Source organism: Macaca fascicularis, chromosome 9 (genome assembly GCF_037993035.2).
Source record: "Macaca fascicularis isolate 582-1 chromosome 9, T2T-MFA8v1.1".
In the NCBI taxonomy this organism is placed as follows: Eukaryota; Metazoa; Chordata; class Mammalia; order Primates; family Cercopithecidae; genus Macaca; species Macaca fascicularis.
Window position 1 is genome coordinate 127,377,319 of NC_088383.1, and position 144,179 is coordinate 127,521,497.

Sequence of the window (144,179 nt, forward strand, 5' to 3'; positions counted from 1 at the left end):
GAAAGGTTGGAAGTGGAACTAAAGGGGCAAATAGAAGATACTCCACATACTTATAATAACCCTATTTAGTAGGTACTATTGTTGCATGCATTTTATAGAAACTGACACACAGAGAGGCGTCAGTTGCCCAAGAACTTGCCCAAGATCACAGAGCTCATAAGTGATGGATCCAGGATTTTAACCCAGGCACTTAGCTATCTCTCTTACAATATTATCATACAGAAAACCTGTGTAATCATCCTCTATATTTAAAAATATTTCTTAATGCTGCCTGATATACTGAAATTTAAATGGATAAAAAAAGACCATTGTAAGAGTCATTTCTGACTTCTTTCTACCACCTGTTTAAGGGCTGGGAGGTGTTTTTATGTTATTGGAGGCACTTAACCACCAAGATTTCCATTATGATTCAGAGATCATTTTGAAAATTGAGCAATTTTCATGATAGGCATACTTCCCAGCAGCTTCTTAGTAGAGTTGGGAGGATTATAGCTAGGGGAAACACAGGAGGTGAAAATTTGGTCTCATTGGAAAGTGTTCAGTTGTGAATGTGGATGGTGGTTTTATTAAATTTGTACACTTGAGGTCTTTTAATTTTCCAACAGAATTGTAGGAATCTGGCACTTCTTAACAATCAGGGCACAAATCCTTTCTAGTTTTTTGTTAGTAAGTATTTTCCAATACTAAAACTAAGCCATGAGTTCAGTATAAAATGAGTGTGATACAGCAAATAAACTGTAAAGCATATTTCTAGAGAGAAAGGTATATTTTCTTGCTGGTTTCTGTTATTAGGTTAGTATCCCTTGAATAAACTACTTACAAGAAGCTTCAGAATTGGGAATAAGTACAAGGCTAGAATGGTTGCCAAGTCAAATATTGTTTTCCTGGACACTTTTGCATTTTAGGAGCTTTTTTTTTTTTTTTTCAGAACTTTTCCGCTTTACATCTACCCTTCCATGTTGTACCCCTGCCCTTGTTTCTGCTTGTCCGCCATCCACTCGGTGCCCCAGGCATGTGTTTCTCCTCCTTCTTCCCTGAAGAATGCATTTCATACCCTTGTGACTTTTCATTTGCTCTTCCCTTGGCCTTCCATGCCCCTCTCTTATACTTGGTCACTCCTATTCTTCGTTTAGGAATCTAAAGACTGTCTTTTTTGAGAATGTTTCCCCATCACCCCTAGAAAGAGCCTATCATTCCCTTCCATGAGCATCTAGGGTTTTGTGTACATACCTTGTTTGCAGCCCTCTACTATATTGTATTAACCTTATTTGCTGGCATATTTATTTATTACACGGAACTGTGACTTTTTGGAGGCCAAGATCCTAGTCTGCTGAAGAGTTTTACAAAAGTTGTTGGATGAACAACTGTTCCTGAACCAACTAAAAATAATTAGTTGTCAAATTCTTGGCCATGATACAGGGACCAGAAACCCCTTCAAAGTCTGTTTACATTTTTCTGTGTCTGCCACCTACAGGAAGAGATTCAGAGAATAGCCCAAGAGCATGAAACATCATATCTATGCTGATTTGCATTTTACTCAGATTAGGGTCAGTGAGTTTAATACAAGTTTGGCGTAATTCTTCAGTAGGTAGACCTAAAATTTCAGAATTTCCAAATTATTAATAGCTTCCTTAGCTATTTTTATAATGATGCTTTCAGTAAATTCACTTCATTGTAAGTATACTAAAAATTAGATATATGCTCAAAACATTAAAAGATTATTTCCAATAGCATTCTTCTGAACAAGTATTAAAACCAGAATATAAGTTAGGTTCATATTATCACAAATGGGGAAGAAATTTTGGTTTAAAAAAAATACTCTTCAGTCCCCTGAATGACATTAAAATTACTCCTCAGTCCCCTGAATGACATAATGAGCAGAATATCTTTGTATTTAACTTGCGTATAAGGGCTGGTCTTTTTAAAAGAGTGAGCGAGCCTCTCTCTGGATCTGCTTTTGGGTCTCAGATGCCTCCCTCTGTAGGTGTCATTTGAAACTGCTCCACTGTGAGTTTTCCAGTTTCCATCCACGTGGTCTACCTGCCCACTCACCCAGTTTTCCCAGGCACTTACTACCCACACGGCTTACTTTCAATTCTGTTTATGGTGAACCACTAATTTTCTTTTATCGCCTCCACCACTGGCTCCTGACCATCCCTCCCTCTACTTGGGAGCGGGACAGAGTAACTCCAAGGCCATGCATCGTTTAGTTTCTACAGGTGGCGCTGTGGCTGGGGAGGCAAGATCAACGTAGCAGCTGTTTCCATGACCCATTTCTCCCCAAGTGCTAATAGTGAACTCTCAGTGGTGTCGTAGAACCTTATTCTACTTGAAATTTAGTTTAGGGAAGATCATTCACTGAGATAGCCTTTTCAGTTCTCTTTCTCCATGGCCAGACATGGCCCCAGTATCATTTATCAGGGAAGACACACGTGCAGAAGTGTATGATCAACCATGAAACAGTAGTGGAGGGCAAAACATTATCTTTACCTAAACTGTGAAAGAACAAGGATCTTTGTAGATGTTTTTGAAACTAGAAATCTGTGTGGTATAAAGAAAAGTGTTCTGTCAAGAGACCTCAATATGTAATATGAGGACTTAAAATTCAGTCATTTTTTCTTGGTTTCTAGAACTACATTCCTGTTTACTGAGAGTTTGCAGCTTAAAAAGTGTTATCTAAATCCTCAAGTTGGCTAATGATTTGGAATCTTTTTCTAAGTTGTTAGTATGACTTTCCAATATTTTTTCTCCCTTAATCTGCCATATGGCATATATTTATTCTTAACATTAATATAAATTAAAATTAATTGTGCTTTAGGAATTTGAAAGAATTCCATAAAATCTCTTGAGGTAGTTGGAAATGTCCTGCAGTTGAAACAAACTAGGGTTGGGAGACACTAATCTAGATTAATGTTAATAAGCAACATGTTGGGATTAATCATGTGTTTTTGCACTTTCTGTCTTGAGAGAGAGGGCTACAAGTGGTGGAGTTTGCAAATAATAGTTAATCCCAATGTACTGAAAATAACATTTCGTTCTTTAATATATCTTGGAATGCAACCATGACTCATTTTCTTCTTTTGGTTTATAGCTCTTATTTGGATGTTAATGGTAAATGAATTATAGCTCACTTGGTAGGTTTTTAAATTACAACAGAAATCTACCTCATGGTTTATGCAAATGAACAGTCACAAGATTTTAACCAAGGAGTTTATGACGAAGAATTTATTACAAGATTAGTTTTACCATTAAAGAAAGGCACAATAAATTGAAAAGGATAAGATGAATGAGAAGTGCTTGGCACTTTGCTTTGTTCTTAGCACGTTGGCAGTTCCTGTCATTAGTAACACTTGGCTTTAATGTGGCAGATTTCATTTTGGATGTTTAAAGTACTTCAGAAACATTTGTTTGTTATTCTTCCCCGCATCCCAGGTCCATGGGTGCCCTACCTCAGAAGAAGAACATTTGTTTTCATTAGGAGTTAAAAGTAAGGTTAGAACCAAATGAAAGTCAACAAGCCTTTTAGAGGGGAAATAAAGATTACATCAAATTCCCAGTGGCTTCTTCTCTACTAGCTCATGGGGAAATATTTCTCCTGCAGCCTCGAGGCGAAGGAAGCAAAAGTGACCCCTTCCTTACAGCTTCGGAATGAGATGAATTATTCCACCCTATGTGAACCCACAAAATATTTCTGTCCATGAGTCTAGGATAGGTCAGTAATGCGAACTGAGTTGGAAATTGTTGCTCCATGAATCAGACTCTCAAAGTGCTCCATTCTTTTGATTCCTCCCATTCTTCCTCATAGTTTTTTATTTTTTATTATTTTTATATTTTTTCCCCACTGCTGATAACTTGTGTTCTCTAAGCAATAATTTTCTGTTGAGAAAACTGTGAGACATCCATCACCTCTATTTGGGTGAGAACTTCTTGAGTGCTGGGATTATACTTTTTCATCTCTATATAATCAAGATTTAGCACAGAGCCTGGGATGGACAGTCCACACACACACACACACACACACACACACACGTTATTAACTGATGGACTAAATGGTAAATATCATGGTAAATGGTAAATGTAATTTACCAAATAAATGGTAAATATCAGTAAGTCATAGAGAAATTTAGCCCCTCAAGCTCTATAAATGCCATCTAGCATGCAAAATGCAGCAATACATCATAAAATCAGGGCGGACCCCCCTGCTTAGTACAATGGTTAAGAATGGCATTGCTTATCATCTCCAACAGCCACCCCAGTTTTCTCTTACATCTATTTGAAACTTTGCAGGTTAGTGGTCCTTGTAATTTAAGCCACAGTCACAATAAGCACGTCCTTTAGAGTCTTTAGTTTGGGTTCAGCAAACAAAGATTACTCATATTTTCTTAGTCTCCTTCAATAGTCAACAAGTCTAGCAATTTTGTGGCTTTTCAACAGCCTAGGCAGACACTGACAAAATGCTTTAGAAGAACCTAGTCTTATTTTTCCTCTTAGGGCTAGAGATGATCTTCTCATCGTTAATAACAGCTTTCGAAAATTTCAGGAATGTTGAAGACAAACAATACAGGTGGGAGTGAAGGGAATGGTGGAGTTGATTTCACAATTTTGCAGGTGGATTAGATACTGAAGTTAGGTGTTTTCAGATTATATTGTACTACATAGGCATCAAACTAGCAAAACAAAATAAAAAGAACCTGCCTAGCTCTTGCCTGTATAATGTATTCCTGTTTAGTTAACAGAAACATTGCTCCTCCAAATTTCCAGGTTAATCTTCAATTTTCTCATTGCATTAGAAATTAGTATAAATTAGCATAATTAATTGAGAATTAATTAACACACTTAATTGAGAACTATTTATCCAGGAACTTTGAATATTATGGTATTCTATATAAATGAGCTTAAGATATTAACTGGACCTGCAGTATCACAAATTTTAGAAACCATTCACCTTAAATATATGAAAGCTTTTTAAATTTCCTTTAGAAGAGACAAATTGTGAGAGGTTATTTCCAAGCATTATTTTGCCATTCTAAATCCATGTTTGTTTCCTAGATTACAAGATGACTAGTAGTGATTACAATTGCAGCTAAAAGTATTCACATTAAACATACCTAGAAATAGGCAAGGTGAGGTGGCCCAAGTTTATAATTTTAACACCTTAAAAGGCCAGGGTGGGAGACTGAGCTCAACTCACTTGAGCCCAGGAGTTTGAGACTGACCTGAGCAACATAGGGAGACCCTATCTCTACAAATGCTTTAAAAATTAACCTAGTGAGGCCGGGCGCGGTGGCTCAAGCCTGTAATCCCAGCACTTTGGGAGGCCGAGACGGGTGGATCACGAGGTCAGGAGATCGAGACCATCCTGGCTAACACGGTGAAACCCCGTCTCTACTAAAAAATACAAAAAACTAGCTGGGCGAGGTGGCGGGCGCCTGTAGTCCCAGCTACTTGGGAGGCTGAGGCAGGAGAATGGCGTGAACCCGGGAGGCGGAGCTTGCAGTGAGCTGAGATCCGGCCACTGCACTCCAGCCTGGGCGACAGAGCGAGACTCCGTCTCAAAAAAAAAAAATTAACCTAGTGTGCACCAACAGTTCCAGTTACTCGAGAGGCTGCGGCTGGAGGATCCCCTGAACCCCAGAGGTCAAGACCATGGTGAGCTTGAATCACACCACTGCACTCTAGCCTGGGTGACAGAATGAGACCTGGTCTCCCCCCTCCAAAAAAAACCAAAAACATAGAAATAGTAAATACTGTCTTCATTATCTCAAAGAAGTGAGGTTAAAGATGGCTCTTCTTTTCTCAGGTATAACTCTGTGTCTTAATTTCACGTCTGGGGCATAACTCATATGTTTAGATTTAGGGTGGAAATAAGCATGCAGGATGAGAATCACATTAATGACAACCCAGTAACTATTTGATCTTACTTATTCAGGCCCTCTATGCCCCCAATCAAATATAATTTAGTTAGTCACTTTCTTCATTTCGGCTATGAAAACCATAGTTTACTAATATGATTCCTATGTAATATATCAGCATACTGTAGAATTGCATTTGGCAAACTTGAAACCTAGACTAAGAATTGATTCCCCTTTTTGGTTCACTTAAAAAAGTAGATGGGATATTGGAGGTGATGAATACTCAGACTGATTTTTCTCTGGCTGGGAAAACGAAGAGGTCTCTAACTGACTTATCCAAGAAAAATATGTTACCATCCTGGAGAATAATGTTAGAAACAGAAACCATGCAGGGAGGATTACAGAGAAAAAAGAAAAAAAAAAAAAAGACATAGCAGTGAAAGCCTTGCCATTCATCACAGAAGACCAGTCAGGTGGGCGAGGAGAACAAGCATATCTGGGAAGTCCCAGTAAGGTGGTCCTCCTCCCCTCACCTATCTTTAAGTAGAAGAAAATAAATTAGGAAGCATTTAAAGCCAGGCAAGTTGAAGCAAACAATGCAGGGATACCCAGACTAGACTCCTAATTCCTCCAGATCCACACAAAGCCAGTCCAAAGAGCTGAAGGAAACCAGAGCTTTCAATCCAGTACGTCTACCAGGTTGGGGTGGCAAGAGGAAGAGTTCAGGGAAAGACGTGGTTCAGACTTATTACAGATATTTATGATGATGCCAGTAACTTGGGTTTCGGACATGGGTTTGGATTCCAGTTCTACCACACATTCACCATGTGATTTAACCTCCTTAAATTTAAGCTTCATCATGTGGTAAATGGGGATAATAATTGTATTTAAGTCTTTTTTTTTTCTTTTTTTAAGATAGTCTCACTCTGTTGCCCCGGTTGGAGTGCAGAGGCACGATCTTGGCTCACTGCAACCTCTGCCTCCCAGGTTCAAGTGATCTTCCCACTTCAGCCTCCCAAGTAGCTGGGATTACAGGCATGCACCACCACACCCAGCTAATTTTTGTATTTTCAGTAGAGACAGGGCTTTACCATGTTGGCCAGGCTAGTCTCAAACTCCTGGCCTCAAGTCATCCACCTGCCTCAGCCTCCCAAAGTGCTAGGATTACAAGGGTGAGCCATCGCACCTGGCAAGTATTTAACTCTTAGAGTTATTCTCAGAGTAAAAATAACAATAGCTGATATTTACAGAGCATTTCTTGTGTGTCTGGCATTGTGCTGATCGTGCATTTGTTATCTGTCTTAAAACTATTTTTAGTCTCATTGTACAGATGAGGAAACCAAGGTTTGGAAAGATTAAGTGTTTTGCCCCAAGTCACTCATCTAAGAGGTGGCAAGGCCCTGACTAAGTGAAAGAAACCCATATTGTATACAATAAGGTGCAAGCATCACTAAATACTCAAGAAATGGCAGCTATTATGATTTCCCATGTATCTGTCTAGACATGTTGTGCCATCGGATAATATGGCAGAAGTAGAGAGAAGCACCAGCCTCCCATCAACTCTTGGAGTTGACCAGCTGGCAACTTTCAGTGGATAAGATGACACTAGCATTTTGCATGGTGCCATAGAAAATCAGCCCATTTGCCTTCTTAGCCTCTATCTCGGGTTTCCATCTTCTGTTCTAATAAATAAAGCACTCAACGGGGATTGAGGACATCTTAGGAGATCAACAATCCAGAGCATGTTGCTACCTGATTAATTCTCTCTCAGGAGTTGGCATTGCTAGAAACTGGAGAACCTGTGCTCTGGGGCACCCAGGTGGATGTAGGACAGGACAGATGTCATCTGGCTGTTCCCTCAGCTAAGACATTATTGAAACTGCTCCTGACACAAAGGGCAAAACCAAGGATACCAATCTTACTTTGAAGTTATCTTCATTTCTTAATTAGATTGAGATTTGATAGAAATACCTGGTAAAATAAAGAGAGAGTTTTTATAAATTAAACTTTTTAAAATTTCTATTTTTTTTCTCACTCTGTCTCATGGTGCTGTTAAACTTGTTTTAAACAAATAAATTATAGAATGCTACATTTCCCAGTATTATTTTTGCCATGATTTTTGCTTCAGTGGCTGACCCCAGAAATTAGCAAGGGAGAAGTATTCCCATGAAGCTGGCTCATCTCAGATGTTAAACAAAATTACTGTAACCATTCTTTAGTTCATAGGTAAGTCTTCCATCGATGTTAAAGGAAATTCAGGATACAGAGAAGGTGATATTTTCTTGCAGAATCCAGCAAGACGATGTGTAAAGATTTTAGATGTGTAGCTCCTGTCAAAGTTAACACGAGTTGTGCTGTTAAAATCCCCTCCTGACACCTTGCATTCTATCCTGGGAAGTCTGAAGAAGGTGCAGAAGGGTCATCAAAACATCAGCATCACTTCGATAAACTTGTCACCAGGTAGAATAAAATACTTGTATGTTTGCTTCTTTTCCTCTGAAATCTAAAGTAATTATGACTATATGGAAACCTTTTACCATAACTAATTAACTAGAAGCTCCTCATAAACTATGTGTTGACAGCACTGCATATGTCTAATTATCTTTTTTTCCACTTCGGAATTATGATGTTGAATAATGAAGAAAATATTACCTGATGAACTATTTTATTTTATGATAATATCTCAGGAGACAAAGGAGACACAAAGGCTTAAATGCCATCTTCAATTACATCTTGGCCTTGGCAATCTTTTAGCTGGTTTTGGTTTGCATGGAAACCACATTATATTTTTTAAAGCATGTAGAAAGATGGAAGGAAGGAGTTATAAAATGTTCTGTATAGCTGTTTAATTGCACTGTTAATTCTAGGCATGAGGAACCCTTTTCACATGAAGAAAGTCATGGCATAGCTGTTAAATTCTAGCCTGTTCTGCTGGACATTGTGGCTTGGGTTTTGCCAATTCCATTAAAATGTCTATTCTCTCCCTGCCACATAATGAACTAGTTTAATTCAAACCAGGCAAGCATGAACTCATAGGACAGATATGACAGAAACAGGGAGGTGGGTGGCTTTTGTTTGTTTGCTTTTTGGGTTTTTTGGCGTGTGTATAGGTCTTTGTTTTGGGGTTTTTTGTTTGTTTGTTTGTTTTACTTTTGAAAGCAATGGATCAAATCCATACCTGCAGACACTTATGTGTAGACCCAAACCTGCTGAAGAGGGCATTTTCAATCCTTGTCTACTCCCAAGCCTGTGCCCACCTTCTAAATATTTCTACATTTCCATCAAAACTCGGGAATATATTTCAACATGGTTGGCCATTAAGTGGCACTTCCCGTGCTTTCACAGCCACCCCTGTCCTCGGATGGTCTGTGCAAGGTCCATTAAAGTACAGGAGGTCTGGCAGAGGGAGAGACTTGGGGAGTACACAGCTACAATTGGGGCACCCCATGGGCCTGAGTTTCTTTCCTCAGGGTTTCTGTTTGATGCTTTCTATCTTTCACAGGGGGGCTGGGGTCTTCTGACATCGTGCTTCTTAGACAGACATGCACATGAGCCACTTAGAGTCTTGTTAAAATGCAGACTCTTTTTTATTTTCTTTCTTTCTTTCTCTTTCTTTCTTTCTTTTTTCTTTTTTCTTTCTTTCTTTCGTCTTTCTGTTTTTCTGTCTTTCCTTCCTTCTCTCTCTCTCTCTTTCTTTTCTTTTCTTTTCATTTTTTTGAGACAGGGTCTTCTCTGTTACCTAGGCTGGAGTGCAATGGCATGATCATAGCTCACTGCAGCCTCAAACTCCTGGGCTCAAGCAATCATTCCACCTCAGCCCCCCAAGTAGTGAGACTACAGGCATGCACCACTGTGCCCAGCTAATTTTTTTGTAAGTTTGTAGAGAGAGTGTGACACTATATTGCCAAGGCTGGTCTTGAACTCCTGGGCTCAAGTGACCCTCCTGCCTCAGCCTCCCAAGTTTCTGGGATTACAGATGTGAGCCATCATGCCCAGCCAAAATGCGGATTCTAATTTAGTCAGTCTGAGATGGGGCCTAGGGTCTGAATTTTTTATCAAGTTTCCATTGCTGGCCCAAGGACCACACTTTGAGTGGTGACACTCCCACTCCACTGAGTCAATTCAGGACTTTCTCTCCCCAAATCCGTTTTTTGTCTTTTGTTTTGTTTTGTTTTGTTTTGTTTTGTTTCAGATGGAGTCTTGCTCTGTCGTGTGCAGGCTAGAGTGCAATGGCACGATCTTGGCTCACTGCAAACTCTGCTTCTCGGTTCAAGGGATTCTTCTGCCTCAGTCTCCTGAGTAACTGGGACTACAGGTGCATGCCATCACACCCGGCTAATTTTTGTATTTTTCGTAGAGACGGGGTTTCACCATATTGGCCAGGCTGGTCTCGAACTCCTGACCTCGTGATCCGCCCGCCTCAGCCTCCCAAAGTGCCGGGATTACAGGAGTGAGCCACCGCATCCAGCCCCCAAATCCTTTCTTTTCCTCCTCAGTCCCTGCTCTGAATTCTGGGAGCGCCGTTGGACAACACTTAGTACTAATCTTTGTACTTCTTAGCCTCTGTCTCCTGGGTATGAAGCTTAATGTTAAGCTGCATAAGTAAATGTTTCCTGGGTGTGAACTTTATCTTTGTAAGTAGATTCTAAGCTCTGCCACCTACCTTTACCTCCAGACGGCAGCAACAATGATGACACAGCACAGAAGGCCATGGTAATTATTGTTGAATTGAATTGAGTTGGATTGGATTGAACTGACCAGGCTTTCTAACACTATGTTGAGAATACATTTCTTCCCAAACCGGACTCAGTGACTGACATGGGAGACATTTTAGGCAGATTTGATGTGTTTAGATGTCTGCAGAAGTGATGCTCTTAGCAATTGAGTTCCAGCATTGGATCTCATGCCTTGTCTCCCTGGTCCCACCAACCTGTGCTCAAACATACAAGCCAAAACAAAAAAGGAAACACAACCAGCAACTGAGTCTATTTCTACTTCCCCAAAGAAATTTCCTCATGTCCCCATCCTTCCTACCCCATCTCTCTGACCCCAGCCAAGTGTCTTGCAACTTTCAGAAAAATGAAAGAAGTGTCTCCTCCTCATGAAAAAAAAAAGAGAGAGAAACGTATTAATTTGGTAACTTAAACGTGTAACAAAGCCCTACTTACTATCTTTTTCTCTGAATCAACTTCCAGCCAAGTGGGTTTAATGTATATGCCCCTCCTCCAACTTAAATAAAACCATGGTGATTTGTTGTTTCCTGCCATTATTTCGCGTCTTGTAATACCCCATCTCTTTGCTGCCTATTCCATTGCTACACGTCCACGTGGCTCCAACGAAAATCCAACCTCTCACCACCAGTTTTTCCCCCCTGCTTCCCCAGCCTGAGGGAACTCCACTCTCCTTGGAAATTGCAGAGCTGTAATTTAGAGTATATTCAGCCATTAATTGTGCAGTATCCAGTGCTATATTTTTCTATGTTGTCTCAGCCTACTTTTTAAAGATTTTATTGCTAGCTAACTTTAGACATATTTATGCCTTATTAAAAGAGGCTAGATTAAAATTTGCTCAAGAAATCTATGACCTGTACTTGTGTCCCCTTTGGGTCTGGCGTTCATTCACCACTCAACAATTAATATTTGAGTACCCTAACAGTGGAGTGATTGATGAATAACCAAAATAAAGTGAATATATGTTCGTAATTGAATTTAAAACCTGATATTTCACAATCCAAGTACTTTCACATATAACATCTCGTTGTCCTTGTGACATCCTTCTGAAGCAGATGAGAAAAGGTAATATGTCATGCAAAGCATTTAATTAGTAAATTCACTTTGACAGTGTTTCAAGCCAGTATGTGGGGGGAAAAAAGTTATTAAGTGGAATAATATAAAAGTTAATTGTGACATGTCAAACACACTCTTAGAGAAGATTCATAAAAATACCAAAGAAGAACAGTGCTCCAAAACCTAAACAACGGTGGATCGATTTATGGCTTATTTAACCAAATCAACAATCTGGAAAAGGTACCTCTTAAATTTGAACTGAAAGCTTGACAGAGAGTAAGACAGCCTGACCTCCATGGTTAATAAATTCCATAAGTAGAGAGCAAACATTAAAAATGCCCCGTAGCTCAATGTCTTCAGCCAAAAAGAACTAATCCAATTGAGTGAGACCAAAGAAAACGACTGGGGATGTATGGTTCCAGAATGTCTCTGAGGTATTCAAACCCAAGTCAATTTAAGGACTTGTAAGTTAATAACTAGGACTTTACACATAATCCTGTACTTTACAGGTAGCCAGTGAAGGTTTTATACAACCAGGGTAATGTGATTTTCATGCTTGGTGTCAGTCAAAATGTCAGTAACTGAGTTCCAGACCAAGAGAAGTTCCTCAATCAGTCCATTATAGAGTCCCCCAGAACAGCGGCAGGCGGGGGCAGCAGGGTCCCAGGAAGACAGGAGCCACAGACACACGTAGAGAGGAGAGAGCAATGGACAGCAGCCACGGAGAGGGCTGGTTCACAGGGGCTTTTAATGGTGGATCTGGTAAATAATTAAATAGGAAGCCTTAAAGATATGTCAGGATCAAAGATTAAGTACAAATTCATAATAGAAATCTTAGGAGCGAAGAGCCTTCAAAGCTGTAGTTCTGGGCAATTTACGGATTTGTAGTAATGGTGAGAACCCAGAAGCAATGAGAGTTCCTTCTTAACTTGATTCATCATCAGCTTTTAACAGTCAGGCTGAGAACATCCGGTTAGGAGGTTAGGGAGTGCATTTAAGTTTCAAAGGGGTGAGATGACTACTTTTTAACATACTACCTAATGTTAGATGGATATTTTAAATGCATTGTTTGGATTCCTTTTTTACAAACATTATTTAAGAGCTCTCTCTGTGTATGCATGTGTTTTAATTTCCCAGTGGAAATATTATAATGTCAGATGATAAAATCTTTCCAGATTTGATATTGACTTATGTTTAAAAAAATAAAATGGGAAAAGCAACCAGACGATTAACTGAGCACCTAATATGTTCCAATTACAAGACCAGGTACTTTATACACATTCTTTTATTCTTATTTTCATATTGCAAGGTTGGTGGGATTAGTTCCAAATATAAACTAGGAAATGAAAGCTCAGAGGAATATGTTGCTCTGGCTCCTGACCACTGAAAATTTGCAGACCAGCACCATCAGCATCACTTGGGATGGGGTTAAAACGCAGAATTTCAGGCCCTACCCTAGACTGACTGACCAGAATCTGCCTTATTCAGTAGCTGTAGCATTCTGGAAGGTCCCTTCTATATATCACTTAAGTATGTTCTCATAGAAAACCCGGGGTAGAGGCAGACCAGTGACCAATGACCAGCTACCGGTAACCAAGCTGACGGCTTGGCAGCCACCTTTGCCATGCAAATGAGCTTCAGCCCCTGGGGCTCCTCGCCGAGGAAATGCATATACAGAGCATCCCTGGGGAAGTACCTGTGGTGCAAAAGGAAGAAATGAGACATGTTTGGCCTGGCTCTGGCAGAGAGTGCCGGAGCCCATGGACTCTCAGGAAGAGTCATTCCACACAAATTTACTGAGCAACAATCATGTATGCCCAAAACAGAGGTGAAGGCAGTAGGTTCTGGAGCCAGACTGTATTTCAGATCTGCTGAGTGCTGGCTTTGGGCCTTGGGCAACTTGCTTAATCTCTTTATCCTTCTGTTTCCTTATTTGAAAACTGGGGGTACTGACGGAGTCAGGGTAAGGCATACAGAAAGAGCTCATTGGACACTTGCTTTCGTTATTTCCCATGTTGTGCTATGGGGACTATGTCCAGTGTGGAACAAGACTGCTCTACCCCCTGCTTCAGGTTTTAGAGGAGGAGGCACACGTTACTAGGTACAGTTGTGACAGGTGCTATTTCAGAAGAACGGGGAACTATGGAAACAGGTAAGAGAGAAGCTAGACTTAGGAAGCAATTAGGGAATATTTCTTATGTAATTGACCTTTGCTTGTGATCTGAAGCTTGAATAGGGAGAGCCTTCCCAGGGGAAAGACCAGCATTAAACAATCGAATGAGGAACTGAACCCTGGAAGAGATGCAAGAGGGCCTGTAGGATGAAGACAGAGAGCGAGGGGGCTCCGGAGAGGGAGAGGAGTAGGCAGCCAGCAAACTCCTGGAAATGCTGGATACAGAATGACAAATATCCTCTTTGCTACATAGTAGAATCCTAAAAATGAGAAACCCTTAGTTGCTAGAATTGATGAAAGAACTGAGTAAAGCAGTGAGCTACACCCTGGCTGCCTTGTAGGAGTTATTGATCTCAGTAACCCCAAGGCTTAGCTAGGAGATGATGAAGCTCTGGGCTGTAGCAGGTAAGAAGTAGGAGCTGAACCCCCTTCCCGAAACTGAGACATTCAAAGGGTGGATCAGAGAAACTCACTCAACAGCACAGGGACAGAATGAGGAAATAGTCTGCCTTCCTGGATGGAGAGAAGGACAGAGGTCATTAGATTCATATTTCAAAAATACCATGCCAGCTGCAGGTTGGAGGAGGGAAAAAGTGGTATGGGCATATGAAGTAGGAAGCTTGACATTCAGGGGAGACTTTCTCATGGCTCTGACCAGGACAGGGGTGGTGCAGCCAGTTCACACAACTGATAGCATGATTGATTCCAGGTCCAAAATTGTCACAAGTGAATAATAGAGCTTAACAGGGAGCTTATAAAATGATGCAGAAACATGACATGGATCAATATCAAGGGTCAGGCTTCCAGAGACTGGAACGTAAAGGTCCATAGGATCCAAGTTGTGGGAGATTTTGGCATAGTCAGTGCAAGACAGGGAAACAATCGCTAATTCACTAGGGTTAGACAGGAGGGAAACTTCACACCCCGGAGGGTAATGGAAGATAACCACCTGCCACAGAGCTGCAGCGTAGCCCCGAGCAAGGTTGGGGATGGTCTTTGGGCTCATGGCTGGAGCTGAGACTTGGAAGAAAATTCTAGAGGTGGGGAAGGAGCAGTGTCACTGACTCAAAATTGTTTCAGTCTAGGAGATTGAGTATTATAGCATTTCATACACCCTGTACAGCTGAAAGAAATCAGACATGTAAAACCCATCCTGCTACTCAATGTGTGTGGCCTGTAGACCAGCAATACCAGCCTCAAAACGGGGCAGGTTAGGAATGCAGAATTTTGGCCCCACCCTGGGGCCTCCTGAGCAAGAATCTGTATTTTAATGTGGTCCCTAGGGATTCCTACATGAATGACAATTTACCATGTGTGGCCATAAAAGATCATGTCACTTGCGCCATCTGTGACTGAGGGCATAGGATGTGTGACCCAGGATAAAAGATACTCCTTAATGGAGTATGTGAAGACAGTTTTGAAATACTTCTGACTCATGTCAGGCACACCAAAAATTGGAGAGATTTGGCCATATCTAGGCAAACGTAACCCGAAATATTGGAACCCTCCTACAAGTCAGACTGGGTAAGCACAATGACAGGACAAAATCAATTTTTAAAAAAGTGAGGTGGAGTGAGATGGAAAGAGAGATGCAACCTTGAGAAGTAGTTCAGATTGTAATTTCTAATTTCTTTCTACTCCCTTCAAATTAAATGAGTAGCCAGTTCACATCAGCCTCAAACTTACCACACAACTTTAAAACGTTACAGGCGTAATTATTTTAGATTCAAATTCACAGCTCTAGCAACTTTGCACTGAAGCTACATTTTTTTCAATAATACATTAAAATCCTCCTATATTACTCCAATGTGAAGTACCTTTTTCCCTAATGCAGTTAGAATGATTCTATAACATTGCTAAAGTCAACTTCAGTGGTATTACTATTCATTCATTCAGCAAATTCAGTTGAGCGCCTACCATGTGCCTGTGCTAGACACTGGAGATGCCAACAGTGAATATGACTGTTCACTTAATGTGGTCACTGCTCTCAAGATGCTTGGAGTCTATGAGATTAAATAAAATCATTACAGTTCTAGCTACTTTCCTAAGTGTTATTAACATTTAAACTGATTTCATTATTCTAATGCTTTGTGGTAGCCCAAGAAACCTTTATATTTGCATGTCTGTTGTTTTACTATATACCTACATGACGTATGCTTCAGAAACCTCTTCCGTGCTATATTTTCAGCAATAGCTTCTTTTAGCTTCAATATACTCCTTTCCTGTAATGAAAAAGTCCTGAACTTCCTAAGGGATGGCAATTAAACACATAAGGATGTAAAATTCTCATTGAATTAACAGATCTGCTTTGGGTTTTTAATATTTTTTTTTTGGCTCGTTAGAATACATAAATCTGGCAATTTCTCTAAAACTCTATCGTTTCGGTCTCTTGGGGGAAAATGTGAGAACCGAGGAGTATAGCGTAAGTGTCAGAGTCTTTGTGTCTCTAGATAGCTCTGCCGGTTCTCCATGGGCTGTGGAAGATAATTTGTCAGCTTAACTTCAGCTGCAGCCATTATGGAAGAAGACTATGACTTCTCTCCTAGCAGTAGAGGTGCAGAAATAGCATCCAAAGCCAGAGAATGTAGGCAGGTGGGAATTTAATCCTATCCTGACCTTACATTTCTGCCTTCTCTATTAGTAATCACATGTCCTGATGGGTGCCTGTGTCTTTAGCTATATTTAGATTATAGTCTATATGCAAAGAGACCAACAAAACCTGGGTTCTTCGGCAAAAGGTAGGTAGCATTTTGAACTTTGTGCTTGAAGAGATAAGACAATAAAATTAGGTGAGAATATCCATTATCATTGATTTAATTTGGATAAAAATAGAAAAATACATCCTTTGTGTCTTACCTTTGTCTTCTCCCCTTCCTCTGTCCCCATTGATTATGCATTAACTTAATCATTGTCTCCATAGAAGGGAGACAGTCTGTAGAGGGGTTTGTATTCTCAGACATCTAGTGCCCAAGAGCCAATTATACTAAGCTCAGTTTTGTTGGTGACACTAATATTCATCTGGTTGGGAGATGAGAACACAATCCTGGGTACGTTAGGATAATGAGAAGGCTTCTTCAAATACCTCATTACTGCCAGCAGCAGCACAGTGCTCTTGTCTTCTCAGGGTAGACTTTTTCTGTCCTTCACTATCTTTTTCCAGCTATCACTACGCACTGTCATTACTTCCCTTGAACTATACTTGTATTCATCCCCTTCCTCTCCGTGCACACAACTACATCTCCAGTCTAGACTCTAGTTTTCTCTTCCCTGCATTATTGTACTAGCTGATCTTTGGGGTCCACTCTGTCTCCACACCCATCTATCCCACCAGGATGATCTTAGGTAAAGGTCACTTTTGTTCTGTTACTTCTTGGCATCAACATTCTAGATGAAAGATAGTTCTGTACTATTCAACTTAGGTCTTATGTGTCTAAGAAATATAGACCATAGAATCAGAAGGACCTGGGTTTGAATCCCATTTCCACCAGTTACTTATTTGCAAGTTCTCTCATCTCCCTAATCTTTACGATTTTATTTATCTGTTTTGTTGCTGCAAAATATAGATAACAAAAAATTTGCTGTTTTAATTATTTAAAGTAATGCAGGGACTTTATTTACATTCACAATGTTGTGCAGCCATCACATGTGTGTGTGTGTGTGTGTGTGTGTGTGTGTGTGTGTGTGTGTGTGAAAGAGAGAGAGAATATGATCTATCATGCAATTTAGCAATGGGTTGGCCCCAAAATTAGTTGAATAAAAATTTATAATAGATAATTTACTGTTTTTCTCTCTCTTTAGGCAATTCTTACATATAAACTTTTTACAAATGTTTTATTTTGGTAAGATATATATAACATAAAATTTGCCATTTAAACAATTTTTAAGCATACATTCAGTAGTATTAATTACGTACACAGTGTTGTGCAACCATCACCATTATCTTTTTCCAGAACTTTTCATCACCCCAAACAGAAACTCTGTATCCATTAAGCAATAACTCCCCATCTCCCGCCCCCACCCTCAGCCCCTGATAACCTCTAATCCACATTCTTCCTCTACGAATTTACCTAATTCTAGACATTTCATTTGAGTTGAATCATACAACATTTGTCCTTTTGTGTCTAGCTTATTTCACTTGGCATAATGGTTTCAAGATTCATCCATGTTCAACCTTGTGTCAGAACTTTATTCATTTTGATGGCTGAATAATATTCTGTTGTATGTATATACCACCTTTTGCTTATTCATTTCTTGAAGGACACTTGAGTTGTTCCATCTTTTGACTATCGTGAATAATGCTGCAATGAATACTGGTATATGAGCATCTACTAAATCCTTTTTTTTTTTTTTTTTTTTAGCAGAGTCTCATTCTGTCAGCCAGCCTGGAGTACAGTGGCATGATCTCCACTCAGCTGTGACCTCCCGGGCTCAAGGAATCCTCTCACCTCAGCCTCCAGAGTAGCTGGGACTGTACGTGTGTCCCACTATGCCCAGCTAATTTTTAAATTTATTTTTTAGAGACAGGATTTCACTCCTGAACTCAAGCGATATGTCTGCTTCAGCCTCCTAAAGCACTGGGATTATAGGCATGAGCCACCAGGCCCGCCCAGAATCGTTGTTTTCAATTCTCTTGTGTATATACCTACAAGTAGAACTATTGGGTCATATGGTGCTAGGGACCGAATTGTGCCACCCCAAAATCCATATGTTGAAGCCCTAACACCCAATGTGATGGTATTTGGAGATGAAGCCTTTAGGAGGTAATTAGGTTTAATAAGTTTGTGAGGGTGGGGCCCTAATAGTGGGATTAGTACCCTTATAGGAAGAGGAAGATACACCAGAGCTCTCTCTCCACCATGTGAGGACACAGGGGGAAGGTGGCCATCTGCAAGCCAAGCAGAGAGCTCCTACTGGGAATTGAATCAACTGGCACCTTGATCTTGGACTTCCCAGCCTCCAGAACTGTGAGAAATAAATTTATCTTGTTTAAGCTACCCAGTCTGTGGTATTCTGCATGGCAGTCCAAGAAGACAAATACATATGGTAACTCTTTGTTCTGAGGAACCACCAAGTTATTTTCCACAGCAGCTACACTTCGGCATTTTACATTTCCTCAAGCAATGCACAAGGAAGGGTTCCAATTTCTCTACATCCTGCAATCCTTGTCATTTTGTGTTTTTGTTTTGCTTAGTGATTCTAGTTGAGGTGTATTGATATATTGTGGTTTTGATTTGCATTTCTCTAATGACTAATAATGTTGAACATCTTTTCATGTGCTTATTGGTCGTTTGTATATCCTTTTTGGGAAAATGCCCATTTTTTAACTGGGTTGTGATGCTGCTGCATTTTAGGAGTTATTCCTATATTCTGGATATTAAATCTTTGTCACCTATATGTTTGACAAATAATTCCCATTCTGTAGGTTGTTGTTTCTCTTTCTTGATGGTGTACTTTGATGAATGAAAGTTTTAAATTTAAGTACAACATGTTATTTTTCCTGTTTTGTTTTTTTTTTTAGGTCATATCTAAGAATATATTCTGAAATTTAAGGTTGAGAAGATTTACTCCTATGTTTTCTTCTAAGACTTTCATGGCTTTGGTTTTAATATTTAGGTCACTGATCCATTTCGAATTAACTTTTGTGTATGGTATGAGGTAGGTGCCCAACTTCATTCTTTTACATGTAGGAATCCAGCTGTCCCAAGACCATTTGTTGAAGAAACTGTTCTTTTCCCATTGAATGAAGTTGAAATCCTTATCAAAAGTCAGTGGACCACAGATGTTTGTGTTTGTTTCTGGACTCTTAATTCTATCCCATTAATTTATCCTATGCCATTACCAAACTGTTTTGATTAATGTACCCTTGTAGTACATTTTGAAATCAAGAGGTGTGATACCTCCAACTCTGTTTTTTTTTTTTCAAGATTGTTCTGGTTATTTGGTGCTTTTTGTAATTCTATATGAATTTGAGAGTTTGCAAAACCAAAAAGAGGCTCTTGGGAATTTGATAGAGATTACGTTGAATCTGTAGATCACTTTAGAAAGCATTGCCATCTTAATAGTATTGTCTTCAAACTCATGAACACTGGATGTGCTTTCGTTTATTTAGATCTTTTGACTTTTATCAGTCATATTTCATAGTTTCTATTGTACAAGTCATTCATCTCCTTGGTTAAATTTATTCCTAAGTATTTTAATCTTTTAGATGCTATTGTAAACAGAATGGCTTTTTTCATTTCCTTTTCAGATTGTTTATTGCTGGTGTATAGTAACATAGGTGAGTTTTGTATGTTTGTCCTGTGCTCTGCAACTTTGTTGAATTGTTTGTTAGCTTTAGTTTTCATGTGGATTCTTTGAGATTTTCCTTATATAGGATCATGTTTTCTGTGAATAGAGGTAGTTTTACTTCTTCCTTTCCAATGTGGATGCCTTTTATTTCTTTTTCCTCTCTAATTATTCTGGCTATAATTTCCAGTACAATGTTGACTAGCAGTGGTAAAAGTAAACACTCTTGTCTTGTTTCTGATGAAAATTTACTTTTAAAATACACATTAAATAGAAAAATTGTTTAGAGCAGTTTTACTAAAGATAATAGTCATTGAATTCAAAAGTATCTTTTAAATTAACTTCTCATCTATTTGAAGATGAATTTGCCCATTCGGAAAGGACAACATTAAGATGAATTATCACTAGGTGAACGTGCCCATGTCATCACAACCAGCTAAAAAAAATTAACATCCCCAGCTCCCTAGAAACCCCCTTGGGTCCCTCCCAATCATTACCTTCTTCCTTCTCCCCAGATGGAATCATTATCCTGACTTTTAAAATCATCAATTACTTTTGTTATTTTTTCAGCTTTGTGTAAATGAGATCTTACAACATGCACTCCTCTTGGCTCTTCTTTGGTTTCTTTTGCCCAACTTTTCCTATCTTTAACATCTTACGTTCGCATGGTTCATTTGTTACAGCTAATGAACCATCATGGATATGTTATTATTAACTGAAGTCCATACTTTATTTCTATTTCTTTAGTTGCTTTTTTTTTTGCTTTTTTTTTTTTTTTTTTTTTTTTTTGAGACAGAGTCTTGCTCTGTCTCCCAGGCTGGAGTGCAGTGGCACCATCTCGGCTCACTGTAACCTCCGCCTCCTGGATTCATGCCATTCTTCTGCCTCAGCCGCCTGAGTAACTGGGACTACAGGCACCCGCCACCACACCTGGCTAATTTTTTGTATTTTTTAGTAGAGATGGGGTTTCACCGTGTTAGCCAGGTTGGTCTCGCTCTCTTGACCTCATGATCCACCCGCCTCGGCCTCCCAAAGTGCTGGGATTACAGGCATGAGCCACCATACCTGGCCCTGTTTTCTTAGTTTTTACCTTAATGTGCTTTTTCTTTTCCAGGATCTCATCCAGGATACCTTATTACAATTAGTCGTCTTATCTCCTTAGGGTCCTCTTGGCTGTTTCTCAGATTCTTCTTGCTTTTGATGACCTTGACAGTTTTGAGAAATACTGGTCAGGTATTTGTGGCATGTTCCTCAACTAGGATTTATTTGATATTTTACCACATGATTAGACTGGGAATATGGACATTTGAAAGAAAAACCCACAGAGGTAAAGTGCTGTTCTCATCATATTAAGGGCACATGCTATCAACAGAACTTAGTACTGTACATGGTAACTTGGGTCACCCAACTGAGGTCATGGTTGTCAGGTTTCATCCCTGTAAAGTTCATCTTTTTTTCCCATTTTCATGCTGTGCTCATTGGCGGGAAGTCACTAGGCACAACCCATACTTAAGGAATGAGAAATTATGCTCCACCATCTTGAGGGGAGAGTATCTACAGAAATTATTTGGAATTCTATTGCATGTGAGATTTCTCCCCGACTTATTTATTTACATAGTCATTTACATCAGTATAGATATTTATTTATACTGTGGGTTATAATTCCACTAATTTATTTGTTTTGTTGCTTAAATTATTTCAGCTTTGCAGAATTTTTTTCAGTTTATTCCTGTGTCTCTTTGACATATCACTCTTACTGTGAGGTTTTCTTTTTTCTAATTACTTCCTTACTGGCATGGACTGAATGCCTGTGTCCCCCACAAACTCACATGCTGAAACCCTAACTCCAATGTGATGGTATTTGGAGATAGGACCTTTAGGAAGTAATTAGGTCACAAAGATAGAGCCCTCATGATGGAATTAGTGCCCTAATAAGAATTGCTTCCCCCTTCTCTCCCATGTGAGGACATAATGAGAAGACATCTCTACAAGCCAGGAAGAACACATTCGCCAGAACCCTACCATGCCAACATTCTGATCTTGGACTTCCCAGACTCTAGAACTGTGAAAAAAAAATTATCTACTGTTTAAGCCACACAGCTTATGGTATTTTTGTTATAGCAGCCTGAACTCACTAAGACACTTACTTTTGGGCACTACAAGATGCTCCAGAGTCACCTCGTCTGTTTCTTCCCCCAGTTCTAAAATTTGCCTTTCCTCTAAGGAGACCTGGTTCCTTTTGTTAGAGAATGGTATTGGAAACCAAGATCTAGGCGCTTGGTGAGCTCACTGCTACTGAGGTGTCATTGCTTCTAGAACCTCTCAGTTGCTGGAAAAAATGAAATATGTTTGTACACTAACACATGTGTGTGTATGTGTTGTGTATGTATAAATATTTCTGTGTAGCTATTTACCTCACAATGACCTGCAGATGTCAAGTTAGCCTGACTGCTGGTTTGAGTAGCATGATGGAGGTGGAAGCCAGGTTGTAGAGTACTGAAGTGGCACTTGGTAGACGCAGAAAACATAGATTATTTCTGTCCTGATAAGTTTAGTGCTGAAGGAAAAGTTGCAAGTGGGAATTATAGTGTGAAGAGGCAGTATAGCCCAGAAAATGGTTTTTAAGATCAGTAAAACTAGTTCAATTGGTGGGTAAAAAGAACAATTGGGTAAACAGTAAAAAATTGGGTAAACAGTAAAACTAGTTCAATTGGTGGGAAAAAGAACAAGCTGAACTGGAGAATGAAGGAAGATCAGCCAGTAATTGGGTGGGTTTGGGAAGGGCAAGGACTCACCCCATTAGGGAAAAGAGCCCTGAAGGGGGCAGTTGGCTCATTTGTAATAGCCCCTTTCCTCCCTAAAGCTCATGAGGAGGTAAATTGTGTCCCCATTTTACAGATGAGAACGTTGAGATGAAAACCTCAACGTTTACCTCAAAAGTGAGGTAAACTTGTGTTAAGCCCTCACTGCTGGTAAGCATCAGAGTTAGGATTCAACTGGTGCCCACCCTCTGCTGGTCCTCACCCCTCGAAGGCCTGTTAGCCTTTGCAACGTCCAAATGCAAATACATCCAAAAGGTCAAATGACTCCTCTGCATTCCTGTATTCCAAGAGTCGGTGGTTTCCTCTAGGAAAAAGCCAGAGGGAATACTTTTTCTGCAGACCCCAGAGGAAGAACCAGACCCCATACCCAAGCAATAAATCCAAGGGGCCTTTTCTTGCTTGTGGCGCTGACTCTTTGGCAAGCTCCTTGCAGTGTGACCTAACCTTCCACCCTTCCCTGGCTCCGCTTAGGAGCTCTCACTAAGGCATCTGTTGAGGACAGCCCCCGAATGAGTTTCAGATTTGGCAGTTAAGTTCTTGGATGTCATGCTGTCATTCCTGACTCTATCCACAAGGGAAGTGAGCAACAGTCCTCTCCAGCTTAAAATGTGAGATGAAAATAATAGTCTGTTGGGCAGAGCCTGTGAGAGGCTATAGAAATACTTCCCCACTCCCTCTATTATAAACAAGTAAATATCCACTGGCATTCTGTACATTGACAGCACGTCCATATGCAGAAAATACATATGACGGAGAGAAGATTTTAATTCTGAGGCCCAGAGCCCATTGTAAAATGCATACATACAAATTTTCTTTCAACCATTTTTCTCTCTACTTGCTGGGAACTATTTACAACTGTGAAATGTGAGAGTTATTAGGTATGAATTTTAGAATTCTTCATTTCACACATGAGGAAACGGAGGTAGACAACTGCCTTGCTATATTGTGTATACATCATGTAAAGATTTAATAAACATCCTATTTATGTAAAATAGAAAACCTTATTGTGGCTTAGAAGAATTACTTAGTCTTTTAAACATTAGCTTTTAATAAAACTTTATTACAAAACCTTTGGATTAAATGGGATCTAGAGCAATCTGCAGATATTTCTAGGCTGTTAGGCAAGGAAACAAGGATATTTTTATCCTTTCCCTGTATCTATGTTTAATTATTGATTTTAAATCACAAAGGATGGAAAATGGAAGCTTTGTGACGCACTCAGGTCATTCTAAGAAAAGATTACACATAGAATTCCAGACTTTCGAAGCAGATACATTAAGGAATTATTCTGTACAGTACAAGTAAATTATCTGCCTTATAAAATTAATCATTTTATCTAGCATATGTAAAAACTATTAACATCAAAAAAACCTATGTAGGCTACATGACTAAATTTAGAAGGGAGGTACACTAGCGCCTGGTTATAAATGTAAACATTAAGAAATGTATTAATCCTAATATGATACAGGGTCTTATCTTCTAATTTATTTGTTTTCTTAAAGTTCAATTATTATTTTTTTAAATCCTTGAAGTTTCTATTCAGTAAATCATACCTGTAATCCTGTTTGGTCTTAGAAAAGAAAGACATAAAACTACTGTTTCAACAAAGTATATTCCTGAGCTGCAAACTAAGCTGAAATCCATATTTTACTGTCAACAGAGTTAAGGAGATGCATGATCTTTACGGCATAGGAACTCTTTCTTCATATCCTTGTCATCAAACTGTCATGAAAACTATTTCATGCCATTGTGGGTCAAGATAATTATTATATGTTTTTTCTGAACTTGGAAGAACTAATCATATTATAGACCTATCAGATTGCACATATATTATGAGGAGCATTTCTCAAATGTTTCGTACTTAAAAGAAACTTCTAGAAGTCCAGAGGTTGTTTACAGAAGTTCAGTACTCTGCTAGACCTCTCATTTCCCTATCCTCCCTCATCAGAGCCTGCAAAGGGAGCCCTACTCTCCTAAAATTATGAATAAACAAGTGATGGGCAACAGACTGATCCCAGATGAGAGCACTTCCTTCAGGCTCTCGTGTTAAGATGATAAATGGGTGGACCACTTGGCCTTAAACAAATGACAGAGATATATTACAACTGATTTTGGGGTATTTTCAGTTTTGTTGTATGTGTCCACTCTTGACCCTCTAGATACATGAATAAAAGAAAATTTATATTATCTCTGACGTTTCAAGACAAAGGCTCCGAGGAAGCTTCCTCTATTGGACTTCCTGCTTTCAGCAGTAGTAAAACAGGGTGTGGTTTTATTAAAATGACAAAAGCCTGCATGGCACAACTTTCTGTACTCCTTTGTATTATAAACAATAGACAAAACGAGATTCCAATTCAGCCACTTGTCTTTGCCAGTGATTATTTCCCATGCCTTCTTAGCAGACTCCAGGTATTCCTATTTTTGTTTTTGTTGTTACTTGATTGCATGGACATGTTTGGAGCAGGAAAGGGGATATTTTAAATACATTTAACCATGTCTTGAGTTTGGGGTCAGAAATGTACTGCAACTCCCACACCAGTCTGCAAACATCTGGTGTCCCAGATGGGAGCAATAACAACTCTGCTCTTATTTTCATAACTGCATTGCAGAAGATGTTCACTGGTTTCCTCCTCGGTGAGTTTAATTCACACCAATATTTTAAGGAAGATTAGAAAAAGAGAAAAAAAAAGGAATGAAAGAAAACATTTCTGACAGCACAGAGAGTCGGGTTTTCATGCTCCCATTGTACAAAAGATTCTAACATAATTATAACATATAACAGATCTCTTTGGCTTATTTTGTGAATCAAATCAGCTATATATTATTTTCTATGCCAAAGTTTTATATGCACCACAAAAATGCAATATTTTTAGCCCAGATTCAGGTATTATGTTTTTCTTCTAAAATGATTTTCACCAGTAAAATGGCTTTGTTTTTGTTGTTGTTGTTGTTGTTGTTTTGTAAAACCAGCTGAAAATCAAGCCACATAGTAGAGTTGCTTTCATTCAGCCTCACTGGAAATATTGACATTAAAAGGTGCCCTGTTCATTGCATCACCGACGCTTTTCAACAGCTACACTAAGGAGGAATAGTGTTATCTTATTTCTTGCTTCTTCCCTGAGATAATTTTCAATGGTATTGTCCAGATTTGCTGTAGTCGTTTTGCTGCCAAGAGGTTGTAAACAAATCAGGGACCCACAAGGAGACTGGCAGCTCCTGGCTGAAAGGAGTCTTCAAGGGGCAGACCACAGAATCACAGATCCAAAGCTGGACAAGGCCTGGAGTCACCAGTACAGTCTTCTTCATTTGCAGAGGATAAACAAGGGGCAGAGTCATGTCTGAACTCAGGACTAGCAGCCTAGCATTCCTGAAGAGTAGACCACTAAATGCAAGGGCTGCGAGAACTGGGGTGTTTGTCCCTTTGGTTGACCGATGGGTCCTAAGCAGTGCTTAGGAAGAGTGCTTGGCACATTGTGGGCACTCAATAAATATTTATTGAATGGATGAATATAACACCCAGCTTCTCAATCAAGACCACAAACCGCTGGACGTCAGACTTAACTTTCTTGTGTAACCCTACGTGACCGGCATTGGCAGCATGAGTGAGTGAGAGGAGTACCCAGATTCAATTCATCACTCAGCCACTCACTTATGTGACCTCAGCCAAGTAATCTGGGACTGTATTTCAAAGAGCAAATGACTCACAGCCTTAGCTTTCTCATTTGTAAGCTGAAGTAATACTGGACCTACCTATTTCGTAAGAGTGGATGCATATCAAATTAGACAGCACATAACAAACTCTACAGTGCTCTAAGCATATTATTACTATTGGCAAATGGACTCTGAGACGTAGTCATTTTATTAACAGAGGCGTTGGCTGCAGCTAAGCTTGCGCAGGGACTCTCCAATGTGATGAAAGTCTTGACCAAGGTACGTGCTAGGTCAAGCCCACGATGTGGGCTGCTGGTGAGCTGGAACCACCTCCAGCAGAAGACAGTCAGTGAACGCAACCCATGATGAGTGCAAGACTGGGTGGAGGGGGTGACGGGAGCAGTCACAATGAGGGTAGGACTAGGCAGAGGTTCAAGTTAATTATCCCAAATATAAGATGTAGAGCACTTTGGGAGGCCGAGGCGGGCGGATTACCTGAGGCCAGGAATTTGAGACCAGCCTGATCAACATGGAGAAACTCCATCTCTACTAAAAATACAAAAATTAGCCAGGCATGGTGGCACATGCCTGTAATCCCAGCTACTCAGGAGGCTGAGGCAGGAGAATCGCTTGGACTTGGGAGGCGGAGGTTGCATTGAGCCAAGATGGCGCCATTGCACTCCAGCCTGGGCAACAAGAGCAAAACTCTGTCTCGAAAAAAAAAGAAAAAAGAAAAAAAATGTAGAGGATACAACTACAATAAGGAGTCCAGGAGGTAGGCTAAAATGCAGTGTTGAGAATTCTGGGTGGATGTAGTTGTCAATATCCAGAGACATTTAGATCATTGGTAGACAAATCTATTCTCAGGACTAGGTAAAGGCATCTGGAAACCAGGGCTAACTATAAGAGAAGGGAGCTGGCAGATTCTAGGAGAGAGGAATGGAATTTGGGCTCTCTTAGGTGCCGGGAGTACACTGGGTAGCAGAAGCTGAGACTGAAGGGCCAGAGGGACAGACTTGTCTTGCACTGGGGTAGAGCAAGGAGTTCAGGACTCATGTGATGCCCAGGGCTTTGTCCATTCCAGTGCCTAGACATTAGAGGTTGGGTTTCAAACCTCACTGAATCCTGGGGAGGGTTTCCTAATGCACCTGCAGACCTAGGCAGGGCTAAGCCCACAGAGGTTCAGGTGGAAATGTCTGGGTTCCCTGATGTTTAGAACTGGTGTTGACAGCAAGAAAGCAATTAAAAAAAAAAAAAAAAAAAAAAAAAAAAACCTTAAAAGGATGTTGTCTTTGCTATGGGGTGACGGGAAACAACAGTTGTGGACAAACTGTAGATGCTACTTTGTGACGTCTTAAAGCATGGTATTATAAAGCAAAATCCTGAATGCATACTCACCAGTTTTCAAGTGTTTATTCTTTTCTTCTTCTTCTTCTTCTTTGTTATTATACTTTAAGTTCTAGGGTACACGTGCACAACGTGCATGTTTGTTACATATGTATACATGTGCCATGTTGGTGTGCTGTACCCGTTAACTCGTCATTTATTCTGAAGGAAAAACATCAGGAAGTCAGCACCATCACTGATGCAGCAGACCAAAGAGCAATGTTTGTAGACATTGTTTACTGAGCCCTGTAACTGGAAGTCATTCCACCTTGTTCATTGGCCATCCAGTTGGCAGGCATTAAGGGAGGCCAGGTTCGTGGCTATTACCCAAAACCTCCTCATCATTCTCACCCATTCCAGCTCTACCAGGATTCTGATAGGTGCCCTCCAAGAACCATGGGCATCTTGGCCTCTGGCTCCATCCACTCTTCGACATCTAGCGGGGTAGCGCTTTGCTTAAGCTCTGACCCTGCCGTCACACACAGCCCCCATCGGCCTGACCAGCACCCAGATGGGCTCACTCCAGTCACCCCAAAGGTGCAACATTGCAAACAACTTGCCTCAGCCTCTCTACTGGGGTTCCTCCAGCCACTTCTATGAGAGACCTTGGACAGGAACCCAAAGCTTTTTACAGGTACTGCCCATCAGATGTGGAAGAAAACAGCAAGGTGAAAGGAGCCCGTGACCCAGGAACAGCCCACCAGGTCTGGAAGGTGCCTTACGGAGAGTGTTCATTTCTTTTAAGGACCATTCCTTTGAACTATGCAAATAATTCATTGAAAGTCGAGAAATTTAAAATTCCTAATAGAAATACACACACACATTAGTATCTAGGATACTAATGTGCCTTTTTTGAGTTTTTTTATGTTACCTCTGGTTAAGAACTATTTCTAAGTTTCCTGAAGGCTGGGCTGGTAGATTTCACAAAATGGGGGCAAGACATGGAGGGTGAAGAGAGAAAGACAATAAATAAGTACAGGACACCCACTTAAATTTGAATCTCAGACCATGCCACGCTCATTATTTTTTACTCCACAATGCTTAAAAACCAGATCTGTATGTGGCAGTTTTCCCCAAAGTTATTTGTTAAACTGAATTGGACATCATTTCAACATATTTGCCTGTTTATTAATGTAGCATAGACATAGCACTAACTAGATGCTAAGCACTCTTCTAAGTGCTTTATGAAATTATTTATTACAAATTTATTACAACTTATTTAATAGGCAACTGAATCGTGAATATAGAAAATCACAGATAATAGTTTCTCTCTCTTTAGAATTTTAGATCTCTGTAGTATCTTTCTTCATAGGATGAACACAATTTGAATTTGCTTGCTATCGGAGTAAAGTTTTGTATATGTAATTTTTCTTTGATTATGAAAGTAGTGCATGTTCAAGTAAAAAATTAGGAAAATACAGAAAAGTACAAAGGAGATAATGAAATCACTCTTCACAGAGATAATCTATATTAGAATTTTTCATTAGGCATACATTTTGAATAGCTATGAAATAACTAGCTGCAATTTCTGCTCATCTATCCAAATAACATTCCAGACCCATTCTCCATCCTATCATCCTATTTTATTGCAGTCATTACAATTATCACTATCTGGAATTACCTCATTTCAGAGAGAGAAAACTAAATATTTTTCATTTGTGCTATCTCCTGCTACTAGAATCAAACCCCACTTTATGTCCCCAGTTCCAAGTACATAGTCGATGCTCAATGTACGTTTCTTAAATGAATGAACATTCTGCATCTGTTGTGCATCAGGTCATTGTGATCAGTTCAGTGTGATAACATCACATTGTGCCTCTGGTAGGCACATCTGAAATCATTCTCCTCAAGATTTCTTAGGCTCATCATTGAGAAAAGTTCGAATTTTGGCTAAAATTTAGAGTTCACCGTATCTGAAAAAATTCTATACACTCTGAAGTAGTCATAATAATGTTGCAAAAATGCTTTCAAAATGCCAGTGAGGTCTTGTTCATTTTGGAATTTTATGGATTAATCCTTTCCTTCCTGAGACTTTCAGGGGCAGAAACTTGACAATACAAATTTTAAGTGAGAACATATTTAACAAGGTCAACAGAAAATGTCATCTTCCTGTGTTCTATGAAGCCAAAGCTTTGCTATTTCCCTAAAAGTTTATTTGACAGAATCGCATTGTTAGATATGAAAAATTCAATACACCAAAGGAATTCAGAACATTAAGGGAAAATCTAAATACGGGCATTCATTTAACAATAATTGGTGTCTGAAAAGATGCCTTATCATGGCCCTAGGACACACTGGGAAGCAAAGAAGAGGATCTGATTTACTTACGGATCTTTCCATCATTAAAGGAAATTAAATTTGATCATATGTATTATCACAACATTTCCATGAAGAAGATGATAAAGATGCTATCATTGTTCCCATACTGCAGGGTTGTAAACTAACAAGTACTTATTAACCATTCATTGCTTGTCCAGTTCTGTGTTAAGTAAAATGTGACTAAGAAAAAGTTTGCTTTAAAGCAGTTTCAGATATAAAGCAATCGGAAAAAGAGCAAATCTGAGTGGCACTCATTATATTACACAAGTTTCAGGGTAAGAGAAGTAGGCCTGGCAACATGGAGAAGTAGCATTTCCAGAGATGAGAGGGAAGCAGAGAAGGGAGCTGTCGCAGGGACAACTATGACAACACCTTGCATGGATCGAGAGCTCACCATCTGCCAAGTATTATCCCAAGTGCTTTGCACAAACTCATGCAGTCCTCACAAGAAATCACTGAAGTTGATCCTTTTCTGATCCCCACAGATGAGGAAACTGCAGAATAAAAAAATAAAATAAAATAAGTTGAGCTGGGCGCAGTGGCTCATGCCTGTAATCCCAGCCCTTTGGGAGACCAAGGTGGATGGATCCCTTGAGCACAGGAGTTCAAGACCAGTTTAGACAACATGGCAAAACCCCATCTCTACACAAAATACAAAAAAATTAGCCCTGTGTGATGCAATGTGCCTGTAGTCTTAGCGACTTGGGAGGATCGCTTTACCCCAGGAGGTTGAGGCTGCATGAGCCGTGATGGTGCCACTGCACTCCAGCCTGGGTGATGAAGTTAAGATAATAATATCCCAGTTATGCAGAACTTTGAGTCCTAGTTTGGGTTCAGTCTTATAAGCCAGCAACTCTTAAAGTCTTTGGGTTCAGGACCCTTCACGCTCCTAGCGATTATTTAGAACCCCAAAGAACTTTTGTTTACATGGGTTTTACCTATCGGTGTTTACTATATAGAAGTTAAAACCAAAACAAATTTTAAACATCAACATTTTTAATAGTAAAATATTAAATGACAGTGATAAACCCATTACATGATAAAAATACCACTTTCATGAAGTATAACTGTATTTTCCAAACAAACAAAAATTCTAAGAATGTTATCTGCAGATTTCTTTCATGTCTAGCTTAATAGAAGGCAGCTAGATTCTCGTATCTTCTGCGTTTAGTATGTTTAGTATGGCTGAAGCATATGAAGAAAGTTTCCTCTAACACAGATATATAGTCAGAAAAAAGGAGTATTTTCATAGTCTTTTCAGGTAATCATGGATCATCTTCTTACGCATACGACACCAAAACTTGAAAATTTCTAGTGTCTTTTTTCTTTTTTGTTAACATATTATTTATACATGAAAAAATCTACCAGTTTTACATGTACAGTGTGATGAAATTTAGTACTGGTCTCAAAGTATGAAACCATTTTCTCATCCTCAAAAATACGTTCATGCCACTTAGCACTCACTGTCCTCCCCTCACCACTAGTTCCAGGCTATCAGTGATCTGCTTTCTGTCACTATAGTTTTATCTTTTCTAGAATTTCATGTAAATGGGATCAGTCTTAGTCTTTATGTTTGTCTTCCTTCATTTCCCATGATTATTTTGAGGTTTATCCATGTTGCATATATTAATATTTGTTCTTTTTTATACCTAAGTAGTATTCTATTGTATGGATATACCACAATTTCTTTATTGTATTCACCAACTGTTAGATACTCGGGCTGCTTCCAGTTATTGGTTACAAACAATAATGCTGCTATCAACATTCACCTACATGTTTTTTTTTGTGGATGTGTATTTTCATTTCTCCTAGGTAAATACTTGTGAGTAGAATTGCTGGAACATATTGTAAACATGGTTAATTTTACATGGTGCTGACATAAGAGTTTTCAAAAGTACCTTCATCATTTAGCATTCCAGTCTGCAGTGCATGAGAGCTCCATTTTCTCCACACCCTCCCCAACACTTAGTATTGCCAGTATATGCCCTTTTCTAGTGGGTGTGTAGTGATTTTTCATTGTAGTTTTAATCTGCATTTCTTTTATGACTAGTGATGTTGAACACATTTTCATGTGCTTATTGGCTATCTTCTTTTGTGAAAATTTCTGTTCAATTGCCCATTTTTAAATTGAGTTGTTTGTCTTATTATTAACTTGTAAGAGTTTTTTAGCTATTCTGGGTACGGGCCATCTGTTGGATTTATATCTTGCAAAATTTTCCTCCTGTCTGTGACTCTCCTTTTTGTTATCTTAGTTATATCATTTAAAGAACAGAAGTTTTAGTCTTGATGAAACTCATTTGTCAATTTATTCCTTTTTGAAAGCATTTTTATTTGAGTTCATTTTTGCATATGATGTGAGGTAATGGTTATAAGGTTCTTTTTTATGTAAATACAGATATCCCACTGTTCCAGCACCATTTGTTGCAAAAACTATCTTTTCCCCATTAAATTACCTTGGCATCTTTGATCAAATCAAATGACCTTATGATCGTGCATCTGTTTCTAGACTCTCTATTCTGTTCCTTGATCTATTTTTACACTAGTGCATCATTGTCTTGATATATAGCTTTATGGTGAGTCACCAGATGGGGTACTATGAATCCTCTAATTCCACGCTTTTTCTAAATTGTTTTAGCTACTCTAAGTCCTTTGCTTTGATGTATACATTTTCAAATTAACTTTTTGATTTCTTCAAAAATGCTTGTTAGGATTTTGGTTGGTATTTTACTGAATCCATGGATCAATTTGGGAGGATCGCCATCTGATTGCCGTCTTAGCAATATTGAATCTTCTAATCCAGGGATCAACAAACTACAGTCTGCAGGCCAAATCTAGCCTATTTCTATACACCTGTGAGCTAAGAATAACTTTTACATTTTGAAAGACTGGTAAAAACAAAACAAAGAAGAATATTCCACAGAAACTATGTGGCCCCAAAAGCCAACAACATTTACTATGTGGCCCTTTATAGAAAAAGTTTGCCAATGTCTCTGGTAATGCTTGACTATGGCGCATCTCTCCATTTATTTAGCTCTTTGCAATGTTTTGTAGTTTTCAATGTATGGGTCTTGCACTTCTTTCACTAAAGCTATGCCTAAGCATTATTGTGGACCATACTTTGAGAACCATTACAGAGAGCGGTGGGGGCAGGGGACATTAATAGATTTTTTGAAGTCAAATTACATGGTAAAAATGCTGAAGTATTATTTTAATAATACTATGGAAAGATCTACAGAGGCTAGAAGCAGGGCAAATGGGAAATCTACAATATTTCCATTGAGAGATGCTAGAGACATGGGTTAGGGTAGTGGGAGGAAAGAAGGAGTAAATGTTAAAAACATTTCAAAGGCAGGAAAAGCAAGATTCGTAATGGATTGGATAAAGGGGACGAAAGAGAGGGAAGAGTCAAAGACAACTTCAAGGTTTCTAGCCTGTGATGTTAAATGGCTTGTCCATGGTGATTTTTATTTGGTTTCCCTTTATCATCTGGAGGCACAAATAGGATTTTCCCACATCTAGCAATTGTAGTTCCCTATATTCAGATTTACCATTGAAATTGCCTTCTATCTCTTCACACCCTGTTAGTGAACAGGTAGTATTTTGATGGATGTTACATGATCAGAGAAATCCCGGGTCTTGGCGGCATAAGGAACGTAGCTTTCTTTAAATCTTTGTCTTAATTAATCATTTTTTAATATATTGAAAGCTTTTTAGTGATGTAATAACCTAACAGAACATTATTTTTACAACCTTGTTTGTTCAGAAATCATTAGCCCTTTAAGACATTTATATTATTGATGACATTCATAATTTTTTTCTTTTTCCATCCTTTGGCTTCCTTTTGAAGTCATACTATTAAACCTCCTTAAAAATATTTATGTGTGTTTAGTTAACAAAAGCTCCTGTAAGTTGAATCCATGCTGGGAAAAGGTTCAGGTAAGCTCTCTATATAAGCTTACAGACAATTGTGTAAATCTTCAGCCATTAAAGAGAAAGGAGAAAAAAGCCACCCTCATTACACTGCTGTCATTTACTCTTCATCTCCTGTCCTCTTTAGCAGCATTAAGATGGGATGTAAATTTGCCAGTTAATGCTGTTAGAAAATGGATGGTTCAAGAAGGGCAGGAATTAGAGATCAGTATTAGGTGCAGATAAGCTCCTTTGCCTCCGCAGTGGCGGCTGTTTAACATTCATGGGAAAATCATCATCAAACAGCGTTATCACAGCTCTGTTGATGGCTGAGGAACTTCATCACTATGATAATTTTTTTTATAGCTGTGAGCCAAAAAGCTCCCTTTTATTTCTGCTGTCTAGAGCTGTGATAGAGGCTTGTTTGTATGGGTAGGAGACAGCAAACCCTGGGCTCCTCAACCGGGTTTGATTTCACCCCCACCCCCCCATCTCTGTTCTTCCCTTGTGCATGTTGCACTAAACAGTCCAACTGATAAATATATATATATATATATATGTGGAAGTCCTCCAACAATCCTTCAAAGCATAACAGATATTTTTATGATCAGTAATTCAAAGTTTGACAAGTGATGCCATTCTGTAATGAAACTGTCATCCATTTTATTGTTAGCAAAATGCTAACTTGATAAATGGAAGGTGGAGGGGTGGGAGCCAGCCCAAAGCAGGGTAAATAAATGCCTGAGTCTGAATACCTGGAAAGCAAAGTATTCAAAACAATCCAAGTATCCCTCAATGGCGTATTTCTCATCAATAGGCTAAGTCGTCAAAGCTCCTTGCCTGTAATTATTCCTTTCTGAGTCAAGCAGAGTAAACCAGAGCCCGGCTCCTCTGCAGTCCCTTTTAGGTTCTATTCTATGTTTATTTTTAGAGTGTTTGGGGACAACATTGGTTATGTTATTCTAAACCGACCAAATTTGCTTTAGAACACACAATCTTTGCACATGATATTTCTCTGACATGTTTAGACATCTTCAAGTATATTAGAGATAAAAGTCACAGGCGTTGCTTGCAGCACATATGGGGCAAAGACGTCCGGTATTCTTCGGAGATAGATAAGGAAACTATTCAAAGAAAATTTAAATTTATTAAGGTGCTCGTGCTTGTGCTTCTTTGCAGCTTTGACCTCATTTTTGGAGGCTTAACTGCTCTAAATGACTTTTCCCCCTTTTTGGAATGCAGCTAAAAAGCAGAGTGCTGAAAAGCAGTTTTGTGGTCTGGACAGAAAGGTACTATCATTTAAATAGTTGGGATTTGAATTCAGGATTGATTTAACTACTTCAATAATTTACTTTCAACCCCAGCTCATTCCCTTTCTTTCCCCGAGAGCAGACTTCCAGTCCTGCTATGATGGGCTGAATTATGCTTGGAGTTTGGAGATAAGGACTTTTGTCTATGAGGCTCAGATTAGACGACCAAACTCATTTCCCAGAAGACTAGAGTTTGAATCCAGTTAGGATCCTGGAGGTGAAAGGCAAGTGCCTTATCATTTAAGAATAGCTATTTAAACATAAGTTTAAAAGAGATACTGCAGGATGGAGGGACAGCGTTGTTCCTCGAAGGATAATCTTGGGGACAAGCTGGCTGTCTGTTCCCTAAAGATCAGATAGCCCTCTCCATCCCCAAATAGCTTTGGCCACCTCTGACTGCTCAAGATCAAGAGCCAAGAATGCTCCTCATTCCAAGATTTTCTGTTCCATATTTGTTTAAAAAAAAAAAATCTAAGGAGGTGTTTAATTTTTGTGCACACACTCCATCATAAACTGACAATGGGTTTAAGTTTTAACTCCGTGCCTGAAAGGAATTCCCAATATCTCCTCTCTCAGCTGAGGAAACTACATGGTGCTTACCATCATCCTTCCTTGTGTGTTGCCTAGCTCTCCCTAGTGTCGTGTAAGTTCAGTGAGGGAAGGCTTCTTTCTCTCTTTTTCCTGCAGTATTTCCAGTGCCTAGAACAGAGAGCCTGACGTGCGGTAAATATTTCAGAGATACTGAGGGACAAATGAGTTCTTGTCTGGAGCTGAAGGCTGGGAAAGCTTCATGGTATTGTAGCAAGAGGTTCCAGGAGCTAAACCTGGCTGATAGCCAGAGACGTCTCAAGAGCAGCAGGGACATTCCACAACACCAGAAGTGAGAAGCAGGAAAGCGCCTTTGGCTTCCCGGGTCCGTGAAGGAAGGAGGGCAGTTGGCTCAGTTCTGAAGCTCAGTCTAAAGGAGCAGATTCTGAGGAAGGTGTGTTTCAGATGTCTATTGCAGTGGCATGGTGTGGAAAAGGAAACTGAAGGGGGGGACTAGTGGGACTCCTTTTTACCAACAATGTCAAAAAATAGTGTTTAATGCCGTTGGCCTTCTCTAGCCCTTTCTTTCTGTGGAAATACAGATCAGGGATTCCCCTCCTTAATGATAAAGACTGTGTAATGATAAGCCTTGCATCATAAAGTGGCCTTTTTCCAGAGTAGATGAAGAAAGAGGACCCAGGGAGCAAGCAGGAGGGAGCGGTGGCATTAGAGAGCCCACCAGCACGTGCCAGCCCCAGAAGGGGTCAAGGCCATCGTTGCATTAGCCCACAGAGGCTTACGGGCAGCAGTATGACCCACTCGAAGTAGGCCAGGCTGCATTCAGCCACGACCAAAATCACACATTCTCTAATTTAGTTCACGTTACACTAACAACTACCAGAAACAGCTTTGAGTTCACAAGAACAAAAGACAACGATGATAATTTCCTCTGGCTCTTTTGCCAAAGCCATCAGCAATTTTCTATCTTTCTTTCCCCCACTTAAATCCACCCATCTATCTCATTATCTTGAATTCACCTTATTTTTTTCTTGGAAATAAAAAAAATTAATTAACCTTTTAGTAACTAGAACCCATTATAGAGATATCTTGTATTCACAGTATGTAGGCTATGACTCAGTTATTAATTAATGTATCTTTTACGTAATTTTGACTTTGGAGCTAAGCATAGTTAATCTCATAAAAATTGTATTTTAACTTTACTAGACATATCTGTCTAGTAAAATCCATGTACACCCATGTATTTGACAGATTTATAGTACGGGTCAGTTTTGCTGCAAACTCAAGTTTATATAAATCTTTGTATTTTCAGATTTCCTGTGGATATCAGGACTTCCTCTAGAAAATGTAAAGATAATCTTACAACATCTGAGTTTATGTCAATTAACAAATGAGGATAACCGAGCTAGTTGTTTTCATTGATACTATCTGATATGGCATTGGGGATTCTTATCTAAATCTGTTTATCAACACTTTCAATCAAATCAAAAGCAAGAGATGCTTTGTAATGCAGAAACCATTCTTTTCTCTCAGGGGTATGAGGAAACGGTTCATTCTGATAGAAGTGGCTTTGGTGAGGAATGGTTGGCAGCATTTTGAGTGGAAGCCTGATTTCCAGAATGCTATTCTAAGTGGCCTATTTCTTCACCTGGTTCTCCTACTATACATTCTTTAGGAAGAACACTGGCATTAAGAAATCACAGAAATTCATGCTTAGGTCTTCAACCATAGGATCTTGAACCAGCCTTTTGTTTTGTTAGCCAATATAATGGGTATAAACAAAATGGGTTCTGCAATTCCCCTGAACTTATATAAGAACTGACTATCTGCCCTTCCCCATATACACATAACAGAGATACTGCTGAATACCTCATCAAAGTCAGTTTCCTTCATAGAATGGATGGACTTGTTCTGGTCCATTTATATCCTCCTTCCCCTCTGGACCCAGCACACACCTCTGAGTCGGCCAAGCGACTGATGGAGGCACCAGAGATCATGGCCCGGTGATAAGCCAATTGGCCCATTTAGGGTCAATCCCTGAATGTTGGAGCTGAGTGGACTAGCCACAAACTCCAGGGAACACATGGCTACATCTGAAAGCGTACAGGTTCATCTGCGTTGCAGCACTGCCCATTGCCACACCTGCTACCAGCTGCAGCTGGTGAGAGTTGCTCTTTGAAGTTCTGCCCTTCACACAGTGCCTCATTAGTCATAGACCAACCAGGCCGTGAGTAAACATCAGAATACATCTGTCACCTCTAACAATTCATGGAGCAGATTCTCCATTTCCTTTGTTATGCTATGAATAATTCTGCAGCTTCTCCGATTTTATTAAGAAGTCTTTCCCTTGGTTTCTCTTTGTTCTTCTCATCTAATCTCTTAATGGAAGTTGCTAATTAAATTCCTATAGCCATTTTTTTAAAAGTGTTTTGAATAGCAAAGTCTGTCAACTGCAGAAAGTGTATATTCTTATCAACACGCCTGTTGCCTGGAGGAGCGAAGGCCTCGCTGACAGATGGCTGCCGAGGAAGGCCCAGCAGGCCTCACATCTGCAGCACCTGGTGGTGGGGGCACGGGAGCAAGTGCAGGGCTGGAGACGAGGGTCTGTTTGGGCTCAATAATTAGAATCCAGGTTGCTGGAGAGGTTCTGTGAATCTCAAGTGGAACTTGGCAAATTTCAGCAAAGTATTCTGGGCATGTAGTTGTTTTTAAGCATCCTTTGATGCTGTCCCATTAACAGTCTTGTATCCCTTTAAATCTAAGTGGTAGCACGTCTCTGAAGGGAAATTTTAAAAGCTGAGTGCCTGACATGTATACCAACACGTCCTTTTGTGGGACACAAGTCATCAAATTGAGTTCCATTAAATTTACTTGTTGCTGTCTGGTAGGAGGTTTCAAGGCCCTCATGAACAACAAGGAATCATCCTTTAGCCTGAATTTACATGGAGATTAAGAATGCAAATGTGTTCCTTCAAAGCAACTCCGTTTTTACCCCCACATAGGTAGTCAGCGACACAATATCTTGTAGTTATGAGTGGTTAATTGAAGAATAATCCACTAACACAGGAATCAGTACTAAATCAGTCCCTTTAAGGGATCATGGGTCCTTGATCAAATGTTGTTACCTGCCTAAAACAAAAATTCATTTATTCTCTCAACAAATGCTTTCTCCTTGCCTAATAGTTGTCACATAATGATGCTGGGTACTAGTCACAGAGAAGTTGTGACAACCTGGCTCAAGAGAGCAGGCAAAGTTCACAGGTCTGCTGGTTCCTACATCCACATTTCACAAATCATCAGAACAGAGATGTGAGTGTGTGAGTGACTGTGTGACTGAGTGAGAGTGAGAGAGAGAAAGAGAGAGAGTGTGTGTGTGTGTGTGTGTGTGTATGCATCCTCATAACAGTGCTGGAAACTACAAGAGACTGACCAGGGCTTTGGGAAATTTCTGAACGATAGAAGGCATCAAATCTGTGGAAAAGTACACTAAGAGTCAGGCAGAAACTACAGCTCAAAAAAAAAGAGCAGGAAATGCCTCTGAGAGAGAAGCCATTTTGGGACAGTTCCAAGTGCAGAGGCAAAGGATGGAGGAAGGCAGGCAGGTTCCCTGTGGAAATTGTCAGAGTGGTTAAAAATTTAACCCAGCAATTATATCTGTCTGAAAGAAATATTTACATTTGTGCAGTCTATGTATGAAAGAGGGTGAGCCTTGCTGCATGGCTCATAATAGTGAAAACAACCTGATCGTCCCTCTATCAGTGTGTGAGTTACTATGAAATTACGTAGATCACCATGTATCAATATGAAAAGATCTCCAAGTCCTGATGTTAAAGGAAAAAAGCAATTTGTAGAAAACACACAGTGAAGGGAAAGAAAGAGAGAGAGAGAATAGATAGATAGATAGATAGATAGATAGATAGATAGATAGATTAATATAAATGATACATAGATGGATGAATGGATGGAAGGATGGGTAGAGTATATTAACACATGCTTGTGAATGGAAAACTACAGGTCTGGAAGGAGACTTGCCAAATAGTTATTAAAGACTTTACCTTTTAGACATTGAATGAGGGTATAGTCGGGTGAGGGGGACATTCACTTTTTATTATCATGTTTATGTAATGCCTGAAATTGTATGAGGCCATATTAACATAATACATATGATTATAGGTATATAAAGTGCAAAAAAAGAAAAAAACAGACATACTGCCCCTTCCCAAGAAGGTTACATAGGAGATAAAGGCAGGTAGAGAAAAATTATTGGCAATTCAGTGAAACAGGTGCACTGATAGAGTAACGTCAAGGTGGCTTAGCTCCTCAAAAAGGTGCATGAGCCAATCTAGATCACAAACGGCTCCCCTGAAGCAGTGACAGCTAAGCTGAACTCTGAAGTTCCCACGGGGAAGTGGGGACGAGAAGCAGGGGGCCAGTCAGCAAAGCTGAGGTGCTCAGTTCTAAGTGCGTATCACAGATGAACCTGGACAGGGATCAGGAGGGATCGACAGGTGGTGAAGGTCCTTGTAAGCTGTCTTGAGTCATCTCACCTCCCTCCTGAGCCTCTCACTGGGGGACATGGTGTGTCGGAGCCCCAGACGTGAGGGTGAGAACTATGCCGGGGAAGCAGCGCCTTCATCTCCAGTGAGCTCTTCTCACTGTCTCCCTTCTCCAACAAGACACTGGCAGCTCGGAGACACACAGAATTGCATGGGAGTGACTGAGACAGCCTCTCTGGAGGTTGGGTCACCAGTTGGAATTCTTCTCTCTCAGTTGGGCCTGTGGGCCACCCCCGTGACATCTTCATTCTTTCTTTCCCCCTGACCCAAGCTGCTCTCTGCTGGTGGTCGAGATGATTCAGGTAAGGTTGACAGATCAGGCACCTCTTTCTTCATCCCTTTTCTCTGCCTTCTACTAAGATCAGCCAACTACTAATAAACTCCTGCCCAGAAAATTTTGCTTCCTGAAACCTTTCAGAAAACTTACAAGTAGACCATTCACTCCTTCAAGAAGCATGGGCTTGAGGTCAAGTGCACGGACTTTCCATGATACCAGAGGGTTTGGGGGTGGGGGAGTTACACAGTAAAGGCAGGAGAGGAGAGCTGCTTTTTCCTGAAGTAGCAGCTCATACATTCCCCCACAGCACTGCAGCTTTCCAGAAAGTCTCATGCTTGGCCTTTCCTGAGTCCAAGCTGGCATCGGAGAAGACAGGAATGGCTCTCTCCGCTTGGCATAGCCCCGTGTAACCTCCAGTGAGTATGTGCTTGAGGGACAGCCGCCACACCAGCACTGGATCGGCTTCCTAGGGCTGCAGCAGCAAAATGCCACAAACCAGATGGCTTAAACTGACAAAAACTTACACTCTCACAGTTCTGGAGTCTAGAAGTCTGAAATGAAGGGGCCAGCAGGGCCGTGCCCCCTCTAAAGGCCATAGGGAAGAATTCTTCCTTCAGTCTTCTGGCTCCGGTTGCCTGAAGACCTTCCTTGGCTTGTGACCGCATCACTTCAATCTCTGTCTTTACTTCGCTTTCCTTCTGTGTCTGTGTCTTCTCTTTTTCTGTCTTCTGCAAGAACACTTGTCATGAGATTTAGGGTCCACCCATGTAATCCAAGGTGATCTCATCTTAATATCTTTACCTTAACGATATCTGCAGAGATCCTTTTTCCAAACAAGTTCACATTCACAGGTTGCTGGGGTCAGGATGTGGACCCATCTTTTGGGGGGACGTAATTCAACACTCCATAGGTGCCTAGTAATCTTGTAATTCTTGAGGCCTTTGCTCTCATTTTCTTCACCAGGTTCAAAGTCGGTTTTAGCCCTCACACTTGATTTAACATCTATCTAGGATGCTATTTTGCATAAAAGGAGAACAGCAGATAAAATGGTGTGGTTTAGAGATGAGATTCAGTACCCTCATTAGTTAGATGCAAAAATAAGCCAGAAAAATCTACTTACTTGCCCAAAGTCACAGTTTAGACACAGAGCCGAGACTCAAATTCAGGAGACCTTTCTGCCACCCCATGCTTTGGAGGTATAAGGTTCTAAGTGCTTATGTTTGACCTTGGTTTCAGGTTGGGTATTAGGCACACAACAGTTATTTTGAGGATAAAATATTAAAAATAAATAGTACTTTCATCTTGCAACTTCTTATCCTATAGTAGGGCCTTGAAAATTCCACTCCCGTTGGGCAGAGCAGAACTAGGATCACTCAGACTGCTGAATACTTTCTTGCTTATTTCTCACCTTATCCCAGTAAAGGAATCTGTCTTTTGATTTCGGAAAGTTTTGGTGTACTAAACTGTGCTTTGATCCAATTAGAGAGAAAACTACCCCAAATGCTATGAAAACAAAATATTTTAGTTCATGAACTTGAAGAAGTGTTATCAAGGCCTTTAGCTTAGTCTGGTAAACCAAGGAGTAGGATAGCACACTTCAAAGACTGGGCAGTATTTTTCTTGGGACCTGAATTAGGAAAGAATGGGGCTGGGGAGGAGTGGGGTGGGTGGGGGCGGGTGTCCTTTGGACTCGCTTACAAGGCTTGGCTTGATAGGAGCACTGGATGCCTGTGAATATCAGTTATGTAATGCATACCCCAAGCAGTTGTAAAGTCATTCAGACAATGGTCAAATTTGGGAAGTTTCCAACTCATGAATACTGCAGATAGCCCATTTTCTTCACCTTCAGTTGAATCTGATACTTTTGAATAGGCTGTGAGGTGTTCGGGACTTTATCTGAGCCAGAGCCGCTAAGCTGAAAGGAGACGTGAATGGATGAGGGAGTCATTCAAAAAACGCTTTCATTTGGTTTCAGAAACACTTTCTTTGTTTTGATGTGCTCAGAACATCATCTATTTGAAGTCTGGCTCCACTAGAGTTTTTATCTCCAAAGCAAGAAAAATATGGTAATTTTAAATAAATAAGCCACCACAACAAAATGTATTTGGGGGAAAAAAAACTGTTTCCAGCAGATTTGTGCATTTTGAACATGTGTAATGCCTGTACAAAAGTCTAAATGAGTGACTCTAAGCTATAGTCTGTCTTTCTCTTTGTTCTTTAAGAAAATATTCACATCTCTCCAACTAAATTAACATATATTATCACAAATGTGTCATTCTCAAATTTCCTGAGCTTGGCTTATCACTCACTGTTCTTTTTTTTTGCTCATGACTGTCTTTCTGAAAACAAAACAACATTATTCACACCAATAAGTGTAACAGGCACAATGGGAGAAAGTGCTGGAAGCGACTTCTTTGTACTTATCGGGGTGACCTCTCACTCTTGGCTTTTCCTTTCTTCGCCTCTCTGGAGTCACGTCTCTGAGAAGGAACTGTGTTCCATTAATGTCCCCACACCCATTTGTCTTCTACACGCCCTTTGTGCTCCGGGAGAATTCAGCATCCAGGCAAAATCTAACTCCTGACTTTATCCTGCAGTTGACAACAGTATATCTTGTTTAAAGAGAAATACTCGATTCCTTTCATTGTCTTAATTCATAGGTGGTTTAAATGGCTAGAGAAAAAGCCTAAGTTTCCTGATGCTTGAATAAAAAATAAAATGAACCATTTACTTAATGCCCCATTTGAAGCCAGAGGCCCTGTAAAGAGTTTGGCCAGACCGTTTGTAAGATTGGAGATTGTATTTGCATACATTCCCACACCTGGGAGTGAATCTGTGTAATAGACACTTGGATATATACCAGTGAGAAATACAAGTTGGGAGTTTCTACCAGGGAGGAGATCTCAGCCCACGCTAAATTCTGATTCAGGTCAGGAAAAGAGAGTTCCCTAGAAAAATTCCTTTTATATCCAAATTTAAGATTCAGAACCAAAACAGTAGAGAAAGAGAATTCAGAGTTTTCTGTCTAATGCCAAAGGGATACTAAGAGTATTACTTTCAGATTCACCATTTAAAGCAGCTTACCACCAAAAATATCTTCTGGTTAAATGGAGACTGAATCCCCTACTAGGATATTAGAAATGATGCAGAAACAGGTTATAGTTTTCTGACTTTATTAAGATAGATTTCTTTGTGTAACCTGAGAGGTAAATACCATTGACATAGGTTGCTAAATGCTTGTGGATTAGGATAATGACATGAAATAGCTTGAGCTCTGCTATTTTTGCAACACACAAATTTAGGTATAAAGCATATTACTTATCTTTGCCTGATGTTTATATTTCTCACAAACTTTTCAGTCAATCTAATTTTTTAAATCAAAATATAACCACAGCCCTAGAGATTGCTCAGGTTAAACATATATTTTAACCATGACCATCATAGGAACACTAGTGACCAAAAATCTATTTTACCAATGACTCCCAGAAATCTAAGCTTTCAGAATTTTCAGAACCACCAGAATAGAAATCGACTTTGGTGGATACCAGATTTTTATTTTTGTTTTTGTTTTAACAAACCCCACCTCTTTCTCCAGCATCTTATCAATACACGCAGGCCATTTATGATTTTTCCTACATATTCATTCCTTTCTCCGAGAAATTTAAGACTTTATTACCAATTTTGGCGGATGTTCTGACTTTTATGTTGGACAGGACTTAAGAGACCCTGAGCCGAATGGGGCCCCTGTTTCTGTTGCTTCAAGACAGTGAAGGACCTGAAGGCTGAACTGAACTGGGGTGTGTGTGTGTGTGTGTGTGTGTGTGTGTGTGTGTCTGTGTACATGTGTGTGTGTCAGGGGTGGGGGCAGTTGCTCTGTCTTTTCCTTAAATTGTCTTATAAGTCACCTCTAATGAGCAGAAGTTGTATGCAAACTCCCTAAGGAGAGGGCAGGCAAATTATTTCTTAATTCTGCTCAGCCACCACAGATCAACATTTATTCCTCTCGCTCAAAAATTACAAAGTTGGTTCATGCCTGGATGCTTAAGCCTGTGGGGACTCGAGAACTCTAAACCCTACTGGGCCTTGACAGGCAGAATGTCTGTAAAATTACTCTGAAAACATTAAATCTTCATGGCTGGGAGATTAAGACTCTCTTCCTCAGTGTAGGTATTTTTTAGTACAGAGTGTTAAAATCGACTTGCCTTTGTTAAAGCTTCCATGTTCCTACGGTTTCCACCTAAGCCACTAAGGAGACATAGGGATGTATTTTTAGTGCTAGAACACAGTAAAGACCATGCCCATATCAGGGGCACACACAGAGCTTTCTTTTTTTAATAGATTTTTGGTGTAAGCCTTTTTCTGAAATAAGGCTTTGGGGAAAACAAAAAGAAAGAAAAACAGCTACCTACTCTGATTAGGCTCACAAAGAGACTACAGTACTCCACATTATCTTAAGAAAAACAAAAGCCTGAAAGCACAGCCCACAGCCTTTCCATCAAGTAGCAGACATTAAAGTACATTAGCTCTATCATTTGTATGTCTATAAATATCAATAAAGTATGTGATTTGGCTTCACTTTCACACAAAGAAGGAGGACTATCCTTTTCAGGAAATTTCGCAGAGACACTCACCAACAAAAGTTCAGTAACTTAATCTTTGGAAAGCCCAATCATGCTGAGTTCAAAATTGCAGGTTTTAAACTAATGTACCTGATAAGTGCTGATGGTAGAACTAAAGCGAGCCATTATTAGGTAATCCAATATTCCCAATCCCGGTTATCTGTAACAGAGAAGAGTCTCCCTAAAACAGCAGTAATGTGTTCACATCTACATTCATCTCTGAAGTCAAAAAGAGGCATTCTTCATGGGCTTTATCTGTTTCCAAATGTCTGCCTCCACAAGGAGTGATTTCGCACTGCTGAGGCAACGATGCAGATGACTCCAATATCTTTGTCCAATGGGTGCTCTTTCTTACGGATCCCCAGGACACTGTCCTACAGGCTGGACTTTCACAGCTGTCTGACTTTTATGTTGAACAGGACTTGGAGACCCTGAGCCAAATGGGGCCTCTGCTTCTGTTGCTTCTAAGGGGTGGGGGCAGTTGGTTAGGGTTTTTTTCTCTTCTATGTGTCATACTGCTTCCAACTTTTCTCCAGCACAAGTTTTCTCCTGTAAGGTGTCATGATGCCTATGGAGAGGGTTTTGTAGAGCATCCCTCATGCAGATTTATTCGCACAGGGCCACTTATCACTGCTATTGGTTTGAAACATCTATCTTGTTTCTCCTGAGTGGCAGACCCTATTCCCAGAGCTGAAATAAACATGGTCCTCAAACTATTCATTATTCAGTAACACGTTAAGAGATAAGGTGAAAAAAGGTAAAACTTATTCAAGGTGCCGCATTTGTCCTGCCTCTCTCCTATGGCAACATGAACAGCAACTCTGTCATTACATTTGTGTGTTGCACAGTTTTACATGTTCTAATTTGGAATTAAATTTATTTTTAAAGATTTTTTCAAACCAGAATCTAAGTCTGAATTAAGATAATCCCAAGAAGATCTAGAGTGTAGGATGGCAGGTGGACAACTTAGAACGGGGCTACCACTTCTTTTCTCCACAGTCTCGACTGGTTCTTGCCTGGAAACACACATCTCCATAAACAAGTGTATTGACATATGTGAATCTGCATGTCCAACAAAATTAAGTTAATAAGTACGATCATTGGGAAATGCATGCAAGGGTAGGGGAGTGACAGAAGCCTGCTGAGTAGAACATTGTGTTCTTTCACTTGTCTCCCACCCTGGACTAGTTCATAGGAGACATCTTGGGATGGAAGAGAAGGAGCAAAACAAGGACCCTCCCTCAAAAACAGGCACTCTGATAATTTTGTTATGAGTCACTTATGATCCTACAATCTCTTTTCAGAAGTTGTGTGTGTGAAGCAGGAATTCTCTAAGAATCAGTAAGTTTTTCTATTTCATAACGACCATCTGAAGAAGGCACTTGGCTTTCCATTAAAAGTCTGGCAAGCTCCAGAGTGAAAAAAAGTAGACAGCAATCTCCCATTTACTCAGAATGGTTTAAGAACATTCAACTATTTCATATTATTAAGAGTTATCATCCATATCAAATACAGATTACCAATTTTTAAATAACCTTATCAAGCTAAACTACATTAAATTCTAAAACTATATTGAATAAACTTCACCTAAAGTCAGGAATTTGCACGACTGCCAAGTCAATGCTGAGGCCATCGGTTAACATCCTATAATCCTATGGCTGTAGAAAATGTATGAGATTGAGCTGAGCACATGTTGAATTTATTAGGATACACCTGGGGAACTGGCATTTTAAACAAGCCTGAGACTTCAGCTTCTTATTGTCAACTGTTTCTTGCTAATAAAAGTAAAGCACAGAATGTGAAAAACTTCAATTAAGGTACTAGAGATGTAGCCGTGTGGAGGTTATGAGCTCAAATGGACACCATAAGTAACATAAGTTCTATCTAGAGCTGAGATCCTCCAATATGCATGTACAACAGAACAATGGAGCCTTTGTTGAAACGGGGTGTCGGCTCCACCTCAGGGATTCTGATTTAGTAGATTTGGTCTAAGAATTTACATTTGTAGTAGGTTTCCCAGGTGATGCTGATGTTGTTGGTTTGGGAGCCATATTCTGAGAACTGTGACTCTAGAGTCAAATGAAAGTTTGTTTATTCATTTGATTGCTTATTTCCCAGTTAATTTGATTAGGTCAATGCAAACTCAAATAAGTCTGTCCATAAAATTCCCTTTTTTGCCCTCAGAATTATAGGTTAGCCAGACTGATTTAAAAAAAAAAAAAACCTAACAGATTTTTATTTTTCTTTTGTACCACCGTGATAAGGAGTCATAAAAATGTCACTCTATAACCACAAAGAGCATTTAAGCATTTCAATACGTCCATGCAGTAGTTAAGCTAGATAGACTTGGTTTCATAGACAGCTATGTCCTTTCCAGCTATATGACCTTGGGCAAGCCATTTAGTAGCTCTAAACCTCAATCTTTATTAAATAGGACTAAAAATTTAAACCCCAATGGATTGTTGGGAAGATTATAAAGTCCCTATGTAATACACCTAGCATAGTTAGAGAATAATATTATCTACTTGTTTCAAAAGACTCAATCCAGTAACATTCTAATAACTGTAGAGAACTATAGTAACTCAGATAAGTATGGATAACTCAGAGATGAATAACTCAGAGAGTTATAGATTACTTAGAGAAACCACGGAGTGTTCCGTAAAGATGCACCTCCACAATATATAATATGACAACATTTCATAAAACACCAATCAGTTAGAATATAGGAAGTGACTTAATTTTCTGATTAGCAGAAGTTTTTTGTTTGTTTGCTTGTTTGTTTCTTCGTTTTTGAGACAGAGTCTCGCTCTGTCGCCCAGGCTGGAGTGCAGTGGCGTGATCTCGGCTCACTGCAAGCTCCGCCTCCCGGGTTCACACCATTCTCCTGCCTCAGCCTCCCAAGCAGCTGGGACTACAGGTGCCCGCCACCACGCCCGGCTAACTTTTTGTATTTTTTTTTTTTTTTTAGTAGAGACGGGGTTTCACCGTGTTAGCCAGGATGGTCTTGATCTCCTGACTTCGTGATCCGCCTGTCTCGGCCTCCCAAAGTGCTGGGATTACATAGCAGAAGTTTTAAGAAACTTCTTCTTGCTTCAACCTTGGCTGAAATTTCTTTTAACTCCCCTGTCTTGTGACATAATATGTATATCCAGGTAGTCTCTCATTGCTGAATTAGGGTCACTCATTGCTTCCGAGTCATCACTGTAGACCAAATTGTCATTGTAGTCATAGAAAGTAATGGAAAGCATATTGAATAAGTTGTAATTTTAAAATACAATTTATTTTTAAAATATATGTAACTCCCATTATAAATTAGATTTTTTGTGTGTGTGGTGCTTTCCTCACCACGAACAATCTAGAGCACAGAAAAAATTCTAGTAAATAAGTGATTTAGCTAGTTAGGGCTCAGCAAATTGATAATACAGTGAGATTTCATAGGGCACTGGAAGACTACAAAAGATACAGTTCAACTGGGACATGTGAGTTTTCAAACAACATGTGGTTCTGCTGACTGGGCAGGAAATGGTGTTTTGGGGACCTCTTCCTCCAAATTCATCAACTCAGTATGTTTCATTGCCTGATACCTTCCGATGCACCTCTCTACGCTACACTTCAAATTCCATGGATCCCTCCATAGTTGGCATTATTTGGTCCCATTATGTACAATCCAACTGTCAAGGCAAGAAGCCCCAGCTCATTCCCCATCTGCACTCCAGAGGTTCCCAAATGAAGAAGGTTTGCCTTAAAAGAAGAGTTTTACCACAGGGGCCTTACTGGCATTTGGGGCCACACCATTCTTGGTTGCAGGAGCTGTCCTGTGAATCAAAGGAAGTTTAGCCACAACCCTGGGTTTTACCCTCAAGATATCAGTAACACTCCCCTTCCCAAATTAAGATAATAAAAAATGTCTCCAGACATTGCCAAGTGTCCCATGAGGGGCAAAATTGACCTCACTTCCCCCAGTTATGAACCACTGCCCTAAAGACCAGTCCTCAATTAGAAGACTGAGGGGACATTTTCTCCCTGCCAGTCCCTCTGATGTTAATCATGTGGAAATGACCAAAGACAACTCTGGGAATCTGCCCATTTCTCTCCTCCTACTAATTATTTTTATTAGGCCAGCAAAGCAGAGAGATTTCTTCATTCCAACAGAGTCTTATGGAACAGACAGTTTATGTCAGATAAAAGCACATTCATGGATTTCAGAGCCTCGGGATATATGTATATTTTTGACGACAGATATCTAAAGGGTTTGCATTTCTACCAAGTACAGTCTAGGCAAGCCTGACCTTACTGGTTCCTTGAATCTCTTGATTAACTTAAAGTCAGCAAGAATGCTTACCAAAAACCTAGATGTGAAACATCTTCATAAAATGCTTCTTATGCTGATAATTATGAAATAATTCTTTTGGGTGGCACACTCAAAGTGACTCAAGGTCCCTATGCTGATTATGAATTTTCATTGCAATTTAGTGGCATAAGAAGTTGAGCTGGCTATGACTACCTTGAAAATTCTTCCTTCCTGTGTGTGGGTATGTGTGTTTTAAAATGAAATTCTCAATACAGGTTTTTGAAAATGATTTTCATCTTATTCCTCTAAGTATAATACAAAAAAGAATATGGCATATTTTATGTTTCAGGTACTATGTAGCATATCAAAGGAAGAGAGGGACTGCTACTGTCAGGCTTATTCCCCATCCTTGTGGGCAGATAACACCAACACCCGTGAAAGAAGGAGAGGAATGTACTGCTCTGGAACAGAACAGTGCACACTCTGCATGATGCAGAGTACAAGGTATTCAGAGAATGGGGTTCTGTGAAGGTTGGGGTCTTCAGGAAAGGCTTCACAAAGGATGTCAACCTGAAGCGACGTACATGGCCACAAGGTGCTGCTTTCCCCTGCAGAAAACCCAGACTTGGAGGTAGAGAAGTGGTAGAGCAGCTGGACAGAATTCAACTCATTTATGATCGTGACCAAGAGGGTATTTATAAACAGCCAAATAAGACAGAATAGTAAGGATGTTAAAATATGTCATGTTCTGGTTAAGTATTATTTCCTTGTAATAATAAGATCAGAAAGGAATCCAGGGACTAAAATATTGACGTAAGTCAGAAATAACCTGAAGTTTGAGTTATTTATTTTGGTACTACCACTGCTGTAAGGTAGTAAGAAATGCTAAATGAACAAGGAGCATCTCCTATTCATTTGGTAAGTCACATATCTTATCTATTCGGTTTGGTGGTAGGATCTAGATTCACTCTATATTAACAGAACATCAACTGAGTAACTACTACCTAATGCACCAGGCATGGGACTGTGGCACCTATTATTAACCCAGGAGCTGGAGACACAGAGGCAAACTGAACAGACAAGGCCTCTGTTCTCAGGACCTGCCTTTTCTACTGTGGGAAGACTGACAATTAAACCAGTAAACAATCAGAAGGCGATTGTGTCCACTGGAGAAAATGAAGCAGTGTAATGTGACAAAATAGGGGTCTGCAAACTATGGCCTACAGACAAAGTCAGCCCACTGCCTGTTTTTATATGGCCCATAAGCTAAGAATGGCTTTTATATTTGAACCCCAACAAGTGGAATGTGTCTTCTCATTCATAGACCTACATTACAAAAAATTATGCTTATTTGTCCTATTTTGAGTATCCTTTTTTTTTTTTTTTAATTGTGCTCATTTGTTTTCTCTGTTGTCATTTAAGTACTTACATGATATCGTCAATTTTGCCTCTTGGCCTACTGTGTGTCCCTTTACATAAAACTGTTGCCAACTGCTATGTTAGAGACCCACAACTCTGGTAGAAAAGGACCCAAGGCTAGAGCTGCGAAGGAAGACCTTTTTGAGCAGGTGACATCAAGGCTGAGATGTGAATGGCTACAGGGCATCCTGGGTTCTCATCTACTTCTGCCAGGGCTACGTAACATCTGGGTCTCTCTTTTCTTATTTGTAAAATATCTCAGTTGAACTATATCATCTGCCTTCCCTAAACCACTATAGTTCTGTTTCTCTGTTGACTGAACATGGCGCATCCTTCATCATTATTCATCTTTCATTACTCATCTATGTCCATTTCATGAGTATGAAGAAGAAACAGATCAGCAGAAGAGACGTTTCCAATTCTCCACTTTTGCACACATCATACGGTTTGGCAAGATTCACAGAAGTCCCATAAATGAGAGTTCTACAATTAACCTCCAATACCTTGTTGATGAAGTATGTGGAAGTTTGTCAGAGCACAAGGCCAGATGCCTTACAATTTTCCAAACATTACTAAAAAAACAGCCCACGCTCACTCTGAATTATTGTGGTCTTTCAAAGTCTATACAAAGTAATATGCAAGGAGACAAAGCTATTTTACCAGGCAGACAGATATTCCAAATTACTGGTTCTTAACAAGCATGGTAATACATCAGTCAAAAGCAATAAATTTAAACTTAATGAAATCTCAATTTGCCTACAGTGCATTTCACTTTGACATTTTCTATATTGCCACGGTGCTTTGATAAAGTTTTTTAAAATGCAAAGAAAGTGTCTGTAAGGCTAAAGACCAGACTTGGTACCATTGTGGCCAAGGCAACATTACAGTACTTAAGTTTCATCACTCTATGCCCCGTGGCAGGCAGAGCCCCGGCGCTAACACAGGTTCAGTTTTCATTATCATCATATGATTATGCATTTTACTGCATTTAACTGATAATACAACTACCAGCTCACCTTAAAAGAATTAGCTTGGAGGTTTCATTGCTTTCCAAATGGAATTCATTTGACAAACAAATGACAATTAGCCTAGTCTCCCTGTTCTGCGTCAGGATGCTTTTTGATTGAACCTAGACCAATTTACAATTTTTAAATGAGTTTAGACATTTACATTTAAAATGTCTAGAGGAAATTAGCCCTGGGACATCCAACAGCCAAAATGCTTTTTGAAGTTGATTATTATTTGATCTAGTACCCTCTACCTGTACATTTTGTTCTGACTTCAAAGTTTGGGAATGTAAATGCCACCTCACCTCAAAGCACAGGGAGAAACTTAAAAGCGGTTTTGCTCATTATGTTATGCAAAGGAGCCCATATTTTAATATTCGTTTAATATGGTTAGTTAGCTTTAATGACACCAGTGTGACAGTGTCATAGTTTTGGAATCTGAAAGCGCTGATTGAAGTTTCCGGCCGCTGCCTCTATTTTTCTGCACAGAAAGGGATCTTGCCCTTTGAAGGACAGATCAGCTCCTGGCTGCATCCATTCTGGCGAGGGCTAAACGTGATAACTTTCAGATGAAGAGTTCACCTGCCTAGGTGAAGAAAGCACAAATCATGATATCAGGAGCAACAGAGACACTTGACTGTCAGATTCCAATTCTGTGTGTTTTCTAAGTGCAAGCCCTTTGCCCACCACTGCTGAGAAAGCTGCTAGTAATTCCATTATAAACATGCAGTGCTGATAACCCAGCCACAGAAACTGGTATTGCCCTGAAATTAAGCCCACTGATTTCTAGCAGAGAGCATATTTTATTTATGTATTATTGTTTTTATTGCTACATTATTGTCAAAATGAGAAAACAACAGCCTTTTTCTCATTCCATGTTGTACAACTGCAAAAATTAAATATGGTGAGGGGAAAGCTTGCAAAATGTTCTATTGTACCCATCACCCTGTTCTGAAGGCCTGGTAATCAGTGTTATCCACAATATATTCAAAGGAACGCTCTAGAAGAAAGGGCATGTGACGTAGTGCTGAGGAGTCGGCAAGTCCCTATCTGCATGGAGTTATCATGGCTTTCACAGGTCATCCCTGAGAGCTCACCAGAATATTTTGAATTTCTAGTTTTGTCTCACACTATAGGACACACACCACATGTTTTCAAAATAACTTTGAGTTCAAAAGAGTTCCCTCATGATAACACTGTATAACCCCAGCACAGAATTAATGGTTTTGAAGACTGTTTTCAGCAGAGGCTGACTTCAGTAATCCTGGCCCTCCTCAGTGCTCACAGCAGAGTCATGAGGCAAGACTGCCTGGAGAGAGAGACGTCACAGATTAAGAATGACAGCGGAGGGCGCCATGTTTGGTCTCCTTGGGAGAATTGGTCTGAATCCCCTGATCTCACCACCATTATTGTGAAATTAGTGATTAAAAAACAACAATAACAACAAACAAAATTCTTTTTCATCCATTGTACTGCTGAAGAGATTAGACGTCCTCTAAGGTCGCTTCATATCTAAACTGTGGGAATTCGCATCAGCATCCTTTCACCCTGCCGCACTCCAACCTCATTTTCCTTAATGAAAATGGAATCCAGGTCCCGCCAAAGTGTCCTTGGAGTCAACTCTGTTTTGATTCTACATGTAACAGGCAAGCACCACATTTTCTCACACACAGACTGTCCCAAGTAGAGACACGCCAAGTCTTTCTATCAAAGGCTTCTCATCGTCTATTTTTCCTCCAGTAGAAACAGCACTCTCTCTTCCTGTGCTAACAGCCTGGCGGCAACCATCTTGCACAACATCCTCAGCCCGTGGCTTTGAAGTCACCAGAGTTGCCTAAGAGCCCAGGCTGCACAGCTGGAAACCTGGAGGTTTTGCTACCTCGTCCGCCCTCTGCTGGATGGACCGACGTCTGCTTACGAAGTGGCCCACAAACAGCCGAAAGGTTTCCCCTTAAGGTGGGTGGGTTTTTCACTAAGCTACGGGAAATCATTTTGGGATTTTACAAAATAAATTTTTCTTTTTTTTTTTCAGAGATTTTTAGAAATACACTTTCTTCTCTCCAGATATACAGGCATACCAATTTATTCTGCCTATGTGTTTGGAAAAAAACAGAGAATTTGTCAGTGAAAACCGTGAAAGATTCTAACATCTGTCTCTGACAATCAAATGCTGTATGTGCCGCTGCCCTGGCACTAATGACCTGGCAACAAGGAAATAAAATAACACTAAATCGGAATAATTATTCTAATATTCTCACAACACGAAGAAGCAGAATATGATGAGGGTTAAGACCGTGAAAACAGACTGCCTGGGTATAAATACTTCTCTGACTGTTATTAACTCTGAGGCCTTGCACAAGTTAAATAACCTCTCCAAGCTTGAGCTTCCTCTTCTGTAATATGAAGTTATAATACTATTTGTCTCCTGTGGTTGTTATAGTTTTTATATATATATATACACACACACACACACACTCGGAGTTTTATATATATATATAAAACTACATATAGTAAACATATGTAACGGTATATATATGGGTTAACTATATATAAAACTGTATATACAGTTAACAAACCTGTATTTATATAGTTAACATATATAACTGTATTTATATATTGTTAACATATATGAAACTATATATGTATAGGTTAACTATATGTGTTGTATATATAACAGACACATATATAGTTAATATATATTATATAGATTGCTATGATTAACCCTATATATGTTATATATATACTATATATATATTATAAACTATTTGTCTCCCGAGGTTGTTACGTTAACCCATGTAAGACAAATAGTATTATAAATTCTGATTCTTGAGTAAAGGGGCTAGCTTTGCAGGAATTTTTGATATCTTCTTTGTAGGACCTCATAAAAGAAGGCTAATAGTTGAAACAGATTTTATGTAGTAGACACACATTCACCTACTCAACAAATATTTAATGTGCACCCACCCTGTGTCTACAGATCAGAGGCTGAGTAGAGAAGATGCAGATGTAAACGAGACAGACATGGTCTCTACAATGTGGAGCTTACATACTGATGGGGAAAACAGACAGTAAACAAGCAATTAAAGGTGAAGAATGTCTAAAATGACCATCATAGAATGCAAAACCTCACCTGGAGTTCCCACTTTCTAATTTTACAAAAGATTCCTTTGTACGGAGAGATCTCTGTGTTGGAAAATGTCATAATCTAAAAGAATGCTAGAAGAGCTATAAAGTCCTCATTATCCAGGGTCCGGAGACTTTGTATTTAGGAAAATCCACAAATAGAAAGGATATATTTGCCCACAAAAAATAACATAGGAGTTGTAGTGCCAATTCAGTAATACACAGAGCAAAACATTACATCCTTATGCTCAAAGTTTCATCTGTATGAAATAGAAATGCGTTTTCTATTTCATACAGTGCTCGATAAAGCTCCACGCCACAGTGGTGCAGAATATTCTTGAAGGGTTCTCAGAATTAAAGTGGGTTGGCAGGTACTAACTCAAACACTCTTAAGGGTTGCTGAAGAGCAACTGGGGATATTGCAGATCTGCCAGAAGATATTTTTTCTCTGCTAAAAAGTGGAGCATCTGTAGGTATAAGATACAGATATACACAGTGTATACTGTATATAATGAATCTCCTCTCTTATCCAATTTCCCAAATAGCTGAAGTGATATAAGAGGGAAATAACTGCATCTAGTTCATCAGGCTACGATAAATCATATCTTTATGAAACTTCAAGTTAAATTATTATTAGAATCTACTGTATACTGGATTGCATCTTTCTTTAATGAATTTCCATGGGAGAAAACAACCTGAGATCAATTCACAGGTCACAGAACAAGCCCATGATGATGGCCTGTTCTTCATCACCGTGTGTGAAACTATTTTTAGTAACCTACCTTCTTCTCCTTTTTATTGCAAATTGATAACTTATACTTGTATAGATTTATGGGATGCAAAATTATGTTATGATTTATGAATACAATGTGGAATTAAATCAAGCTAGTTCACATACCCATCACCTCAAATACTTAACACTTTTTGTGGTGAGGACTTTTGAAATATACTCTTTTAGCAATTTTAAAATGTACAATACTCTATTATTAACTATATTCACCACACTGTGCAATAGAACTAAAAAAAAAAACTATATTCCTCCTATCTGAGATTTTGTAGCCTTCAACCATTATCTCCCCTTTCCTCTCACTCTCCAGCCTCTGTAACCACCATTCTACTCTCTGCTTCTACGAATTCAATTGTTTTCAACTTTACCTATAAATGAGAACATGAAGTATCTGTCTTCCAGTGCCTGGCTTATTCCAGTTAGCATATGGCTCTCCAAATGCTGTTGCAAATGTCAGAATTCCCTTCTTTTTTTAAGGTTGAATAGTATTCCATTGTGTATACACACCACATGCTCTTTATTCATTCATCTGCAGTGGACACAGGTTGATTTTATAACTTGGCTATTGTGACTAGTGCTGCAGTGACCATGGGAGTACAGACACTTCTTTGACAAGCTGACTTCAAATCTTTTGGGAAAATACCCAGAACTGAGATTACTGGATCATAGGGTAATTCTATTTTTAGGGGTTTTTTTTAGGAACCTCCATAAGTTTTTCAAAATTGCTGTACTAAAACTCTTGTTGCTTTTTCCCACTCCCTTAATCTTTTTTCTCAGTAACTAATCATGCTCAAGTCAAAGCTATAAACATATAGTCAAGTAGAGATGAGACACATGAGAATGTTATTGCTTAAATATTTAAATCAGTGGATTAAATGATCCAGATGAATATATTTATTTTTATACAAAAGTTATATATACATGTATATTCACATGTGTGTGTGTGTATATATATATATGTAAACACACATCTGTAGATGCACATTCATGAGCACACACATACACATACTTATCCCACAGAAAGCAAACTACCCATGTACCAAGTGGACCCACAGTGATTGGCTCAAAATTATTATCTTTGTTATAAACATAGTAAAATAAGCAAACTCCACTTAAGAAACAAGCTCCGGTTCTTCACATTTACAAGTCACAGTCTGAGGGATCTTAGAGTCTAAGATCTCACAATTAAGGGGTGCTGATCCCCAAGGTAACTTGACATTTGCAGAAAAATATTGAATCTTTTTTGCAATGTATTAATATTTTGATTACATTGACTAGTCTCTAATGATTCTTTGTAGTTAGATTGTTTGCTGGTTGGTACCCTTCCCTGGAAACCAGTAGGTTTCTTCATCCACATGCATAAATTACATTTGGTGATGTTGTAGCAGAGATTAGTAGAGCTTTGGTTTGGTAAAACTAATTCTTAAGCATAGATAAAGAGCCATTCCATTCACATGGGAAAGATCTGCAATGAAAGTCACCATTCATGGGTCCGGAGCCATCTCCTCTCAGTGTGGCCACAGGTTCCCATTCTCAAGGCGGAGTGAAAGTGAGACCAAGGATCTCTCACTTGACAAACGCTTTTTCATGTGAAATACATGAACTCCTTTTCCCCCTAGACTAAGTTGTGTCAGATCATTGTCTCTTCCGCAGTACAGGAAGAGGAGCTAATCTATAAAACAATGAGACTTCACTCTGGATGCCAAAATCTGCAATTACATTGTAAAGAGGGGCTTCATGAATAATTCCTGGGGTATGATCTGACATTAATCTGGAAGTTAATACAGAGCTGGGGCATTGCCAGCATAAAGCTGACTGATTTCTTTATAACAGCGCACTTTCGAGGTGAGGACACAGCCTTTTCTCTGAGTTACACTCTCGATCCAAGCTGAGCACTCAGCTATCATCTTTACGTCTTCTGTTTCCTCCTCTGAGTTGGATGTCTGGGTATTGGCAACACAGCACCATCTTAGAAAAAAAGGCACTTCAATTAGGCAAGACAGCGCCAAGACTTCAGCTATTTCTCACATATTAGTTAGTTTTAAATGGCCTTGTAAGAAAATCCCCCAGTGTGGCAGAACTGTATATGTGACAGTGTTCCTGGCCAAGCCTTCGACCAAGGCCCCAGTTTGCTCTCAGAACTGGTCCCTTACTAAGGCCTAGGGAAAGTCATCTCAGAAAATCTCCTCTAGGAGTTATTGATGGGTCAATGTTGGTACCTCCTCTTGAAGTAAATCAGAATCACGATTGATCTTTTCTGTTGATCTTTTCTTAGTTAACATGTTTCATTGATTCAAAAGCATATTTATAGGGTACATATGTTCAGCATCGTAACAGAAATTTTGACAAATTATTAAGAGGGAAAAAAAAAAAACCTAACCAATCAACAACTTTTTTCTGCCCTGGGGATCTTCCTATCCAGCTAAAGAAAAGTGAGTAGAACAGATAATAATGTTTAGAGAAAGAAACGGTGAGTGGAATAAGAACACTGGGAGAAAGCATTTTGCAGAGAAGGGATGAGTTTGGGTTGAGCTTTGGTGGCTGGTAAGAGTTTGGGTTGATGAAGAGAACTTTTGTGATTTTTTAAGATAATAACCAAGCAAACGAGTGGGCACGACACTGATTTTCCTGATTTTAAAATATTTGACAACAGGTATGGCACAGATATTAACCAATCAGAGGGCTGCAACCTGCCATTAACAACCAATGCACCGTAACAGTGCAGAACGCTGAAATAGCAGCCTGGCTTGGGATTGTTCAGTATTTTCTTGTTCTGTTTGTTGGCATGCCTATTGTCCGTCTCCCTCCCCTAGAATATAAATGTACCTGCAGCACACGAAGAACTGCCCGAGTATGACTGTTTCTCCATATTTGTTCAGCGGCTGAATGTTTACAAAACTGTACACAAAAATCTCAGATTGGCCTGACGAGAGCAGAAAATTCATCTTAGGGGGTTGAAAATGAAAGTAGACAGATAGGATGGGCAAAACAATGGCAATCTTTAAATGTCGAGATTAGAATTTTGAACAATTTTCTGTGACTAATGGAGAATCAATGGAGATATACAAAAATACAGGAACAACAATCAGATCGTCAGCCTCATACCTAAAATCATTGCTGTGTCCCTAACCCTGATGAACTGTTACTCAGTGCCAGATTTCTGGCATTAGTACTTTGTGTTTTACATGCATCACCTCATTATGCCCTTGTAACAACTCTACGAAGTGCATCCTATTATTATCTTCTTTTTACAAATGGGCAAAGTGAAGCTTAAAGATCTCCTGTAACCTGTTCAAGGTCACATAATTACCAACCACCACACTATATACACACACACACACACACACGCACACACACTGATTGAAATGGTTTTCCTAGAAAAATTACATAACATTTCAAAATTAGCCATAATTTCAGCATGATACCACTCTTACAATTTCTTCATACTGTCTTTTGGGCTATTACTCACATTTTATATAGTTGTACTACAACTATTATACAATTTTGTGATATGCTCTTTTTTACTTAATGTTATCATGTAAAACTTCTCTTGTCACATAATATTTATAATTATAATTTGTAATTGTTGTTGTTTAGTTCCTTTTTTCTAGTTAAAATATTTTTTGCTATTACAAATGATGTTTCAGTGAACATGTTCCTCTACATATCATATTTACTTTCTAATTATTTCTTTTGAATTAATTCCCAATAGTGATTAGACTGTGTCAGAGAGTAGGAACATTACATAGGTCCTGAATTGCATTGCCAAATTGTTTTCCAAAAGTGTTATACTAACTTCTACTACTTCCAATAATTACTATTTGCTTCTTTTACTAAAAATCTCATGATCATCAACTATTACCTAATAAAAATAAATGCTAATAAAACTTTCACCTAATAAAAATAAATGCTACTTTTGACACATGCATGTGAATGTTCATTACAACACTGTTCACAACAGCAAGGACATGGAATCAACCTAAATGCCCATCAATGACAGATTGGATAAAGAAAATGTGGTTCACATAAACCATGGAATACTATGCAGCCATAAAAACGGATGAGATCATGTCTTCTGCAGGATCATGGATGGAACTGGGGTCTATTATCCTTAACAAATTAACACAGGAACAGAAAACCAGATACTGCATGTTCTCTCTTGTAAGTGGGAGCTAAATGATATGATCTTATGAACACAAAGAGGGAAACAACAGACACTAGGGTCTCCTTGAGAGTGGAGGGTGGGAGGAGGGAGAGGAGCAGAAAAGATAACTATTGGGCACTGGGCTTAATACTTGAGTGATGAAATACTCTGTACAACAAAACTCCATGTTACATGTTTACCTTTGTAACAAACCTTCACATGTACCCCTGAACCTAAAAGTTAGAATAAATAAATTAAATAAGTGGTACTTTTCATTTGCATTTTTGTTACTAGCTAATTTAAATATTTTTTAAACAAATGTATCTCTTCAAACTTAAATTGTCTGGGCAAATCTTTGGTCTATTTATTCATTGGAGTCTTAATATTATTCTTACAAGGTCGATTAAGATCTTTATATGCTATAAATATACAGCACTACATAAATAGCACTAGAAAAAGTACTACAGTTTGTCTTTTTTATATAAATATATTTTCTGACTTGAATTTATTTTTATTTTTTATATTTTTACTGCAGAGGCATTTTAAAATTTGTTTGCAATTTATTACTTTGCAATTCCTTCAGTTGCTTCAATCTTTGGAAAGTTCTCATCCTTCCATCTACCTGATACTCTATTTTATTTTTGGCTGATTTTCATTGATTTGATCTTTTTTAGCTTAATTTTTTTCCCATATGGAGATTGGTTTTGGTACATAGAAAACAAGGAATAAATGAATTTTCCTCAATCTCAACATTTATAAAAGAATTCTTCATTTTGCTATTGCTTTTAATACTGTATTACATGTTAAATCTTTCTGTTTAATTTATGAGCTTCTATCCTGTTCCACTGACCTATTTCATTTGTTAGTATTCTAGTCTTGTAGTTTTTACTGCTGTTGTTTTATAGTATGGGTTTATATTTGATAAGACTGGCTTTTTTCTTTTCAACAACATTATTGAGAGTCACACCATTTACTTTTTCAAATGAAGTCATAAATGACTTTTGTTTTATCCAAAATAAACTTCTGAAATTTCAAGTGAGATTGCTTTGGCCTATACGTAATCTTAGGAAAAATTAGCATTGTATGCTTCCTTGATTCTAACCTTTTTAAGACCATTTATTCTAACTTACATTTTCCAATAATGATGTCTTTATGTAAGTCACTGACATCTTTTATTATGCTGTTTCTTAGGTTTTTATATTAATACTTCTGAATGTTATTGTCAACAAGACTCTTGCATAACCTCTAGTTACTTTTCATTGATAAAAAAGAATCTAATTTATTTCATATGTTTCATTTGTATTTAGTTAAAATTATATATTTTGCTAGAAAATTATGGAAATTATGTGTATGTTCTAGCAATAATATAAAATAAATTTATATTTATATATTATAACATGCATTTATATATTTATAGCAATAAATATACATCTATTTAGCTAAACACTATATAGAGAAATATACATTTATAATATATATTTAGTTATTTCTAGAAAGAAAGGCTGTATATTAACTATTATAAAACCTAAACCTCAGTCATTATTTTAGGCATTCCTCACCTTTAACTTATTTATAGCCAAAAGTCTCTCATGTCAAATTACCTTAATTATCTGATTGTGCAAATAGCTTTTTTGAAACATATATAGGAGATTAGTTTTTAATAGTCAATGTGAATGTTAAATTACTAATCCTTTAAAAATTAACTGGGCTAAAATTATCTTGGTTATGGCCTTTGGGACTTACATCACTTATTTATCTCTATATTAGAGCCAATTCAAAATTATTCCTTGGGAATTTTATCACTTACGGTAAGATTCAAGTGCAAGTAATAGAAACTCATGAAGCCATGGCTAAAACAAGTGAGTCTCACAGATTCACAGTCATCAAGGCCCAGGCTTCTTCAAGCTGAGTCTGATGGAACAGCTTTCTGCTTCAACCTACGAAAGCCTTCATCTGCATGCTCCAAAATGGCTGTTGGAGTACCAGCCATCATCTTCCCATTCCATCTTCTCATTCTCCTTCCAAGCAGCAGGATGAAGAACAAGGTAAGAAAGGTACACTTCCCCCATTTTAATGAGACTTCCCAGAAGCTTCATGGCACATTGTCTATAACTTTGATACATGATCAAATCTAGCTGCTGTCATGGAGCCTGGAGGATGTAATTTCTTTTTTTTAACCCAGCAGCAATGTGCCCAGCTAAAACTTAGATTTTTTTTTTTTTTTCAATTTGAGAGAGAAGGGTGAAAATAACTCTTTGGTAGGTAACTGTCTGGGCCACAGAATCTTGACACTGACAAAATACAATTCTTTGACCTGAGGCAAGTCAAGATGGCCTTCTATTCAAACATGTATACTTTCAAAGCTTACCAATCTTTATGTCAGTCCTTCTTTGTCTTAGTCCATGTTGCATTGCTATAAAGGAATACCTGAGGCTGGGTAATTTATAAAGAAAGGAGGTGTATTTTGAGCTCACAGTTCTGCAAGCTGTACAAGAGGCATGGTGCTGGCATCTGCTTCTGGTGAGGGCCTCAAGAAGCTCACAATCATGGTGGAAGGCAAAGGGAGAGCAGGCGGTGTCACATGGGGAGAGAGGGAGCAAGAAAGAGGGATGGGGAGGAAGTGCCAGGCTTTTTTAAGCAACTAGCTCTGGTGTGAACCAATAGAGTGAAAACTCATTCATCACCAAGGGAATGGCACCAAGACATTCATGAGGGATCTGCCCCCATGACCAAAACACCTCCCACCCAGCCCAGATTTAATATTGGGAATCAAATTTCAACATAACATTTTGAGGGGACAAATATTCGAACTATAGCATTCCCCCAGAAGAGCTGATTGTTAAGCATATTTAACCAACGCCATACACTACCTGACCCTGGGTACTTTTTAGAGCTTATAATTTTAAACTCTCTCCTGCACAATGTCTGTCAATGTCGTTATTTGTATCTTAAATTGGTTCTCTTTAACAAATTTAAAAATACCCTATTCCAATTAAATTTTTTAAGTTAGAAATGAGTAACTTTTGTCAAATTTGTATTTTGTTATATTTAAGATGAATTATTCATTTTTAAAAATTTGACCTACAACTGGGAATTATTTCATCAAGTTTTTTTTTAGTAATTATACTCAGTTCTTAGTTTGAACTTTCCTTGCATTCCAGGAGTAAATTTATTGAACAATTATTTGTTTAAAGTATTGCTGAATTATTCTTACTACACTTTATTTGAAAATTTTCACATATATATTCATAAGTCTTTCCACCCATGTTTTCTGTTATCTTCGTTTTGTTTTGGATAAGAACTATATCATGATTAGATTAAGCTATATTTTCATGGAGACCAAATTAGGTAATTTACCATATTTTTCTATGTTCAAAAAAGCTTTGTATAATAGGAATTTTCTATTCCTTATATTAATCTATTGGTTCTCTTTGCCTTTTGGTATTTGTAGGAAAGCAATAATATTATTAAGAGTTTTTCAATTCTTTCTTTATGTATTGATCTATGCAAGACTTCTTGTGCTCATTTTCAAGTTTTAATGATCAGAACTTCATTTATTTTATCGGGTTTCAAAATTGACCATACTGAGGCATAATATTGCTATTTTAATATTACATTCATTTTTATTATGATATTTTTCTCATTTAGAATTTTGTTTCTCAACTTTTCTTCCCAATTACATTTTCTGGAGATTCTTCTAATATATTAATCTTTTAAAAGATTTAGTGCTCTAATTTATCAACTCTTCCAGTTTGTAATCATAATTTACTTGTTCTTGCTTGTACCCTTATTATTTTCTTCTACTCATTTGCTTCAGTTTATTCTTTTCTCTATTGTCTACAATCGTAAAATTAGATATTATGCCACTTTGTCTTTCTTAAAATTAGGACTTCTAATTTAAAAGTCTAAATTCAGTTATTAGAATGTATACATGTTTATATCTATATGGGTTTTTAAATTACCATTATTTTCTTGTCTGCTCTTAAACCAGCTGTAGCATATTTAATGTATATATAAATCCTGAGATATTTAGTGAAGTTTTAACAAATTGTAGTTTGGTGATTTAAAGCTTATTGAGATTTTTCTTTGCGGAATTATTTTGCATTTGGCTTTTAAATATTCTGAGGATATACAAACAAGGACTGTTCCATGGTTATAAAACAAAAATCTGACACATATTTATTAATTTCACCATTATTTATCTTTTTAACCTCCTCGATGTATTTTTGTCTACTTATTTGATATTAATTTTAGGTTTTTTAAAGTATTTTATGCCTTTGTTAATTGTCTTTTGTCTCTGACTTATCCTTGTCTTGCTTCATACTTTGTGATATGAAAGTCCATGTTACTGTTGTTAATTATCTGGGTCCTGCTTTCTTTTTGTTCCATTGCAATACCTCTTGTCCTGTGCTTTTGTTTTACTATATTTGTGTATATACATATGCTCCTTTTAAGGTGTCTCTTCTCTTGAATTACATAATTGATTTTCATAGTTTGCCTCTTAATGCAAGCAAGTTTGAGCATTTACATTTATTTTTTAATTAATTAGCTAATTAATTAATCCAGTCATTTGAAATCTACTTATTTGAAGACCCCTTATGTTCCAGGCAGTACTCTAAGTGCTTAGGATGGTCATTACTGCAGTGGAATAATTACTACTACATGATTTGTCTTTTGTTATTGATATGGTTTGGCTCTGTGTCCCCACCCAAATCTCATCTTGTAGCTCCCATAATTCCCAAGTGTTGTGGGAGGGGCCCAGTGGGAGATCACTGAATCATGGGTGTGTCTTTCCCGTGCTGTTCTCATGATAGTGAATAAGTCTCATGAGATCCAATGGCTTTAAAAATGGGAATTTGTCTACACAAGCTCTCTCATTGCCTGCCACCATCCACATAAGACGTGACTTGCTCCTCCTTGCCTTAGGTCATGATTATGAGGCTTCCCCAACCACACGGAACTGTGAGTCCAGTTAAACCTCTTTCTTTTGTAAATTGCCCAGTCTGGGGTATGTCTTTATCAGCAGTGTGAAAACGGACTAATACCGTTATCATGTTGTGTGTTTTTCATGAAATACACAAGTAGAAAGGTCATCAGATTTAAAATCAACAATGTAATTCAATTTGTCAGCCTCTCTGAGCTCCAGTTTCCTATTTGTAAAATGGAACTATCAATAACACCCACCACAACAAAACAAGCCCCCACCTCCTGTTTGTGTGTATCTGATATACATTGGGATTACTCTGATTGGAGATTTCATTTTCCCTTTTTGGCCTATACATTAAGTCACATATGTATTGTTAATATCTTTGGACTGATTTTTATGGCAGACAAAGATTGTTGGCATTTTGAAATTCCCTCCTTTTCCTTCATTCATTCGCTTTTTCATTCATCTAACCTAAAATCCTGAAATATCTCTATTTTACTTCTTCAGTTTTCTTGAGTTAAAGAATTTTTTTTAGTTTAGTGGTAGCTTCAACTAATTAAACTTAGCAGTAACAACCCTTTCCTTAATATGTGTTGCTTATTTACTTTTCACCATCTATTAACCCATACCTGTTGCATCCACCAGCATCCTTGAGGAAAAGGGTTTGTGGAATTTACATGTTCTAAGACAGCTATTCTGAGAATGCCTTTTAGTTTCAGTTTACTCTATATACTGACCCTAGTCAACTGCATCTACTTCTATGACATCATGATCCTCTTCATACTGAAGTCACTCAAATCTATTTCTGCAGCCCAAACCCATTGCTTTTACTATCTGCCTACAGGACATTTCCCTGGCATGTGCCCAAATTTTCCCCAAACTGCTGCTTCTTCTAAATTCCCTAGTCCAGTTGTTCCAGCAGAAACATCAGTATCAACTTCAACTTCACACTCTTCCATTCCTTTCCTTCCACCTGTGTCTTAAATATCTGTCAAGTACATCTGCTTCTTTCTAATTCTATTGCCACCACCCCAGTCCAAGTTACCATCATTTCTTGTCTGAACAATGGCAACAAAGTCCCTACTCAACCCTCTCCCACCAAGCTTTGCTCATATTTGATTTATTTTCCCCTGTATATCCAGAGGATTTTTTAAATGTAAAACTGTTTCTCATTCTTTTGGTTGAAACACTTCAGTAACTCTCCAGTGTCCTCAGGATAGAGTCAAGAGTCTTTAACTTGGTTTGTCCACCATGTGCCCATCCAGCCTTGCCTCTGACCATCCCTCTGCACTCTCCTACTCTACCCCCTTTCCCTGGATGATCCCTTCCCATCCTTCCAGCCTCTATGTTTCTACCCAATCCCACCTCCGCCCCTGGCCCTAACATCACACCCAAAACCCTCCATGTTTCCTGAGCGCTCTAAGCTAAATGAATACATGAACTTCTGACTCAGTTGTCTTTATAAATGAAACACATTCCTTAGCCACATTCTTTCTCCTTGAAACGTGATTCCACCATGTCTAACTTTGATCATTTAAATGGGAAAAGATAAAAACCCTCTCCAGTTTGCTCCCCCTTCTAAGAAACCTCAATTTTTTACTTGTAAACAAGGAATATCCCTTTTCTTTTCATGAAGCTATATTTCAGTGTTATTTCTCTGTCTATAGCACATCAACCCTACAGCCTTCTCAATTTACAGTCTCACGTGCACACATATTCCTCTCTTCAGGAACTCCTATCACCCACCTTGGACCCGTTCTCTATCCTCCAGTTCTATGTACTGTTTGCTGTATATTCAGCTTATATGACTTCATTTTATCTTCTACTATACTGATCTAATTTTCATATTTTAATTCTAATTTTAATTACTTCCAATGATAAGCTAATGCTGTTTTCTTTTTTAATTCAGTTTTCTGTCTTTTCTCTCTCTCTCTCTTTCTCCTTTCCTCCCTCCCTCCCTCCCTTTCTCTCTTTCTTTCCATATCAGGATAAATAATATGAAGATGTTTAATAACCATGCATCTTTGGTTGTATCTTTGAATATAAATTCCAGCTATTCTCAGAAATATTTTGATTTATTTTTTTATAAATATGCATTTCAGGTGTAGCCTTACAGGTCTTTCTTCTTCTTCTTCTCCTTCTCCTTCTCCTTCTCCTTCTTCTTCTTCCTCTTCTTCTTCTTTTTAAGTTTTCTTTGTTTTTTTTTTGTTTTTGTTTTTTTTTGGTTTTTTTTGACACAGGTTGTTGCTCTGTCCCTGGCTGGAGTGCAATGACACTGCAGCCTCAAACTTCAGGCTCAAACAACCTTACTCTCCCTCAGCCTTCTGAGTAGCTGAGACTATAGATGCCAGTTGCAAGCCACTGTGCCTTGCTAATTTTTTTGTAATTTTGTAAAGGTGAAGTGTCACTGTGTTGTCCAGGCTGATCTCAAACTCTTAACCTCAAGCAATCCTCCAACCTCAACCTCCCAAAGTGCTGTGGTTACAGGTGTAACCCACTGTGCCCAGCCTCAAACCTTTTCTTCAAAGCTACTTTTATTTCTGATTATTCATGCATTCTTAAATTTCGGCTTCCATTCTTTGCTGAAATTTCTGAAAGTGGCCTATGTTTCACGTAACACTGAGGATTTTTTTAATAGAATTTTAAAGGAGGGGTTTGCTACTGTTCTTGTGTGATTGTCATTCTAAATGTCTCCCTCTAAGTGCAATGGCACGATCTCAACTCACTGAGGGCGGAGATACTTTTAAAGGACTTGTTTGGAGGATGGATAAGGAGGCAACAGAGCAGTTAGGATGTTTGCAATAAACAGTGTCTGTAGCAATACAAGCTTAGATTACGATAACAATGGGAAACAAACATGAAAAGGCTGACCATGAGACATACTCTAACTGACTTCATCCAAATCTGGTGTTCTGCAGCATGAACTAGATCAATGAATCATTCTGTCATTTAACCCATTTGACATGGGACAAATGTAAAATGCTAACAGCTATCAATGTTCTTGGGCAGTAATGACAATCAGTATTGTTTTTGAGCATTCTTGAAGTAAGTAAAGCACAATTCCCCGAAGAAAATCTATAAGAGCTGCCTTTTCATCAGCTTTCTGTGTGCAAGCACCCGTCATCTAAGCCACACAACTCAACAGGACAATGTGATTAGGGCCTTGAGCTGCAGGAGGGGAGGCAATCACACTTTGCAGCCCTGCCTGGTCTACTGTGAGTCCACCGTTAGCCCCTTATCCCTACATGACTGTTAAAAGTAAACTACAGTAATGGAGTTAATTCTTCTTTTCACATTGCCCCAATATTACCAGCATCATTATTGGAGTAGTTGGGTCTCTTGAGATATGTTTGGAAAGATCTTGCAAATAGGAGTTAAATGCCTGCCTGCATTGAAGAGTAACAAAAATGTAAATTTCAGTCATCTTACTCATAAAGTAGACATATTTCACCAAGGCCAGATGAATCTAACAGCTGCGTTTCCATTCTTGTGTGCTGTTAAGTAAAAACAGACCTACAGAATAGTCAAACAGGCAGAAGTGCTTCTCTAAATACATAGAGTGTGCAGAGACCCTGGCCAGTGGAAAGGATCCCAACAGGGACCCCTGAAGAGATGTGATGACACATTGCAGGAGAGAAGAAGGCTCTCCATGTTGCAAGTACTTAAATACATACTGTGAGGCTTAGGAATGCTTAAAAGCAACACATTAGGTCTGTTTCAAGGCAACTAGCAGGAAATGGCCTAGAGATATTCTGCTTTAGATGGAGTTGGAAATTATGTGTATTCAATTCTTGCCTGACTGTACCAAGCGACCATAAATTTCAAAGCTGTGACCTCTAATTGTTGCTCAGCAACTTACTTGTGCCATAACCCTTAAAAAGCCATGTAATCCTCTCACTTCCTCCATTTTTTTAAAAAAAAAGCCCTGCTTTAAAAAGCACATCAATGTCTCACTCTTCAAATATTTTTGAGGACCTTCATTGTGCTGAGGCAAGCAGGCAGGCATGAAGGGCTCTGTGCTGCCCTCTGGGAATTTCCAGAGTAGGTGCCAGAGTGGCACCATGAATCAATAAGGCAGGTGGTGGGTCAGCAGGAAACTGTATACAAATCCAGCCATTGGAAAAGACTAGAATTGGGTAGGGGACAGGAGAAGAGCAGCCATGCTAGAGGAGCAGCATTTACATCCCCAGTGAATGCAGAGAGCCCTTTCTTCTCTGGTCCTCTGAGCCATTGTCTGTTGGTAGCATTGCATCATCATCATTTGTTTTGAGTTCATCTCTGCAAGTCATCGTGGGATCTTCAAAATCAGGCACCATGACTTACTCATTTTTTCCCCATAGTGCCTGGCATGTAGCATATGCTCAATCGCTGTGTGTCCAATAAATAAATGGATGAACAATAATGTTTCATCATCAAAGTGAGAATAAAGCTGCCATGTCCATTAATATATGAGAGATTGGCTTCCCACCTTTGTATGGGCGGGAACTGTCCTCAAGGGCCATGCTTGCTGGAGGAGGGTTTCACAGGACTCACATGCATGGGAAGAAGGGATTCGTGGTAGATCCACCCACAGCAAAGGGCCAAAGGTTGAGAGATGGAAATCACCCATCAGGCATCAGAATTGGAGGGGCTCAGCAGAAGTAGGATTTTTTTTAAATCAGTAAGAGATGGTTGGGGGAAGGAGAGCATCAGGAAGAATAGCTAACGGATGCTGGGCTTAATAACTAGGTGATGGGATGATCTGTGCAGCAAAACACTACGGCAAACATACACCTCTGTAACCTGCACATCCTGCACAAGTACCCCTGAACTTAAACTAAAAGTTGAAGGAAAAAAAAAAGGTAAAAGAAATGGCATATTGCTATTTACATTTTTGTTTCTTTAATTCTTTCTTGCTGTATTATTATTTGCACTTTTGTTCTTCTTATGTTCGTTGATCACTTGTGCACCTCCCTTTTTATTGTTTACTAAATTGCCATTCATGCTCCTTGCCAAGTTTTCCAACTTTTCTCTTTTTTTTTTTTTTTTTTGCTTTTATATTCATGGAAATTCACTGTGTACTAATAATTTTGACACTGTGTTGCATTTTCAGCAGTTTGATATTTATGTTTTTTATTTTTATACACAAACACTTCTTGGTAAAATATAGTCATTAAGGCCACATTCTAGGATGTAGACGTTTCAATATGCAAAGCATTTTTCTACCAGCTTATTCTGTTTAATAAAGAAAATAATTATTGGTTTCCTTGGAAGAGGAATTTTACTTATAAAAACTGCTTTAATAGGAAAAAAAGATAAAATTCAGTAACAGTTGGTAAAGATGGGTAAGTAAAATAAAGCAAACAGATGACATGGAGTGGTTGAATACAGGAATGACAAAGGGCCTTGAGGCGTGTCCTGGTACAAATTCTTTGTGCTGAGGACAGAGTCCTCAAGGAGAATTGCCAGATAAAATATGTCTTAAATATGCCATGGGTTATACTTACACTAAATACTCCATGGGACATACTTGTACTTTAAAAAAAAGTACTTGTTGTTTATCTGAAATTCAAATGCATCCTGACGTTTTATTTGCTAAACCTGGCAACCCTGTCTTCATGGAGCAACCAAGATGGAAATCAGGATGGATAAGACTAGTGGAATGAGATTGAGAAAAGTTAAATCCCATGAGGCTTCATACCTCGGCAACTGTATCCAAACACATTATTATTTAGTGATCAAGGCTCCTCTCAAAAGACAAGAACGGATGTAGGGAGTGAGATGGTGAGGTGATTCTCAAGGAACAGAAATATTGTTGGGTTTTCTCTCCTCCTGAGACTGTCACACCTGTGTCTAGGGTCACCTGAACTTTTATACATCCCACATGTGGCTTCTGCCTAGTTGCCAGTAACACAACCTTCCTCACTAGATCCTACCCTCCAGAGACTCAGGGATAAGAAAATCCTCCCTCGGTCTCCCCTGTGAGAAACAAGGGACTGAATGAATTTTCCACATGGTGGAAAATTTTTTATGGTGGTGTGTGTACCTTAGTGGACATTTGGTTACAAAATTCCTACTTAAAACATCTTAGACAGGAGTTTGTTTTTCCTGCATAATAAGACATGTGGAGGTGGGAGGCTGCAGGCACTGGTTTCTTTGCTCAGTGATGTCAAGTTCCACATGTCTGAAATGCTCTCAGTTTCTACCTCATGGCTGCAGGCTGGCTGCTGCAGCACCAGCTACTGCATTCTTGTTCAAGGCAAAAAGAAGGCAAAGAAGTAGGGCCATTCAGCTGCTCCTGATCCTAGTCTTCCTTCCTTAAGGAAGCAGATGGCTTCCTGAACCCTACCCACCTCCACAGACGTTTGGTTATGTCACATAAAAGACTTTCGAGTTTCCACAGTGGGAAATAATTAGGAAGGAAGAGTTGGTCGTGGCTTTTGGGTATTCAAAAAACAGTCGAAAGGACTGGCCAGCTCTCAGAAAGGGGCAGCTGCAAGAAACACTGAAAAGAACCCAGGCTCTGGGATCCATGTTGGATCGAATGCAGGCTCTACCCCTCACTACCCATGTGTCTTTGAGCAAGGCACTTAATCTTTCTCAATGTTCAGCCCCGCATTTGCAAAATGAGGGTCAAAATGGTGACCTCAAAGTAGAGGGAGATGAGGACCAGAGATAACGTACATTACGCCCCTGGAATGGTGTGTGGCAGTAGATACAAAATGAAGAGTAGCTACTATTATTTGGAGACACCAGCCAATTAAACATCAGTTTTTCCTACTTGGATTAAATACACCTTCTTTTAGGTACACATTATAAAAAAATTAGTTCCAGATTATGTGGATTTTAACTCTACAAAGTATTTGCGATTCAACAGAACCATTGTAGAATGATTATAACAGTGACTTTTGATTGCCTAGATTAACCATGGTCATAAATCAAAAAGTATTACAAACACTTTGGGAGGCCGTGGTAGGTAGATGGCTTGAGTTCAGGAGTTCAAGACCAGCCTGGGCAACATGGCGAGACCCCATCTCTACCGAAAATTTTTTAAAAATAGCCAGGTGTGGTGGTGTGTGCCTGTGGTCTCAGCTACTCAGGAGGCTGAGGTGGGAGAATCACTTGAACCAGGCAGGCAGAGGTTACAGTGAGCCAAGATCATGCCACTGAACTTTAGCCTGGGTGACAGAGAGAGAGAGCCTGTCTCAAATTTAAAAAAAAAGGGGGGGGGGGCGGATTATGAAAAAGACGCTTCTGGATGCATACAGGTTTGGGGCACCGCTCTGAATTTGTAAGATGTCATCTCTTCCTTGAAATACATATAAAGAATTTTGGATTTGAGGAATGTTTAGTTCTAGATGAAATAAGTGCCACCTTGAAAGCACTTAATTTAAAAATATAGTTTATATTCGGATTCCTATTGGAAGGAGACTATAGAATTGAAGGTAATCAATATTGCTTCAAGGGCCAAACAATAGAAGGGCTAATGGACTCACTGTGATGGCCATCTCTGAAATGGTCTTTGAAGGCTATCAGCATTTATTCGACTTGACAATTGAAGCTTCACAAACTCTTCACAGAGATGAAAGAGAAGTATATATGTTATTGCAATATTTAGATATTAAGAGTCTAAATATGGGCTAGAGAAATTAGAATAAGCTATTACACATGCACAGATGTTTAAAATTTACCAGAATAAACGCACATGCCACAACTTGAGAAAATGAAAGAAGAAATGGCATTGGAATTCTTTATTGTTTGTAAAAACGTCTTATTTACAAGCCAGTTTAATACATACAATGCAAATAGCAATGACTTGTCCAAGGAAATATTGAAATCCATTAGGGTTGCACGTGCATAATCTGATTCAACAAGTCAGTATATTTTTCTCAAAAACATAATATCTTTTCTGCATTGTGTGAGATGAAGGATAGATTACATTTCTAGCCTGTGCAATAATTCCCACATCATAAATTCTGATGAAGTTATATCAATATATAAAGCGAATGGATGTCTGACCTACCATCGTTTTCTAGTTTTCAGAGAGAGGCTGACATACAAGCAAATCCCCAGCTGCTTGGAGTGATGCTATTACAGCCTGCCTTTGCCTGGGAACTGTTATTAACTATCTTGACCAGGAGCGGCTGTTAGAGTTTGTGGTTTCTGCTCTGAATATTAAACTTGGGCATACAAGAGTCCTTATTGTGGGGAGCACTTGGAAATGGTAATACAAAATTGCTTTATATTTGCGGGATTTGATTGCTTTAGATGATACAGCCCTAGCTGGTGGGCCTCTCTTGCTGGTTGTATTTCCAGATTATAAATCATTCCTTTGACAGAGTATCTGCCACAACCAGGTCTCAGTTTCTGTGGTATCATTTTTTATATTACAAATGGCAACTGCTCTTCTGGGCTGTTCATATAAATGACACATTTTGCATAACTTATGAGAACAGGGTCAAAATCAAAGCTAATAAAGCTCCCACCTGCCCCACTCCCCACCCCCACCCCAAATGTTTCTTGTATATGTTAAGGCATCTCTGGCTTTAAAGTTTTGAGGGGACTGGGTCATGGATAGAAGGTGTCCGATTTTTCTATGGCATTGGTAGGCACTGTGTTTTACCAATACTGAAATTCAATGTTGCAAAAGTCAACACAAAGCAAAACTCCATTTACAATTAGCCAACTAATTACTGACAACTCGATCTTCAAGAGCAAAATAATATTTCCTTAAAGGCATTTGATGCATGCACACATAGTAAAGGCAGCTAGAGGCTGGGTGCAGTGGACCACACCTGTAATCCCAGCACTCTGGGAGGCTGAGGCAGGCAGATCACTAGGTCAGGAGTTCGAGACCAGCCTGACCAACACGGTGAAACCCAGTCTTTACTAAAAATACAAAAAAATTAGCCAGGGGCGGTGGTGAGCACCTATAATCCCAGCTACTCAGGAGGCTGAGGCAGGAGAATTGCTTGAACCTGGGAGGCAGAGGTTGCAGTGAGCCAAGATGGCACCACTGCACTCCAGCCTGGGCAACAGAGTGAGACTCCATCTCAAAAACAAACAAACAAACAAAAAAGTGGCTAGAAACAGGTGCCTCATTTTCTTCTTCTGAAAATAAGGGTGTTGAATGAGGTTGTTGGCAGGCTTCCTTCCCATTCTGACATTTTGGTGGCTACAAAATTCACTGGTATGATTAGAGGACAATGAACGCAGATGATACTGATGAACATGTCCTGCTTTATTGTTGCAAACCTCAAGTCTAGATTTAGACCTAAGATTTAAGAATCCGAACCCACTTTCATTTCTGGAATCCGCACACCAGCTACATAACAGAACCCATTCCTAAAGATACATGTTTTAAATCCCAGAACACAGCTGATTTCTCCCAGCTGTGCCTGAGACACCCTGGTTTTTCTCTATGTGAATTCAGGGATATATTAATTTGGAAGATGATACCCAACAAGCATTATGAGATATAAGTAATAGTGTGAGATGCCTTCCAAATTATGCTCTTAGGCCCTTATGAATTTATAAATGAAGGAATCAGTAGTTTTAAAGATTGCTTTGAAAGAACCTTGGCCTAGAAATAAGAAGCTTTCAATCACTCTCCACCCAGAGGCCTGGCTTACTCTTGGTCTCCTTAGTTGCTCTTATTAGATCAATGCTATTTTTTTGACATTCTATTAGTCATAATACAAAGCAGGAACTGTGAATGGCCCAAAGCTCAACATTAGCTGGGAGTGGTTTCCAAATTAACCAAGTTCAGCATTTCCTGAGCAATTATTTGCCCTTCTCCATCCGCCCTCCCCCATCATCCCAAAGAAGATTTGTGTGTATTTTCAAATATAACCAAAATATAATTGTGGTGTAACCAGAGAAATCTGGTACAAAACTTCTGTTGGAAGTCCAAAGAGACTGTCCCTGAGCCAAGTTGGTTCAATGAAATGGCTTCCCCACCTTGGGCTTCGTTCATGTACATGGTCTGCACACTTCAGAGCTCCTGGGGAAGCATGTCTTTCCAAAGCCTGAAAGACAGACATTGACAATGTGGAGTAATTTCTTTTTTTGTGACTGATAATTATTGAATGTTGAAATTGATTTCTTTGGGAATTTTACTTTGTCATTGGATTTTAGAACTGAGGAAATGTCATAGACAATTGCTTCATTTTACAGATGAGAGACAGAGACCCACAAGAGTCTCGCCCAAGGTCACAGAAGCAGTGGCAGAATTGGGGCTAGAACCCAAGTCACTTATGCACAATGACTATTGAGCTGTCTTGATTACGAATTGCTATAAGCAGCGTGCTTATCATTGTGATCCAGTCACATTTGTATACAAACGACTGGAACAAAATTTCAAGAAGCAAATCCGATCTTCACTGAATGTGATTTGAGCTGATCTGTGCACTCTGCTTGATTCTAGTTCACTGATTACTTTTTATGCTGGTCCTGAACTGCTCGTGGAAAGCAGCATACTTTCCATTGTGCTCCAGTCATACTTATATACAAGCAACTAGAACAAAATTTCAAGAAGCAAATCTGATCTTCATTGTGTGTGATTTGAGCTGATCTGTGTGCTCTGCTTGATTCTAGTTCACTGACTTCTTTTTATGCTGGTCCTGAACTGCTCATGGAATTGCTCACCTGCGATTGTAACAACACTATTCTACAATACTATGCTCAAAAATTGCTGATTGAATTTCCTTTACTAAAAACCTTCTAAAGCCAAGCACAGTGGGTCACACCTGTAGTCCCAGCACTTTGGGAGGCATAGACTAGAAGATTGCTTGAGCCCAGGAATTCCCAGTCTGAGCAAGAAGGCAAGACACTGTCTCTACAACAAGTGACAAAATCAGCTGGGCATGGTAACATGCACCTTTAGTCTCAGCTTCTTGGGAAGCTGAGGTGGGAGGAACATGGAAATTGCTTGAGCCCAGGAATTTAAGGTGGCAGGGAGCTATGATCATGCCACTGCACTCCAGTGTGGGCAACAAAGCCAGACCCCATCTCTAAAAAAGAAAATAAAATACCTCTAATAATGAGCTCCCACTTTCCTTCCCTGTCAGAGAGGTAGGGTGGCATGGAACAGGAAGACTTCATCCAAGCCGAGGATTCTGCAGATTTACCATATTCGATAAAAACATAATTGACTCCTACAAGAAGTTATCAGCTTTTTAAAAAACTAAGTGACTAGAAAAAGAAAGCCCAAATAATACAAGATCCAGAACTTATCAGAAGTAACAACTCTACGAAATGGGGAGTTGTTCAGACAGTGGAAGTGCACTGCTCTCGGCCTAGTTTCAGGGCTCTTTGCTTTGGAATAAGTGGCTTTTGTTAATAACTGCTGCATGGAGCTCAGTGCAGTACTTTGGCTTATTTGGCCGGCTTTGGTGAACACCCAAATTTATTAGTCCAGTTTCACTAGCCGGGGGGAAAGGTGGTTTTTGCTAAGAAGCTAAGCCAGGCTTGACAGCCCATCAAAGAATAAGGAGGAGGAATCTCTGGCAGAGTGGTTTTGGGGTATATCCTTGCTTACGGCCTTTCAAATGATATCCTCAGGTGATCTGTTCCTCCAGTCTTCTCTCTAGCAAAGGACTGGATATCCTAGTTTCAATATATTCGTCATTTAACATGTGGCAAGTATTCTTTTCTCGCCAGAGTGAAGAACAGAGCCAACAAATCTGAGCGGGGGTAGAAAACTGCAAGTCCCCCAGATGCCAGGAGCGGGAAGCATGGAAACAGTTCGCAGAAGACAGACACTCGACGTGGCCAGCTCCCGGCCAGCCAGGACAGGCACAGCCCCATCCGAAGTGGCTGCCTGCCAGGAGCGTGACCACAACAAGCAGGAACTCCCTTTGTCCACTTCCTCCATGGGACGAGGGACAGACCTGCATCCCATCAGTTCACAATATGCTTGACTCCAACCCTGGGGCTCCTCCTTGCAGACAGGGATGGAACAGCTTAGCTTCTTTCACTGTAAATTCCCATACCCCTCCTCGGTCCTCTGGTTATCCTGAGCCAGCCAAACCTTGTTTTACATTCAGGGTTGATTTCTGGCAAAATTCCCCTTCCAGGACTCTAGCACTGACAGAGGTTAATGGGTACCATTTAGCCACTCTCGGCAGCAGTGGTTTGATCTTCTTGGCTCTGATATTCTTCCTCCTCTTGGCACAAGAAAATTCAGCTTTTGCCCTTTATCTTGTTATCCAAGAGCCTGAATGCCCATGACAGCCGTGGATGCAGATGCTGCGTCTTCAAAGTCCTTGGCAGAGGGGTAGAATTCAGACCCACACAGGCAATGTGCATTGAGCTCTTTATTTTTTTTTTCCGAAACAGCCAGCTGGCCTGTTGCTGAAACCAAGACCAATCAGAAAAGACACACATGTATATGAGACAGATACTGCCTTTTTTCCTCCTCCACGAAGAAAGCAAGGGAACAGATACAGGCTGGAGGAGGCAACTTCTCCTTCTCAGGAAGGAAAGATGATTAAATCTGGCCTGAATCCAAAGAAAAATCCTTGCCTACCCTGCTGTCCTAAGTCCCTAGACATGCATCAGTCCATATCGTTACTTGTGACCAGGACTTTGGAAGAAAAATGTCAAGGTAAACCTGACTGCTTCTTGGCAAACAAGTAGGCATCGGTTCCAATGACACACAAAGGGCCACTCTCTTCTGGAGCACCCACTGCTTCTTAGATCCACTTTGGAAGGCTCCTGACCCTCAGCTGACGACGCCACAACAGAGAATTAGGAATGAGAGGGGCACGCAGTGCAAACCCATGTTATTTTGAGAATGCCTCACATTGCCCGTAGAGTGCAAGATTGTACCAAGCCTCTCCTGGGAAACACAGACTAACCAGACCATTTAGCATAGGCAGTTTTTCCTCCAGCACAGGAACAAATCACTGTTTCTTTCACTGGATGCCAGATGAAATAGTTGGCTTAGACTTAGCGACCCAAAATGCTTATATTTAAGCAAGAAGCTCGAAATTGGGACTGGGACTCACTAAGGACACGGTGTCACTGCCGATGTCCACAGGTGGATGGAACACAGAATTGCCAGGCCAGGCAAACACATGCATGACATGCATGACTCACCTCCCCGGGGAACACCCCCCTGCCGGCCGCCTCTCTTCTGTCGTTTCTGTCCCAACATACAGCTGAAATTTGCCCACATGTTAAATGTGCATGAGAAGTAGTTCCACTGAATGGGGTTTCTGGAATCTTCATTCCTGAATATGACTGGGAAGGGAGCTCAACTTCCTATTTAGAATTCCTACTCCGTTCCCCCCCATGAAGATTCCAGATGAAATCATTCCCATTGCTAGCTACATGTAAGTTCCAAAAGTTCAAAAAGATTTGGATGAGGATATTCTGAAATCAAAATTCTGCTCACGAAGTGCAGGGGAAGGAACAGGGGGGCCAATAGGGACTTCACAGAGCAGCACAGGGCCTCGGTTTACCAGCTCTGAAATGGGAATGGTAGCACGCTCCTCTGTGGAGAGGCTGGAATCAAGTTAATTAATTGGCCTCGGCAGAGCAGAAAATGTGTCATCCTCTTCGAACCTGAAGATGAAAGGTGTGAAATGGTGTCATAGTTTCCTAAATTGCTACATCAAACATGGGACAGGACGCCTATAAACCTGCAGCACGTAATTATCATAAAAATCACACACTGTTAAAACTCCAAGGAAGACCCTGGCAAATCTGACTGCAGGGGAGGAAGAGGAGTGCACGTGGTCCTGAGCACAGAACCCCACCTCCACTCCACCACCCAGGACCCAGCCACCACCACCTTTTTCTGGAATTCCTGCAGCAGCGTGTTTCCTGACTCCCACCCCACCTCCTTCCGTCTGTTCTCTACCCAGCAGCCAGAGTGATCATGGCCCTCCTGGGCTCAGAACTCTCCATTCACCGCCCAGCATACTCACAGTGAAAGCCCAAGTCCCTGCAGTGGCCTAGGAGAACCGTTCCCTGAGTCTTACCTGACCATCACCTGACCGGCCCTACTACCTGTCCCACCTGGTCCTCGAATGCTTTCCCCTTTTCTGACCATCTTGTTTAAAAACTCAAACCTCACCCCACACATAATCAATCCCCTCTCCCCCTTCCTGATTTATTGTTCTTCATCTTTCGTGTCCATCTGACTGTTTATCTATCTTCTGTCTTCTGCCAGGGGCAATGGCAGCTCTATGAAGGCCAGGATTTTGTCCTTTTCTCCTCCCTGCCACCATCTGGGAGTCTCGAACAGTGCCTAGCATGTGAAGGGGTTCCGTAAATATTTATCGGCAGAATGAATGAATTGCAAGTTCTTTCAAACTAAGGGATCCTTGAAATTTCTATGAGACTATCCTGGTCAGCCCCTCTTATCACTTCTGCAGCTGCCTTTTTAGACTATTTTTAGATGTTCACATCTGCCTTAGAGGAAAGTGTCTGGTGGAGGTGGGGGAAGCAATGAGAAATTCACTCATGAGTGATTGCAATCGCAAAGGAAAAAACTAGCATAAGCAATATTTACTCTCTGCCTCCAGTCCTATGGTTTCTTTTCACAGTTGACCTTTTTAGATCTGTTTTGTTCACCTCTCTGTGTCTTCAGTTAACATTTTCTGTCTCTCTGCACACATGAGTTAGACACTGTCTCCCCAGGTGATTCTGTGGTCTCTTCAGTTCAAGCACTTGTCTATATGCCAGCACCAGCAGGAGTCCAGAGCTCCTGTTCCTAATTCCAGGGAGAGAAAAATCTAATCACCTGGCTTGGGATTGACGTCTATCCTGATATAATTTTCAGTGGCAATGGGGGTGAGGTATCTTACAGGTCTGCAATTCCTTATCTGAAATATTTGGATACAAATGGTTTTTGTTTTTTATAGCTTTTCATGTTTTACAACATCAACATGGTTCATATACTCTGTATTATATAACATCACCACTGGGTCTGAGGTCACATTCTAAAATTAAAGACATGAACATTTCTGCAGGAAAATGTATGAATATTCATAATAAATGGGACAATTAAAAAATTATAAACATCTTCAGGTCAGGCTAGCACAGGTTTTGCTGTCAAATAAATTCAGATCAGGTTGGAATATGCCCCAAATGAGTTAGAAAATCTTTTGGTTTTCAAGAGTTGTTTGGATTCCTGATTGAGGATGTGTAGCGTAACCATGAAATTTGTCATCCAAACTTCACTTCTGAAAGTAAAGTGGGTGCTGTTAAGAATTACATTGGGACCAATCGCTGAGAATCTGCAGTAGTATTAGTGTCATTTTTTAATATCCCAACCTTCCCATAATCATAGTTAGAGCAACAAGGATAGTAAAATCAAAACCCATGAGCAATATCTACCAAAGAAAAGAAAATTAAAGAAAACCTAAGTGACAGGAATCCCCATAAACTCCAAAAGCAACTAAATCTTTAGGAGAGCTACAAGATCTGCATGGCATCCATGTAGGTGGAAGCAAAAGGAAACTATGGGGCCTCAGAGGACCTGAGAACAGGAGAATCCACAGATTCCCCCGTAGACAGATACTGAGAATGTGGCAGGTCCACTTGAAAATAGCAACCGAACATGAGAGGGATATTTGCACACTCCAGTGCTCAGGCAAGTGCAAAGATTTGTGGAAGATGTCCAGAGGGCTGCTGTCTGGGTCCCATAAACTCTCAAACAAACAAAGCAATGTCTCCTTTTAGGACAAAGCTCCTCACCTAGAAGAAACATTGGGAGTTAATCCAGAATAGGACAGGGACAGCAAAGAAAAAAATAAGATCCAGATAAAAGCTGTGGGCAGGCAACATCAGGGGCAGTTCTCTGAAGTTTGAAGCCATAGTTTTTAAATCACTCCATGGAAAAAAAATCGGAAGACAGAGCTCCAGAGCTTTGAAATGAGGATATTGAGGATGTGCTCTAACTCCCCCATCCCCTCCTTAAAGTGAAAGAAAATTAATTTTACATAATAATGACAAAGAAAATATAATTGTGGTTGAATCTCATACAAAGTTTTTATTTTAAATAAGAGAATAAAGAAGAGAATAAGTAGCATGTCAGAAAACATGCCCACAAAATTGATAAGAAATGCAGCTACTATTTCAAAATGAGCTAAAAGAAATAAAGAAAATGAAATAAAATTGTGGAAAATATTTTAAACATCATAGGTCAGATTTTTTAAATCTAGAAATGAAGTTATATAACTCAGGAAAAAATTAGAAATAAAGTAATAAATTACTTCATAAATGAAGAATAAATGGTACAAAATACGTAAGTGAATGAACACAACATATAATGCCTTACGAAATGTAAAGGCAAAAAGGCAAAAGTTTTTAAAATTACAAATAAATAAAGAGATGAAAAGGACTCAAAAGAAAATAACGGATATAGGAGATGGGACAGAAAAAGAAAAGCAACATAGGTATAATAGGAGTCCCCCCACCTTGAAGAAGAAAACCAAAGCAGTGGAGTAGATCAAATATTGAAATCAAGAATTGAAGAAAACTTTCCTGAAATAAAAAGTCACTTGAAACTGCATATTGAAAGGACATAGCATGGATTTGAAAAGGAAGGAAGGAAGGAAGGAAGGAAGGAAGGAAGGAAGGAAGGAAGGAAGGAAGGAAGGAAGGAAGGAAGGGACGGACGGAGGAAGGAAGGAAAAAAGGAAAGGAGGGAGGGAGGAAAGTTCAGAAAAACCAACACCGAAATGTAGTTTTGAAAATCTGCTGGACTTTAAGAAGAAAATCTTTCAGGCATTCAGACAAAAAAGACAAGTCACTTAGAAAGAAAATATGATTATCATCAGACTTTTGAACAACAATGCTTTATATCAAAGGAAAATGATGTGATATCTTTAATATAACGAAGGGAAGAAAATGTGATTTTATATTTCGTACCCAGCCAAATTTATATTAAAGTATAAATAGTGAGTGTAAACTGTTAAGAACATTAAAAACTCAACATTTTTTTTTCTCTTGTGCTCTTCCTGAGGAATCTATTCAATGATAAGCTTCATGTGATCGAAATGTCAGGAGAGGCAGCGACATAAGGACTGGTGATTCAAGTCTTGGCATGAGAAAATGGAGATACAAATGTAAGATCAAAATTTTAAAGTAAAAATCTTGTATTCCTGAACGTGAGGTGGAAGTATCAGCATAAACTCATGATATGCTTTATCTTCAAAATTTTCTTAGCTATATCCATCGAAAAGGCATAGAAACCATGACCAATGAATGAACATCCCAAGTGCCCAGATTGTGGTCTCTAAATACTGCCTTGCTAAAAGAAAACAGGACTTGTCGGAGCAATAGCAGGAAATGCACAAGATAATCCTGGACCATCTTGTTCTACTAGAAGCAAGGAAGCTATCAAAGACTATTGGGATCTTGTCAAAGAGCGCAAGAGCCAACATGAAGATATGCCCACTGGCCAAACATGGAACAATTTCAGTACCAATAAGGATAATAGCTATAATAAATTAAAACACATAAAATATACTAAATTCATGAATTATGATGTAAAAACAATAAACTGAAAGAAAAAAGATATAAGGAAGAAACCTAAAGATGAAAAAAGACTTAATAGACATATCAATGCATGCCCTTGTTTGAATCCTAATTCAAACAAACAAAAAAACTTTAAAAAGATCACATTTATAACATTTATGAGAAAAGTGATATTTTTAGCACTTGATATTTCATTATATTACAAAATTATTGCTCATTATCTTAGGTGTGATGATAGTATTATGGTTATGCTTTCTCTTATGTTCTTATCTTTTATAATAATGATGCCTGGGATTTGTTTAAAAATAGTACAGGAAGCCCAAGTGTAGTGGCACATCTCAGCACTTTGAGAGGCCGAGGCAGGAGGATCACTTGAGCCCAAGAGATCGAGGCTGTAGTGAGCTGTGATCGTGCCACTGCACTCCAGACTGGGTGAAGACTGAGACCCTGTCTCAAAAAAAAAACAAAACAAAAACCAAAACCAAAACCAAAAAAAAACCCAACAAACAAAAATAGTACAGGAGAAGAAATCAGAATGCATGGAGTTTTATTATTCTGTTGTGTATATTTTTATACATTTTCGAAGTTTTCCATAATACATTTTTTAAAAATTTACATCAGGATAAAAGACATAAATTTGGACTGTCCCAAGCAAACCAGGCTGCATTTGGCCTATGGAAAAGAGGTGATAGATTTATGGGCCAGACAGTTACAGGGACTCAGAGAAGTAGAAGGATAATTGGGTCACACTCCAAAAGGTGTCCAGTATGATTACATTCTGATTTTCTGGTATTTTGGATGTTATTAGCTCATCTATTTTTCTTTTTATTTTTACCTGCCTCAATCTGTGTTTAATTCAAGTAATAACAATTTCTTATTTGAGAAGTTCTGCCACGTGCTTTTTTTTAATGTAGCTCAGTTTCTCCAAAAGAGCCTCTAGCAAACAGGCCACTGAGATTTGGCAGCTTTATTGTTGAATGCATTCAATTATCATTTTTAAAGTCTAGCACCACATTCCTTTAATGATTTAGGACCTTGCATGGTTTTAAATGTCTCCCAAAGCTTTCATTGTAAATTGTGTTCAACATCAAAGGAGGTAAGTGATGCCCAGATGCTGTTTACCGCCTGTGAAATTCTCAGCACTAAATGGGATGAGTATCCCTTGACAGATTCAGAATTAGAGCTGGATAGAAAGAAATAACCTTCATTTCTGGATGCTAATCCCAAACCTAGCACTGGGTAGGAAAAACCACACACAAATGTCTTTTTTTAAATGGACCTTCTGCAATGACTCCTCTGCTTTTATTTCAAGTTCCATCAAGAAGCACGGTGACAGTTCTGAAGTCCACAGGGGCAAAGAGGTCCCCTGAGGCTACAGCTGATTTAGGGTTTCTATTACTGGATTTCAGTGGCATTTGTTTAAACTGGGCTCCTACACGAGAACCTTAGAAAAGTCCTCCTTATCCTTTATAAGCTTCTTTAAAACAAAATCAAAACTCAAGTATCTGGACATTCTCTGCTGTTTGCTCTGCAATATCCTGCTGGGAGATGTTGTTCGTATGCCAGGTGCCATCCCTGACGCTCACATCCTTTGATGTTGAGATATTCGTGTAATTCATAAGGGGGTTTATTCTAAAGAAATATCCCTTATGCTTTCAGGACATATTTTTAAAAGGAAAAACACAAAAGCAACTTCCACTTACCCCAAACCACCATGAAACGTTTGCTGGCTTTGTGTCTTTCTGGCTGGTTGGTTATTTTCAACACGAAGCCCTACTATGACCTATCATAGGAGGGTTTCATATTGAAAACTCTGCCATTTTCATAGTAGAATTTTAAATCGGCCAATAGTAGGGTTGCATGTTGAAAATTCTCCATTGCTTGGTGGCAGAGAGATCCCTAGCGTTCTCCTCTCATGCTAAAATTCATTCCCGTCCCACTGGACACACCTGTCTGCCTGTCCCCAGATGTTTACTAAGGACTGACCACGTTCCAGAACAGTTTTACCTCTGGGGAACAAGTTGCACAGCCACAGGCCTCCTTTCTTTTCTTCTAAAAGGCTTCCTGTGGTGCAGGCTAATCTGCGGTGTTGAAGTTGTCCTTGTGTTTCTTTCTTTGTGACCGGGGTGCTGGATAACACTGCAGGTAAGAATGTGGGCCCTGGGGCCAGGCTGCCTGACTTTGGGTTCTGGCTTGGTGACCTCAGACAAGTCACTTAGATCTGCTCTGCCTCATTGGATTCATCTGGAGGGTGGGGATACTAAAGTTCCTACCTCCTGGGGTTGGTGTGAGAATAAATCAATACACGTAAATAAATTTGTTGTGAAAATAAATCAATCCACATGAAAGTACTGAGAAAGTGCTAAATGTTCTGGACAAGTCAGCGATTTGTTATGGAAGCAGAAGACACGGCCGTGGGCTCCCAGACGGCTGGTGACTCTCAGGCCTCCCCATAACGTATCCCTCTCCCCTCTCCTCCCCTTTGCAGCCCCCTAACCCTTCTATTGTCATTCTCACCTTCTTCCCTGGTCTACTCTTTTCTTATACTTTCCAATCATTCACTTCTCTTCAACAACCCAGAAAAGAGCATACACTGTAATCACGTAGCTGGCTTTTTAAAATCATGTCTGTGGAACATAACCTGAGAGTGTTTCCTGGACAATACGTATCAGGGCATGAGACTTCCTGGCCTCTCCCCTCTCTCCTTCTAAAGACGAAGGCTTTCTCATGCTCAGCCCCTGGTCTTGCTTTTGCTGAGATGAGGCCAGGGACGGAGTTGCAGAGCTGAGAGCAGGAGACTCTCCCTGTGCCAGGGAGGGCGGAGTTTTGGCCGGAAAACAGAAAGCCCCTGAGGGGGATGGGGAGAAGGGAGCCAAAGGGATCAGAGGGGCCTTGGGGAACTGGTGTGGGGCTGGAGTTTTGAAATTAAAAAGGGAGAAAAATAATTTGGGGCACTTTGGAGAGAAAGAGGAATAGAGGCTATTTTAGAAGTTTGACTGCGTGTGTGTGTGTGTGTGTGTGTGCGCGATTTCCCCTCTACTGCCATTCAAGAAAGAGTGCTGCAGGGATGTGCACATTACCACCAGGGCTTTCAAAATCTGATTCGTGTTTCTTTTGGATTCTGTGAGCAGGAAGGCCCAAATTTATTCGGGTTACAGTTTCACTAGGAGCTAGCACTCACTGAGCACCCACTGTATCCCAGGTACCAGGCTGGCGGCCTCATTAGACGAAGTCTCTCATCCTCAGAGAAACCGTGCGAAGAAGATGAGCTGATTCCTTTTTTACTGGAATTTGCTTCCAGTGAAGTTAGACAAACTTGCCTTGCACCACACAGCTAATAAGAGACAGAGCTGGGATTTGAACCCAAGTCTGTCTGATTCCAGTGCCTGGAGTCTTTCCACCACTTCACTGGATCCAAGCATAAGCCTTTAGAGTGCATGTTTAAAATGTTCTGTTTATTATTATTACTGCTTTTTAAAATTTCAGTGGAATGCCTAATGTAATACCATGTGCATTCTAGAATGTGTTGTCCTTAGCACCTCTGAAGTCAGATACCATCTCACAGTTAGTGGATGCTGCTGGTCTTATGGTGATTAGAGTTTCATATCAAAGCTTCCTATCCAGGTGTCAGAAATAGACTCAAGGAAATTGATAATTTTTCAAATATTTTATTGCATGTGTACATACTGCCAGAGAACGAAGGGCTCTAAGGAGACTGTTTAAGATTTTAGTGCAGCTACTTAAAAATAAGTACATAATGTTGTTTGATTTCTGAGAGGCCTAAAAGAATAGTAAACAAATCATGCAGCCCACATTTTAGAGCGTACTACCTGGGAAAAGCATTGTTTGTTCATAGCAAATATGTAACCACAAAACACATTAAAATGCAGAAAAATCATCTGACCAAACAAAATAACGACAAATCAGCTTGAAACTTGTTGCCATCACAGGATATTAAATACGCTCATCTAGGAAAAAAGATGCATTAGTCACCGACCGAACTGTGCACATAATTAAAGAGGTGGCCGCCCTATGATTTATAGGTTGGATCTTCTAATTACTTAGCTGTAGCAATTAGGATTTTCTTTGTATAACACTTCTTCAGGCCAAAGATGCCTTCTATCGCTCGGGCCAGATTTAGGAGGGCAAATTCTGGCTTCCATCTCATCCCCCAGTGCCACCCTCCAACTGAAGCTGTTCTTAACTGGAGATCTTAAAGGCAAGTCCAATGCTGTGAGGAGGAGATGAGAGGAGAGTCACTGTGATGACTGAATGTGATGTCTCCTGGAAAGACCACTTTGCTTGGGGTCTCTTCTCCGTTTCAGGAGGCCTGTACCCTTGGAGACGTGGAGTTCTGTTTTCATAGAATACAGTAGCTCCCAGACATTTCTTTATTAGAGAAAGATCAGAAGGCACAGGAGCCAAATAGAAATATATGTCACATTTTTTAGACCTGTGTATTCCATAACAGTATTATTTTTTACAAAGACTATAGGAGGCCATTGCAGCAGGACCAGGAAGGGGAGCACATCTATTATTTAGCTAATGCATTCCATGTTCAGGGACTCTGCTGGAGTCAAAATGGCAGGGTTCAAATCATGGCTCAGACACTTACTAGCTGTGTGGCATCAGGAGACTTACTTAACCTCTCTGAACTTCAGTTTTCCTATCTGTAAAATGGGACTAACTAGATTATCTACCTCAAAGAGTTTTAAAGATTAAACAAGATAAAACTTTAAAGCAAGCACTTAGCATCGCTGTCAATCACTTAGCAAAGCACTCAATGCATGCATTATTTGTAGTGTATATAATATTTTCAACTCTGTGAATCACTGACTCATCATACAGCAAATATTTGAGTACCTATTGACTGACCCAGAAGGCCATGTTCTTTTTATTACCCTTTCTTTCCCTCCCAGGATGTAAACCATAAACTCCTAGGCACAGGAAAGCCATTTATTATGTTGAATAAGAAAAATTCAACTTTTTGAAGTGTCAAAGCCTTGGATTTAAGCTAGTGTAAATCAGTTTTCAGATATTACAGAGCTCTGGAGAACACACACCCAAATGTTAGCAGAGCAGAGCCATGTGGCTGAAGCTCCTCGCATCAAAGCAACCTGCTGGGTTACACTGAGATGGCTAAGTGAAAGCTTGGTGGTGCTTTCCAAAGATTCTGTTCAGGGCCTGGGGAGAGAGGATAGACCCTCACTTCAATTCTGCAAACACTGGTGAGTTATGCCATGTGCCCAACTCTGTGCTGGTGTCTGGGACCCATGGTGTCTGTTCTCAATAGCCTTGGCATGAACATTCAACACTCATTGGCCATGCCAGTGACAAGAGTAAGAGCCACTGAGAGAAAGAGTAGCTGATGTTGCTTGGTGACATCTAGGGAGGCATCCCAGAGGAGGGAACGTCTGAGCTACTGTTTGCCATGAAAATAAAGATGGAAGAATTTCACGGGGAACCAAAGAAAGCCTCTAATAAGAAGTTTTGAACTAAATAACGAAAGTGATAATCACAGCTACTGTGGATGTAGTCAAACTCAAAATCCATATTAAACTTTTTTTTTTCATGTGAAGGATCTTATCTTTTAGCTGCTCTGAACGACTTCCCCAGTGTGAAGGAATCTCTTTCAATGAGGCTCAGTTAAATCAAGACAGGACAGTGACCTGCAAGGCATCTCGAACTAGGGAGAACGCCTAACAGGCATTCCGCAAAACATGCTGAATGGAAGGCATGTGCCCACAGAAGGTTCAGCTCCTCCTTTCTTCTACCTAGCCCCAAAGGAACAACTACATTATACCTTGGCATGTTTCCCTTGGCAAAGAGAATTACAAAATGTGTTTTCCTTTCTATTTGTGAAAAAAGCAGTACTCCAGAAGATCATGCTGTTTGAGTTGGCAATATAAGCAAAAGTGGATGCGTTGCCACCAAATAACTTCCCTGGCCATGAAATACCCACCCATCAACTTGCCCTCCAATAAACAGGACCTTTTATCAGTGGAAACAAAATAGTGTTGCCAGCTAGAAAATAGCCCAGTTGGAAATATAACCCTATACCATTTGGTGAGTCCCTGGCTTTGCACTGAAGTGCAACGTGGTGGGAGTGGTGTTTGCTTGTTTCTTTTTCCTTTTTAAATTTCATTAAACAGCATTTACTTGTGACAAAAGTCAAAAGTTTGATGGCAACAATTAGGAAGTGAGCTCCTCTTTCGGTGTGCTAGGGGAAAATACTTCAGCTGAGACAAGACCAGCAGCAAACATCATCCTGAGAAGCAGCTGAAAAACATCCCTCGCAAAACACGTTTGTTCCAGCTCAATACACTGAACATGCGGTGGTCGGAACTCAAGAGGGCTTGTCTTCCTCTGTCCAGGGAAGCCAGTGGGACTCTCGTGCTCATTCTGCCCTCTGGTGGCATCTTTTGTGCAATGCATCGGAAAGGCTACATTATAAGCAGAGATGACTTTCTTCTTCATACGATTTCATGTGATTCTTATCTACAATTACAATGCCCAACTATCTTCTGACCCATAGACTTCAGATTCAGTTTAGTAATCAAATTGACTAAAATCCTGACATGCATTTAATTAAACACGCAACGAGGGTTAAAAATGTGGTCAATGGTCAGCTTTAAGCCAGCTTGGGTGAACTGCACATGAATTATATTAATGAACGAATTCACCTGGTGAGTGAAACCCACTGTACTATGTGTTCAAACCCCGAAACACTGAAAGATCAGTGAATTTAATTCATCAAACAACAAATTCATTTTTTCGTAGATTATTGACATGCCGAGGCTAAAATCTATATGACTAAGAATAACAAAATTCATTTGATCAAGCCTGTAATCCCAGCACTTTGGGAGGCCGAGACGGGCGGATCACTAGGTCAGGAGATCGAGACCATCCTGGCTAACACGGCGAAACCCCGTCTCTACTAAAAACACAAAAAATTAGCCGGGCGAGGTGGCGGCGCCTGTAGTCCCAGCTACTCGGGAGGCTGAGGCAGGAGAATGGCGGGAACCCGGGAGGCGGAGCTTGCAGTGAGCTGAGATCCGGCCACTGCACTCCAGCCTGGGTTACAGAGCGAGACTCCGTCTCAAAAAAAAAAAAAAAAAAAAAAAATTCATTTGAACGAGAATTAAGCATGACTCGCTTATTATAAAGATACATTAATTAAATCAGTTTTGGCACAAGAATAAAGTTCAGAAACAAACCCATATATTCATGGAAATAATATAGAAGCGATGCATATTTTAAATCAGAGCAGAAGGCACTCACTCGTGATAAGTGGTACTGGGGAAACTGATTATTCTGTGCAAAAATAAATTTAGATCATATGTCAAACTATAGAAAAATAATAACATATCTCAAATGTAATATAGGCCTCGTTTTGAAAACACAAACTTAGACGTTTACAACATAAAAGGAGACTATCTATAATAAATAGGATGCAAAAATACCTAGAAGAAAGCAATAATGGATGTATACAATTATCCTGTATACAACTTTTGTAAGTCACCTTAAACAGTGTCAACAGAAAAGAAGATATTAGCAGCACAAATGTCCAATGAAATCTTAGTATCCAGGCTCTATAAAGATGTCCTAGAAATCTATTTTTAAAGGCAAATAACCCAATAGAAAACAAGAGAAAAAAGCACAAGCAGGAGATTCGTAGAAGAGAGAGCCCAAATGGCCAGTATATTGCATGATTTATAAGGAATGAAGGCAACGCAGATCAAAATCTCAATGAGACAGTATTCAGCTCCCAACATATCACTCATTTAGAAAAATCTGGCAATACCAGATCCAGATGAAAACAAGGATGTGGAGAAAGTGGAAATTTTTCTGAACTGGCACAGTCGCTATTTAATATTTAACAAACTACTAATTAATAATGAATACCTAATCAATTGAACTTTAATAATAATAACTAGTATGTATTAAATAAATATATAATATATAATGAACATCTAGGTAACGTCTACGAAGCTGATAACACACATTCTGTACAGCCAAGCTCTTCCAGGTCTAGAGCATTTTTTGCATATGTGCACCAGGAGACATGCTGGCAATAATGGGATTGATGGGCCACTGTGGTACAGTCAGCCTCAGGTACCCCAGAGCATCTGTCATACTTCTGGCAGAGCTCAGCATGGTGGTTACAAGCATGGGCTTTGGGGGTCACAGAGACCTGGGGGCTCTCATACTTTGTAGTTATGTAACCTCCAGCAATAGCACCATTTCTCTGGGCCTTAGTTTGCTCATTTGACAGTGAGGATAGTGAGGTCTCTGTCCCAAAATCGTTGAGAAATTTAAATGGCAGAGCTATTTTTATGGCCATAAAGTATTTTTGCACAGTGCCTGGCACAGATAAATGGTTGCTATTGTTTTCATTATCATTACTATAATTATCCTCTCTGGGCATTCATACTAATTTATGACTCAGGAGAAATATTTTTTTCTGACTAGGAAGAGAGTTATCAAGAAAGAATGTCCAATGATATATTCTTAGGTTAGCAAGATTGGCAGTCAGAGTGTTCAAATGGTGAAATAACCAGAGGTGTGTAAACAGTTTCACCATTCATTGGATTATAAACCAAAGTCTCACCAACCCCAAGTCATCATTCTCCCAGAGCAGTTATGGTTGGCCCCCTCTCCCTGGCAGTAGAGACTGGTGGGACGTGGTAACTCATCAGACTCTCTCACTCAACTTGACACCCTTGGTTCTGCTTATCAATAACGTACCTGCACTAAGTTTGTGAGGTGTCCCATTTTTCACTAAAGTCCTACCTTGTCGTGATGCCCAACCCCTAACCCAGCCAAGGGGAAGACCAAGAAGTCAGATTTATCTAATGAAGTAGGCTGGCTTGGCATGTGCCTACAGGATTGAGATCTGAAGGGTGAAAACCAGATTTTAAAACAAAATAGCTCAAAGACCTCAGAGGATGTGAAAGCCACACAGAAATAGCATAATGAACTGTACTTTACACTCTAAAGAAATTTCCCTCCAAAACTCACAAATGTATTTATATAAGAAATGGCAAATTAAAGAACTCTTTCACCTGTCTTCACCAGAAAGTTTCCTAGGACATAAACTGAACCTAATCAGATTTTATGTGAGCTGCTTTCTCCAGGTCTCCAAAATGTTCACTATCCCCTTTAAATTACAGTTAAGGGAAATTCAAAATGGAAACATAAAATAAAATTGCTGAGCTTAGCTTCCATGAGGAATTAATCCTTAGCTTGGGTAATGAATAATGGGTGCTAAGACCTATAAATTTCATAACTTTGTCCTTGATATAGTTATTTTCCTTCCTTAAAACCTAAAAATACAACTTCCCTTCCAGCAAGATAGAGACAGAAGATGTCCCTGTAGATGAAAGGTGCTCGAGACAGCTATTCCTCTACAGGGACTGTCTAATGCACTGTTAGCCATTGGTCAGGCCATTGGTCAATTCATTTGCAGGACAGTTGGTGGAGTAGGTTGTAAGAGCAGATTGATTAAAAGAATGCAGAATTTGACACGGCATGCCAAATGTAAGAGGGAAATGCCTGACAAGCAAAGAAATCAGTACCAAGTCAAATAACTTTACATATATGCAGATGGGCTGGAATTGTGCCTGTCAGCCATCACTTTGTGGCCTGAATGCTGAAAGGTATTCAGAACCATAGACAAGACTGGGGGAACCAGAACAAATTTAATTCTTCAACAGCCCTGGACAATGCTCACAGCAGCTAGTATCCACATTCCCCCAGGGCCTGGGCTGTGCCAACCTCCACTGCTCTCTGGGTCGGGCTGCAGGCACGCTTCAACACTTACTTGTTCATGCATTTATGCTGCAGTTATTAATAAAGCATCTTCTACATGCAAACAGTAGGTAAGGTACCTGCCATAAGATGCTTTGGCTTAAGAAGGAAGGGAATTTTCAGGACAACTTCAGGGTTTACTTTGAGTTATTTGATCATCCCTCTTTCTAGCCAGGCGAATTTATCTGTCTGCTCTCCGATCTGTTAGTACCAAGTTGCCCAGACCCTAACATGACATCCTACATATTATAGTCTTAGTGTTCATGTCCCCCACAATTCACAGGCTGAAATCCTCACCCTCAAGGTGATGGCATTAGGAGGTGAGGCCTTTGGGAGGGGATTAGGTCATGAGGGTGGGGCTCTCATGAATGGGATTAGTGTCCTTATCAAAGAGGCCTGAGAGACCCCTCACTCCTTCTACCACATGAGCACGCAGCAGAAAGATGCAGGCTATGAGCCAGGAAGTGAACCCTCACCAGACACCAGATACAAAATCTGCTGGCACCTTAATCTTGAACTTCCCATGTCCAGAGCTGTGAGAAATAAATGACTGTTTATAAGCCACCCAGTCTATGGTACTTTGCTGTAGCAGCCCGAACATATTGCCCTACCAGGGAGCACACTGGGATAATCCAGGGACTTCCACGAAGGCTCGTCAGCCTTCTCCTGGTGACCCACACCTTTCCCTGACTTCCAGGCTCCATCCAGAATCCTGCCTGCTTTACTACCCAGCAGATGCCCATAGATTTCTTAATTCTGCTGCTGCCAAACTGGCACCTGTTGTCTGCAAACCTTTCTCGATGCCATGTGGGCATCATGTTCAGAGTCTTTTCCTGTCAGTATAGGTGGAGTTTTCTGGAAGCTGCTGCAGTAATGGAGTTTGGGCTGCAAGATGTTTATAGGGGATCCACACATGTAGAAGGAAGGAGGAATCTGGGATTGGGCAGAGGGAGAAGTCTGCCAATACGGCGCGGAGCTCTAGATGAATGTGGCCTGTCAGAGTTGTCCCCCGTTTAGGCAAAATGGCCAGGACTTCATCCTCCATCCTCGCTCAGTCATGGGATGTGGGTTCCTCTAAGGGAGGGTGTGACCCTGGGCAAGGCAGCTATCTACAGCTGAGGAGGTTGCCTCCTGATCCCACTCCCTATTTGCGGTTCTGGGGGGTGTGTCTTCAAGTCTCACACCTATTATCTTCAGTACAGACCCCTGCTGACTTTGACCTCACACATTTGCCTGCCTAGGGTTCCAATCTGCTTCTGTCATTGTTCATAGACTCTCTTGACTTCTGGCATAGAAGACAACTCAGCTTCCTAGAACTTATGATTGTCACGCTAACGCCTGGGAGACACAGATACTGGGAAGCTCTGCTGTCAACCCCACTGCCCAGATGTGGTCCAGTTACACCCCTTCCCCTCATGCACGCCCCTAACCGCCCCCGCTACTATCCCATCCTATGAACAGTCCTGCCTGTACTATGGGTCTGTTTCTCGCTGATCTTCCTGAAGAACTCCCAGTGGAAAAAAATGAAAAAAGGAGATGGGAAGAGAGATCACTTCCAGGGCAGGAAGCCAAGTTAGACTCATCTAAATGCATGGTTACAACCACAGGGCAGACCTATTGTGGGGCTGTATTAGTCCATTCTCACACTGCTATACAGAACTTCCCTGAGACTGGGTAATTTATACAGGAAAGAGATTTAATTGACTCACAGTTCTGCAGAGCTGGGGAAGCCTCAGGAAACCTACAGTCATGGCAGAAGGGGAAGCAGGCACCTTCTTTACAAGGTGGCAGGAGAGAGAAGAGAAAGCAAAGGGGAAGAGCCCCCTATAAAACTATCAGATTATCTGGGTGCAGTGGCTCACGCCTGTAATTCCAGCACTTTGGGAGAGTGAGACAGGTGGATTGCCTGAGTTCAGGAGTTTGAGACCAGTCTGAACAACATGGTGAAACGCTGTCTCTACTAAAAATACAAAACTTAGCCGGGCTTGATGGCAGGTGCCTGTAATTCCAACTAAGAGGGAGGCTGAGGCAGAAGAATCACTTGAACCTGGGAGGCAGAAGTTGTAGTGAGCTGAGATGGTGCACTGCATTCCAGCCTGGGCGACAGAGTGAGACTCTGTCTCAAAAGAAAAAAAAAAAAGCAAACAAAACCATCAGATCTCGTGAGCACTCACTCACTATCACGAGAACAGCATGGGGGAACCACCTCCATGATCCAATCACCTCCCTCCCTCGACACATGGGGATTACAGGTCCCTCCCTTGATGCGTGAGAATTACAAGTCAAGGTGAGATTTGGGCGGGGACGCAGAGCTGAACCATATCAGGGGTAAACAGTGAGAGAAAGAGAATTGGGTTCTATGTTCCAATATCTGCAAAATGGTTTTAACTCCTTGTGAGTGATGCCAAAAGAAACCATTTTAGCTAGGACATTCAGGGGACCTGGGATCTATTTTAAGCTCTAGAGGCCATGGAAAATCATTTGAGGGCTAATTTCTTGAGTGTTTGGTAAGTCCTTACTGGAGTAAGAACTGCTCTTCCTCAAATATCATTTGTATTTCTCAGCTAAGAACTAACCCTCAGGCAGAGATCCTTTACCTCTGCCAGCTTTTCTCTTTCCCCTCTCAGATTGCTGTCCTCTGGTTCCATCATGACTTGCATTACTTCTGCCTTTGTACATAGACTATTTTCCCACCTTCAATTTTCCTCCCTGCCTCAAAAGAAAGAAAGAAGAAAAAAGGAAAGGAAAGAAAGAGAGAGAGAAAGAGGAAGGGAAGCAGGGAGGGAGGGAGGGAGGGAAGGAGGAAGGAAGGAAGGAAGGAAGGAAGGAAGGAAGGAAGGAAGGAAGGAAGGAAGGAAGGAAGGAAGGAAGGAAAAAATCACTTCCCCCTGATAACCTTCTTTGATTAGCATCTCCTAACCCTCATTATGAGTTGACTCTGCTTGTTTCCAGGATTAGGTCTAATAGCATTGTAGAAGATTTCAAAGGATTGCACAAACTATTATTTTTATTGTATCAGTTCCTTTTTAAAATCAATTAAGCAGCAAATAAGACTGGAGGACGTTTTAGTGCCATTAGGGATAGTTTGGGTTGTTGCTTTTTGCTTTCTATATACTGGATTTCTTGTAATGAGATTTGGCCTGGTGGTTATTTGCATGAGGGTATTTGCTGAACATCTGCAATTGTTTCTAGCAGGGAATCTATATGAAATTGGTCTGTTTCAATCACAATCAAAAGACCCCATCGTGATATAACAAGATTTCCTGTAAACCTATATAGGTTGTATTAAAATGCTATCCCTCATTAGGGACCTCTAGTACAAAAAGGTGCCAGTGTGTTTCAAACACTTGTTCCTCATCTGAGTGCAGCCTTCTCAACCACGTGGTAGATATTCAGGGTGATGACCATGCCCTCAATAAACAGCAGCATCAACAAACACACATTGGACCTCCACTCCATGCCAGTCACTGGATCAGGGGCTTATATGGACTAATTTAATCCCTCCAGTGATTCCAGGAGAAAACTGAGATAAGTGGGTTTCAAAACTTTGTCCAAGGTCAAACAGGTGATGAGATTTGTTAGAAATCTGGATCCAGATTTTCTTTCCAAATCCTACTGCTTTTTCTCCAAGTACTCTGTTACCAGCCCATGACAGGATCAGCGCAGGTCTCTGAAACCCAACAACTCAAAGTTGGCTAACCACAGCTCCCATCCCCCAGGAAGTCAGGATGTAAAGACATTTTCCTAAACAGCCAAAAATTAAGGGAATGCCATCCTCCCTAATGCAAAAAGGCTGTGTTGAGCAAGGGCATCTGCCATGCACTGTAGCTTTTCTCTGCATTATACATTACATGTTCCTGGTCTCCTGCTGCCACACCCATGTCAGGTCACAGGTCACACCAGATAAAATAAAGAGCAGCATCAGGAACACCACACAATCTGCTTGGGTCTTGGATCGGAGCTTTCAGGAAACCCACAGCAACCTGTCTCTAGGTGAGTCCTGGCAAGTAATCAGCACATTGCCTCTTGCAACTCGTTCAATTAGCAGATGGGCCTTTACCTAAAGTGACTATTAGTAAGAAGGACAGGCGTTGTTTCATCAAATTGTCTCCTTGGGATGTGTTATATTTAGTGCCATGCAATCACCCAGATTTTCTCTTACTACAAAAAAAAAAAAAAAAAAATCCTAAGCAAAATAAGGGTGAAGTACGCCTCTTCCCCGCCCACCTAATGTATGATGGAATGAAAATGCAGGTCGTGAATAAAAATCCAGCCCCTGCCTAATGTATTTCCCTGTGGGGGAGCTGTGGCTTAGCGGCTCTGCCACTGCATAGGCAAAAATGCAGAGTTTGTCTCTTTTGTCAGTCTGGAGATAAAATCCTATTCTTTGTAATCCCTGAAGAAACAAATCAAATAAACTCGGGCTGAGCTAACCATTTTCAATCCATCAAAGCAATCAAATTCTGTTTACCTGAATCACAATGATTTCTAAAATGTTATTAAAAAGTAAAATGGAGTTTAACTATTCCAAAAAACCGAAAATGATGTGCAAACACAAAAGGGATAAGATTTCTGTAATTATGTAGACATAAAGTCGGTGCCATCATTTGTGCCACAATACATTGTAGCTATGGCATGTAAAGATAAAAAGCCCTTTGTCTAACACCGCTGCTGCAAGTGATGCAAAAACATAATTAATGTAAGAAGTCTTCAAAGGGGTGACTATTCATTTCGTTAGTTTTATTGCTCTTTCGGGCAAACAATGGTTTTATAATTTAATAAGCCAATTAACTGATTATGTCTCACCCAAAATATTTGTATATCACCCATTCTATCATCTCAAAAGTCCTCATCCCATTTCTTACCCTGACAGTGTTGTTGTAAATGTGTCTAATTAGGATATTTGGCAAATGGGTGGCTGGCAGGTTATTTCGAAGCAAATTCTTTGGGATTTTGTCTCGAAGTGCTTTTGCAAACATTCGCAACGACAACAGAGAGCCTTCTCTTTCGGTGTCATTAAAAGTTCAGATACCATATTATCATGACTGTTTAGAGCCACTTTGAAAGAATGATTGTGGACCTGTCTCTTTATTATAATTCCTTAACTATTCTGCAGGGGGGACTATGCAGTCCCTAAGCGTAGCGTAGAGCCTTATCACCTCTCAAAATTGCTTCTTCTGTTCAGTCAAGAGTCATTCTATGGACTGCAGGCACCTATCGCTGGCTGTATTATAACAGTGATGCTCACCACATTGCAGCTGATGAATCCGCAGCATTTCCATTACAGCCCTCCATTATCGAGGACAGAAAAGCCGGCTGGGAAAAAATGCACCCAAGAATAAAACTTGACATCCTGGCAAACGAAAGAAAGTTTCAACCTAGGCACATTCTTTCAGCACTTTGAAATGTGAAATTGTCATGACAGGTTTTCAGTAGCAAGAATATATGTCAACAAAAGCATAGAAATGGAGTCATTTAAGAGGATTTGCTGGGACTCTCGGTCAAAGGTGCTTTTATTACAGGTACAAATGCACTCCCTGCTCTAGTCCCCAAAAGTGACTGACGATCTTAAGCGGGGACTTTACCTACTAGTGTTGCATAGTGAATGTTATTCTAACCTGTAAGCTGTTGGTTTTATCTTTTCAGCAATGCGTTCATTCACTTGTTCATGGAACCAAAAATCAAGAGCCTCCCACCCACCCATCATGAACTAGACGGGGTCCCTGCCTTCACGGAGGACATCGTCAAGGGAGAATAATCACAGGCACAATATAGATGCAATGGGTGCAATGAGAGGGGCAATCCATGGCCCTGTAAGACACACAGGAGAGCACTTAGATCAAGAGGATCAGGGAAGCCCTTTTCTGCAGGAGGTGATGCATAAGCTCCTGGCATTCAGGAGTGGAGTTAGCCAAGTAACTGAGCGAGGGACAGAGTGTGGTGGTTGCTCAAAGGTGCAGTGGTGAAAGAAAATGCCCATTCAGGATCCCAGGAACCCTTTATCATGACAGGAGCCTGGACCACAAGGCAGAGGGGTAGAAGAGGGAATCACAGGGTGGACGAGCCCATGCTGCTCAGGGTTGGGGTCATAATGAGGAATTTGAACTTCATCCCAAGAGGAACATGGGGCTACTGAAGGTTTGCAGCAGAGGAGTCGGGTGATCAGATTTGCATTCTAGAAATAAACACCTACACTTTCAAAGAACTCATCTTTCCTATACTCCACCTCCCAAAAAAGTCCTAATGGTTTATGGTTAGTATGTGACATATGGTTTATTTTCCCTGTGAAAAATAACACTGAGTTATTAGTACCAATCTTTCCAAAGACGCAGTGGGGTGCCAACCTCCCGGGTTACCATGTATTCATTCGGTGCCTAGATTTCACTGGAGTCTATACGAAGGATCTTTCCTCAAGCTGGGGAGAGAAAACATAAACCCCAATAACACCCAGATAAAAACAAGATCCCTGATGTCCCACACGATGAAAGGACAGACAAGATATTCTGAACATTAGAGCGATGGCTTTCTGTGGACTGGGGTGTCCGGAGAAGGTTCATGGAGGTGGCATATCCTGAGATGGGCAGGAGAAATGACCTGAGCACAGGGCGAGGTGGGAATGATCATGACAGCACAGAGAAGCAGTTGAGCTGTCTCATCCTAGTGAGTGATAACAGCAAGAGGAGAAAGTCGAAAGGAGGGTGCAAGCATGTCAGATGCAAAGCATAGGGTTTTGATCTCCACCTTGTGGATGAGTAAGTAGGGTGATGACATCATTGCCACTACCAACACCACAGGGTATGGTGTGTATAGGGCACTTATCTTCACTGCTTTGAGCTGAGACTCAATCCTAGGTCTTCTGATTCTGGACTCTGTTCCTTTCTACTGTACCTTACTGCCTTTCCAAGACTGCCAGAAGAGAGAGAGAGAGGGATGACAGGTGACACGGATAGCATGGATGCTCCTTGAGGAGGATATGCTTGAACAGGATGTCAAGGACCAGAGGGAATTTAGCATATTGTACAAGACCCTTCGTGACCTGGTCCTAACAATGTCTCCAGCTTTTCTCTCCCTCAAGCTCCCTGAACGCAAGAAATCCTGAAACACTTGTAGTCCTCCCTCCTGGCTCTTTATGTGCCACCCCTGCCTACCCAGGAAACCCTTCCTCGTCCTCTGAGACCCAGGTGGCACCTTCTCTGGGAAGCCCTGCACAGCTATCCCTCTGCCCACCCCAGGCCAGCCTGGGAATCGCTCACATAGAACTTTGTGTTATTGACCACTCATTCACCTGTCCTTGACAACCTCTGGTCTAGGAACTTTTTGGCTAAGCACAGGGGTTACGAGCTAGGCCTCTGGTTTGATTTCGCAAGCCCTTCTAAGATAGCACCAGAATGTAGCAGCAGCTCCATCACCATTGGAGGAATGTAAGGCTGGATGAATGAACTCAGGGAGAAAAGGCTCTCTCATAGAACCTGCCAAACCCAGTGGTGCAGAAAAGACTGCTGAGGAAATTATATTTTCCAAGCTCCAGAAAGTGACAGTGGCTATCAGAAGAATGTTTACTTCGAGGCTGCGGCTGCTTAAAACAGACCTTTTGGCTGTATCACACTGCCTCTACACAATCATTCAATGCAGACACTGAAGAAGAAAAAAAAAAGTCAATTCCAAGAGGGGAAAAGTCAACTCAAGGGGTTGTTTGATTTCTTTGGTCTTCCAACTCAATCAAAAAGGTCACTCTTACAGCCCTGTGTAAATATAACCTGGGTCTGAGTGTCTCGAATCATGTGACAATGTTATCTCATTAATTTCTTCAAAGTAAGTAACAAGTATGGCTGAGTAAGATAACAAGCATTACCCAAGGGCCTAGGCCAGTGATTCTCAAATTTCAGGGCACATCTCAATCACCTGGAGGGTTTATTACAACACTGGCTGCGGGGCCCCGCCTCCAGAGTTTCTAATTCAGTAGGTCCAGGATAGGGCTCTTGAAGATGCGTTTCTTCTGTTATTTTTTTTTTTTTTCAGTGAATACACAAGTTCCTATGCGATGTTGACGTTGCTGGTCTGGGGACTGCACTTTGAAAATCACTGCCTTTGGACTGTTGATGATAACCTTGCATTAAGAACTCTTTTATCAGTTCTTTTTTTTTTTTTTTTGATAGAGAGAGGGTGGTGAGGAGGGGCAGGAGTGGGGGAGAAGGCTCACTTTGTTGCCCAAGCTAGTCTCGAACTCCTGACTTCCAGTGATCATCCCACCTTGGCCTTCCAAAGTGCTGGGATTACAGGCGTGAGCCCACCGAGCCCGGCCTCATTTATCAGCTCTCAGACACTTGGTGCCAGATTGATTTGCTTCGGCTGAGCAAATACCGAGGTAGCAAAATAAAGTGAAATCAGACATGCTCACCTGGCCTGAATTGTTTCTCCTGTAGTTCAAGATGGGAGTGGCCACTTGCCAGCTCCAATCAGACCACAGGGCCAGAAAAGGCCAGGTCTGGGGGTATTATTTTTTCAAACAAGAATCCCTGATATCAACTGCATGCAAATTACTCCAGCTCTCCCTTTGAGACAGCCATGGTAGGGATTTGAAAAGGAAGTCAAAGGAAAATTGAGTTCTGACTCAGATTTCACCAAAATGGGTTTTCAAATCAAATCAGATAAAGCCTCTAGGTGCATGGGATTCATTTGCCCCTACCCAAATATGACCTCTCGTATTAAGAAGGGAGGAAAATGCTTGAAAAACCTCTTCAACATCAAATAGCAACTTAAGAGCATTTTCTGGTGATTTAAACGTAAATGAATCAGAAACATCTGGATTAGATTTTACTCAAATGCTACACAATCTAAATAATTAAGGTGGGAGAGGAAGCACTTGGCAAACTGCCGTTTGGGTTTAATCAGGTCTGGAGCACTTGAAAATGGGTCTGAGGTGTTGATGAGCTCCAGGTAAGGCCCTCAGACAGAGCTTTTCTACTTTGAAAGCTCAAAAGCCACACAAATCACCTTCCCTTCTCCCAGGACTCCTGGAGGACCCCACTGGGACAGCTCATTCACAATGTGATGCTCCAGACAAAGTTGGATGCCTGATGACCAAGTGGGCGGCATCGTGAAGTGCACACATCAGCCTGAGCACAGCGGACAAGAGTCTGTGCTTGTCAGGATAATGCAGCCAGCTGTGGCCACACACGAGTCCTGACGTCTCGATGGCTTTACACAGCTAAGTCCATTTCTTACTCATGCCATCTAGGTTGGATGACTCTACGGTACATCTCTCCTCCACACAGTCACTCAGGAATCCAGGCTGCTTCCAGCTCGTGATTCTGCAATGCATCATACTATGCATTTCTCCATGGTTACTGCTGAGGGGGAAAAGAGGGACAGAAGGATAAAATGCCCAGTTTTGCATCTCAATTCTGTCATTAAAGAGCTGTGAAGCATTCTGCAGACATTTGACCTCTCTAAGCTTCCATTCATTTCTTCCCCTATAAAATGAGATTCATAATGGTACCCCCTCATAGGGTACATGTGAAAATCAAATGAGATTTGTCACTGGACCCCTGCTACTCCAAGTGAGGGCTGCTGATCCGTAGCATTGGCACCACCTGGAACCTTACAAGAACCTTGGACCCTCAGGCCCCACCCCAGATCTACTGAATCAGAATCTGCATTTTAATCAGCTCCCTGGAGATTGATGTGCACGTCACAGTTTGAGAACACCACAAGGAAGCCTCCAGCACACAGTACATGCTCAGTGAGCATTAGTCGTGTTATTATCATCTAAACTCCAGCTGCCTTTCCAGGCCTGAAAATCACTGAGTCAATTAGCAACTCACAATCAGCAGGGGCATTGGGGGAGATTAGCAGGTTTAGGGTCTGGCTTCTCATCATGTGAAACAGTGACACTTCCTACTGATGCCCTTTCATAAAAGGGCGGAGAAGGGGTTGTTATTTTAACTGACAAATCAAAGCAAGTCAGGACTAAGACTGCAATCATTTGATCCTCATTATCCCAAGGAATTTCAGCCCATATGGCATGCTGCCCTCATCATTACACGCTGATCACAGACCCTGTACATTACCTGGGACCAGCCCAGAAACATAAAAGGTAGGGAACGGACCCAGATTTCTAGACAGGCTGTCACGGAAAATTTCCCTCCTTGGGGGGCTGCAGAGGGGAGGATTAGGACCAGTGTCAAGTAAACCATTACCCCTCCTGGTAAAACACATTTCCATGGTCGGCCCAGCTGTCGAGCTCACTTAGTTTATGGTGCTCGTGTCCTGGGATGTGGAGGGATTCTTTTGGCTGGCTGTCTGCATGCCTAATTTTCGTGCCTACGCCAAATAGTCATCCAGAAAGTGCCCTCTGCAAAATGACTAAACTCATATCAAGTGTCTCTCCCCAGTCCCATTCCCCTGCCTCCACCACCCTCCACAAAGGCCCTGTCTGTGACACATGACACTTGAGTGCTTTCTCTTGGTAATGGATCATACAACTTCTGAAGCTCAATTTCCTTTCCTCCTCAACACGGTGTCACCTCAACCACATTGATCAATATGAAGGAGAGTAATGCTCATAGCAGCTTGCAGCCTGCCCCCTCTCTCCCTCCCTCCTCCCCTCTGCTCCTTCTCCTTCCTCCCTCTCTTACACACACACACACACACACAAACACACACACCCACACACACGCAAAATACTTAGAAGATTAAAGAAAGCTGTTAAGCTAATCTGGTGCATCTAAATGGGCAATATATATTGAATCCATGCTCCATTGATCATAATTATTGCAGGGCCCTTTATCAAGTAGCCATCTTAAACCATTATTTAGAGATCATTTTGCTTTCCATTACTGTCACTATATTGCAAAATTCGCTGGGAATTGGATGCCTGGTGATAGAGGCATGTGCACAGCATTAGCCAGGAATCTGCCCATGTCATCCAGTCGTGTTTCCACACAGAAAGACTTAGCGCCACAGTCAGTGAACTTTTGAAGAGCCACCCCCGGCAACCGCTTTATGGTAGAAAAATAAATCCTCCACCCGGGTCTGATTTTCCACCTTGCCTCTGCAAACAATATCACCATTATTCTTGCCTTACGATAATCCCCAGTAAGACCCTCAACATACAAAGCCCCCGACTCACACTGGGCATTTGCAGATGAAGTGCAGTTGTTGCAAAGTGCCTGAATAAAGGCATCTGTCCTGTGGGAAAGAAAACAAGGGCACCTTATCTGGAATGCCCTGGTCCCCTGAAAGGGAACTTTTATGCCAAAACAATGGCTCCCTTTTTTCCCCATCCTAAGGATGCCCTGTTCTACCTCAGTACCATCTCTTCTCCATCCATCCGCTATTCCCAGAGAAGGAGACATTGGTACTTCTCAACAGCAATGAGATGAGTGCCAGAGTGTGGTGGTTAAAGCCATTGACTCAGTCATCAGAGCCGGGCTCAAACCCAGACTTGACCACCTGCTCTCGGCAGAGCCTCAGGCAATCCATTTACTCTCTGCCAGGCTCCAATATTCCTTCTGTGGAAATAGGAATTAAGATAATTACAAACCCCCAAGTCATACGGCAGTTGCATGGTTCTGATCCGGTGCGCAGTGAGTGCTCTGTATAAGTTAGCTATTATTACTGACACCTCCGGCAGTGCTTCTCAAATGTTAACATGCACCAGAATCATCCCAACTGCCATCCCCACCCCTGGAGTTTCTGATCCAGCAGGTCTTGGGTGGAGCCTGAGATTTTACATTTCTAACAAGTTCCCAGGTGATGCTAATGGTCTGAGGCAGTACTTTGAGAGTCCCTGCTCTATGGAACTGAGAAGTAAACAGACTTGACTTCCCTGCTTGGATCAATGGCCAAAAAAAAAAAAAAAAAAAAAAACAGTGAATGAAACAGACTGAAGCCTGTCCTGTTGTCAAAGAAATATCGTAAGATTTAGAGTCAGACTCACCTGAATCTGCGTCCTGGCTCTACCACTTACTAGCTCTGTGATTTTAAACAACTTCCTTAACTTCTTGGGGCTTCTTTTCTCATCTGAAGGTTTTCTGTACTTCAGGGAGTTGTTATTGGAAATTAAATTAGATCACTTGTAGGAAATACCAAAACAGTTGCTGGTATGTGATAGATAAAAAATTGTAATCATTAACAATAATATTACTTTGTATCATATGAAATTATTGATAGTTGACAATATTTTATCTGCCAAAAATGGCAGTTTTATACAGACTGACCTAATAATGATAATAACAATTATGGCAATATCACAGAGCAGACTTTAGCCACTCCAGTTTTGCCAAATAACTAGCTGCCGGACTCTTCTAAAGCAAAGTTTAGGACATCATTCAGTTAAATTGCAGCATCATTTTAGCTACCATGTTTGTCGACCTGGATGCCTGATTTATCCCCATTTCCCCAACACACACTCACACTGTTCTGATTTGCTAGGGCATAGGTCCTGGTTTTTTGGTTTTTAGGAGCTCCTCCAAATGACCCCAGTGAGCGGCGCAGGTGTGAACTTTGGAGACCCATGTTCTGTGTGGTTTCTTTGGTGCTTGCTGGCCACAACTGAATGACAGCACCTGCCTCTGTCCAGCATCCTTCTTTCTCTTTGGTGGTTTCTGATTTGCTAAGAGCTGGGAAACGAAATAATGTAACTTTCCTAGCTTCTCTTTGTGTCTCCATTTTTTTAGTAAAATTACTAGTAATATAATAGATGGCCAACAATGTTGAATTGAAAATAATTGTTAAGTAGGGCAATGGAAAAACACATTATCATCTTGATAGGTTCTGAAAGGACATTTGATAAACATTCGTGTTCAGAAAAACTCTTGGTAAATGAAGAATGTAAGCTACTCATAGGCATGACGGATGTGTGGATGTGTGTATATGTGTATGTATACATACACACACCTACATACACACATAATTTTTTAAACCAATAGCTGCATCATGCATAAAACATGGAAAACACTTCCATTAAAATCCAGGGATGAAACAAGGATATCTACTTATTATGACTGTTTAACATTGTTCTAGAAGTACCAGCTTATACAATAGTAAAGAACATGAAATAACAGGGATAAATGTTGGAAAATTCAGAGAAAAATCATCATCTTTTTTTTTTTTTTTTTTTTTGAGACAGGGTCTTTCTCTGTCACCCAAGCTAGAGTGCAGTAGTATAATCATGGCTCATTGCAGCCTCGAACTCCTAATCTCAAACAATCCTCCTGATCCAGCCCCCCACGTGCTGGGATTACAGATGTGAGCCACTGCACCCAGCCTCATCATCATTTTTAGATGATCTAGCTGTCTGCTTGCAAAACTTGAGGAAATATTAGAAATTAATAAGAAGCTTCAATGAGGTAGGTGGTTATAAAATCAACACACAAAAATTAATAACACGTCTATAACCATTTAGAAAATACATGCTTCGTAAGAGCCATAAAAAGTTAATGCCTAGACACAACTTCTCAATAAATGACTAAAGCCCACATAAGAACCACAAAACTACTCAGGAATACAAAGGGATATTTGAATGATTGTAAAAAAAAAAAAAAAAAATTATGTCCTATGTTGAGAAGATCTGGTATTTAAAAGATGTTAATACTGACAAATCATGCTGTGAATTGAATGTAATCTCAATTAAGATTCCAATATATTTTTTTCAGACTTGACGAGAGTTTATCTGAAGACTGTATATGTGAGAATAACCAGAGAAAATGGGAGAAAAACGAAGACTAACAAGAGGGCATTTGCCTTCCCAACTCTTAAAATATATTAAAACTCTGATAATTAAAACTGAATCCAAAAAAGACAGATTAAATAGAGTAGGAAACTCAGAAGCAGACCCAAGCGTATAAGAAATTTTGATATAGCTACCATCCCCACCTGAGATTTCAAATCAAGCAGGAAAGCTAAAACTATTCCATAAAGAATCTAGGGAAAAAAAACTCAGACAAAGTATGCCGACATAAATTTCATGTGCATTAAAAAAATTAATATAAAAGTGCTAACAAAAGATATATAAGCATTTATGTAATATTTTATGGGAATTGCTTTTTAAGAATGACACCAAAGCAAAATTTATAAAATTCAAAATTTAAACTCTTAAATGAAAAAAGAAACCACAAAGTTAAAAGGCAAATAGTCTGGAAAACATATTTTCAATAAACATGATATTCAAGGAGTTGGTGTGCTTAAAGACATGTCTTTAATAACTTAAAGACATATTAAATTCTACAAGAAATATACATATGGAAAATCCAATAAAAATTTTGATAAAGGACATGAACAAAATACTCATAAATGAAGAAACATAGTCAATAACCACATACAAATGTTCAAGATCATGAGTAATCAAAGAAATAAAAGCTTAAACATAATGGTCCCTCCTACTTACTTCTTTTATTATAAGATCTTTTTAAAAATTATGGCCAGAATTGCCAAAAATGTGAAGCAACACACAGGCATTCTCATATATTGCAGGTAGGAATGTAAGTTAAGATGGTCTTTCGGAGGGAAATTTGGAAGTATCTAAAGCCTGAGACTTGGACCCAGTAAATACACTTCTGGGATATATCTGAGGAAATAATTAAGCAAATGCACATGGAGAGTATAAGGATGATCTTTGCAGCATTATTTATAGTAGCAAAATACCGGAATATTAGTCAAAAATTATGGCAACGGCCTACATGTATTTAAATGCAAACAGATATAGGAGAGCCTTGGTTGTACAAACTTCAGTGTATGTCATTGATAACATGGAGAGCGTCTTGAAACAAGATCGCTGGCGCCACCCCAACTAAATTTCTGATTTAGTAAGCCTGAGATGGGGCTCTAGAATGTGCATTTCTTTTTTTACTTTCTTTCTTTCTTTTTTTTTTTTTTTTTTTTTTTTTTGAGATAGAGTCTCGTTCTGTCGCCCGGGCTGGAGTGCAGTGGCACGATCTCGGCTCACTGCAAGCTCCGCCTCCCAGGTTCACGCCATTCTCCTGCCTCAGCCTCCCGAGTAGCTGGGACTACAGGCGCCCGCCACCTCGCCCGGCTAGTTTTTTGTATTTTTTAGTAGAGACGTGGTTTCACCGTGCTAGCCAGGATGGTCTTGATCTCCTGACCTCGTGATCCACCCGACTCGGCCCCCCAAAGGACTGGGATTACAGGCGTGAGCCACCGCGCCCAGCCTAGAATGTGTATTTCTAAGAGATGCCTAGGTGATGGTGATGCTGATGCTCCACGCATCACACTTTGAGAGCCCCTGTGACACAGCACTGCTTAGTGAGAAGAGCAAATTACGGCAGACACAGTAGGATCGTTTCTCTATATATGTAACTTACATATGCATAGACAAAAATTCTCAAGGATAAGCCCTAAAATATTAACAATGGTTATTTCGAAGCATCAAGATTATGGTTTAAATCTTTAAATTTTTTATGCTCAACATGAATTATTTATACAAATTTAATTAATCAGCCATTTCTTCTTCTAATAAGGGAATTTTATGAATCCCACGTGTGCATGAGATCTCTCAAGCTGCCTCTTTCTTGCCCTGAATTATCTGGGCCAAGACTCAAAACTTCAAGGTTTGTTATTACTAATATATCTTAACAGTATTAAGATGTAACTCACATACCATGCAATTTGCCCAGTTAAAGTGTCTACTTCAACGGCTTTTAGAATATTCACGGAGTTGAACGACCATCACAAGAATCAATTCTAGAACATTTTATAACCCCAAAAAGAAAGCTTACCCCCCATTTTCCCCCAAAGCTCTCCCCAAGCCCATGGCAACCATTAATCAACTTCCTGTTTCTCTGGATTTGCAGGGTCTGAACATTTCATACAAATGGAATCAGACAATATGTGGTCTTTTACGACTGGCTCCTTTAACTTAGCACATAGTTTTCATACAATGCGCCTGTCCTTAAGAGGTTCAGTTTGCTCTGTGTACCATCCCTCCCCATATCCTGCGTAGTTTTAGACTTTAGCTCGGTTCTCAGTGCTACCTTGGACTAGTTGAATTTTGAGACACAACTCACTTCCTGATTGACACGGTAATGATGCACTGTAACTCTGGTAAGAGGGCAGTCCAGGGCCTTACCACTAACTCACTCTAGGACCCCAAGCCCGCTGCTTGCTTGTTCTAGATCCTTGTTTCAGGCAACACAAGTGGCAGAGTTGCTGGAAAACTCAATGAAATAATGCACATCCTGCTCAGAGTAGTGCCTGCTACCAACAAACGCTCAACACACGTCAGCTGTTGGCATTATTAGAAGAGTTCATTGAATGTCAATACCTGGCAGTTTCTTTATCACGAAGCCCTGATATGGCCACTGGAGCTCTAATACGCCTGGAGTAGATGTGGCGACATCTTGTCTTATGAAAATATCCTGCCTCCTTCTTGGAGGGATGAGGAGAAGACTTCAGTCTGATTCTCACCCACAGTTGCCTCCTGCTGAGATGAGCTCTCAGGGAGGGTGCTGGGAGGTTATTAGATCAGACACAAGGAAAAACCACAATAATAACAATCACAATGCCAACAAAAGTATATGTTAGAATGAACTCCGTATACATACACTTCTTTCCAAGAGCTATCTGAAGATGTTACTCAATGCAAGACACCTTTCCAGGCACCAGCAATGCCTGTGGGCTCCTGAATTGGGGAGCTAAATTCCAAGGCTTGGGAAAAGCCAGGGACAATTATATGAGATAAAAAAAGAACACGTGGCCAAGCATCCCAGAGCAACGATCAGGTTGGTGCTGCTCACCAAATGCTGTAAACTAGGCACAGCAAGGTTAGTTGCTCAGAATTTATCTTATAATATTTAGGGCCCTTTGCCCTTTATCCATTATTTTTGTGTCTTTTCTAATCCAAAGGCATTGCTGTTCTTATCTTTCAAAATTCAGCCTGACCAATAAATAGTTTTGTGAGCAATCATATTGTAAATATTGGCAGAATTTGACTTTTCTGGAAAAGACTATTCTTTTTGTGAAAACATCTGAAATGTTTCAAATAGTTTGGGCTCCCCCCATGATGGAGGTGCAAGGTAACTTCATGTTCCTAATATGTGTGGTATCATCCGAGAGGGTTCTCCATGTGCGCACCCCCACCCCGCAGCCAGAATAGTCCCAAGAACTGAGACTATGTTGCAGTGTCCCCTCAGGCTACAGTCTCTCCAGAAACCCTACATTGGATCCATCAGACCCTCTGGTATGGTTTCACTATGTCCCCACCCAAATCTCATTTTTAATTGTAGCTCCCATAATTCCCCCATGTTGTGGGAGGGACCCAGGGGGATATAACTGAATCATGGGGGCAGTTTCCCTCATACTGTTCTCATGGTAGTGAATAAGTCTCACGAGATCTTATGGTTTTATAAGGGGAAACCCCTTTCGCTTGATTCTCAGTCTCTCTTGCCTGCCACCACGTAAGATGTACCTTTTGCCTTCCACCATGATTGTGAGGCCTCCCCAGCCACATGGAACCTCTTTTTCTTTATAAATTACCCAGTCTTGGGTAAGTCTTTATCAGCAGGGTGAAAATGAACTAATATGCCCTCCCAGCTCTTGCACACGCTCAACCTCCATTTTATACCAATCTCAAGTGCAAAAGAAAAAAGTTCCTGGATGCCCTGTGCCTCTTCTCCTTTTCCTTTCTTCTCTCTTCCTTCTTCCTCTTTCTTTAAGCACCAATAACAATTACTCATGTTGCTGAGTAGATGGTTATAGGTATATACTCGTATAGCGCCTGCTTGATCTACCTTTTTATCCTTAGCCTCAGAAACTAGTTCTAATTGTTTCCAATAGTTGTTGAAGTGAAGCCCACTAGTCCTACAGTGCTTTATGAACTAATAAAAATATAAAACCCTGACATGATATTTAATGTCATCAACAGTGGGACCATTCAGGATGGGAGGCACAGAATCCTTCAATGTCTTAAAATCTCTGAACACATTACTGTAATAATCTTTAGTGAAGCAAATGTTGGCCTTTGCTTTATAAACAAAAAAGTCAACATGTTCAGCAGTTTTTATATTCTCAAGTATGGTGTTAATCAGACTATGCTTAAGAAGATAGTGAATGGTTTTATATCCCCATCGTTTTTTTAAAAAGCTTAAAATGTTCAAAGCTTTTGTGATTAAAGGACCAAGATTTAGTTGTTTGAAAAACTACACACAGCAAATGGTCATTTCCAGTGACAATCAGATACTGAAGTGTTACTGTACACTGTTGGTGGGAGTGTAAATTAGTTCAGCCATTGTGGAAGACAGTGTGGTGATTCTTCAAGGATCTAGAACCAGAAATACCATTTGACCCAGCTATCCCATTACTGGGTATATCCCCAAAGGATTATAAGTCATTCTACTATAAAAACACATACACATGTATGTTTATTGCAGCACTATTTACAATAGCAAAGACTTGGAACCCACCCAAATGCCCATCAATGATGGAATGGATAAAGAAAATGTGGCATATATAAACCATGGAATACTATGCAACCATAAAAAAGAATGAGATTGTGTGCTTTTCAGGGGCATGGATGAAGCTGGAAGCCATCATTCTCATTAAGCTAACGCAGGAACAGAAAACCAAACACCACAAGTTCTCAGGCATAAGTGGGAGTTGAACAATGAGAACACATGGACACAGGGAGGGGAACAACACACACTGGGGCCTTTTTGGGGGTGGGGGGCAAGGGGAGAGAGAGCATTAGGACAAATACCTAATGCATGCAGGGTTTAAAACCTAGATGACGGGTTGATAGGTGCAGCAAACCACCATGGCACATGTATAACCATGTAACAAACCTGCACATTCTGCACATGTATCCCAGAACTTAAAGTAAGAAAAATAAAACATAAAACACAAAATATAATGCAAGTGTGTCACTGTTTCCCCTGAGTCATTACAAGGTTCTTGTTATTAACACCTTTCAGAAAATTTTAAACTGTATGAAATTCAGTCATACACAATTAATATATTAAGACATTTTCCCATTCTGCTAAGCTTCTCCTTTGCCAAGTGTGAAACTGACTTAGTCATGTTACAAGAAAATATGGCCATGTATCTTTTCACTCTTGGTATCGAGGACATGCATCTTGGGGCCTCAAGCTTGGGTATAATTATATTTATTTATTCAAAACAAATAATGTTGAGACTGCTAGGCTGTATAAAATAATTACCACCAAGGGTAAGAGAAAATTGCCTGATAATATCCTTTGTTTGTAAACCTAAGGATAAAAACAAATGAATTAGCTGGTTTTTTAGCTATTTTTGGTAGATGGACTTTTTGCAAGTCCCTACCACAAAGCACTGTTGTGAGAATTAGATTTATTTTATCTTTATTTCTTCAACAAATACTTACGTAGTGCTTACTATGTGCTGGTCATTCAACTAAGGCTACATATTACATATACTAACCAAATTAATTATCATGACCACATTTTGATGTTGGTTCAATACCCTCATGGATGTGGAAACACAGACACAGAAAGGTTCTATAGTTACTGCCTCATACATGGGAGAGGTGCACAGTGTGTGACTCATATTTGGTACTTAACAAACATGAGGGACCATTTCCTCCCAGGTCACACTGACTATCCAAGTTGAAAAGTGGATGAATGCAACCTCAACATTTGTAAGTCTGGGAAAAAATGAGATATTTCTGATTTACAACGATTTTAGAACTCAGAAAGAATACGATGTACATATAGCTCAGTCTTTCTACTATTTCTTATTCGAAGGAAATTGAGACATTAGAAAAGAATCATTGAGAGAACACACAGATCACTGATTTCATGATGTTCTCACTGGGTATAATAATATAGGCATCAGTTCTCAAATCTCAGTGATTCTCTGAAAATGCTTAATTGGAGAAATCTAGACTAAACAATTTACTATTTAAAATGCTTGAACTTGTCACATTTTTTATCAATCAGTTGGAAGTATTTTAAGAGAAACAGCTGCTATAAATGGATTTGTTTGTCCAAATAGGATCCTATATTTGGTGGCTCCATGGTAATTTACCATCTGCCCCCCAAAAGTGCTATGCATGCAAAATTTTTGATCACAGTCCAAATTGCAGAGAAAATTTAATGTGCATTTGAAATTAATCAACCAGCAAACACATGAGTATATCTGAGTGTATAGACATATCATGGACCTGATGTATGTAAAGGATTTTGCCGAAGACACGGAAAAAGGTACAAAGAACAGTAGGACACAAGGGCCTTTGAGAAGCTTTCATCTGAGAGAGAAGATAAAACAAAGGCATATGCAAACATAACCAATGAAATAAATAGGAAGGCATAACAGCAAGGAGAGAATATCGTCAGTGATGACTTAGAGAGCACAGAGAGGGACAAGACAACAGTGGACTGGGCTGAACTGGACAGGACTGAGCAGGACTGGGTGGGAGAATTGGGAGCAAGACTGGCTCCTGGGACTTCTGCTGAATCACACAGGAAGCAAAGGATTTGGCTCATGAGGAAGGGAGAGGGCAGTACACGCTGTCTGTTCATTATCACTCCAGTGCACATTGCTCCGAGCCCCTCAGTGTGATTTATGTTTCTTCTATTTAAGTAGAATAATCCAGATGTAATTTTTCTGCCTATGATGCTCTGCTCTTTTGCTGCGTTTTGTGGCTGAGTTTCTCTTTGTGTGCTCCATCCACCGCGTAAGTGGTCGTGTTTACTTTGCTCTCTCATTCCCTGTATGTCTCATGGATAACAAAATTATAGAAACAGATCGAATATGTTTGAAATAATTCACATCGTGGAGAACCTTTTGGGTTGCCTGTATCACAGGCATTATCCCTTTATCTTTTCTCCTTTCTCCTTTTCCCACTGTGCCTCAAGACATTAATGGTTAATGGGCAGTTGCAAAACAGCATTTCCTCTCCAAAGAAATGCCACAAGAAAGAGCACAAAAGAAAGTGTTAATATATGTTTCATTGTACACTGATGTTTTCAGACAGATCTGTTTTCTTTAATAGTCTGCTGATAGAGGCATATCAGAAATGCAGCAGCTGATAGGGGGTTCATTGTCTCCATCTGGGTGGGTAGGAGGGGTAATGGGCTTCATGATTGGGGCTGGCCAACATGACCCAGTGGGGAGGAAGAGGAAGCTGGGGCCAGTCAGTAGGTGAACTGACCCACCTGTAGGGGCACTGCTCTGGGATCCAAAAGTCCAATACATGGAGAGGGGCCTGTCAGTCATCAACGGGGGAAGGGGTGTGGTCCACCCAAGCAAGTGGCTCCAATAATGGGGATTCTCATAGGCAGGTCATGCCAACACAGTTCTGGAAAATCAGTCCATCCTATACCCCATGACTGGAGCTGTGAAAATGGAATTCAAGCACCTGGGGATGAAGATGCTGGCAGGAGAAAGGCATGGCATCAGCATTCCCAGCAGTGGTCCAGAATTGAGGCAAAGCTACAAACCCGCTGGAAATCTGCTTACAACAAAATATGACATGAGGCTCACCCCAGACACTGAAGCTCTAGCAGTGCAACGAATTCCATGCATTTCTGGTGGATCAAGGTCACCCACTGGGTCAGGACCAACTTTGGAACAATCTTGGAGGAGTTTCTGGAAGGGGGCAACAGCAGAGATCTTGAGTCAACTAGCAAGGGCCAACATCAGTTCCCAACAACTACATGTCCTCCAATGCTGTTTTTTTTCTCTTTTATTGAACTCTGTCCTACATATAGTAAACTACACAAATCTTAAGTGATAGATTTTTACAATATACATATACTTGTGTAACCACCACGCAGATAGAGATATAGAACATTCACAGGACCCGGAAATCTCTAACAGCCCTTCCCAGTCAATAACCACCATTTTGGCTTTTATTATCATACATTAGCTTGACCTGTTTTTGACCTACACATAAGTAGAATCATGCAGTATGTACTCTTTAGCGTCTGTCTTCTTTTGCTTGATACTAAACCTATGAGACACTTCCGTGTTTTTGCATGTTGCTATAATTTGTTCATTTTCACTGCTATCTAGTATTCTACTGTGTAACTCTACACAAGTTCTTATTGTCAACGACATTTGGGTCGTTTCAAGATTTAGGCTCTTAAGAAATCCTCTGTGAACATCCTTGTGTATGTCTTTTGGTGGACATAAGCACTTATTTCTGGTGTCATACACATGTGGGGATTGCTGAGTCATAGGACATACGTCATTTAGCTTTAGTTCCTTGGACACTTTTAAGAGTAATTTCTCCACTAGTCAGTTTAGAAAAGAGATGAAAAACAAGTAAGGTTAATCTGCAAAGTATGTTTTGAGGGCAGCACAACATTAGATACTAGCTTAAAGACTAAAGTAATCCACCATTGCTACTACATCGTGTTGTACAAGACAATAAGAACTTCATGAAGGCAATTCCCACACTCAGTATGGCACCGTTCACAACAGGATAATGGTGGAGGAGCTGACTAAATAAATTCAATGAGGAAATGTGGCATAGGGCTTGGAGTTTACTATTCTTCCTTGTGAAGTACTGCAGAGGGTTCAAGTCAGACTTATGAGTGAGGCAGAACCAGGTGACCGTCTCAGCACTACCCATCTCCAGCAGCTGATCACAGTGAGGCCACTTAATGTTTCCAAGCCCCTTAGCAAAATGAGGGTAATAGTCCTACCTCATTTGGATGTTGTGAGGACCAAATCAGACAATGGTTGCTAAGAATGTACCACAGTGCTTAGCACATAATAAGCAATTAAACAGTACCTATTTTTATTAGCAAGGTAATCAGTGATAATTTTGTGATTTTGAATAATGATGATAATTAAAACAAATAAAAAGTTGACTCAGGTTCATTGCATGTGTGAGCTAAGGGGTACCTAGAGATCATCTTGTCACCCTGCATGCTTCATAGGTGAGAGGACCAGGGCACACAGTGTGTAATCACAGGGTCAAGAGGAGGGCATTCTGCAAAACCCATGGCATCGTGTATTGGTTCTTCTCAGCAAGCCCCTTGGTTGGCTTTAAGTCCTATGTTAAAAATCCCCTTTCCTTGAGGTGGGAAATCCTATTCTGAGGGTGAAGGATCTGGGTTCAGTGGGTATTTAATCACTGTAGGTATCAGGGTTCCTTAAGGAAACAGAACATATAAGGGACACACACACACACTCTCACACACACAACTCATATACACCACACACACTCACACACACACTCTCACACATACTCTCACACACACACACACAACTCATACACACCACACACACTCTCATACACACTCACACACACTCTCACACACACTGTCACACACGCAACTCATACATACCACACATACTCACACACACTCTCTCACACACAAACTCATACACACCACACACTCACACACACTCTCACACTCACACACACTTGTACTGGTCACACACACACTTACACAATACACACCACAGGCACACACACTCACGCTGCACACACACAATCACACACCACACTCACACATGCACACTCTCACACACACTCGTTCTCATACACTCTCACACACACACTAATACTCCCGTACACACATGCACTCACACACCACACACACACGCACACACCACACACTCACATGCACATGCACACATTCACACACACTCGTTCACACACACATACACACACACTAACAGTCACATACACACATGTACTCTCACACCACACACTCTCACAAACATTCACACACTCATTCTCTCACACACACGCACACATACACATACATATTATTTACCTGTTGTTTGACTCCATAAACCCATCCTGTGAAAGAGGAAGCTGTGTCTTATTGAGATGAAATAATTGGCCCAAGGTCACCCAGCCTAGAGTGGCAGAGCCAGGAATTGACTTCAGATCATTCTACACAACACTGCCCTTAGTAGAAGAAAAAATAGTGCCAGGAAGACAATAAAATCCAACAAATTTTATGAATAAGTCCTTGGAGCTCACCATTCCAGGAGATGGGAGCAGTCTAGGACAAAACTCGAATCTGTCATTTCAAACACTCATGCTCTCCCTGGCTAAAAGATTTAGAAGGAAGAGAAGATTAAAACTTTCCTTCATCAGGTGTTTCTGAATTATCTGTGGCTTTCAGTCCTCTGACTCTGTTGTGACAGATAAACCAAAGGTAGGGATTATGTATGGATACAGAGAAAGGCCCATCGTCTCGAATTGATACAAACATTGAAAAGCTTGATGAAAACCTTGGAAGGAAGTGTTTGAGGAGGGGAAGACTAGGGAATGTTGGGGAACAGTCCAGTCAGTTCTATACCCCAGCCCAGTCTCGTTTCCCCTAGACACCCCCATTCAACCCCTCCTCAGGACACTGAACCCCATTGGGAATTCAGGATGGGGAAGGAGCCTATTTAACTGAACCTGAAGGAAAACAGCTTCAAAGGGGCTTTTCAAATTATCTTGAGTGTCCAACTGCTCCTGTGTCTAATTTCCTGCAAATGAGTTACAGATACAAGAATTAACCTTTCCTGGAGAAGGAAAACAAATTACAGGAGATTTTACGTAGGTTTTTTGTTAAAGTGAAAAGAGAAGGGAAGAAAAAGACAAGACGAAGGAAAGAAACAACGTTGGCAGGAACAGTGTTGGCTGAGACAGGGCCCTTTGTGTGAATCAGAAAATGGTCCCTGTGAAATGGGAAAGTTCCTTGATGCCCCTAGCAGGACATGCTACAGGGGTGTGGCTCGCCTGCTTGATCAGCCTGCAGCTCAAACCCCTAAGGGGAGCATGCAGACGGGCAGGTGCAGAGACCAGCGCACGCACTTTTGGACTCCCACCCCACGGCAGCATCTAGGCGTGGGTGTCTGCGACTCTCAAAGCCCAAGTGGGCATATGTTACCAAACTGTTTCAGATTTGCCATCTGCAGCTGGCTTGTGTGCTAATCAGCTCAAGGGACCCTCTGCCTTATCGCAAAGGCAGAGGGCCTGTGTGACGGCCTTCTGTATCCTAAGCTCTTGCCCAGTGCCCCAAAAGAATCAGATCAAATGTGGGCTCAAAGGATGAGTGCAAGGTTTTATTGAGTGGTGGAAGTGACTCTCTGCAAGATGAACAGGAAGCCTGAAGTGGGGATGGAGTTGGAAGGTGGTCTTTCTTTGGAGTCAGGCCACCCAGTGGCCGGGCTCTTCTCTGAGCACCCCCAGCCGAACTCCCCTCAGTATCCAGACATCTCTCCTCATCTCTCTTTCTCTGCCACGTTGTTCCGCTGTCGCTGGTCTGCTGGTCCGTTGGTCTGTTGGTCTCAACATTCAGCTGCTTGTGCGCCCACTAAGGTCTTGGGTTTATATGGAGGCAACATGGGGGCGTGGCAGGCCAAAAGGCAACTTTGTGGGTGTGAAAACAGAAATGCCTGTCCTCATTTAGGGCAGCAGGTCTTCAGGCTTGAGGGTGGGGCCTTTGCCAGGGACCCTGCTCTTCTCTACCCAGTACTTCCCTGACCCCCTCCCATATCACATCCTCCACCAGGCCAGAGCCCGCATTTGGGCAAGTGGTCTGAATTTCAGCCGCTCTCCCCTTCTTTGCTGCATGCCTTGTGAAGTGCACAGTCTCTACAGCTGTTCATGGCAGCCTTAGATGTTGACTTTCTTCCTTCCTCATTTTGTGAGCTCAAGTATTTTTTTAAAAAATTACCTGACAAAATCAAGAGAGCATTTGTCTTGGTCAGCTCTTGAGGGGCATGGGGGAAACAAAAGAAAGACAGTCATTGAAAGGGCATCCTTCCTGGAGCTGGCCATGAAAGATTAAACGTGCTTCTCCAGATAGGGCAGTTGGTTGGTTCTTTACTAATTCATGACTTAGAGTATATCAAGGGATGTGATTTAGTTGGGGAAGTACAGGCAAAGGAGGGTGTGGGTCTGGATGAAACTAATAGAGAAAACTCAGCTCACCCTGCAAATGCCACATGCAGTTTGAGTTTCACAAGGAAGTGAATGTCAGTAAACTCCAGCAGGGCCATGTGGCCACATCTCCATTTTTTTTCAATCAGAGGCATTCAAATGCCAGTGTAGTTATCTTTCAGGAAAATGATTATACCATTTGGACGTAATCCAGCAATTCCAAGTGGCCTGTACTGTAAGTTGGCCCACTTAGAAAAATTATTATGGATCCATTTTATGTGGGTTACCCTATGTCATAAAATTTTACCTATAATAAAAATACAATAATAAGAGATTCAGACTATTTCCCTGGAAAACAAAAAGTGTAGCCATAAAGTAATAAGGCAGGGGTTTGCATATAGTGCCTTAAATCATATTTTTTGTCACATCTGATAGTATCACTTCCCTTGAAAATCTAGTGAACATTTCTTGTGGGAAGCCTAAAAGGAATATATTCTTTGTTAACACGTTATTTCCAAGATGGCTCACTCCCACAGTTTTTGGCAGGAGGCCTCAGGTCTTCACTGCATGGCCCTCTCCATTGGGCTGCTTAAGTGTCTTCCTGTCATGGCTGCCATCTTCCCCCAGCATGAGTCAGCAAAGGGAGAGCACAGTGGAAGCCACAATGTCATTCATAACCTAGCTTCAAAAGGCACACTCTATCATTTCCTCAATGTCCTATTGATTACTCAGCTGATATGGTTTGGCTGTGTCCAAACCCAAATCTCATCTTGAATTCCCATGTGTTGTGGGAGGGACCCAGTAGGAGGTAATTGAATCATGGAGGCAGATCTTTCCTATGCTGTTCCTATGGAAAACCTATGCTAGGGCAGCTCAGAAGGAAAATGTGGGGTGGGAGCCCCCACACAGAGTCCCTGCTGGGGCACTGCCTAGTGGAGCTGTGTGAAGAGGGCCACTATCCTCCACCCCAGAATGGTAGATCCACTGACAGCTTGCACTGTGCACCTGGAAAAGCCGCAGACACCCAATACCAGCCTGTGAAAGCAGCCACGAGGAAGGCTGTGCCCTGGAAAGCCATAGGGGCAGAGCTGCCCAAGACCATAGGAACCCACCTCTTGGATCAGCGTGACCTGGATGTGAGACACGGAGTCAAAGATCATTTTGGAGCTTTAAGATTAGACTGCCCCACTGGATTTCAGACTTGCATGGGGCCCATAGCCCCTTTGTTTTGGCCAATGTATCTATTTGGAATGGCTGTATTTACCCAATACCTGTACCCCCATTATATCTAGGAAGTAACTTACTTTTGATTTTACAGGCTCATAGGCAGAAGGGACTTGCCTTGTCTCAGATGAGACTTTGGACTGCGGACTTTTAAGTTAATGCTGAAATGAGTTAAGACTTTGGGGGACTGCTGGGAAGACATGATTGGTTTTGAAATGTGAGGACATAAGATTTGGGAGGGGTCAGGGATGGAATGATATGATTTGGCTGTGTCCCCACCCAAATCTCATCTTGAATTCCCATGTGTTGTGGGAGGGACTCAGTAGGAGGTAATTGAATCATGGAGGTAGATCTTTCCTATGTTGTTCTCATGATAGTGAAGAAGTTTCATGAGATTTGACAGTTTTATAAGGGGGAGTTTCCCTACACAAGCTCTCTTCTCTTGTTTGCCACGATGTGAAATGTGCCTTTCATGACTGTGAGGCCTCTCCAGCCACGTGGAACTGTAAGTCCATTAAACCTCCTTCTTTTGTAAATTGCCCAGTCTCAGGTATGTGTTTATGAGCAACATGAAAAGAGACTAATACACCAACTCAGCCCTGTTGATGTGACCACACAGGGTATGGCTACTAAGGGGCAGGACCAGTGGGAGCTGTCTGGGAGACTGGCTGCCACACCTTCCATTGCCAGATGTCTGTCAGTCCTTCTCTCACTCTAGAGGACACTGCATTCTCCAAGTTCTCCTCCTGCTCCCTGTAGACTCTTCCTTGTCCTGCTTCCATACTCCCCCTCTTCTGCCCGTGGTTTCCAAAATGGTATTTTCCAAGGTGAGGCTTTCCCATAAATACATACATATATAGGATATGCAGGGACAACTCCTAACCTCTATATTTGTCCTAGATTCCTCTCAGAAGCTCCAGGTCTGTGTTAACATCTCCTTCTGGACTAAGAGGGCCAGTGGAATGCATTTCACCTGATTTGTGGGGGAAGGGCCAAGCTCATGACCTTTGTCATCTTCAGATGATGCTAGCATTGACTGCAAGGAGAAGGATAGAGAACAAAGATCATAGCTGTGCCTTATGACTCGGGTGCCATCTCTTCCATTTAGCCAGGAACAGTCCGGGTTTATGTCCCTTGACCCAGTGTAATTATTAACATTGTTCCCTTTTACTCTCAGAAGTGTCTTATTTTGAATGATAAATTATATGATTGTCTCATAGCCCTTTTACAACTCTGGACCATTTATCATTGCTTTGTAATGTGCAAATGTTATAAAAGCTAGCTACAGATTGGATCTGGACTGATGCAGGTTGTCAGCTGCATGGGTGAAACTGACCATTAGAAACAATTAGATGATATGCTAAGGAATGTTATTCTCCAAACATTTCCGTGGTATTTAACATTCTTTGGCATTTCCGTGACCTTTTATGAGGCACAACACAAGTGGAAAGATTCATTTATGTCATGATCATCACATTGTATCTGAGAGAAAATGAGAGACCCAAAGCAGGTGTCCTGGGCTGAGTTGAATATTGCATTTCAGAACCCATTGACTGGATGCTAATTTCTGTCATTTGCATGGGGGGCCCCATACTATCATTCCTATCACAGTATCCATGTCAGCTCAATTTTCAGAGCAGCTGTAGCTGAAACACTGACCCACCACCGATTACAGTGGTGTAATGAAGTGCAATGGGACGGTAATTATTCTACATTACACCGATCAAGTAACATACAGCCCGTAGTGATCACAATGAGATCCCAGTACTTGGTCAGGATGGAGGAAAAAAGGCCAGAAATGTTATTTAAAGGGTGTCATCAAAAATGAGTTTGCAAGGCTAGAAATGTAAGAGGTTCCAGTCCCAAGATGTTATCTTAGCCTCCTATCTCATAATTGCCTCACAGTTGGTGTACAGAGGCCTCCTCTCATAAATTTGTCTTGAGTAACTTAATCAAAGGTTATATTTAAAATCCACCTGTAAATTGAGAAGGATCTTTTGATAGAGAAGAGAGCTGGGGGCAGGATGGAGGGAGGACAGGAAAGCCAATAATGAAATTTCAAGCAACTCAACATTCAAAACATTCTGGTTCACTTGCTTCAGGAAACATCATAATTGACCTGATCGATGCCCCCAAAACTGAGGGTGCTTGTGGGATGGACCCCTAAAATTCCCAGAGAGTGACTTCCATACAGAGAGCAGCCTAGGTTAAAACTTTATTTTAAATGAGTATGAAAACCTGAAAAGAATAAAGCAACTCCTGTAATTTAGTAAATATTCACCTTAGGAAAGCTGCCTGAGTTCACCATTTAACAATCGCTACCTCATTATTTTAAAACATTCCACAATTCAGGTGGCCCTAAGCATAGGATTGGTTCTGGAGATGGCTACAGTTTGGGTTTGCAACCTGTTGAAAAACATGGACCCATAAAGTTGTAATGTTACAAAAAGGTAAGGGCATCATACCAACCAGAGTGTTTCTACCACAAACGCAGCCACTGCGCAACACCCCTAATATGTCTTACGTGCATGTGTGGGTGTACATGTGTGTGTACACACATACACACACACACAGAGCATATACCCTCACAAGACCATAGGATCAGGAACTCAGATATTAGACCACACAGGGTCAGCTTCATGACCCATGGAGTCCACTGTCCTATGGCAGAGCCCCCCACTTCTCCCGCAGTCCCCTCTTCCCCTGTCTGCCTCTCCTCTCACCCCTGCTCTCTTTCTTGCTTTCATGCTACTGCCCCAAAGGCCTGTGCCCTACTGAGGTACAACATCTTCTCTTCGCAGGAAGGAGGTAGCATAGATATCAGCTGAAATTGATAAGTTCTGGGTAGGGCTATTTGAAGATTTCTAGAGTCTTTAGACCCCATACCACATCAAATATTTTAATTGCACCCATTTTGTAGACTATTTGTGTTACAAAAATATTTGGGATGATTTTTCCAGGGTTACTGGTGAGATTATTTGTCTAAAACGAACCCATTTGGCTTATACTTGGCCATGATTTTGCAAAAATCACCATAGGCAATCAGGAATTCTTGCGAAATGAGAAACTTGAATTGTTGCTAATGCTAAACTTGACAATACAGTTAATGTAATGTCACATTCTATGGGCATCTCATCCTACATTTATCACGGTTGACTTTGAACTGAAAGCATTGTGGGCTTTTTTTTCGTTTTTTAGGTTTCCAATTTTCCTCAAGTCCTTGTGGAGCTTGCAGGCCCCATGTACTTTGCCTAGAGTGCCTAAAAATGACTGAAAGAACCCTACGAGACAGACATCCTGGGTTCACAGCCCTCTATCTGGTTGAGCAAGTTATTTGAACTCTTAGAGCCTTGGTTTCCTCATCTGCAAGTTAAAGATAATAGCCAGGACCACCCTGGTGAAAGCATAGAAAGCATTTATCATAGGGTCAGCTGTGCAGCAAGCCACTCAAATAATCTTAGCTGTTATTTTCAGTCATTTGTTTTTACTTTTTATGTTCTTTGCATAAGAAGTTTTATAATAATAATAAAGAACTTTCAAAGAAAAAATTACTCATACTTTCCTAATCAAACATTTTCCATGTTCCATTCCATGCCTATATAATTTTACAAAGTTGCAGTCTTTTCATATTTAAGTGTTCATATTTTGAGGAATTTTTTTCTTGCACCTTGGATCAAAATTACTTTTCCATTGTTTTGGTTTTCAAATAATCATTCTTAAGAGCTGTATAACATTTAATGATGTTAATTTACCATCATTTGTTTAACTGTTCCCATACCGCTAATCATTTGAATTATTTTCATAGACATAATTTATGACTATGTCATTTATTTTTTTTAATCCATGTATATTCCTAGCTTTCTTTGCTTTTGGAATGAAGCATTCACTAAGGTTACTTTCTACTCTGTGAAGTAACATTTCCTTCAATTTGTCTAAAATGTAACTGGATGCTGTTTCAAAGGGCTCCTTCCTTCTAGTTCTCCTCTTCTCTGGGGGCCTCTGATAAAAACTATGAGCAAAGGAAGGAGAATAAAGAAAATGTCTTTGCCTCTTCCAGGAGTTGGGAGTAGAATTTCTTATGCTTTCTATGTGTGCAGGGCAGGACCTTACCACAGGCCAACATTGCTTGGCCTGACCCCATTTGCCTCTGTGTGCAAGGGAGTCCGTCACTGCCTGACCCAGCCATGCTGCCCCATGTGGCCCCATCCCTGGCTGAGGCTGATCAACCCAGAGAGGTGGCCCACATGACCCAAGGTCAGGATGTATGAAGCAGCCAGGTGCAAATGCGTAGCTGGGTCAATTATTTTTCTTTCTGGAATTTGAACACAGAAATACCCGAAAGTTGGTATCCTCAGTGTCAATGGTGGTGTAAGCCTATAGGCTGGAAATGTTGGTGTGGAGGACCAACTTCAAGAACCCCTACACACACGCTGCCTCCTGGTGTCCATGCCTCTGTGTAGTTCCCTCCCCTTGAGCATGGGCAGGGTGGGTGACTTGCTTCTGATCAAAGACGATAGAATCTGTGGGGTTACATGTATGTGATTACAGAGTTGTGATTAGGTTGTGTAAGACTGCACTGCCCATCTTGGGAGAAGACTTTCTTGCTGACTTTAAAGAAGTAAGCAGCCCTGTTGGGAAGGCCCATGGGACAGTAGCTGAGGGCAGCCAACAGCCAGCAAGAACTGAGGTTCTCTGCCCAGCAGCCTACAAGGAACCAGTTCCTTCTAACAAGCACAGAAGCTGGGAAGGAGACCCTTCCCCAACCAAACCTGAGATGAGACCAGTCACAGATGACATTTTGACTGCAACTTTGTGAGACCCTACAGTACATGGCATGGTTAAGCCTGGCCCACAAGACTCCTGACTCGTCGAAATTGTGAGATAACAAATGTGTGTTATTTTTAGCTACTAAGTTCATGCAGCAATAATACTGTTAGTCCACATAAGTCAGAATCAGGAAGGTACAGAAAGTAGGAGGGAGCAGGAACTTAAGGTAGAAAAAGAGAATCACAGAGTAGAAGGTGAAGACAGCAGTTGACAGACAGAAAGACACCTGTAAGAAGCCAAGCTCCATCTGCAGTGGAGGCTTGAGCCAGCATCAAGGACTGCTTCTCAGGTTCCCAGGGTTCAGAGCTCTGCTGCCAGTACAGTAACACTGGCCATGTAAAGTTATTACATTTAAAGGTAAATTAATTAAAATTAAATATAGCTAAAAACTCAGTTCCTCAGACATACTATCTACATTCCAAGTGCTCAGTAACCACTATAGCTAGTGGCTACCAAACTGGTGTAAAAGAGAAAATTTCCACCATTCCAGAAAATTCTATCAGCCAGGGCTGCTCTAGATACTTCTGAGGCCACTTGAGTCAGTTCTGGTTCCTGAGGGACTCGGCTCTGCCACCATTACTCCCTTCCCAGGCCTGCCACCCCATCGCTTTCTGGTTTGCTGAGCATATGGACTTGAGATTATTCCAATATTTTGATATCTATTCTTGTACCCAGATGACCGCCACCACACTTCCTCAATGATAAAAATTGTCATTCCATCTCATCCCACACACCAGCACTCATGAGCCTTCTTTGCTTGTCACCCTGGCTACTCTCACATCTTCCCACCTACCTTCCAACCCTTGGGGTAAGTCAAGAGATATCCTCAATGGCAACTGATTTTTTTTGTTCTAGTCTCTTGGGAATGCACTTGGGGTGAAACTATTGCACTGTCTTACAGGCAGCATCTCCTTGTTCACGTGAGTCCCGGAGTGCTGGCTGAGTTACAGGGTTTACTTTCCCTGTTGACCTTCGCCCTACCAAGCATGGTTAGCTCATTAACCATTTTGCTATTACTGTACCTTTAAATCAGTCACCAGAAAACGTATTCCCTTGCCATTGTAGGTGTCTGGTGTAAAACTTTATCTCTCCCTCAGCTCAGGTAACAGGATATTAAAATATTTTTATCAAGCATGCTGAAAAGTTCAGCTGTCAAAAATAGTAATTTTGCATCAAGTTCAAAATGAAATAGACAGTCCCAGAAGGATAATTTTGAAGAATCTGCTTTTGTCAAACCTGGGGGGGAGACGGGAGAACAGCAATGAATAAAAGCAAGGGAGCAAAGGGGGTGGGGCAGTGAGCAGGAAAGGTCTGCATTTGATCGGGCTGGATTTTCACATCCAGCGCATATGTAATTCACACATAGTAACTCACAGAAAGCAAAATCGCAAGTGAAGGATCAAGTGGCACATAAGCCAAGGGGATTTACTGTCTAATTGTACACCATGACAGGTTCCATTTCCAACTTAGCTCCAGTCAGGAAAGAAATAAGATGTAAGAAATGAGAAATAAGGGGTGGTGAAGAGGAGAAGAAAGTGGAGGGGAAGACTGCAGATGGAGCAATGGGAAATTAAACTTCTGATCAGCCCTGGGCTGCACGTGTGTTCAATTGTTTGTGTTATCTCCAGATGGTGAGGGCTGAGGACCTGTGGGCAGGGTTTGAGGCTCGTGCACTTCTGTCTCCCAGTGCCGGGATTGTGCCAGGAGTCGATAAATGCTTTGTGTCAACAGATGTATACTAAGATATTAAAGAATAGCGTTGACGTAAGCCCCAGGACACTCCCAGATTTTCCCTTTTGTTTCTCCTAAGGAAAATTTCTGGATTGTAACTCCCATCCAAAACACGACTCCCCTCTTTGCTGGCAACACACCCTACAAATTAAAGAGCATGGGTTTTGGAGGCAGTCTTTGGTTCAAGCCTGGCTATGCAGTTTACCAGCTATGGCCCTTGGGCAAGTGACTTCACGGTTCTTGAACTCATTTTCTCATCAGTAAAACACAGATATAATAATTCCTACCTCATCAGTTCTATGGAAATTAAATAATTTAAGATAGCACGTACCATACACTGAGTCATTAAATATTAGCTGTCACACTCCTTGTTATTGTCAAAATCATTGTCACTATTACTGTTCCTATTACTCGAAATCCAACATAAGTGGCATCAGCTCTGACATGGTTTGGCTGTGCCCCCACCCAAATCTCAACTTGAATTGTATCTCCCAGAATTCCCACGTGTTGTGGGGGGGACCCAGGAGGAGGTAATTGAATCATGGAGGCCGGTGTTTTTCATGCTATTCCCGTGATAGTGATTAAATCTCACGAGATCTGATGGGTTTATCAGGGGTTTCAGCTTTTGCTTCCTTCTCATTTTTCTCTTGCTGCTGCCATGTAAGAAGTGCCTTTCACCTCCCACCATGATTCTGAGGCCTCCCCAGCTACGTGGAACTGTAAGTCCAACTAAGCCTCTTTTCGTTCCCAGTTTCAGGTATGTATTTATCAGCAGCGTGAAAACAAACTAATACATGCTCTAATAAATAAGTCCCATTCCTCCTGGACCACACTTAAAGTTCCCTCTTTTGACCATAGCATTTTTGTCTCAATCAAACTTTTGCCCCTGGGTTTAACCTTTATAATACATATCACTCTTTGAAATTTGATACGCATATATTCATTTACTAGTTTATTGTCTGTTTTGTCTCTATTCAATAGAAGAGTCCTATCTATCTTGTTCCTTTCTTGAGTAATTCAAATTATATTAAATTTTTTAAAAAGAGCCTGTATTGCCTCAGGCGACTGGGAAAACCAAAGTGATTGCTGGGTTCAGAGTTCAGATTAAGCTGTCAGGACCCTTGTACTCTTTATCTCTCAGCTCTGCTTGCTTTTTCTTTGCTCCACTGTCACACAATTTTTCCCCCTATGGAAACAATGTGATCCCCTACAGTTCCAGAGAAAGAAGTAAATGATGTCGCTCAAATCTCTGGCGAAAAGTTCAAGAGCTACCTCTGACTGAACCATTTGAAGTCACATGCTCATGCCTGAACCAATCACAACAGTCTATGCAGTCTATGCATGCATGGAGAATTCTAATTGGCTAGTCAGGGACACAGTCCTCCCTTACCACAGAAGGGTGGAGTCAGCCTTGACCAAATCCGGTAGAAGGAACAAGAACATTATGGAATAATGAATGAGGGATAGTTTCCCAAATACTGAGCAGACAAAATTATAATAATAAACACCACCCCACTGTATACATGATACCTAGCATGGAGCAATCACAGCATAAGTGCTCAATGAATATTTTTTAAATGAATAAGTAATTTATGTGTTTATTTCTTGCCTCCTTGATGCCTAAAGAAACAAGGGCATGAAAATTCAGGCAGGATCCATCCCAGGATTCAAGGCTTGCTCCAGCTCCTAAGAGCAGGGTGATTTGGGGTGAGTTAACATTCTCCCCTCTGAACATCTGCTCTTCCCTAGAAACCAAGATAGAAAATACTTTCTCTATCTACCTCTCTCAGGATTTTTATGAGGATTAAATCAAATAGCATATTTGAAGACTTCTTAAAATAGTAAACAAGTGAGTGTTGCAAATAATAATGAGACTGGCAGGCAGCGGAGGTTTAGAGTCATAATATCCTCCTTGTCTAGGAAGTGCCTTCAATACTTAGCACATCACATGGAATGTGGTGGCTGTAGGACCACTCCATGCCTCTTACTTCTTTTCAGTGTCGGTGTAGTGCTTACTTGGATGCTTTGGCTAAAGAAAGAAAGAATACGAAGGTGTGAGTTCATCCGTGTGTGTGTGTATGTGTGTGTGTGTCTGGTGTGTGTGTGTCTGGTGTGTGTGTGTGTGTGTTTTAAACCAAGATTCAACTAAACCTCAGGAGTTTTCAATCTGTTTTCCTAATAAAGTTTACTCAGAAACATTGGATCGGCAGTGACTGTCGAGAGACCCCAGGGCTCTTTGTGTAAATTGAAAAGACTCCGGAGCTCACTCCTGTTTTTATTATGGGAATCACACTAAATGTGATAATTTTTATGAAGCGTGTTTGCTGTCAACTTCTAATTGTGCTTGTTCATAAGCAGCTGAATAGGAACAAACCATCTCAATCCATCTGTGATTACAGTCACCAAACAGAATCTTCCCATCAGACCTGAAATAGAAAACCTCGCCTTTAATAACCTTGTGTCGCACAAACGCTGGGCTCAGACTCTCAGAGGGAACGTGGCACCACATGGAATGTCCTCTCCCCCATGGTTAACTCGTACACTTCAAAGTTGTGTGTGATTTAAGGTTTGATTTGGGGCTGCATTCTCTGCAGCCCCAAATACGAAGTGATTTCCCCATACTAGATACTAAGAGGCATACTACAAGGCTTACTGACCTCTGCTTAGTGGCTATTATTATGAACTCAGAATTAAGCTGATTGCTAGTATAACACATGTACTTGGTTACATTTTGTTTATAATATTTATCATAGTAAAATTATCCTCTCGGCACACTTCTAAGCTCCTTAAGGACATTCTCTTAGTTTAGAACTAGAAAAAACACCGGAAAACCTAGAAGCTGTTTAAACCAAGCTTGATCTAAAAGAAGCACAGATAGGCCAGGCACGGTGGCTCATGCCTATAATCCCAACACTTTGGGAGGCTGAGGCAGGAGGACCACTTGAGGTCAGGAGTTCGAGACCAGCCTGTCCAACATGGTGAAACCCCGTCTCTACTAAAAATATAAAAAGTAGCTGGGCATGGTGGCAGGTGCCTGTAATCCCAGCTACTTGGGAGGCTGAGGCTTGAGAATCCCTTGAACCCAGATGGCAGAGGTTGCAGTGAGCCGAGATTGTGCCACAGTACTCCAGCCTGGGTGTCAGAATGAGACCGTGTCTCAATAAATAAATAAATAACAATAAAAGAAGCATAGATAAATTAAGTCTATTCATCGTAGTCTAAGGCATAGTGCTAAACACATAGTAGATGCTTAACAAACCCTTGCTGGCGTGACGTGAGTGAATTTATAGCCTGTGATTACCTTTTAGTATCATTGGCAGTCTGCCATAAAAAACACAGTATCTGTTGACATATCATATCATGACATAAAAACGGATGGCAGCCCTGCACAAAATGCACAAGGCCCGAATGGCTCATCAACCAGTCTAGACAAGGCTATCTCAACATTCCACCTGAGCCTGGATTTAGCCAGGAGTTGTGCAGAGGATGGAGAATTCAGGGAGGCTTCTAAATCTAAACCCTGAGATCTCGAAAATTCCTTGAAAAGGATCTTCTACAAGGAGTTCTTCCAGTCCCTTGTACCCAACACCTCATATTTATCCATGCTTTTGCTTTACTGTTCACTCTCTCAGAAACGCCCTATTCCTCTTTTCCTCTCACCCTCACTTGGCTTTCCTGCCTCATCTGCTCTGCACATCTAGACCTTGGGTCACAGCCCTCCTGGAAGTGGAGTCACAGCCACAGCATCTGTGCCAGCAACCATCCCAACTCCTGGCTGCTGGGCCCGGGCAAGGCGCTTTTGACTCATCATCTCCTATGATTATTCACAAAACCCCACAAATACATATGATTTTACTCCTTTACAGATAAGAAAACTAAGGCAGAGATTAGTTAAGTAAACCACCCAAGGTCATATGGTCAGTAAGTAGCCAAACAAGTGTCAACCCCACTTGGTCTGACACGAAAGCCTCTGATCATAATCTCTCTCACGATGCAGCTTTGCTTGGGTCGACCACCTTAAAAGACTCTCGTTTCATGGGGTCTTAGTTTACTTGAGTTTGGGAATTAAGGTTCCTGTGCAACTTCATAGGGTATTTGCCCTGTGCTGATGACCTTATATTTGATCCTTCTGGGAATGGCTGTGATGCCATTGCCTTAGGGGAGGAAGTCCCAAACCTAAATTCAAAGCCCACAGAAATGAGTCTGTTGGCTGGGAGCATGAAGCAATGTGTTAATAACATGAGTCACTGAGATTTCACCGTCTTTGTACTCTGCAAATTCCCTTGTCATGACAAGCTATTATTTTGGGAGTGTTTAGGGCCACTGTGTAGCAGGAGTCTTGTTTTGCAGCCTAAGCTGGACCCTGAAGAATTCAGGCTTGTCCAGGCATTATGGAAAGAATGTGCCAAGAATCGATTTGCACAAGGGACCAGGAGCCTGTTGGGAAAAGCCTCACCCTAAGGCAGAGAGAGTCCAGGCACATGAGCTCGGATTGCAGGAAAGAAGAAAACCTCAGTAGAGCCCAGTGTGACAAGTGTCTTGTGCTTTCTCCCCACTCTCAGCCACTAGGCACTCCTGCTGAGTTCAAAGGAGAGGGCGCTTCAGCCAGAGAGCAAATGAAAGCAAGGCAAGCTCATTCACTAAAATGTTCTTGAACAGTTGAGGGCCCACGATGGTGCCCTGCTGTTCTGCTCCCCTCACCCTGGATGGCATTGCTACTTCACTGTCATGAAACAGGACAGCCCACTTGGTGAGCATGGAACCACAAGTCTCTGATCCAGTCGCAAGCAGAATGTGCCAGCGGAATATGCCTGTACCTGCAAATGTGTCCTGATTGAAAAGCAAATCAAACCTCCACCACCCTTTCTCATACATCTTTGTGTTAAACATGTTAAAGTTTTCTCAAGTCAGATTTTTGCAAAATTCTTGCTGCTTTTCATATGTGGATCTTGTCCATCATCAGTCCCTTTTAGAGAGCAGTCAGTCCCACGTGAGGAGCACTTGTCATTCAACAAGGAACTAGGAGATGCCTGGTGTTTGAAGGGTCACTTGGCCTGTGGCTACTTGAGGCCAACCCCAAGCCCAGTGCTCCTCCAAACCCTGTCCGTCAAGTGGCTGCAACAGTTGCCCGTTTCCAAGAGGCCTTTCCCCTTACGAAAGGATCCAGCATCCTCACTCAGATTAAACACGATTCCTATTGGTTGTGTTTCCTAAACAAATTGCTGGTAAATTACATCATCAAATGCAATTGCCTTTAATGTCATCTTAAAACTTTAAAGATTTTGTAATGTCATTGACTTTTCATCTTTTCTGGGCCTTTCTAGTTATATAATGATATGCAATTGCTGGAGGTTTACGCCTTGAAAAAAATACAAAAATGCCATACTGTTTCATGCCTCTTGGCCTTTGCTCATGTCTTGCCCTGTGCCTGGAATGCTATTAAGAGCTGGCATTTGCTGAGTACACACTACGTGGCAAGCACTATACCAAATGTGTCCCAACATCCTTATGAAATAGATATGGTTATTGGTCTGATTTTGTAGTTTGGGGAAACTGAAGCACAAAGTAATAAATGACTGGCCCAAGTTCATATAAGTAGTAAGCAGTTAGAATTAAAACTCAAAGTCTGTCTGCCTTGCACCAAAACTGAGCTCTTGGCCATTCTGACACACTGCTGCCCGACAGAATGTTCTTCAAGCCCACCTCCTTATGTAAATATTGAACGTCTATTAAGCCTTCAGGATGATAATTACATCTCAGGACGTCTTACACTCATGAACCGTTCCCACACTAGGCCTAAAAACAGATGCAGTTCCTGGGCGCTTAAATGAAACTACATTCACCGCTACTGATCCAATAGCAGTGGATCCAATATCTGCTCCTTTATGAAGCCCTTCTTGACTCCCATAACAGAACTAACCTCTCCCTCTGGGCCACTTTGACACCGTGTATACACTGCCTTGTTTTGCTTTGTCATCAGAATTGTTATCATGTCACATGGGTCTATCAATTCCTCGAGGATAGGAAGCATGTCCCATGCCTCTTTGTATCCTTCAGATGTCTGGCACATAATAGGATGTTCAGTACATGCTGATTGACCACCTATTTGAAAACAAACTTAGGCCAGGCATGGTGGCTTCACCTGTAGTCCTAGCACTTTGAGGGACCAAGGCCAGAGGATCACTTGAGCCCAGGAATTTGAGACCAGCCTGGGCAACAAGGCAAGACCCCATCTCTACAGAAAACAAAAAAAATTAGTTGGATGTGGCGGCATGTGCCTGCAGTCCCAGCTCCTTGGGAGGCTGAGGTGGCAGGATTGCTTGAGCCCAGGAGGTTGAGGCTGCAACGAGCTTTGACTGCACCACTGAACTCCAACCTGGGTGACAGAGTGAGTCCCCATTGAAAGAAAGAAAGAAGGAAGGAAGGAAGGAGAGAGAGAGAAAAAGAGAGAGAAAAAAGATGCTTCATGGCTTTTTGGCTAAGATCAACTGAGAGAGAGAGAGAGAAAGAAGAAAGAAAGAAAGAAAGGAAGGAAGGAAGGAAGGAAGGAAGGAAGGAAGGAAGGAAGGAAGGAAGGAAGGAAGAAAGAAAGAAAGAAAGAAAGAAAGAAAGAAGAAACAAAGAAAGAAAGAAAGAAAGAAAGAAAGAAAGAAAGAAAGAAAGAAAGAAAGAAAGAAAGAAAGAAAGAGGGGGAGGGAGGGGGGAGGGAGGGGGGAGGGGAGGGGAAGGGAGGAGAGCAAAGGGAGAGGAAGGAAGGAAGGAAGGAAGGAAGGAAGGAGAAAAAGAGACAGGAAAAGATGGCTTTGTGGCCTTTTGGCTGAGATCGAGAGAGAGAAAGAAAGGGAAAGAAAGAAAGAAAGAAGAGAAGAGAGAGGAAGGGAGGGAGGGAGGGAGGGAGGGGAAGGGGAAGGGAAGGGAGAGAAAGAGAAAAAGAGGTAGAGAAAAAGATGACTTCATGGCCTTTTGGCTAAGATAAAGTGAGAGAGAGAGACAGAGAAAGAAAAAGAAAGAGAGAGAAAGGAAGAAAGGAAGGAGAAAGAAAGAGAGAGAGAAAGAAAGAGACAGGAAAGAAAGAAAGAAAAAGAAAAGAAAGAAAGAAAGAAAGAAAGAAAGAAAGAAAGAAAGAAAGAAAGAAAGAAAGAAAGAAAGAAAGAAAGAAAGAGAAAGAAAGAGAAAAAGAAAGAAAGAAAGAAAGAAAAAGGAGGGAAGGAAGGAAGGAAGGAAGGAAGGAAGGAAGGAAGGAAGGAAGGAAGGAAGGGAAGGAAAGAAGGAAGGAAAGGGAGGGAGGGAGGGAAAGAAGGAAGGAAAGGGAGGGAGGGAAAGAAAGAAAGAAAAGAAACGAAGACTGTTATTTGGCGGAACATGGGGCTCCTGTATTTCCTCACCCCTTTGAGACTGTCTGCAACATTGACACGTGCAAGAAAAGCCTTTGAACAATGATCCTCAGGGCTTTAACTCACCTCTAAGAGCAGGCTTTTCCTAGGCTGCTTCTCCTTAGAGCTACCATTTAGAAAGGGAGGCCGACTCATCAGTTCGGTGTCTATGCCACACCCACTGTCTGCCTTACAGCCTCTTGTTTCACCATCACCCATTGTTCTGTTTCCTTCTTGGTGCTCTCCAAAAGCAACTTACATCAAAAAATCTGATCGTGCCACAAAAACAACAGACTGTAATTGCTGTTTTCCACTGAAGCTTAATGATTCTCTCCTTACAACGAACCCATAATTACTGTTCAGAGTTCAGTGAATTCGTTCAATAATAATGAAGAATGTGTTCTTCCTTAGCATATCTAATTTAAATGGTTTTTTCTAAATGGTAGCTATGACATGGTGACAAGATAGTACTAAGCTCAGATTTCTGTTGTTGTTAAGTACAAATATTTTGATAAGTGCAGCTAATATGAGATATTTCCTCGTAGCTGGATATGATACACATTGAAATATGACATTGGTACCATCTGTTCTTCATCATAAATATAAATGAAGTGATAATGAGTAAAATGTGTTAAGGACTATCAGGATGATTGCACTCCGATGGTTTAATTTGGATCTTCATTAATCTAAAAATAAAACAATCTATAAATGACAAATGAACACATTTTTACCGATGTTGTGCAAGTACCTTTTAGGCTATAAATTACGTTTGTGCCACTTAAAATGAGAAGTGAATAATGCAAAGAAGATTTGTTTTTTAAGCTCCCATTGAGTTCTCTATTCAAATCATTTACACACTCTTCCCGTGGGTCTGTTTCAAATCCCAGTATGGAAACCTAGCCTGATGTTGTAGGTGGTGAAATAGAGGCAAAAACTACTTCAGTTCAGGCACTTTCTCACTGTGTGACCTCGGTGAAGTTACTTCAGCCCTTGGAGGCTCCATCTCCTTGTCTCTCAAGGTCGCAAGGAGAACTTTGAGCCAGCCCCATGCTCATACCCACACAATGCTGGCATTGCATAGTACTCAATAAATAGATCACAAGCTGACATTGAGTAGGCACTTACTGAGATGGATTACTTAATATGTAAATAAATATATAATATTTATATATAATAAATAATATATATAATACAAATATATATTATAGATATCTATATCTATATATTATTTAGATTAGATATTAGATAGAGATAGATTATATATTAAAAAATAAAATTAAATAATCTAGAACTTTAGATTTAGTGCTGAGGAAAATAGATTTTAAAAATCTAATATATAAGTAAATTAAATATATTGTTTAATATATAAACAATATACATTATTTAATAAATAATTTATATATGATAATCTGATTAATATATTAATGTGGATATGATTATGTATACTTATATGGATCATATAATTTATTCATTACCATTTCTCTCCTTTTTACACATGAAGAAACTGAGGCATACAGAGATAAGCAACCCGCCAGGCTTCAAGTATCAGAACTGGGATCCAACCCAGGCAATCTCATTCCTCAACTTTATAGTGATTACAATTATTGATGTTGTTATGTATTCTCAATTACTAAGGGGAAAGAAGAACACATTATTTCCTAGTCAAAGTCTCCACAGCTGAAACAAAGTGAAAAGTTACTGTGGTTAAGCAGGGCCCTGTTTCACCCAGATCATCAGTGTTTGTCAGTAAATTCTCTTTTCCCAAGCCTACAAGCTCACCTCTAGGGCATGCTTTATTTCCCGCTAGCTGAACTCCAGGCTGAACTCTGCCTGGAGGAAAGAGACAGAAACGCTCATGAGCCCACTCAGGGTTTGCTGGACCAGGTGCCTCAAAGTCCAAGTAGCACTGACAGCAACTTTCCCCAGCCTCACACTCATCCCCACAGCCCTGGCTTCTCTGGCCACAGTGCAGGTACCACTCCTCAATCTTTCTGCTACGCTCTGCAGTATTTGAGCCCCAAGAGGGTCAAACAGGCCTCACACCTATTTGCTTAATCCTTCTCTGCCCTGGTAATCAGGGCTTCCACTTGTGAAGGGCCTACTGTGTGCCAGATGCCATTTCAGTCAATTAACACATATTATATCATGTAATTCTCATGGCAACCCTGAAGTCATCCTCTCCACTTCACAAAGGGAAGCTGAGCCTCGGGGAGTTGAAATAACCTCCTCATTTTGCATCTCATGCCCATCTCCTCCCTCTGACCTAACCAGTGCTTAAAGATAGCTTCTCTAGGGGGTTTTCCATGACATCCCTTTTCTCTCCCCAAGCCACAGTCTGTTTGGATGCCTGTTTCTGGGCTCACAGCGCAGAGGCTGGTCAATGCTCCTGTCACCCTGTGTTAGAATCACAGATACCATTTCCTGGCTTTCCCCCTGGAATTGAAGCTCCAGTGTACACACAGAAGCTAACAGGGCATCCATGAATTAATAAACAAGTGAACAAATGCATCCCAAGGTCACATAGAGGTCATACATGTGGTGGTAAAGCACAAACTTGCAAGCAGACTGCCTGGTGCTTATCTGGCTCTCTATGCCAACAGTGTGTCTCTAGACAAGTAGCCTAACCCCTCTGGGCCTCATTTTTCATCATATATAAAGTGGAGACAATGGCAACTGCCCCATTAGGTTGTAAAGAGCATTAAACAAGTTAACATATATAAACTTTTAAAACGTGTCTGGCATGTACAAGCCATCAATAAAGAGTAGCGATTCTTACTATACCTTGTCATTATCCTCCTCATCAGAGCTTTACCAGGCAAAGCCAACCTTGAAGTCCACGTACTTGCCTTGCTTGGGGTAAAAAAAATATCAAAATTATGATCCTGGAAAAAGAATTAAATAACTCAATTAAAGCATTGTGAAAATCGAACTAGAAAAAAATGTAGACCTGCCCTTGATGGTGCTGAGGAAAAGAAATAGAAGAGCCCACCAGTGCTTCTTAGGTGGGCTGCCCAGCATGGTTCTTGGGGTGACCAAGCAGTGACAAGCCACAGGGCTACAGAAAGGGTATAAGCCTGAGTGGGGCCTGCTCCTCCGACCCTGTCCTTTTCACCTTGGAATCTTCCTTCTTGCCTGAAGCCAGAGAGTCCAGTGGGTGATGAGGAGAGAGCCTGGGCTGAATCACGTGGGCCACATTGCTGTGCTCTGAGCAGGGGCTTCAGGGAGCCCCCAGACATCATTAGCCATTCCATAATGTCATAGCAGGTAGGCCAAACCCACCACTGCTGTTGAAAACCAACCACAGACATATCTTCAAGAGTCTTCAGCAATATCATTCTCATACCTAAGAAACAGTGACTCCTTCTCTCTAGGTCAAGCCAGTGGCCTGCTCCTGGGCACTCACTGTGGATCCCTCCTCTGAGCCCAGCCCCTGCCCTGGAGGCCCTTTCTGCTCCATTCCACCTTTAAAGGCCTTTTCCATTCCCTAGAGCTCAGGTCCAGCCACTGGTGTTTCTCCCACTCTCTGGCTTCTCTGAAATGCCCAGCAAGCACCTGGCCAGCACAGTTCTGGAACTCTGCACACCTGTGACCTGCATCCCCATAGAGAGCACGAGTTGTTCCGGCCCAATACCTATCAATTATTTTTCCAACACTGTGCTGCAAATATGGCAGGCCCTTAGAAAAATATGTGTAGACTAAAAGATAAGATTCAGTGGGTGATGAAATAACCCAGTGATGCTCAAAGAAGATTTGGGGCTAAAATCAAGTTCATGTGATACTGAGCGTTCAGAAAATCGTTTCTCGTGTTTCTACTGGAAATAGCTTACAGCATGCTTTTATCACTTAAACTTTGTTGGGTTTTTTCCCACAGAGTATTTTACCTCTGTTCGCCATGTGTGAAGGAATAACTATAACTCTGTGGCCTGCGGGAGAGCTAGCTCCCAGCTAAAGTCCAAAATGACGAAGTCAAGCACAAGAAGGTATTTTGAGCTCTAACGAGTTTTGGGGGGGAAGCATGTATAATTCACCATGTTCCACATGGCTGTTTTTTCCCACTCAGAGCCCTTCTTACTTAGATGAAAAATACAGATAATATACTGACACATGCCACAGTTGACTAGATTCAAAGATGTTATCCTGTTCCATAATGGGAAAAAAACATCAAGTAAACATAGAGAGTGTAATAGATTACCAAGTTTTCACCATTGTTTTTTAAAGTTTCTTTTTTGGGGGTGGGCAGGATTCTGCGTAAGATTTTATATTGATTAAAAAGTGATCTGAAAATACTACAATCAAATTTTTTGAAAAGAGAGTATTGGTTTAATGATCTCTGTAAAGTTAAATTATTCAGCTGCACCTTGACTTTCAAGTGCACTTAACTCATTATCACTCTTGTTAGGGTAACACTTCTTTATAAATGCTCAAAACAGTCAGATCTTGAAAAGGGTGCCTTAATGAGGGTGGAGTGTGGTAATTGTAGTCAAATCCATCTATTTAGTATAAGCGATTTACATTTTGGTAATCAATGGAATTAAGTGATCTTGAAAGAATAACAAGTTTGCTTAGTTGTCTCTATAATTCCAGATACGGACTTGATCCTTACCATTGCTCCCTTATATAGAGTCTTAGATATTTTGATGTATAGCTATGAGACACTGTTAAAGATAAACAAATGAAACCCTTGTTGTTCCCACTTCATGTTGTAATTATTCCTCCTGCCTTATGAATAAGTGTAAAGAGAATATCAAAAGTCAGAGGAGACTCTACTGCTCACAAACACTACCAATTTTCCTGTTAACACAAGTGAGAAAGTTAGATTGAGTAACTCTTCTGATGCGAAGCTGATTATTTATTTGAAAAAGGTAACATTCTTGTTTTCTGCAATTAACTATTTTATTGAAGAGCAACAGGCATAGAAGAATCACACATCTATGGTGATTTTTTTTCAAAGAAAACAATTAGTACCCATATCAAAAAAGCTAATTCAGATTAATTAAAGAACACCCACATCAGTTAAACATAATACCTCCTCTTTCACTTAACTTGCTGTATACAATGTGTTGCTAAAAAGTATTGGGCTTCAAGATAATAAAGAATGACAGTCGAAGGGTCTGGAACTTAGAAAAAACTTTAGGGTCTGTAACCATTTTAATTGCACATAATTATGGATAAGGAAGTGGAACAATTTAATTTCTGGGCCTTCATGCTATTAGAAGGCTAATAGAACAGTATCAAAATTAGTTATTTAAGTAAAATTGCAAGAAGCTGTTTTTCATTTCGAAGTATAAATGGAAACTAAATGGAAAGATGACTAACTTTTGTTCCATCTTTTCATTTATATGACATAATGGTGATTCAAGATCTGGTGGAAATTATTTATGGAGATTTGGAACAAGTAAAGTAAAATATATTTTTAAATATTTGTGTTTTTTCTATTTTAGAAAATATAGCAAATTATGATGAAGAAAATAAAATCCATCCTAATGTGTGCAGAATGTCTCTGGAAGGAAACATAAGAAACTTGTAATGGTTGCATGAGGGGAGGGATCTGGTTGTGTGGAAGGTAGGCATTGGAAGGAGTCTTAGCTTTGACTAAATACTTTTTATTATGTTAGACTGGTTTTTTTTTAATAAAATTAAATTAAGTCTTTAGGAAATTACCCATAACCTCACCAATCAAAGATTAGACTGTTAACATTGAGGTATGCTTCCAACACTTTCCTATGGACTAACATTCTATTTCTCTCTTATAAAATTGGGCTCACTATATATTTTATACCCCATTACGTGCTGAGCTTTTCCTGTGTTATTAAACATTCTTCTTAAGCTTGACTATTAATAGGCTAATGGTGTTCATTTATGGATGAATCAATTATTTAATTAAATTCTCTGTTGTTGGGCATTTAGATTATCTTTCATTTTCCAATGACGTAAATAGCTCTGCAGTAAACATCCTTGTTCTTCACCCTTTCTAAGTTCTCCTGAGTATAGTTGACCCTTGAACAATGCAGGAGTTAGTGGTGCTGACCTCTGCACAGTTGAAAATCTATGTATAACTTTCGACTCCCCCAAAACTTAACTACCAATAGCCTACTGTTGACCGGAAGATTTACCAATAACGTAAACAGTCAATGAACACATATTTTATATGTTACATATATAAATACATACATATATATATACACTGTATTCTTACAATAAAGTAACCTAGAGAAAAAGAAAATGTTATTAAGAAAATTATAAGAAAGAGAAAATATATTTTTGCTATGTATTAAGTGGAAGTTGATCATTATCAAGTCATCATCCTCATTTTCCTCATGTTGAGTTGGCTGAGGAGGAGGAAAGGGAGGGGCTGGTCTTACTGTCTCAGGAGTGGCAGAGGCAAAAGAAAATCCACATATAAATAGACCCACACAGTTCAAACCCATGTTGTTCAAGGATCAACTGCATTTTCATAAGAAACATTTTATAGAAGTTGAATTACCAAGTCCGACAGATAAACACTCTAGAGCTTTTGATACATATTGCCAAAATGCCCTCTAGGAAGAGATTATCAGTTTCCACTCTTTCAGCAATATATGGGAATGTCCTTTTCAGAGCACCCTTCCCACACCAGGGAGAGACATTAGGGGAATGCATGTGTGCGAATTGGGTCTAATGAAATGTTCAAATCAAAAATAGGGATTTCTGCAAATATTTTATTCCAAATTTTGGGTGTTGTAGAGTTGCTGCCATAGTTAATTCTACAAAATACATTTCTCCCTTTGGGGCTTCCAATGAAGTAGAATGGTTTCTAAACTTCTCTATCAGAAGACCAGGACTTCTCAAAGGCCAAGAATTGGTTCTGTGCCTTGAAAGCTGACAATATTTTGTAAACCACAAAGTGTTCCAAAGCAGGAAGTCTTGTCAATCCATCACCCAAATCCATCTTTGACACAGATTTGGGGGATGAGTTTATGATTTTATGAGAGAGTTTATGATTGAGGGTTGTATGCATCCTCCAGTGATTCAGCTTCCCCAGGGTCATCCTGTTCAATATGAGGTCTCCCTTCCCTGAACTGGTGTCACCATCTCTGACCTCCCATTTTGGGAGGTGCAACAAACCAGCATAGGACGTTGGATGTAATCCCCTTGGGACACTCACCAGAAATAATTGTAACCTGCTTTTAACTTAGAACTAAAATATATGCCTTTATGACAACACAGACACTTATACAGAATTTAGAAATTATAGACAAGCACAAAGGAAATAGATACCACCTTTAATTCCACCCTACAGAGATAATCTCTGTTAATATTTCAGCATGTTGTTGGTAATCAATATCCAATCTTTTGTGCATATGCAGATTCTTATTTTGTAAACATGAGATACTATTATGCTTTCTGTGTTGTAACCTCCTTTTTCACTTAATATATAATGAGCTATTTTCCAGGTTATTAAATATGTGACAAAAATGTCTTTGATTCCTTTATAATATTCTGTCACATATTATAAAGTTCCTCTGTTATTTTGCAATTTAAAATTAACTTGCTTTGTCACTATATAGATGTAACTTTTTTAAAAAAAAAATCAACTCCTAATATTTATTTTTAAATTTGTTTGTGAAGGTAGAAACTCTCTTACTCATTGGTATAACATATAGCAAATGCTCCAGGCATGTGCAATGGCTCATGAGCTCAACCTAGAGTCCTTTGAAAAGACTAGGTAAGAGTCAGACTCAAAAAAATGTTCTATCAATTGTGGAAGAGAAAACTCTAAAATGCATGCAAAAATTAAAACTAGAATAATTTTTCACTTAAATTACTTCACAAACACTTTCAAATTCACGCCCCAGTTTAAAGAAATTAACTCTGGAAATGATAGGTAATGCCTTAAGGGTTTGTTGAATGCAAAAAATATATAAAATCTAATCAACAAGCCCACACTCACAGAAAAGGCCTTGGCCTCATATCAAAATATTGGTAAGTTAAGCACAAATAAATGTTTTAAGTTAAAATAAGATCTTTTGAGTCTAGCTCTCATGTGTCGTAGTTTAGAATTCCCTGCTTTAACCCATTTTTTCAATTAATTGAGTGATAACTATTTTTCACTGTACTGGATAATAGGATTTACAATCAATGGATAACCTTGTGGAAAAAAAATCTTTATGAACAGAATGGATGATGTCATTAATTTGTTGCTGAAAAAATAGAAAGCCATGTTGGCTCAAATGCATCATGAAAACAAATTGAATGTTAATAGTTTAACTCATTCACAGGATATATAGTCATTTTCTACTGACCTTTCTATATATGGTATAAATGGTCGTTTTCCTCCATATTCAAAATCCTTTTCCTCAGAAAGCCCTGTTTTACAGGCATATTGCATTATCTATAGTTAGGAGAGCTATTTCTCATTTTTGGAGACATATCTTCCATGTCGGTACCCCAGGACATCATCCCTCTGTGCAGATAATGACTGGACTGAAAGACATTTAACGTAAGCGGGACTAAGGAAATGTCAGTCCCACAAGGGAGGATGGTATACTTTCTCATGTTAGAATCAATCCATCATGAAAATAAAAGGTAAGAGTATTTCCCATCTGCCAGTCTCTCCAAATGATATGGTAACCCCAGCTCATTAAAGATGCCATGTTTTCTTTGGGAGACCAAAGCGGGAGGATCACGAGGTCAGGAGATCAAGACCATCTTGGTTAACATGGTGAAACCCCGTCTTTACTAAAAATACAAAAAAATTAGCCGAGCGTGGTGGCAGGCATCTGTAGTCCCAGCTACTCAGGAGGCTGAGGCGGGAGAATGGCGTGAACCTGGGAAGCGGAGCTTGCAGTGAGCTGAGATAGCGCCCCTGCACTCCAACTGGGGTGACAGAGTGAGACTCCATCTCAAAAAAAAAAAAAAAATGCCATGTTTTGCCAGTAGAAACTTACATGGAACTTACTACATGTAGATGGAACCAACAATGATTTGGAATATTACCAAGTGATTCTATGATTTTCATTATTACAGTTTTTCAAACCATAACAACACGGTGTTACTCCTCGGAAGTTGTTTAATAATATTGGTTATTGTTCCATCTTCAACCTTAAACACCATTGTTACCAATTGTTAATATTATTAGAATAAAAATTTTCCTATTATTATCAAGTTTGCTTTTTCTCTTTAGATTTTGTTTTCTTTAGTGGGTCATTTAATTATTTCCTATCTCCACAGTTGAACATCTGTTCTGATTCCCATTCCACCAACATCTCCTTTCGTTCTTCTTCTTTCAGCTTCAATTAGAAGTTTGCTGATGCTAGGATCCCTGCTCAGATCTTGGACCTTTGCAATTAATTTTAATCAGGCTTGTTAACACTTTTTTTAATATGTAAGAAATAAGCAAATATGTAACTAAAAAGCCATTTATGTCTTTTATGAAGGTAACAAATATGCAATTAAAAACTCCTTCTCTCTGTGACTTTGCAATAAATTAACTTGTTTTGTCAGTATTGTGCCTGTATAATGTCATTTACTCTGGAGTTTTGACAGTCAGATTTTTTTTTTATCCTTGGCAAAATTAGCAAGTAATATTAAGATCTAAGAAATGACAATTAGTTTGTGAATTAGGTGGGATATACAATGTGTTAATTATTGAGGGACCAGGCTGCATGCAATTAAAATTTAGCATCCAGATAATGATAATGTAGTAGGCTTCTGAGTATCTAATGAAGTTGAAAATGTTCATTACCAATAAATTAATTCTCAGTTGCTTAACCAGTCTACACAGATATCTGTGTCTATACAGAAGAATAGATCATAATAATCACTGTTGTTCACAAGTAGTATAATAACATGACATCTTGAAATTCTTTCAGGACTATGATTTCATTGTTAGAGTTCCTTGCATACGGACAGGGAACCTTCCCAAAGACTCAGGAATATGATAGCTGTAGAGATCTTTGCTTCTCTTAAAAAATTATTTCAAGTCATCTAAAGATCAAATAATAAGATGAAAAGAATAAAGGACATTGAGAGGAAAGATGGGTTCGGATATCCTACATCTGCTCTAATGAATCCTTAATATTTTAATGGTGATTGGGAAAATGTCGTCTTAACTTTACCTAAATGTATTCTTTGTAATTTGGAAACTCAGTTCCATGTGAATTTCCTACTGTAATAGGTGCCCTTACTGTTCTAGGTGCTAGAGAATCAGTAACAAGTTGCAACTCAAGGAGACCCAGTCTTGTAGGGGGTCAAACACAAAACCAAATCATTATATTACAGCATGATAACTGCTATGGTATAGAAAAAAAGGGTGACTTACATCCTACAAAGTCGTTTCCACTGATGAACACAGGGTAAATTGTAGGAGGCAAGAGTGGGAAGGGGGAGACCAGGCTGGGTATGCCATGGTCCCTATGAACAGTGATGCTGGTCTACATGGTGGTGGTAATGCTGGAAAGAGGAAAAGTGTAGGATTGTAAATATGTTTGGAGATAAAATTGTGGCCAGGAGTTGGCTTGAGGAAATCAAGAGTGTATTGTTGCATGATTTGGGGAAGACTTGAGGAAGAAGTGGTTTGCAGGGAAACCTCAAGAGTCCTATTTGGGGCTTGTTAAGATTGCAACATCCAAAGGACATTGTGTGTGTAGGTCTGCGAAGGCACTGGAATTCAGAGGTGAGGTTTCGTTGAGACAGAATTTGGGCAATCATCAGCATATAGGTGGTTCTAAGGCCCTGGAATGG